A 144,179-nucleotide genomic window follows, 5' to 3' on the forward strand; every position below is an offset into this window, starting at 1 on the left:
CTTTAAGCTATACTACAAAGCTATAATAACCAAAACAGTATGGTACTGGCATAAAAACAGACACACTGACCAATGGAATAGAATAGAGAATCCAGAAATCAACCCACACACTTACTGCCATCTGATCTTTGACAAAGGCACCAAGCCTATTCACTGGGGAAGGGACTGCCTCTTCAGCGAGTGGTGCTGGGATAACTGGATATCCATATGCAGGAGAATGAAACTAGATCCATACCTCTCACCGTATACTAAAATCAACTCAAAATGGATTAAGGATTTAAATATACACCCTGAGACAATAAAACTTCTTAAAGAAAACATAGTAGAAACACTTCAGGAAATAGGACTGGGCACAGACTTCATGAATACGACCCCAAAAGCACGGGCAACCAAAGGAAAAATAAACAAATGGGATTATATGAAACTAAAAAGCTTCTGCACAGCAAAAGAAACAATTAAAAGAGTTAAAAGACAACCAACAGAGTGGGAGAAAATATTTGCAAAATATACATCTGACAAAGGATTAATATCCAGAATATATAAGGAACTCAAACAACTTTACAAGAAGAAAACAAGCAACCCAATTAAAAAATGGGCAAAAGAGCTAAGTAGGCATTTCTCTAAGGAAGATATCCAAATGGCCAACAGACATATGAAAAAATGCTCAACATCACTCAGCATCCGGGAAATGCAAATCAAAACCACATTGAGATACCATCTCACCCCAGTTAGGATGGCTAAAATCCAAAAGACTCTGAACGATAAATGCTGGCGAGGTTGTGTAGAAAAAGGAACTCTCATCCATTGCTGTTGGGACTGCAAAATGGTGCAGCCTGTCTGGAAAATGGTATGGAGTTTCCTCAAACAATTGCAGATAGATCTGCCATATGACCCAGCTATCCCACTGCTGGGAATATACCCAAAGGAATGGAAATCATCAAGTCGAAGGTATACCTGTTCCCCAATGTTCATCGCAGCACTCTTTACAATAGCCAAGAGTTGGAACCAGCCCAAATGCCCATCATCAGATGAGTGGATACGGAAAATGTGGTACATCTACACAATGGAATACTACTCAGCTATAAAAACGAATGAAATACTGCCATTTGCAACAACATGGATGGACCTTGAGAGAATTATATTAAGTGAAACAAGTCAGGCACAGAAAGAGAAATACCACATGTTCTCACTTATTGGAGGGAGCTAAAAATTAATATATAAATTCACACACACACACACACACACACAAACCGGGGAGGGGGAAGAAGCTATAACAACCACAATTATTTGAAGTTGATACGACAAGCAAACAGAAAGGACATTGTTGGGGGGGAGGGGGCGAGGGAGAAGGGAGGGAGGTTTTGGTGATGGGGAGTAATAATCAGCTACAATGTATATCGACATAATAAAATTAAAAAAAAAAAAAAAAGAAGAAAGAGTATCCTGCCTGCTCTGCAGAGAATTCATGACTGAGATGCGTCAATCCAGGACTGAGTGTCTGAAGTGTGGTAGTACCAGTGGTGACTTCAGTGAAGTAGAAGAATGTTCAGAAGGTTGCGGATGACTGGTTAGCTTCGTGTTGATAACACCAAGGTCAAGGGTTCTGTCCCTGTACTGGCCTCCGATTCCAGGCTCACCATATCGTATCATTTTTCAACTCAACTAACTTCCTTTACCATCCTCCTTAGACAACCCTTATCATCCTAACTCTTATGCCCATTACACCTTAAATAGGTTGCTAGTAGTACTAAGATATTTTGGTATTGCAGTTAAGGGCATGAACTTTATTTTTTTTATTTTTTATATTTTTTAAAAGATGACTGGTAAGGGGATCTTAATTCTTGACTTGATGTTGTCAGCACCATGCTCTCCCAAGTGAGCCATGGGCTGTATGAACTTTAGAATCAGAAGGACAGAGTTTGAATTCTGACTTGATCTTTTCTTTCCTATGTGGCTTTTGGTGAGTTAGTTAACATCTCGGAGCTTTAGTCTTCACTTTTGTAAAATATAGAATAATAATGTCCACTTCAAAGGGCTAATGAAAGGATTAAGTGAAGCAATATACATAAAGGTGCTGAGTACATAGTGGCATGTAATAAGTGCTCAATTTATTATTAAACTCTGGAAGTATATTATTGTTAGAATCAGTATTTTAAGTATAAGACTCATTTATGTGAAAGCTTTATGGGTACTCTGTGCTTTTTTTACCTGCCAGTTCTAATTCATTGTTGGATCATAAAACCAATTCAGTGGAATATTTTCAACATTTTAAGTAATCAAATATAATAGTAATGAATAGATCAGAATACTTTGAATGAACAAAGGTTTATTTAATGTCTGGCCTAAGTACGATTTGAAGACAGAGGTGGTTCTCTCCTTCTAAATAAAAGTGCAGTTATAGGAAGATTAAATATGACCTAAATAGTTGTATGTTTTCCAAAGTCTTTGCTACAATAATAAATTATTATATTCATAAAAGTCTAAGGTAAAGTCCGTGTTTGCAATAAGATAGCTCCTAGTTTTCAATGTTTTCAATACTGCCGAAGTCCAAGAAAGTACTTTTTGGATCCATGGCATTCTAGCTAATGTTGTATGCCTAAGAATAAAATTCTGGCTGGCCAGTTAGCTCAATTGTTTAGAGTATGGTGCTGATAACACCAAGGTATGGGGTTCGATCCCTGTACTGGCCAGCAGCCAAAAAAGAAAAGAATAAAATTCTAAAGTCTTTTAAAATGTCTTCTAAAAAGTCATACAAATGTCTGATAAAAATTTTATATTTTAAAAGAAACAGATATATACTCATCACATGGACTTTGGTTTCTAAATACAATTCCTCAATGAAAGGAACCAGGGTTCCTAGGAGAAATGGCTGTTTCCATGGCAGAGGAAGGAAAGTATAAAATGAATCTGGAACATCTTGTGTCAAAAAGTACACATTGCTCAATATTTAAGGACCATGTTAAAAGACCCCACAAGCCTGTTTGAAGAGGTTCCCACTGGCTAATATCTAAAGTTATTCTAGGGTTGGGGTAGGGAAAATATAAGATGATCCAGGAGGATTTATAGTAACAGAAAGCAAGGAAATAATAAATAAAAGAATGGGAGTATATCAAGGATACAGGAGCCAACTTGAAAGGGCTTGCGATGGCCAAAGGTGGAAGAATTTGAGCAAAAAAATAAAGTAGTAGCCAAAGTATAAATTAAATAACCACGAGTCCATACTGATATAAATAAATGGCTAAATAAATAAATAAATGTGAATTAAAGGACAAATTTTCCTTACCAAAAATTCCAAATAATATATGTAGATACTCTGCTCTCTGGGAGGTGGAACTTAAACACTTTTCACCCTCTCTACTCCTCCTCACTTTGAATGTGGATTGGACTTAGTGAGTTCCAAACAATACAGTATGGATTAGGAGTGGAGAAATCTGGAAAACACTACCTTAACGAAGTGATCAATGTTAGTATCACCAATAATAAGTCATATTGATGGCATTTACCTCTGTGATATGATTTGATGAGAAAGGCACTTCCCCTCTGTGGTATTCTTCCCCCAAATCCATAACTCTAGCCTAATCATGAGAAAACCATCAGACAAAACCAAACTTAGGGACATTCTTTTTAAAAAAAAAAAAAAAAAAAAAAAAAAAAGATGACCGGTAAGGGGATCTTAACCCTTGACTTGGTGTTGTCAGCACCATGCTCAGCCAGTGAGCTAACTGGCCATCCCTATATGGGATCCGAACCCGGGGCCTTGGTGTTACCAGCACCATACTCTCCCGAGTGAGCCACAGGCCGGCCCAAAACTGAGGGACATTCTACAAAATGCCAGACTTCACAAAACTGTCAAGGTGACGAAAAACAAGAAGAGACTGAAAAACTGTTACAGACCAGAAGAGACAACGGAGAAATAACTTATGTACAATTTGGCCTCTAGGACTGGATCCTGGGACAGTAAAGAAAAATATTAGTGGAAAAACGGGTGAAATTTTAGTAAAGTCTGGAATTTAGTTAAGAGCAATATACCAATGTAGGTTTCTTGCTTTTGCAAATATACCGTGGTAATATGAGATGTGAACATTAGGGAAAACAAGATGAAGGGTATAAGGGAATGCTCTGTATTACCCTTACAACTTTATTGCAAATTTAAAATGATTCCGAAATAAAAAGTTTATTTTAAGAAGAAGCGAACATTATTTAATAACAATGACAATAACAAAGAACTGAAAGCAAAGAACTCTAGAATAAATAGGCCCATAATTTTCCATACAAATTCTGGAAAATATTCAGAGCAATGTGGATGTAAACACGTTTTTAGAAGGCTGATCACAGTTCCTGGATTATAAAAATTTGAAATAATCTATTTTCAGTCCTTCATACCTAGAGAAGTTGAGAATTTTCCTAAAGTCACTTGCCCAGGCAGGTCAGGTGAACAGCTTTCATGTGATAGTCTTTGCTTAAGCATTTTGGATGAAACCATATGAACTTTTTGCATGAACTCTGGTCTTGTTAAGAGCCACAACTAGCTTTATTCTATATTTAATAAGTTCTCATTGTCCTTTGCATAAAATTTAAACCTTGCAGTTGTTTGCCTGGGATCTTTAGGCAAAGCTCATCTCTTGCTATATTTCCCCTATGTTCTATGCTCCAGATATTTTGATCCTTTGGGAGCCTTCACACAATCTTTATTCTCTGACTGGAATACTGTCTCCTTTACCACTGTCACCATTTATCCTGGTTAAATCTGAAATCATCTTTTTCAGTTTTCAGCATAATGGCACTTCCTCGGAGAGTTGAATTGACTAGCTTAAGGTAACCACAACAGACCAGGGCCTGCCATGGAGGGCACTTCTCTTTTCTGGTCAAATATGCTTTAACAGTTCTCTTTTTTATCAAATTACGAAATGAGTAGAATTCCAAATAAATGAAGAAAAAAGCAGCATTCCAATTACCCTAACAAATTAGACTATTTTCATTTAAGTGCTTATTTTTATCTATTTGCACATATAAATTTTACACAGTTATAATGCAGACTAACTTTTATATCCTGCTTTATTTTTTGCTCACATATTATTAAGCATTTTCCATGTTGTTACATTGATTAGATATTTATTTATTTTTATTATTCGTATCTCATGTTTTTACTCATAGTTATTTACAGCCTACAATGTGTTAAATACTAGACAAGATAATGTGCAGAAATAGAAATAAATCTTTTCTCTAGGGGAGTTTATATTTAGTCTACATTAGCCAGATACTTTACTTTTCATTTTTTATTAATATTTTTATTAAATACGATAGTCTATATTAATAAGATACTACTCACACATTCTCCTGTGCTCTGTAAATTATGCTATGTAACCTTTTTTCCCCAAATAGTTCCATCCATAAATTGCATTTACTGTTATTCTACTTTCTTGTCTGATAAACTTTGACTAGAAGATGTCATCTGCTTTCCTGATCTTAAATACGAAATATTCACCAGAGACTCTCAAAACTTAATTTCTACCCTAAATTTTTCTAAAATGTTCATTGAATGTTTTGGACACCCAAAACACAATATATCTCAAACAGAAGTTCTTATCTCCCTCCACAAATAAAGGCATCTTCCTCTGAGTTCTGTGTGAATTAACGGCATCATTACACATGCAATTGTTCAAGTGAAAACATGAATTTATCCTTGAATCTGTCCTCATTTCTTATGACATTTCTAGCTACCAGGCCTCATTGCTTCAACATTTTAAATATCTCAATTTCGGGCTAGCCCGTGGCTCACTTGGGAGAGTGCAGTGCTGATAACACCAAGGCCACAGGTTCAGATCCTATATAGGAATGGCTGGTTAGCTCACTTGGGAGAGCGTGGTGCTGATGTACGACTGGCCCGAAAGTGCAAATCTTACTTGATGGGAAGGCTCATCTCGCAAAGACCATGAGACAGAGATCGCTGCAAACAAGCAAGAGGTTTTTTTATTCCAACATGCTGGGGTCACTCCGTCTTCAGGACAGAAGCAGCCCCGAGCTCTTAACACGAGCACTTTTTATACAGTTTGGTAGGCAGACTTTGGCAACAGGATGAGTTGTATACAGCTTATTGGTCACCTGAAGTGACTTTTAAATTCATTGGTGGCTTTCAGTGGGGTGGTATACAGAAGAGGAACTGGGGAATTGCCCAACAGCCCACCCCTCGTGTGGTTAGGCCCTTCCCGGAACTGGGTGAACTTTGGGTGGTTTGGGAAGTCCTTTATCTGCCCTTACCAGAAATTCCCACCCACAGGGGCTTCTAAAACCTTGTGCAAGCTAATTACAGAAGCAGAAAAGCTAGTCAGTTAATATTTAAGGGTGGGGGAAGGGGTTCAGGTCCACATTCCCCCCTTTTTCTTGTGGGTATTTCAATCATGAAATACTGATTCCTGTTGGTTTAATTCCTGATAGTGTTGCCTTAACATCATAATTTGAACAGTACTAACACATTCTCTAACAAAAGCTAGCAAGCGATTTAAAATGCAGGGACCAAAGGTCAGAAGCAACACCAAAATGACTAGTGGTCCTAGTAGGGTAGACACGAGGGTTGTGAGCCACGGAGAGGAGTTGAACCATGACTCAAACCATCCCTGATTTTGTTCTCTTTCTTTTTTTTTTTTTGGCTAGGCCTTCCCTAATTTTGGCCATGGAGTCTTTAATTACCCCTGAGTGATCAATGTAAAAACAACATTCTTCTCTTAGTGCAGGGCAGAGTCCCCCCTGCTGAAGGAACAAGAGGTCTAGTCCCCTTCTATTTTGTAGGACCACCTCAGAAAGAGAGGTGAGGGACTCTTGTAATTTAGTAATTGAATTTTCTATTTCTTTAATAGCAGCTTCTATGGCTGTCTGTAAACTTTGGTAATTTTGATGTTGAATAGCCAGAGCTGAAGCTCCTGTAGCTGCCCCAGCTGTTCCCAATCCTAAGCCTAAAAGGATAGAAAGTGTGATACTTAGGGGCTCCCTTCTGGTTCGGTAGTTCCCGTTATTTTCATCCCAGTGTAATAATAGTTCTTCATAGGGATGGCAAACAAGCTGAGGCAACAACCGATCCAAGACACAGAAATCCTGGGTCTCGTCTAGGGCCTGTAAGCTAACACAGGGCGTGACCCCAGTAGCGCAGGCCCACCATCCTTCTAGAGGGGGCAACAGATATGTGTCACCAGACCACTCGGTCAAGTTAGGAGTCTGGTTGCACAGCTGGCTGTGTGAGGAGGGGATCTTTCCCACACATGTTCCTTGCCCAGCAACAGCTGACAGAGTGAGTTTGACCTGTCGTTGCTGCCAACGACAGTTGGAGACATCAGTTGTAATATTAATTTCATTTCTGAAGGCTATTCCTTCATAATATGGGGGAGCAACATTATAACAAAGCCAGCAGGAGTGGGTGGCATTGGCTTTGGTACTATTTAAGACCTTGAAGGCTTCAGAAATTAAGCGGAATAACCCAGGTTGTTTTTGAGGCCTAGGCTCAGGGGGCTGAGTTATTTTCTTTGGTGCTGTGGCCTCTGACCCTACAGTGGGGACTGAGGACTCTGGTTGGGTACCCAGGGGTGTTGGGGTACACTTTGGTTTGACCACTGGAGCTAGGTATTCATTTGGGCCTATGGTGGTATACTGGGTTTCTATTTTGAGCTTGATGGTGAACAACAGTCCATCATCATACCTCTCTTTATAGAACGTTAACCCCCACATAAATCCTTTTTCCCACCCAGTGGCCTTTTTTTTCCTGTATCCGTGAAGGATACTCAGAGGGGGTGGCACCATCCCGTGCAGGCAGGGCTATCATTCCACTTAGAGTGGCTGCTTCCCAATCGGCCTGCCCACCCTGAAGCAGGGGGAGAGAGGTGGGTATAATTAGCAGTTACCTTTATATAGTCCCAGGAGGACGAGGGATTCCAATATGTGTCTCCCGTGGTCTCACAGCCCCAGGCTTTACAGGAATAATCTGCTTTGCCTCCACTCTGATAATTTAGTGCTCTGTCACGGTGGAACCCAGGGCACACATAGAAGGTGAGGGCACTCAGCATACTTCTCCGATCTTTAGTAGAACAGCCCCCCCACGGTTCAAGCCCAAAGCACTCTGGTGGGGAGGGGGTAGAAGGGGGTTTGTGAACATCAAAGTATCCTTCTAAATCTCAGTTGGCTGGGGCTCCCATGGCTAATTTGCACATATTGGGAAAAAGGTCAGGCCACCATTTTCCCGGGGTGACCTTGGATAGGTTCCAGATTTCATCTCCCGCCCCATTTAGAACATACAAAGTTAACTTTTAGGGGATATGTGGGCTGGAAGCTCTCAGGCTCCCGGGAAAGACTGTCAGGTACAGAAGGGGAAAAATTAAAATTTTCAACTTACAATATTTAAGGTGTTTGAACCCCCAGTGCGAATGATTTTGAGCTTCAAGGGCTCTCTAGGCAGAACTTTGGGCTCTCTAGGCGGCGTCTTTTGATCCTTGGTCCTCTGGTGGTGCAGGCTTTATGTGCGAGGCGTGGATCCAGGCAGTGATCCCGTCTACTTTTACGGCCGTTGGTGTTGTCAGGAGCACCAGGTAAGGTCCCTTCCAGCTGGGTTCCAGAGTCTGGGAATGATGCCGTCTTATGTAGACTGTGTCCCCGACCTGGAACTGGTGATAAACTTCGGGGGTCCCATGTTCATAGACGGCCACTAGCTGCGTCCAGACTTCCTTCTGCACTGCTTGCAGTCCTTTTAACCTGGCACATAAGTCACTGTTACTGTGGAGAGTGGGCTCAAAGGCGTTCCCCAGTAAAGTCAAGGGGGCAGGGGTACCATAGAGAATTTCAAAGGGGGTCAGGTTGAACCAGGAGGGGGTGTTCCTAGCTCTAAACAGGGCCGAGGGAAGGAGCACCACCCAGTCCACGCCAGTCTCCATGGTTAATTTAGTCAGGGTCTCTTTTAGAGTTTTGTTCATTCTTTCTACCTGTCCTGAACTCTGGGTTCTGTAGATACAATGTAATTTCCAATTGACCCCTAGGTATCTGGCCACCCCCTGGCTTACCGTGGCAACGAAGGCGGGCCCATTGTCAGATCCAATTACCTTGGGTACCCCGAAGCGTGGGAAGATTTCTTCCAGGGTTTTCTTGACCACAACGGTGGCTGTTTCCTGCTTTGTTGGGAATGCTTCTACCTATCCAGAGAAGGTGTTTTTAGTGGTCGGTGAAGGGCATCTAGCAGGGCTACGATCTCTGCCTTGTTTTTGATTTCTTTTCCTCCAGAGGTTAGCAGACCCCGCTGTTGATAGATAGCACCGTGCACATGGGCAGTGGAAAAGGCATGCCTGCTATCTGTATAGATGTTGATTCTTTTGCCCTATCCTAGTTCAAGGGCTTTTGTGAGGGTGATGCATTCTGCCTTCTGGGCGGACGTTCCTGCAGGTAAAGTCTGTGCCTATATCAGGTTCTGGCCATCTACTACAGCGGCCCCTGCCTTCTGCACTCCTTCTTCGAGGAAACTGCTGCCGTCAGTTAACCAGGTGGCTTCGGCATTCGTCAGACGCTGCTCTGACAAGTCTTTCCGCCATCCATGTGCCTCAGCAAGCACTTGGTGGCAGTCATGGATAGGAGGGTCAAAGTCAGGGTCTGGAGTCAACGTGGCTGGATTTAAGCTCACCGGGGGAGCGAAAGTAACTCGGTCTGAGTTCAGTAACAGAGTCTGATAGTGAGTCATACGAGCATTTGTGAGCCAGCGGTCGGGGGGGCTGGCTGACAATACTCTCTAAGGCATGAGGTGCCGAAATTCCCAAACTCTGTCCCATAGTCAACTTGTCAACATCTTTTAGCAGAACTGCAACTGCCGCTATGATCCTTAGGCAAACTGGCCACCCCGAGGCTACAGGGTTTAATTTCTTAGACAGATATGCTACAGGCCTTTTCCAGGGCCCCAGTTTTTGAGTTAGGACCCCCTTTGCAACCCCCTTATTTTGTGCCACATGCAAGTGGAAGGGCTTGGTTACGTCAGGGAGCCCTAGGGCTGGAGCGGACATCAAGGCTGTCTTGATTTTGTCAAAAGCCTGTTGCTCCTATTTTCCCCACCTGAAGGGCTGACTGTTTTTAGTGAGGGGATATAACGGGGCTGCCATCTCAGCAAAACCAGGTATCCATAGGTGGCAGAACCCGGCAGTACCTAAAAATTCCCTGACTTGTCTTGGGTTAGCGGGTGGCGGGATGTGAAACTCTGTCTCTTTTCTGGCCTCAGACAACCATCTTTTCCCATCTTTAAGAAGGTACCCCAGGTAACTGACCTGTCACTTGCAGATCTGAGCCTTTTGGCAGAGGCTTGATAGCCCAGTTCACCCAACTCTGTGAGGAGACGCTTTGTTCCTTCCAGACACAGTTCTTCATCGGCTGCTGCCAAGAGGAGATCATCTACATACTGTAACAGAGTTACCTGGGGGTTAGAGGCCCAGAACATAGCTAAGGCATGGTGGAGGGCCTCGTCAAAGATGGTGGACGAGTTTTTGAATCCTTGAGGCAGGTGGGTCCACGTGAGCTGCCCTGCTAGGCCAGTCTCTGGGTCTTTCCACTCAAAAGCAAAGTACTCTTGACTTTTTACAGCCAGCGGTAGGCAGAAGAATGCGTCCTTGAGGTCCAGTACTGAGTACCAGGTCCTGTCTGCGGGTAGAGAGCTTAAAAGATTATAGGGGTTAGGAGCTGTGGATGGAGGTTGGCTACCCGCTAATTTAACTCACGGAGGTCCTGGACCGGTCGGTAATCATTAGTCCCAGGTTTTTGGACCGGCAGCAAGGGCGTTTTCCAGGCCGATTGGCACTTCTGTAGGATCCCCAGCTGGAGCAAATGGGCAATGTGGGGTCGGATGCCTTCGTGTGCCTCTCGGGACACTGGGTATTGTCAGAAAGCTATAGGACTGGCCTGAGCCTTCAGCTGTATGTGGACGGGGTCCGGTTTTTAGCCTTCCCTATCCCTGCAGTTTCTACACACTCCTGAGGGTAGTTTTCTAACCACCAGTCCATCTGTCCGGTCTCCCGCGCTTGTTTTTCAAACAATTGGTATTCATCTTCCAGCCTGAGAGTTAGTACCTGGAGAGGCTTTCCTTGTCAATTTAGCACCCGAGGTCCCTCGGGGTCAAAAGGAATTGGAGCACCCATTTTGGTGAGGGGATCTCTTCCCAATAGTGGGAAGGGGCACTCAGGAATGACAATGAATGAGTGGGATACCCGGCCCGTGCCTAGCTCCACCATGCTTCGGGTAGTCCATGAGTACTGTCTGTTCCCTGTAGCCCCTTGTACCCATGATTTCTTATTGAGAAGGGGTCCATCTGCCTGTTGTAACACTGAATGTTTGGCTCCAGTATCTACCATGAACTGAGTAGGCTTCCCCTCCACTGTTAGGGTTACCCTGGGTTTGGGGAGGGGGTCCAAACCCCGTCCCCTCTAATCACTGTTTCCCTGCAGGGCTAAGACCTGGGGGCCTGAGGCTTTTTCTTTTTCTTGGCGCATTATCAAGCCCAGTGTCCTTTTTCCTGGCAGTATGCACACTGATCCTTTGCTAGGGGTTCCTTTCTGTTGCCCGGTACGGTCTTACTAGGTTCCCTAGTTTCCCTGACTACAGTGGCCAGAATTTTGTGAAGATTTCTTTCTTGGCGCTTTTCTCTCTTTATTTCTTTAGCCTCCTGCTCTTTCTGCTTTTTCTCTTCCTTTTTCTTCCTCTGACTCTCTATTATGATAAACCTTTTCAGCCACCTGCACTAATTCCCTCAATGACTTGTCTTGTAACCCTTCAAGCTTCTGCAGTTTCTTCCTGATGTCTCTACTAGACTGGTCAATAAAAGCAACTGTCACTATAGCCTTGTGCTTCTCACTACTAGGATCATACAGGGTAAAGTGATGGAATGCCTCCACGAGTCTCTCCAGAAATGCTGACGGAGACTCATTGGGCCCCTGGATTACCTCTCTTACCTTAGTCAAATTGGTGGGGTGTTTTGCTGCCCCTCAGAGACCTGCCATTAGAGCCTGGTGATAGACCTTCAGGTGCTCCCTACCTTCTGCTGAGTTAAAATCCCAGTTAGGTCTGGTCAATGGGAATCCTGCATCTATGACATCAGGGAGGAGGGTAGGCCACACATCAGCTCCTGGAACGTTCTTTCAAACCTCCAGGAGGATCCATTGTTTCTCCTCGGTGGTGAACAAGACCTGGAGGAGCTGTTGGCAGTCATCCCAGGTGGGCTGATGAGTAAAGAGAAGAGATTCTACAAGGTTAGTGAGACCCTGGGGGTTTTCAGAGAAAGGGGGATTCTCAGATTTCCAATTGTAAAGATCGGAAGAGGAGAAAGGCCAGTACTGTAAGGGCTGGTTGCCCTCTTCATCAGGAGGGCCATAAGCCTGCAGGGGGAAGATAGGAATTGCCTCTGAAGAGGCCACTCGTTTACTGCGTGTCCCTTGAGCAGGCCCTCTCTCGGGTCCTTGTGGGTCCTCTGGCGGAGCTGATGGGCAGACTGCCTGTGGTCAGAGAGAAGGGGGATAGGGAGGGGGAGGGTCTAGAAGAAACAAGTCCGATTCGGTGGGAGGTAGGACCTCCGGTTTCTTTCCCATCTCTTTAAGAGCAAACACGGCCGATGGACCTGTTAGGGGAACAAAGTGACGGACCCACGGAAGAGGGTCCGTGACCAGATCTTCCCAGACAATGATATAAGGAACCTGGTCTGGGTGACTTTTAGAATTGAGACCAAAAATTTTTCTCTTTACTGCCGTGATTAGCGGTGGAGAGAAGGAGACTTCGGCGGGGCACCCGAGTTGGAAAGTCGGCCACTCTGAAGAACAAAGCATTGCCCACTTATCCTTTTTAACCTGTACAGACAGATTATGAGCCCTGGCCTTCATGTCAGTCCAGTATTTCAGAGTCAGATTTAAAGGGGTCGAGACAGTCTGCCCCATGTCGCCCCAGAAAGTCGTCAGTCCCAACACACATGCAACCAGACAAACAACAACCAAAACACTGACGCGCCCCTGCCACGGGCACCACAACCTGATTATCAGAGAACTCGGGAGGGGTCTCCTTCCTAGAGATCTCCCGTGGAGCCAAACCTGTTCATCTCCAACAGAGGAATCTGGAGCATCCTCCAGGATTCCTGTGGCCACGACCTGCCGGTACGTCTACCCGCTGCAATGACCACTACAGACCGGTGACTCTGTCTCTGAGCCTCCGAAAAAATGAAACCAGACTGATGACTCCATCCTGGAGCCACCGAAAAGCCGAAACCAGACCAATGACTCCATCCCGGAGCCACCGAAAAGCTGAAACCAGATTACAGTAGACAACAAAGACACAAAGACAGACACAGCAGACAGACAGACAACCGCGGTACCTGCTCAAGCGATCCTCCGTTCTCTAGTCTCTGGTCCCAGAGAGAGCCGCTTCCTGGCCAACGCACCAAAATGTAAGACTGGCCTGAAAGCGCGAATCTTACTTGTTGGGAAGGCTCTTCTCACAAAGACCATGAGACAGAGATCACTGCAAACAGGCAAGAGGTTTTTTTATTCCAGCATGCTAGGGTCACTCCATCTTCAGGACAGAGCAGCCCCGAGCTCTTAACACGAGCACTTTTTATACAGTTTGGTAGGCAGACTTTGGCAACAGGATGAGTTGTATACAGCTTATTAGTCACCTGAGGTGACTTTTAAATTCATTGGTGGCTTTCAGTGGGGTGGTATACAGAGGAGGAACTGGGGAATTGCCCAACAGCCCACCCCTCGTGTGGTTAGGCCCTTCCTGGAACTGGGTGAACTTTGGGTGGTTTGGGAAGTCCTTTGTCTGCCCTTACCAGAAATTCCCACCCACAGGGGCTTCTAAAACCTTGTGCAAGCTAATTACAGAAGCAGAAAAGCTAGTCAGTTAATATTTAAGGGTGGGGGAATGGGTTCAGTTCCACACTGACAACACCAAGGCAGGAGTTGAGATCCCCATACCGGTCATCTTTAAAAAAAAAAAAAAAAGTGATAAATATCTCAATTTCATTTCTTTATCTATTCTCATTGTTTTCTACAGTTTCTACTCATCCCTTCTCTATGCTTGCAATAAACTTTTAACTAGTTTCCGCCTTTTCTGTTGTGATTTTTTTCAATTTTTCTTTCTACTGGTAAGAATTCTCTTTTTAAACCCAGCCACAGTCAAGTGATCTTCCTAAACAAGTGATGTCTCATTCATGATTGACCTTGTCACCATCATCATAATCATCATCAGTATATTTAACATTTACTAAACACCTAAAATATACTAGACATTCTCCTAAGTACTTTATATGCATTATTTTATTTACTCCTTATATCATCTCTTTTGAAGTACTCACTATTTGCATCCCAATTTTACAAATGTGAAAATCAGGGTACTTGCTTCTAGCCAGTAGAATATGGCAAAGGTGAAGGGGTTTTGCAGATGTAATTAAGGTCCCTAATAAGGGATATTGCCACCTTCATTTTGTTTTTCCACATTGATTTTTGTTTTTTGCCACCTCAATCATTGAAAATCCATACTTGCAAGAAGATGAAATCATCGATTTCATAGAGCTTAATTTCTAGCTCCCTTCCCCCCAAGTACTTTCTGAAGGTCAGTGGACAGGGCTGAAATCTTCTAATCTTCTAGTCACACACTTGGTATTTCCAGTGACCAGCCCCATCCTGAGGCTATCTAGTGGCCCCACCCTAAGTGACATTATTAACATAAACTCAGGAGTGATCAAAGGAGTTCCTGATGAATAATGAAAAGACACTTCTATCATTCTGGAAATTCCAAAGGTTTCGGGAGCTCTGTGACAGAAACTCGGAACAAAGACCAAATGTATTGCAAATTATACCACACAGTCCTTTTTGCTTTAATTTCTTCTTCACAATGGTCAGGGCCTAGGGAGGAATGAAGCTCAGTTTCTCAGCTGCTAAAGAAAAACCAGTGTGGTTTCTTTCTTTTCTTTCTTTCTTCCTCCACCCTGGGTTGCCTATATAATAGGAAACAAATTGAGTGACTCTTTCCAGTGTCAAGACAATACTGCCTGAATTTAACTGAACTCAATAGTTGGATTTTATATACTTTAAAAAATATTAATTCTTATATTCAATGCCTGATGATATGCTACTATTAAAAAAAAAATCAAAGATACCTATACAACAAAAGTTGAAATATTTTAAAAATTTTGTCTCCCAGGTCAGTCACTAGCTATTTATAAAATTGGGCACAATTTGTTCTAGAAACTGTTGGTTGAAAATTAAAAGTTATTTTAATTTTAATTTTACTCCTAATTCTTCATTTCTTGAGAAAGGAAAACTATAGAAGCAATTTAGACAAGTTATTTTCAAGTGCACTACTTTGAGAGTATTTAAAATGAAAATAGCATGTTTCAATGACACTTCATTAAGACAACTTGAACTAAAAATAGTGTCAAAAAATTGATCACAATCTTAAGTTCTTTTGGCAGCTGACTGGTAAAGGGATCTGAACCCATGACCTTGGTGTTATCAGCACCCCACTCTGACAGAGTGAGAAGATTTTGTTTTTATTTTGTGTTTCAGTAGCTGTGTATACAAGGTTTCAAGGTTTCACTGTGTTTAATTTCATTTTTAAAGAATATTTTCCTATTTAATTTATAACTTTTTAAAATTAAAATTAGTATTACTTTCCAATAGCACAATGAAAAATAATCTTTCGTAATGCCACTGCCCTAAGAGAACACTGTGAACTTTTGGTAAAAGTCTTTATAATACACTTTCATAGAATATGTGTATATTTTTTCTGAACAAAATTGATTTCACATATAATTCTTTTTTTGTGGCTGACTTGCAAAGAGATATGAACCCTCGACCTTGGTGTTACCAGCACCACCCTCTAACCAAGTGAGCAAACTGGCCAGCCCCCACACATAGTATTTGACAGTCTGATTTTATAGTTACACTCTAGTCATTTTCTCATCTCAGTAAATGGTCTTTTATAACTTTATCTCTAATGGTTGTATGTAGAAAAAAATATAACTTTAACATGCTTAATTTGCTTCTGTATTTAATGCTTGCTAAATATGGGAAAACATAACTAACACCATTTCAAGTAAGGCAGGCCCAGACACATTAAATTCCAGGAAGGGAGTAAAACACCGCCTGGTTCCAGGAACTGACTGACCAGTTCCTTATCTAAAAGCCACCTGGAGGGCTGAGCCCGTGGCGCACTCGGTAGCGTGCTACGCTAGCCGCTAGCCGCGGGTTCGGATCCTATATAAGGATGACCGGTGCACTCCCTGGCTGAGCGCCGGTCACGGGGGGGAAAAAAAAAAAAAAAAAAAAAGAAGCATAAAAGCCACCTGGAAGATAAATGATTGGGAAGTGCACTGTTCCTTATCAGGGTACCAGCTCGCTAAAGCCCACCAATAAATCCAAAGGTCACCTCTGATAACCTGTAAACAGTAAACAACTTATCCTATTGTGAATGTCTGTCTAAAAAACTGTATAATAAGCTCTTGTGTTAAAGGCTCGGGGTCACTTCTGTCCAGGAGGCTAAGTGACCTCAGCATGCTGGAATAAAAAACCTCTTGCTTGATTGCATCGGTCTCTGTCTCATGGTCTTTGTGAGGTGAGCCATCCTGACGTGTGGGATTTGTGCATGGTGCACAGATCTTACAGTAGAATATTCCATGGTATAGTATTTTAAAAAGTAAAAACATAGGGCCAGCCTGTGGCTCATTTGGGAGAGCATGGTGCTAATAACACCAAGGCCACGGGTTCAGATCCCTATATAGGGATGGCCAGTTAGCTCACTTGGAGAGTGTGGTGCTGACAACACCAGGTTAAGGGTTAAGATCCCCTTCTGGTCATCTTTAAAAAAAAATAATAAAATAAATCTTTTTTTCTGATAGTCAAGTAGTATGTTCATTGCAAAATATTTAGACAGTGCCAAAAAATAGAAAAAAATATAAAATTTTGTCGTCCATAAGTCACCTTCTGGAAGTATCCACTATTAGTATTTGGGGGTATTAACTTCCAGACTTTTTCTTTTTTTAAAGGCTAGTCAAGTGAAGCAGTGGGATTGGAGCAGGAACCAAGAAATCTGTAACTGGTTGTGATGAAGATGAAAATCGATAAAATAAAATTTTAGTTGGTGTAATGTTCCATTATGAACACAACATGGGGGCTGTAAACAGTCATTAATGTGGGCATTGGTAATGGAAAGTGGAGGGCTTGAACACTAGTTTTGTCACTTAGGACTCGTCTGATCTTAGATGAGTTTACTGGTTGCTATAAAGCTCAGTTGTTTAATGGAAATCGTGAAGTCTATCTAGCAGGAATAGTAAAGTGCTGGCTGGCGGTCCAAACTGAAATGTTTTCAGCAATGCAAGTCCTGAAGAGGACCAACCCTTATTCTTTGGAGTTCAGATAATGCAGAATGCTTTGGCCTGTGTGGAAATGATACTTTTGCATTCCTACCCAAAATCACTCAAATTGAGAAACAAACATTACCATGAAGGCAAAAACAAGAAAGAAAGAAAGACACCCATAAAGCAAACTAAGACCCTCATGCACCTCCAGTGGGATGCAAATCATGCAACCACTCTGGAAAAGAGCATGGCAGGTCCTCCAAAGGATAAACATGGAGTTACTGTATGAATTAGTAATTCCTCTTCTAGGCATACACCCAAGAGAAATGAAAATATACATCTGTCCGTACAAAAACTTGTACAGGAATCTTCATAGCAGCATTATTCCTGATAGCTAAAGTGCAAACAACTCAAATGTCTATCAACTGATGAATGAATAAATAAAATGATGTGATCTGTATAAACAATGGTATATTTAATAAACAGAAAGTTGTGATACATGCTACAACATGGATGAACCTTGAAAACGTTACACTAAGTGAAAGAAGCCAGTCACAAAAAACCACAAATTGCATGATTCCATTTATATGAAATATCTAGACTAGGCAAATCTATACAGACAGAACATAGATTATTGGTTTCCTAGGGCCTGGAGAGTTTGGAGAAATGGGAAATGACTGCTAAGAGGTATGGGTTTCTTTCTGGAGTGAAGAAAATGTTCTAAAATAGATTGTGGTGATGGATGCCCAATTCTGTGAATATACTAAAAGCCATTAAATTGTACATTTTAAATGGGTAAATTCATCTAAAGAACACTCTTTCTATGGCAGCTGGCCACTACAGGGATCAAACCCTGAACCTTGGTGTTGTCAGCACCAAGCTCTAGTCAACTGAGCAAACCGGCCAGCCCAAGAAAACTGTTTTAGGGAAAGCAAACTGGAACATTTTAATTCTGAAGGATCAAGAGATGATACGTAAAGTGTGGCAGAAGAACCCCTTAATAAGCGGTGGCTATTACTGATCTATGGGTATTTAGTTTTTCTCACCACGGTCAACGTTTTTAAAAGAATGTCCTGGGCCGGCCCGCGGCTCACTGGGGAGAGTGCGGTGCTGATAACACCAAGGCCCCGGGTTCGGATCCCATATACGGATGGCCGGTTCGCTCACTGGCTGAGTGTGGTGCTGACAACACCAAGTCAAGGGTTAAGATCCCCTTACCGGTCATCTTTAAAAAAAAAAAAAAAAAAAAAAAAAAGAATGTCCTGTACATAACAATATTGAGCACTTTTGCAGCCCCCATTTCCTTTCCGAACCTTTGAAGATATAGAAGCGCTGATTAAAATTTATGTACATTTTTTTTTATGGTCCCAAAGGCTGGGTCAGTGGCATTTCAGTAGGAGCGCAGAGTGCCAGTAGAGTACCCTTTTAAAAGTTTTCATGTGAAAATGGCAATACAAGTATAACAATGCACACTGAAAGGAGCACTTCTATTACTATTTCCAAAGGCATCCCTTGGGGAAAAGTTTTAACTTGTTAAGATAAACTTTCAAAGTATCTCTGTCATAATGCCGACAGGTAGATTCTGGTAGAAGTCATATAAGACGGTTCCACTTTGACCCTATTTGTAGAACTTCGCACGCGTTGCAGGAGGGGAAAACGTGGTCTCCAGCTCTATTAAGTTTTCCTGACTACTTCCAATCATAGGAATTAACCTTAATTCTGCTCCTGGTGGTAAACTCAGCTAGGTTGCACTAAAAATACGGTTTGACTTTTAAGCAGCTGAAGTGGATGGGCCAGCCCGTGGCTCACTCGGGAGAGTGCGGTGCTGATAACACCAAGGCCACGGGTTCGGATCCTTTAAAAAAAAAAAAAAAAATGTGGTAACAGGTGGGGTGAGGGCTTGGCCAAACTGTGAGGGGTGTGGAATTGTGGAATCTGAGTCGAGAGAGGCCCGCTTTTAAAAAAAGAGCGGGACGAAATAATTTGGAACACAACAGTAAGTGTATTTTTTAGGTTCCCCTCTCCCCGCTGTGAAGAGTTGTGCCTGCAAGTAACTGGGGCCCCAAGAGTTGCACTTCCTCAGGTGAGGAATCCACTCCAGGGCTGCCAGCACTTTGAGAAGTTTAAGGGCAAGATGCCCGAGCGCAGAGGAATGCGGACGCGCGCAGCCAGCCGGCCATAGGCAGTTCATTCCGGGGCGGCTGGAGGAACCAACCCGGGAGCATTGCAAGCAGCGGGCACCGGGAGGGAGGGGGATCGGGGACGTAGGAGAAGGCGGGGACGTAGCGGCGGGTCAGCAAAGGTCTGCAATTGTGTCGGGAGGCGAGGCTGGCGTAGGCGGCAGCGGGCGGAGGCCATGAAGAGTGATGTAACGAGCTGAGGGATACCACTGGGAGAGTCGGGGAGGCACGTTGAGACCAGAAGGGTGCGGGGCGGGGGATTCCAATCCCCGCCGTTGTCCCCGCCCCTCCCCCGCCTCCTTTACGCCCCTCCCCCCTCCTCCCCTCTGGTTGGAAAGTTTCTAGAATCTCTTCCCAGCGGCCTTTGCGGTTCCAACATGGCGGAGCTGACGGTGGAGGTTCGCGGCTCCAACGGGGCTTTCTACAAGGTACTGAGCCTTTACCCGCTTTGTTGGGTCTTCTGGTGGCTGGAGCGCGTTTGGGGAAGGGTTGGTGGTTCCGGAGAGTGAGGTTTGGGATCGAAACGGGTGGCCAGGCCACAGCCCGAGGCCACAAGGTTCCTCGCTTCTCCCCCCTCCACCCGCGGTTTAACGGTCTCGGGGGCCTGGGCTCCGTTATGTTTTGAAACAACATGTTGGACACCTCTTTCTTTTTCCTACTTATGAACCCTCTGTTTGGATGCTAGCGCGGCCCTTGGCGGGCAGGGGAGGAGAAGCCGAGTGGCTGCTGGGCGGCCGGGAGCTCCCCGGGAGCAGGCCTTGAGCGCCAGGAGGTAGGGGAGCCGTGAAAGGAGATGGTGGGATTGTGCGGTCAAACCCGCTCCCCCGCCCCTCGGACTGGGCCGAGCGGGAGCCCCTCTGCCCGCTGCTCCGACCCCTCCCCAACCCCTTTGGGGGGTGCGTCGCGGAATCTTAGGAATTCACCTTTGTATTAGGATTTTGTGCCAGTAAGTCTTTAGTGTCTAATGGGGAAAGGGATATCAGATTGAGGGTTGGGGTCGAAGAGAGAAGAGTAGAAAACCTTGAATTGTGGCGGGATGAAGTATTTTTGCGGCCTGGGAAATTGGGCGGCGCCTTAGTCCTGTTACGGAAGAAAAGGCGAGAGTTTTAGGCTTTAAAGTAAGATTTAAAATGTGAAATAGGTCAGGGAGACTGGTAGGGTGATGACTATTTATATCAGTTACCACGTAATTTTGGAGGGAGGTGTGTTTTTGTTTTTTGCTTTTCACGCGGTGTTTTTGTTTCCTTTCGGAGGAAGGAGATGCATTACTGTGGGCTGGAAAACGGAAGAGAGATTGGAGAGTAGAGAAATTTGGTAGGGACTTCTAGTGCAAAGGGTCATATAACTGAAAATTGAAATCCTCACAGTTTTTTTTTGCCATCATAATGGTCCCTTCTTCCCTTTTCCCAAAGTATGCCAGGATGTTACAAGATCAATACAAAAATCTCTGCAGCTGTTGTCTGTCAGTCAGTCCCACTAAGCCAGCATCTCAAATGTTTGAGAGTCTTGGCTATTTTTATGAAGGACCTTCTAATACATGAGTATTGTGCGTACACAGAATAAATTCTCATAGGTTTTCATTTCAGTGTATCCCATGGGATTTTATTTTATTTGATGGTCACGATTTCCTGTTTTCAGCGTTTTGATACTTAGTTTAGTGATTAGCTCTGTGATTTGGTTTAACTGTCACGTGGTAATAGCATAGTGGGGAATTTACAAGTTTAAATCTCCTTAGGTGGTAAGCATAAGTTAGAAGCAGTGCTTATTGGAAAGAGATCTTTTGTATGACCTTAGTAATGCATGAGTGTTACATTGGTATTCTACATTCAAAACTTGGTGTCAAATGACCACAGTGAAATTTGAGTAGCTATTTCATTGATTTCTGTTCTTATTGAAACAGTGGCTGACTTCCCTGGAAGACTGCAGATGTGGTTAGCTGGGGCATAAGGCACAAAAAATGGATTTAACTATACTTTTCCCTTTCAAGGGTAGATAAGATTCATAATTTTGCATCAACACTCACCACCCTCCCCCCCCGGAAAAGTTTCACATTTTCACTGTTTGGCTATGTAGTTCTTGTGTTATAAGGGAAGTATGCATTTGTTCCTTGAGTATTGAAAAATAGAAAATGATTATTTTGCTTTAACAGAATTTTGTATCATGTAGATAGTAGAGAACACCATTTCTCTTAGCAGAGTGTATTTTATTTATGTCGATAGCCTGCTATACAAGCTATTTTTCATTTCTTTTATAAGATGAAGGTAGTTGACTGTTTTAGTAAAGATTGTTTACAATCCTACTTTGGTTTCATATGCTATTATTTTTTTTTTTTTCAATCAATTCACAATAAACCAAATGTCCCCATTTTGGAACTCTGAAGTATTTATTATTGATCCCAATCCACACTCTACAACTACTGCTTGATCCTACTTAGACTTTGACTCTATTACCCATTTTACTTCACATAGGTGCTTCTTTGGCAGAGGTTGGGAAGGACATTAGCTACATTTATGTGTACTAAATAATGTTTGTACTTGAGCGTTTGGAATTTTATATCCTGCCATAATCCACTTGTACATGCACTTTGTGTAAACTGTGGTCTTTCAGAACTCTGGAAGAATGAGAAAGGCGAAGCTGAAAGAGCCCTGGATTTGAAGTAAACAAATAGGAATTCTAGGTCTGTACTTCAACTTACCGTTATTTAGCAATGGACTCCTGAACAAATCTCTCTGGGTCTGTTTTCTTTTGTGTAGAACGAGGAATTTGAAATAGTTTGCTCACATATTTTTTTATCCCTTTAACTGCCCACTTGGAAAAAATTATTTTTAACCATTTGAATTTTTAAATGGGAGTTAATTTACATATAGTAAAATAGACCTTTTTTGGTGTGCAGTTTTTGATAACTGCTGATGGTTGTGTACCACAATGACATCGAAGATGAATAGAATAGTTAACACCATTCCCCCAATTTTTCTCATGCCTCTTTTTAGTCAGCATCCCCTCACGCCCCGGTTCCTAGGATGTTTTCTGTCCTCATAGTTTTCCCTTATCTGGAATGTCATGTATATATAGAATCATATAGTATACTGTAGTGTTTTGAGTCTGGTTTCTTCTATTTAGCATAGGAACAATTTAGTTTTAATCTTTAATCGTTTTTTTTTTTTTTTTTTTTTTTAAAACATGACCGGTAAGGAGATCTTAACTCTCTGCTTGGTGTTGTCAGCACCATGCTCAGCCAGTGAACCAACCGGCCATCCCCATATAGGATCCGAACCCGTGGCCTTGGTGTTATCAGCACCGCTCTCTCCCTAGTGAGCCATGGGCTGGCCCTTAATCGTTTTTTTTAATTTAGGAAATAATACATTGTCAATGAGGGAATTTTGGAAACTATCAGCAAAAACTAGAAGTTGCTTTGAGAAAGAGCTGTTAACTTTTTGGTGTATTTTTTCTTTTTAGTGGTGGTTTTCAATGTACAGGTGATTCTAAATTTACCTCCTACTCTTTTCCTCTCCCCTTCCCCTCCATGTACACAGAAATAAACTTGATTATGTGAATTGCCATTGAAGAGTTTCAAAGTCAGCTGTCATCCATCCTTGAGGCAGTGCTCTGTACACATTGATTCAAGTTTTTCTAGTGGAACTGACACTTGGTTTTGCAAATTAATTAGAACCAGTGAAGAGCTGAAGATTTGAAGATGTTACCTAAAATTAGGATATGCTTTCCCCCCCCCCAAAATGATACTGAACACAGTTTCTATACCTATTCAGTAACTATAATCCGCTGTTTGAGTGGATCTGTAGTTAAAGAGATAAAAACTTCATACATTCCTAATTGCAGCCCTATGAATCTGTAGGGATGGGAAAGAATGGGAAGGTGTTAGTAAGCACTTGATGGGCTGGGGGGGTGGTGTATAATTTTATGGAAATATTTCATACCTGGATCAGCATCATAAGGTTTGTACTAGACATTTAGGATGCCTTTTTAAAAACTTCATTGAGGTAGAATGTATATTCTATAAAATTCATCTGTTTTAAGTATTCAATTGAATGATTGTCAGTGTATTTACAGAGTGTATAACCACTGCCGCAATCTTCTGTTAGAATATTCCATTACCTGAAAAGAAATCTCTTGCCCATTTGCATCATTAAAGTGCCTTTAAACTGAAGTATATATTTAACTTAGTAATAGCATTGCAACTTGTATAGCGTTGGGCTGAATATAATTTTAAATAGAAGTTGAAAGTAAGTCACCCAGTCTCTGGATCATGTAGAGGAAAGTTTTCATAGTGTTCCAGCAGTCTCTAAGACAGCTGAGTGAAATTTCAGGCCTTTCCTATAGAAGATAGAATTAATTACTCTTAGAGCTCTGGGATGTCTGCTGTAACAATGGAATTGACAAACTACAAAACAAATCACCCAAGTACTATGATATTTCTATAATTAACTTATTTAGCTTAATTTAATGTTAAATGAAATTTGAGAGTAATTAAGGTACACAGTAGGTATATTATCACTAATGATGATGACCTGTGAAATTGTATAGTAAAGGAGTTGTGTTCTGACTTTTCAAAGTTAGTATAGATTGTTAGTTGATTGCTTTGTGGAAGTTAGTAATTGAGGAAATGATGGTACCCTATTATTAGGGCACTCAAATTAAAATTATATAGTTCCAGATATTTTAAAGATTTTTTACTTTTACGTCTTTAAAAATATGGTTTTCATAAAAATGTTAAGGAACTAAGATTTAACTAAGTGGAAATAAATGGTCACAACAATTTTTATTTTTGTTTATGGATAGCTGCCAAATGTTGCTCTGTGGGGAGAAGGAAGGCTGGGATTTTTCTACTCAACCATCTTGCTGATGTCAGTCACAATTAAAAAAAAATTAAATGGTGTATTTTCCTGTAAAGTTTTGTTTGGTTTTTGCATTACAAAGAGCCATACATAATTATGAAAATTCTGGAAACAAAAGCAAAAAAACCCCACAAACTTATCTATGTAGAAATATATTGTCAAGGCCGTGGCTTTATATACTTCCAGAAAACATGGTTTTTTTCTTTATGTATACTTTTATGCACCCTTTTCTGTGTCATCAGGTGTTTGTGTGCCTTCTGTAAGATAATAGTTAATATGAGAGCCTGTTATTTGGTAGATATTCTATTAAGCTTCTACATGTATTTCTTGATTTTTTTTCTCTCAAGGACTTCATGAGGTACGTTTTTATCCCACTTTATGTATTTGGAAACTGACAATGATTAAGAAACTTTTTCAGGATTACACTGTAGCTAAAATGGCATTTAATTCTAGGACTTCTCATTTCTAGTTACCTAGTTTATTAGCATTTTATTAGAGGTTCTTCGAAGGAAATTTTAGGGCAGTGAGCTTACATTTTAGTTAGGAAGGCAAGGCCAGGCCAAACGCCTGGATTATGACCCAATGAGTGAGTTCTCTATCACAATGTTGAGGTTGTAGCAAATGAGATTTTGTAGTGGGAAGAGCAATATGCGTTCCTGTATTGAGCCTTAATCCTTGTAATAACTAGTTATGAGACCTTGGTTTTTTCATTTGCAGATAAGGCAGTTGAATTTCTTTTAACAGACATTTATTAAGCTGTAGGACCTCTATTAGGTTCTGTTATTTGAGGAAGGGCTTGACTAGCTCGAACAACAATACAGCTGATATTTATTGAGCACCCAGATTACTTATCACATTGGTGCTTTACATGAATTTCTAATTTAATCCTCTCAACCACAGGGAAGCCAATTGTGTTAACACCATTTGTGGACACTGAGGCTAAGAGAATCCTGGTCCATAAAATTAATTAGAGGGGCTGGCCTGTGGCTCACTTGGGAGAGTGTGGTGCTGATAACACCAGGGCCACGGGTTTGGATCCCTATATAGGGGTGGCTGGTTAGCTCACTTGAGAGGAGAGCGTGGTGCTGACAACACCAAGTCAAGTCAAGGGTTAAGGTCCCCTTACCAGTCATCTTTAAAAAAAAAAAAAAAAATTAATTAGAGGCTGATTGAAGATTCAGATTCTGATCTTGAACTCCACAGAACCAGTCTCTTTTTTTTTTTTAAAAAAAAGATGACCGGTAAGGGGATCTCAACCCTTGGCTTGGTGTTGTCAGCACCACGCTCAGCCAGTGAGCAAACCGGCCATCCCTATATAGGATCCGAACCCCCCCCCCCCCCCCCCCCCCGTGGCCTTGGTGTTATCAGCACCGCACTCTCCCGAGTGAGCCACAGGCCGGCCTAGAACCAGTCTCTTCAACCATGATGGTGTGACAGTGGTGTTTTTTGTGTGTTTTTTTTGGACGCACAAATATATGATTTCCCAAATTATTGCTAATTAATACAATGGGAATGATGAGGGCTGAATTGGAAGGATTCGTGGAGAAGTGATTTAAGCTTGTGTCTTCACTTTACAAAAGTCTGCTCTTTCTAATATGGTAGCCACCAGTCACAGGGCTGAAATATGCCAATGTGAATTGAGATATGCTTTAAGTGTAAAACACAAACTGTGTTTCAAAAACTTAGTATGAAAAAAAAATGTAAAACATCTCAGTTTTTTTTTAATATTTATTACACGTTGAAATAATGTTTTGGCTATATTAAAATTTCACTTGTTTCTTTTTATTTTAATATGGCTGCAAGAACTTTGATTTATTGTTTCTTTTTACTTTGATATAGCTATGAGAATTTTTATTATTTACCTGTTCTTTGGCAGCTCGCTGGTACGGGGATCTAAATCCTTGACGTTGGTGTTATAATACCACACTGTAACCAACTGAGCTAAGTGGCCAGACCCATAGAATTTTTAAATTAGATATATGGCTCACTTATTTCTGTTGGATAGTGCTGATATATACTGTCCAAAATTGTTAGCTTTATCTTGTTGATTGTGTAAGATATTTTGGGAAATATTTGAAATGCATGTATGTATTTATATGCACTTAAATATGCATATATGTGAAACTGCTTATCCGAGTAATTTTTTTATAGTGGGGCATCTCTTAGTAATCTTACACATGATGTTTTCGAATATCAAAAGGCTTTAGAAGATTTCTTTTTTGGCAGATGTTTAGCTAATAAGTAAGAAGAAACTGCTGTTCTTTCTAGAATAGAGTGATAGCTTTTCTAGGACCAAAGTTTCAAAAGAATAGCTTGAGCAAAACAAGATTAAGCAATGTAAGGCATTGCTTAATTAACCTGAACATATATATTTACATGTGTAACAATCTTATCGTAATATATGTCTTTACATTAAAGAGGCTGAAAACTGGCAAAATCAAATATTCTCAAATTTACTTAATAGCAAGTTTCTGTCCCCATTGCTGCTTCTTTAAAAGAAGATAACTCATGATATCAGTTGTTTCAACTTGTCTCCCATCCTCTAGCCTCAGCATTTTTTACCATCTGTTTTGGGAGGATGAGTAGAGGTCTTCACCAGTACTAAATAGCTGATGAAGTTTATAGTTATTGTTAGCAAAGGAGTTTGTGTTCCTCTGTCGAGATTTCTTCAGGGTCAGGAGCCTCATCTCTCAAGGTCTTGTCCCCACCTTCCTTAATTTGGCTTATTAATCATAGATAACATTTTTAGATCTCTTTTCATAACTTTTTGTTTTTATAGTTTTTCAGTTTATTTTCAAGTCTTAAATTTTCTAGTGACTTGATATGTGTACTCAGTACACAGTAAGCCTTTAGTATATATTTGTTGAAATAAACAAATGAATCAGTCTTTAATTCACTGTGTAATCTTTGTAAGTAACTGCATATATACAAAAGTTAATTCCATCATTTTTGATTTTGGTTTAAACAGAATTAAAAATTTTTTTTTCAGGTTATGTATTAATCCTGGTTGAGTGCATATGGTGCCACAAAACTTAATGCATACATACGGGGAACTGTATAGAACTTCAGTTCTTTGCAACAGGAAAGTCAGTAGTTTTGGGTGGCCATTTGGAGACATTAAGTCATTCCACGTCAAGGAGAACTGTTGGGTGTTATAAACTTGTGAAATTAAGAAGCCAAGAATATTACTGGTATGCAGCAGTAGTAGATTTTTAAGCTTTACTGGCATGCAGCAGTGGTAGATATTTATGCATTCTTATGAAATCTCTGAATTTTTTGGATATCATCTTTATTCATAAGTTAAATACTCAATACCAATGAATGCTGAAGGCTTATCTTGAATATTTTTGTCCTGATCAGAACTTATTCCATAATGATGCAGTAATTTCTGTAATGTATAATGTAATTAGCAAAGTTGCAGACTTTGTAGAACATGTATTCATTGATATAAAATAATTTTCATTTTGTAGATTATCTTTAAAAAATTATATTGTTAGAAATTAAGAAATTTTTTATTGCAGTAGCAGTCTTGAGTGTTGGGTGCTGACTGGAATCAAATTGCAACTCAGATATTTTAGGTGTTGTGAACACCTAACAAGTTTATTACTTAGAACATAGATTTGAGATTTCTAGAGATGGAAAAATTACAGAGATATGGGGAGTGGTGATGTATGTATGTGCTGTATGGAAAAAGTGGGTTGACAGTGTTATTTAAGATCTATCCTAACTCTTTTTTTAAAAAAAATACTTGTATATTTACATACACGAGGGTACTTCAAAAAGTTCATTGGAAGAAAGATTGATGTGTTTTTTGTTTGTTTGTTTGTTTGTTTAATTGTGGCTGGCCAGTGTGGGAGTCTGAACTTTTGGCCTTGGTGTTAGAACACCATGCTCTAACCAGCTGAGCTAATAATGGGCCATCCCTATAAAATCTTTTAATTCTATTTTTCCATGCACTTTTTGAAGTGCCTTTGTAAATAGGTGTGATATGTAAAGTTGGTTTATTGCAGTTTTTCTTTTTTCTTTTCCTGGCTCACCTTTAACACTTGATAGCTCATCTGTCCTCCATTTCAGGTGACCCCTGTTTACAGCTGAGTATGCATGGTTCCAGGTTTTTCCCCATGTTCGTAAAATTGTTCATAGATAAACAGGTACAACTGCAGGGTTTTCAGTATTGCTCTATAAAAATAGGATCATGTACATCTGGACTATTTTTGTATAGAATGTAATTTATTTTTAGTGGTTGTGTAATATTTCATAAGAATGTGATCATCCCTTGGTATCTGCCAAGGATTGGTTTCAGGACTGGACCCTTGCGGTTACCAAAATCAGTGGATGCTCAAGTCTCATATATAAAATGGCATAGTATATTATTCATATATAACCACACATCCTCCACTGTGTACTTTATAACTTACTTATAATTTACTTATAATACGTAATACAATGTAATTGCTTTGTAAGTAGCTATTATACTGTATTTTTATTTTATTTTTTAAAGATGACCAGTAAGGGGATCTTAACCCTTGACTTGGTGTTGTCAGCGCCACTCTCCCACGTGAGCTAACTGACCATCCCTATATAGGGATCCGAATCCTTGGCCTTGGTGTTATCAGCGCCACTCTCTCCCTAGTGAACCACGGGCAGGCCCCTTTCTTGCATTTTTTACTGTTGTTATTTTTATTTATCTTTTAATATTTTCAATCTGTGGTTAGTTGAATCCGCTGATACAGAGGGCCAACTGTATATCAGATTCGGCCATTCCCCAGTTAATGGACACTTTGTTCTCAGTTTTTTGTTATTCCATATATCTGTGTTTCTGTTGGGTAGATTTCAAAGAATGGGATAGCTTGGAGAAGGCAGTGTTTTAAAAAAAATTCCAGTAAGTATTGAAAGATTACTTTCCAAAAAGGTTTAATGCTCCTATTTTCTCCTTCAATAAATGGCGACTTTTTTTCTTTATATCCCTGCCTGAAATGGATTTTATGATTTTTATTGCCAGTCTGTTGGATTAAGGATATCTTATTGGAACTTTGATTTGCAGATTCCAATTGTGAATTTTAATGTTTGTTTGCCACTTGCATTTGCTATTCCATAAATTACGTATCTTTTGCCCATTTTTCTACTTGGGTGTTCTTTATATGTCAGTTTTTGAGATCTCTTTGTATACTATGGATGTTAATGTAAGTGTGCCCTTCCCCCATCTTTTGACTTTGTTTCTGGTATCCTTGTCTCACGAGTTTTATTTTTTTTTACATAGTGAACTATTTTTTTCCCATTAAGCCTTCTTGGTTTCTAGTCCTGGTTAAAACAGCCTGTGCCCAGTTTATTTTATAGTGTTTTACTTATCTTTACACTTAAGTATTTACTGCATCAATAATTATTTTTGAATAATCATATGGTTCATCTCTGTGAGTTTTTTTGGTTTTGTTATTGCATGTGTGAGAATTAGGTACTTGTTCTTATTAGCCATATCTCCCTCACTTGTAGGATTGGGATAAGAGGATAATGTCCAGCATCCAGTGGGGCTGAGTCCTATTCTGGGTTGATAGACCCTCCTAAGAATTGCACCAAAAAGTCTCTGGGGTGCTCTGGGAAGAGTGTACCTTGTGATTTGCTTTCTGGCAAGTAAAGCTAGTTAGCAGTCTTATTTTCTTTACATTACTGCCTTGGGTCCTCTTGTTTAACTACTACATAGTAAGTGGTAGATCTGAGATTTAACAATGCAACCAGTATATTGTAGTGTCTTCATTCAGTAAGGTGGTTTTTCCCTTGTTCTGATAGTGAGTTTTTTGTATATCTGTTAACTATATAGATAATCAAGAAACATAAAATGTTTGTTTTTTTATGAATCTTTCACATTACTTGACATAAAACCTCCAGGAAGATTTCCTATGGTATTTTTGGGGAGAGGGGTAGCTTTAAGCACACCTCCTGGCACACCTTAGTATCTGGGAGTACCCCAGTTTAAGCAGTTTCAACCCCTTTAGTTTGCAAGTTGAGAAACACTTTTTTAAAATATAAAGTTACCTAGGTAATAATCACCCACATCTGAGAAACACTGAGTGAGCCTTTCTTAGCCTGAGTTTCTCATCTGAACTATAAAGCAGATAAACACTATCTTCTGTTTGCCTGGTGATGGCACATAGTACCGTTCTAGATGCATGACAGAGAAGTTAATTCATTATACACTGTCAATAACTTATGGCATTGGGCTACATCCTCTTCAGACCCTCATTAAGAAAGACAGTTTGCTATATTCAGTTGTCTTTTTTTTTAAATCCTGTAAGTGGATCATACATGTATAGGGTGCGAAGCAGGATAACAGATGAAATTCTGACTGGACATTGATTTGAGGTGTCAGTAAGCCATGGGTGGAGATATTTGTGATTTTTTTTTTTTTTTGGTAGCTGTTCCATATGGAGATCTTAACTCTTGACCTTGGTGTTATCAACACCAACTCTAACCAGCTGAGCTAACTGGCAGCCCTGAGATATTTAAATAATTGCAAGTTGGGTTTAGGTTCCAGGGAATAGATTATTTTTCCATATGTAGATTTGAGAGATTATTGGAAGATCCATGCAATTTCATTGTACTTAAAACAGCATCAGTTTATAAAAGACACTCTCCCACTAAAAGAGAAGAGAAGTCCCGATTAACCTGAGCAATTTACTCTGTCTTTTAGTATTCTCATGTACTTACTGCAAGATCTTTAAACACTCACATAAAGTGGGAAACATAAGCCAAGTAAGTTGGTTAAAACATCTTCACATTCAGATATTTGTGTTTTTTCTAACAATATCTTCCTTAGTGCTATGGAGAGCATTAATGTTGTAAGCGTACTTTAAAATAGCTCTCCTCTGTTACCTCCAGAATATTCTTCTAAGAATGTTCACACATACTGCAGGTTTTGATATTGGCGCTTTCTTGATTTTATCAGAAGATGTGAACAGAACAACTTCCTGGTAAGAAACCTCAAACTTTTCTAAAATGGTCCTTCGTTGGTTTGCTGACTGAAATGTCAAGGGCTTATTACATTCAAGTGCCACATAAAATCGCAAGCAAATCCACTTTGAGCATGCCTACACAGTGACACTTAGATCTTGACTGCCATGTGACATCAGCTGTTCTAAGATGCCATCAATCACAAGAAGCATCCTGATTTCAGAGATGTTAAATTGTTAGAATTGATGGGGTGGGAAGGTAGACTGGGACCAGAGAATAAATCAATAAATACACTGATAATTAATCAATGGTTAACTAATGGTAATCAAATCCATTGTGGCAGTTCTTTAAAACAAAACCTGAGGTGGCAAATTTTGCATAAACTATGCTAGTTAACTTTTTCCTTTCTTGTGGGTTAGTTTTTTGTAATTACATTTACTCACAGCAGTCTTTTTTTTCTTTTCTTTTTTTTTTTTAAGGATGATCAGTAAGGGGATCTTAACCCTTGACTTGGTGTTGTCAGCACCGTGCTCTCCCAAGTGAGCTAACTGGCCATCCCTATATAGGGATCCGAACCCGTGTCCTTGGTGTTATCAGCACCACACTCTCCCAAGTGAGCCGCAGGCCGCCCCATACAGCAGTAATCTTTAACTGAGATAGTTGGGGAAAATGGAGCGTTAATCTAGTCAGAGACCCTATGGCATCTAACAAACAACCCAGTTTCTTTAATAGAGAAGAATTTGTTTTAATCAGTTTATTTTTAGAAATACTGTACCACAAGTTTGTTTCAGGAATTAAGCCATAAACTGCAGTGTGTTTTAACACATTTGAGAAGGCATCAGAAATGTAAAGTTATTTCTCACTGTGCTAAATAAATCTAGAGAGAAACAAAAAATGTTTAAATTTTATTCCAGTGATACATGAGAAAAGATGTTAAAAAGTATGATAGAAATATTAAAGCTAGAGAGACTCAAACTAATTAGGAATACTTGATCAAGGTTGAAAGAAGCAGTAGTGTGAGTCTGATACTTCCTTTTGTCTTGCTTAAGAGAATAAGTGTGAATTAGAGGCTTGATCCCTACACGTTGCCTGGATTGACTTGAAAATTTTTAATAGTTTGGAATTATTAAAAGGTTCCTGATGTCCATTTAGGAAGATTGGCTGCGTTTTCTGGCTGTTCTTTTGCTGTCAGTAGAAAATCGAGATTTTGTTTTGTAATCAGTAAACTCTTAACAAGAATTTTTAAATTTTATTTATTTTTTATTTTTTTGTTTTTTTAATTTTAACTTCTCATTATACATTGTAGTTGATTTTTGTGTCCCTTTACCCATTCCTCTTTCCCCTCCTTCTCCCCCTCCCTCCCCACTACATCATATCCGTTCACTTGTCTTAACAAGTTCAAGGAATTGTTGTGATTGTTGTCTTCTTCCCCCCCCTCCCCCCCTTATTTGTTTGTGTATTTATTTGTTTATGTATAGCTCCCACAAATAAGAACATGTGGTATTTTTCTTTCTGCGCCTGCCTTGTTTCACTTAATATAATTTTCTCTAAGTCAATGTTGTTGTGAATGGTAGTATTTCATTCTTTTTTTTATAGCACAGTAGTATTCCATTGTGTAGATACCACAGTTTCCTTATCCACTCATCCGATGACGGATATTTGGGCTGGTTCCAGCTCTTGGCTATTGTAAATAGTGCTGCAGTAAACATGGGAGTACAGGTATCCCTTCGGCATGATGATTTCCATTCCTCCGGGTATATTCCCAGCAGTGGAATAGCTGGGTCATGTGGTAGATCTATCTGCAATTGTTTGAGCAACCTCCATACCATTTTCCATAAAGGCTGCACCATTTTGCAGTCCCATCAGCAGTGTATGAGAGTTCCTTTTTCTCCGCAACGTTTTCAGCATTTATTATTCTCAGTCTTTTGGATATTAGCCATCCTAACTGGAGTGAGATGGTATCTCAGAGTGGTTTTGATTTACATTCCCGGATGCTGAGTGAAGTTGAGCATTTTTTCATGTGTCTGTTGGCCATTCGTATACCTTCCTTTGAGAAATGCCTGTTCAGCTTCTTTGCCCCTTTTTTAATTGGGTTTTTTGGTTTTTTGCTGTAAAGTTGTTTGAATTCCTTGTATATTCTGGATATTAATTCTTTGTCAGATGTATGTTTTGTAGATATTTTCTACCACTCTCTGTAGGTTGTCTTTTCACTCTGATTGTGTGCTGAAGCTTTTTAGTCTGATACAATCCCATTCGTTTATTTTTCCTTTGGTTGCCTGTGCTTTTGGGGTACTATTCATGAAATTTGTACCCACTTCTACTTCCTGGAGTGTTTCCCCTATGTTTTCTTTAAGGAGTTTTACTGTTTCAGGATGTATATTTAATTCGTTAATCCATTTTGAGTTGAGTTTGGTATATGGTGAGAGGTATGGGTCTAGTTTCATTCTCCTGCATATGAATATCCAGTTTTCCCACCTCCATTTGCTGAAGAGGCAGTCTCTTCCTCAAGTGTGTAGACTTGGTGCCGTTGTCAAAGATCAGATGGCTGTTGGTGTATGGGTTGATTTCTGGGTTCTCTATTCCATTAATCCATGTTTTTGTTTTTATGCCAGTAAGGTGCTGTTTTGGTTATTATAGTTTTGTAGTATAATTTAAAGTCAGGTAGTGTTATGCCTCCAGCTTTATTATTATTATTTTTTTGTTGTTCAGAGTTTCTTTGGCTATGCATGGTCTTTTGTTATCCCATATAAATTTTGAAATTTAAGAGTTACAGCTTTAGTTAGGGTGTAAATGTTGAATTTTCGTTTCAGGGCTTCCATTCTAAACCCTACTTTGAAGATTCAAGCTATTCAGTTTATGATTACAGTTGATCGTAGTTTTCTGAGTATTAAGGTTTCTAAGTTTCTGCCTCTCCTTTTATAAGGAGTGTAAGTTTAATGTAATGAATTGAAGTAATAGGTTTTCTTAAAATCTGAAGTCATAGATGAACTTCAGATCATAATTACTTTCAGTCAAAGGAATTTTTTTAGACCTAGGATATTATGTTCTTAATGAGTTTAGTGGGAATGGTCTCAAGGGGATTCATGGATCTCTAGATTTCTAAACCACAGCTCAAGCACGGCCTGTGATATATTGATCAGTATTTTAAACATTAAAATTTTATTTGAACTCAAGTTGACGTTTTAGCAAAGATATTGCTTTTCCAGTTGTGAATTCGATTTTGATGTTTTGTATTGGACCCTTGCATTAAATACCTTTTTTTGAAAGTTGTCTAATTTTTTCTGATTATTGTTGCCATCAAACTTAATCTTTAGAGTTTAAAACTATATGAATTGGCAAAAGCATTTTGTCATCTGGGTCATAAGGATTTGATGAAAAGAGCTCCAGACAGAAGAGGCTTTAAATTAGTACTTATAATCTCCTAGGGAGTGAAACTTTGGAGCTATGTAAATGTGCATGATTCAGGTTTCCTTCTGGAGAATGAGAGGTCCAGGAGGTTTATAAATGAAATTTTGTTTGTTATCATAGAGTCATTAGGTGACTTTCCCACAGCCAGAGTCTGTAATTCTGGTTTTTGGCTAAATTTATATTATCAGTCTTTCAACTCCTGAAATGTATTTATACCATGTTTCTTTCTGCTGAAGAAACCTTATCAGGTTGAAAAATCTTCCCCCTCAGCTGTATTGTTCTGTAACTTCAAAAATGTATCCATAAGTTAGGAAGATATCCTGTGCACCTTGTTATTTCCATGAGCCATTAAAGATCCTACCTCGAAATGCCCACTTTATGAAAATGTTTAAAAAAAAAAAAAAAAAAAGTAGATGTTCACATTCTGATAAGGAATGATCTACAAGAAACAAAGGAGAAAAAGAATATGTGTAACATTTTTAGAGAAGATTTATATATTATTAAAATTATAACATTTTTCTGTGAATTACGTATTTGTATAGTCAATATTTGTTACCTTCTTTATTACCTGCTTATTTACTCATTTGTTAATGTTGTGAACTGAGAATGTAACTCTTTGTTGTATGTTGTTTCATACCCCCCTTATTTAAAACTTTGTGATATTTATCATATTTTAGCTTTTGAATAGTGTAAACTTATTAAACTTTGGCTTTTGTGTTTTATTTTTGGTTGGAAAGACTTTTCTTACTCCAAGGGTTACAAATAATTTACTCATACTTTCTCCTGGAATCTTTATTGACTTAAAAAAGTATGAATCTTTTTTTATCCGTTGGTTTTATTTTGGTGAAGATGTCCATTTTCATTTCCGCTATTAATTATCCAGATGACCCAGTACCACTTAAAAATACTCCATTTCTCCCCCTATTTGTAAATTCCTAAATGGCTCAGGCCTGGAATCTGTGTTCTGTTTCTTTAAAATGTTTTTTCTGTCTTGATTATTGTAATTTTAAAATAAGCTTTAATGTTTGGTAGGTATAGTGTGTTTTTATCATCTCCCTGCCCCCATTTTAAAAGTTTGCTTTCTGGGTGCTTTCTTTGTTTTTTAGATAGATTTTAGTATAATTTTATTGAGATTAACCTTTCTTTCCCCCAGTAGAACACATACACATACTCCCTCAGTATTTTATCAGAATCCCCTTGAAGTTTTAGGTTAATTTTAGGGGCATAGTGTGGTTTTTACAATATCAAGATCTCTCTAAGAACACGAAGGTGTTTTACATTCTCCTAAATTTTCTCTTTATGTTCATTAGAGTTTCAAAGATTTCTGCATGTAGTGAGGGACCTTGCACATTTTGTTGTTGTTGAGGGTGTTTGTAAGATTTATATTTTGGTTGCTATTGTAAGTAGAATTTTTTTGTCTTTCTCTACTTTAAAGCTACTTACTCTTTATATCTACAAAGCTAATTATTGGTTAGCTTGCAACCTTACCGAATCTTTGACTAAGCAGTTTTAAAAAATTTAAATAACAGTTTTTTATTTTAGGCTAGATTCTTATTTTTTTCCTTTTTAAAAAAATTTTTACATTACGCTAGATTCCTTTTGAAAATCAGTTCTTCAAATAGTGCTACCACTGCCCATGGATTCCTCTTACTTCATTTACGGTACTCCCCTCCATTTTACACTTAATTTATGGCATTCCTGTTTTTTTTTTTTTTTTTTTTTTTTTTACCATGTGATGCCCTATATATTATTTTGTCAGAGATGGGGGATAACATTTTAAGATTTTTTTGACATAATGCCTTGTTATTTATTGGTTATTTTAAGTTGAGTTTTAAATGCAAACATATATTGGACTGTATGAATGAACAAAATTAGTGACCATTTTATAATGATGCCTTGGAATCTTGTATGGTTGTTTGCATATGTATGGGAAGAAGAAAAAGAAAATGTCAAAGGTTTTCTGAGAAATACGGTTCCTGGGCCAGATGTGTGTGACTAGGAAGAGAAACAAAATTCCTAAAGGTTGGGGCTAACATGAGGATAGAACTTATGGATACTTACAGGAATAAAGTCCTCCTATGCCATGTCCAGACAAATGTGGCTCTTGTTGTTTCCTGACTCAAAGTTTTTTGTTTCCCTTTGGGTGGCTGGCTGGTTGGTATGGGGATCAAACTCTTGACCTTGATGTTGTAACAGTGCGCTCCAACCAGCTGAGCTAACTGACTGCCGAAGATTTTGGCAAAGAAACAACCCTGCCTTTTTGAATCTCTTGAACAGATAAGGACCTAGCATCATTCTGGTCTTTTGGAGAATACAAAAATACCTTTAAAAGTATTCACTGTGTCCTGCATCAAGTGGACTCTTTTATAGAGATGTGGTAATAGAAGTACTTTATTCTTAGAATTTAGGATTTGGGATTTGATTTTGTGGCTTAGGCATTGTTCATTGTAGTCCAAATATATTTTAAGGGCTAGGTATCAGAACTTTAAATCTAGTAAATCTTAATGGTGAAAGATAATAGCCATAAGAGATGTCCAGAGCTGTGTTTTCCCTTAAGGTTTGTGAAAAACGTGTACCCAAACAAAGTTGACTCTGATGTTTTTGGTGGAAGTGTTTGCGGAGGGAGGCATAAGCACTGATTTTTAGATAGGAAAAGAGTTTATTTTATAATGAAGAGTAGAGTTTTCTAGTGGTTTGGAGTTCTGATTTGAACTAATCCACTATATGAATTAAACAGAAGCTGTAGATTAATTTGTGAAATTTTCCGAACTCTGTGAAAGTTGTTCATCGAAGGACTAAAAAATGTTAGTGAAAGTTGAAAATATGATTAGATTTTGATGTCAAGAGATGCTTTTCACATATTCATGAACTTGGAAATTCTCAGTTTCTGGAATATTCAGTAAAAATTGGCAAGGGTATACTAGATTTGCTGGTAACGTATCTGTGAAAGTGCTGACAAATGATGGGTGAAAGTGAATGTGAACTACTAGAAATTGAGAAACTGGCCAGGAAGTCATTATTATAGCATGCTCAGATAATCAGAACCTATACTGGAGTGGCAGCTCTTAATTTTTAGATTTGGAAAGAGAAAGAGGGATAAAAAATACCTTCAGAATTGCAGTGCATGAGTGACTATAGCACTCTGGAAGAGGAAAGTATCCTGAGTTTTAAGCCCCACATAAGGGTAGTTGCATGGAAATGTCCAGTAGCATAGAAGTAAATGAGATAATAGATAGTGAGAACAAGGCTAAAATACAAAATAATGCAGCTGAGTAGCAGATATGGAGGGAGGGCACTGAGATACTTTAGGTTTATGAATTACCTACATTTTGCTTTGGTCATCCTACATTATTGAAGAACATAAAATGACAAATTTTGTTTTCAGTCCCATCTGTTACCCTCTCTTCTTAAAGACTTCCTTCAGTTCCAAATATTTTCTGGGGTGCTGATCTGCTTGCTTTTGGGTTTTCACACTGCCAGTTTGATTCATAGTCTACTTGGCTAATTTACTAAGAATAATATCTGACACATGGTGAGTATTTAAATATTAGTTGTTGCTTTGTTTTTTACTACTGTCAGTTCTCATTTGTTTTGTAAATTCCCCCCCAATTTTTTTTTTTTTTTTTTTCAATTCTGACTTTTCCCTTACTCTTTTAACTTGTGGGTTTATGCCTTAAAATCCGTTTAGTGTTACTTAGTGGACTGTTGGGAAGGAGTGAGGTAAACAGATGTATTCATTTCAATCATGTTTTGACCAGGTACTGCATGGATGTGTTTATACAACTAGTTTTTAGTGGAAGTTATAGAGTCTAGTGTGATACAGATGTTTCAGGAAAGTATTTACTAAGTACCACTTGTTCAAAATATACTAAATACCTAAATGGTTCAAAGTGTTAGTTTGTAAGCATTTGACTAAGGTTGAGGAGTTTGCAGTTCTGATTGACAGTGATATAAAGTGTCATTTAATGTTAATTGTAATTATACAAGTGCCAAGGACTGTTTGCCCAGGGTTACATAGTGGTGGAGTAAGGAATTGAACAAGTTATTCTACACCCAAACCCTTTCTTGAATATGTCAGGTCTTATGTTTTCTTTCAGTAGTATTAATCAAATAAAGTTAGAGTAAAAAGACTAATTTTAATACTAATTCTAAGGCTGGAAAATGACCACTGATTTTTATTGACAATCTATTTATATTCATTTAAAAATGGTTTTGAGGCAGTAGACTCAGCCCATTTTTTTTTTTTTAAGGGAACGGTGAGAAGCAGAAAAAAAGATTAATGGTAAAGGTAGTATTCAAAATGTAGTCATGCATTTTACTAAAGGTGTGCTGTAATTTAATATTTGCAACATTTACAATAAAGTAGAGTTGTTACTCTGTGTCAGGTACTGTGCTAATCGTTATTTCATTTAATTCTCATAATTTCATGAGGTATGAAACTTACTAACTCCGTTCTCTTAAAACTGTCTTCAAGAATATACAAGGGATGGAGCTGGGATGTGAATCCTGGCAGCCTCATTCCAGAGATTGAACTGTTAGTCACAGTTCTAAGTACTGAACTCTTAGTCACAATACTAAATATTGCCTCATTCAATTAATACCTGTGACGTTCCAGAAATGTACATTTATTTTTGCTAATTCCAAGGTAGGTGGTACTATGTGAAAAATGAGGTTTATGTAACTTAACATACATCTCACAAATGGTGTAGATGGAAAGCAAACCCATATCTGCCTAATTCCAAACTTTGTTCTTTCAACATTCCATATTGTTTTTGTATCTCGCATATAGCCTTTTAGAGTGCTATAACATATAAATTAATACTGATATGTTTTTAATGTTTTGTTTTTTGGCAGGGATTTATCAAAGACGTTCATGAAGACTCCCTCACAGTTGTTTTTGAAAATAAGTAAGTTATTTTTATTAATAGAGATCTTAATTTTAGAGATTGGTTGTGTCAAACTGTTTGTTTTTGGGTGTTTCTTCTACCAGTGGGAAAATGATTTTGCTTTGGGTACAGCTTTGGATGTGTGATCATCTTAAGAATTTAAATAAGTGTAGTTTTGACCTTTTACCTATTTTTCTGCCCATATTTTAACTCTCGGCCTTTTTTCATGACCACCTTCTTTGCCAAAATATGTATGGATGTGAATCAATAAGTAATTTGTGCAGAAATAATGATACAAATGAGATTATGTGTGCTTAATAGCCCAGAATGTTAAAATGATATTGTAGAGGGCCTTCCAAATGGCTACTGGTAGTTAGAATAAAGTATTAGGCTATCTTTAATTGCTCGGTATTAAAAAGTACTAACACAATTTTATAGATTTTGTAAGGGGTAGGTTAATCTAAAAATGGGAAAGACAGTATTTTGGGCTTGGTTTGGAAGGGTTATAAAAGAGCACCACTTAATTGAAGGTCAGAAAAGAACTGTTCAACTTCCAATTATAAGCTGCTTCTGGAACTGACTATAAAGATCTTTGCCCAACAGCTGCTTCATGTAGAAACAAGTGTTGAGATGATTTCTGTCTTTGAGCAGCTGCCACTTAGATAGTAATGGTGAAAAGAAAGCACCCAAAAACCTTCTACTTGTCAGCTGCTGCTTTGCCCAGTGTGTATACCTCCCGTATAAATGACATATGAGAACTTGGAATAGGGAAGAATTTTTAATTTTATATATTCAACTTATAAAATACAACACAAGGAAATGTCAGTTCAGAAACTGCTAAATTAATACTTTAATACATTCATATTTGTTATGAGGATTAAAAATATACTTTTTCTAGATTCTAATAATGTATGTGTTCACTGTAGAAGAGATAATTGAATGTAAGAAATGAAATCTTTTGTAATTCAGCTATTCAGAGTAATGGCTGATAAATTTTCTGTATTTCTGTGAACATGTATAGTAAGAATTGTGCGGTTTATATTGTTTTTTTAATCTGCTTTGAAATCGTGTTTCTTGTTTGACAGGTCATATAGTTGTAAAAGTGTTTGAAATAAATTGATTCCACTATTTATTTGGCAGCTGTGTAGATGTGACATTATTTCAAATATAAGTTAGTCATCACTGTGAACTTAGCCTATTTCATTTGCAGAATAATATATGTACTGTTAGGATGAGTAGTTTGGAAGGTAATATATACTTATCAATCATGTTAATTATTTATAAACTTCAACAGTCATGCAGAATCTGTTCTACTTAAATAACTAATTACTCGGGAAGTTATGTAGTATGAAGGTTGTTTTTCTTTAGGGAAAGCTAGATGGTTAACTTGAAAAATATACAGCACTAAGCAGAGACTATATAGTTTTCATATTAGGGGCTATTAGAATAATAATATATTTTAAAATTATTAATTCCTTTTCTAATAATCCTTCAGTTGGCAACCAGAACGCCAGGTTCCATTTAATGAAGTTAGATTACCACCACCTCCTGATATAAAAAAAGAAATTAGTGAAGGAGATGAAGTAGAGGTATGTATTTTTAAGTTTATTTTTTTGTGGTGCCTATTTTTTCATTTTTTTGAAATAAATATTCTTGTAGGAAAATCTGTTTGACTGATGGAAATAAATTCAATTCCTTTTCTTTGTTCTTTCTGTTGGTAATAGCTAAGTAATGTAGCAATTCTTGAGTTTTGGAGTCAACTGGATTCATGGGATTCATGTCTCAGCTCTACCATTTTTTAGCTTCGTGGACTTGATCAAATTTCTTTAACACTAAAATGAAAATAATTTGAAAGTTAAGGATTATAATGCATCCAAATTGATTTTAAAAGAATCTGGCACAGAACTGTACGTTGTTAGTCACTGTTTTTCTTCTTTTTGCCAACTACTCCAAAATTTCTTATGATTTTTGCTCCAGTGTCCTTGTAATATGTTGGTAGTTGTCATCCTTTACTATAGTAATCATTCGTATAGCTCATATGTAATGTGAAATATTGTAATTAGCATACTGCCTTGTAGAATATTCTTGAAATGTCTGGAAAATTTTAAAAAGTATAAAAGCAAAAAGAAAATTTAAACAATTTAAACCTCAAAATTATACACTAGTTGGAGATATCAGACTTACTACACAACATGTGTGTAATATGTGTGTTATTCATGTATTATTTTTATATTACTAGCTGAACAAGGCAGGTATCTATAATAAAAGACAAAACAGGTCAAATGTGAAATCACTGGGGGGTGTGGTGGGGTGGGGTGGATTTCTACTGCCCTGCCAATAGCCCAGAATGTTACACATCCAGCTTTAGAGAATCTAGAGAACTCTTCATTTTCCCATTACCTTCAACTTTACAAGCGGATCATATTTTCTTAGCAGTTTTTACTCAGCAAAAGCAAACGTTTAGCAAATACTTAAAAAACTGTAGTATTGCATTCAGTGTTGGAGATTTAAAAAGATAAAGCTACCACTTTTTAAAAAGTTAAATAAAAGGGCACTAAATAGGTTTGAAAATAAACATTTTCAGTTTAGGCCTTTTAAAAATCAACTTTTTACTATGAATCATATAGTGCCTTCTGGAGGCTGCCACTAGATCATAACACTCGTTTATGTGCTCTAAGTTCATTTAAGTCTCATAAGTCGACTGGAAAGTAGAACCTAGTGTTTAAGCAGACAGCATATTTTTAAAGAAATTAAATTTCTGGGTAAATCATATGAAATTAATAATCAACTGCCCCTGACGTACAAGAATGGAAATTTCATAAGGTTCAACTCTTTAAAAAAAATGCTTGAAGAGTTCAGTGGAAAGCTCTCTTTTGGATCATTTTTGTTCTAAATTTATTACTAATGGTCGTATGAAAGTCACCTTTCCCCTCTTTAAAGAGGAAGGATTCCTAGAGCTACAAAAGAATATGAGTTCTAAGTCTGGCCCCAAATTGATAAAACGCTGTGAATACAGAGTGATATATTAGAGAACATTGGAGAATAGCATTGAGAAGAACAAAACCCGAAACTGGTTATAAGCTTCCCAGCCTCCAAGGCTGTATAACCTTGGAAAAGTTAATAGAGTATTCACAGAATTTAGAAGAGAATAGAGGCTGTTGTGTTAAACTGAAATAATCTGTTTAAAAAGTGGAACTTCCAGGGGGCTGGCTGTTTAGTTCAGTTGGTTAAAGCATGGTGTTATAAACAGCAAGGTTAAGGGTTCGGATCCCAGCACTGCCCAGCTGCTAAAACAAAATACCAAAAAACCCCAGGAGAGTCTAGATTGGTGAGCACATTGATGTGCTGGGAGTGTGATGCACCCAGAAGAGGGCATGAAAGCTGTGCACTCTGGTCCCCATACCCCCACCACATTGCTTTATGCATCTCTTCCATTGGGCTGTTCCTAAGTTGTATCATTTATAATAAACCAGTAAAGGATCAAATGTTACTATTTAGAAGTATGTTTGAAGAATGTCAGCCTGCCTCTGCTATTTTGCACAATCCCAGAAGATTTTAAGATAAAAGGTGTTTACTAAGAATAAACTTTTTTTTTTTTTCTGGTGGCTGGCTGGTACAGGGATCTGAACCCTTGACCTTGCTGTTATCAGCACCATGTTCTAACCAAGTGAGCTAAGCAGTCAGCCACAAAAATAACATATCTGACTATATCAGGTATAAAGTTGTGTTATCTATGGGAGTGTTGTTTTTTTCATTTAGTGCTTTTGATGGGAACTGGATTGATGAGTGAAAGGGGAAAAGAAAGGCAAAAAGGTATGATAAAGAGAAGTAAAAATCCAGGAGTGTAAAAGAGACATAGCAAATCTAACTTTTTATTCCATGTTTTCCTGGTTTTGATGATACATATACCTAAAATGTGTACAGTTCTCTACATGTAACTAGCTGCTCATCAGCTGTCATGCATGGACCTAGAACATACTCATCTTAGAAATGTTGATATCAGATATAAAGTACATCTCTAATAGTTCTAGCTTATTACTTCTAGTTCATCTTACACTTGAATCATCAGAATGCAATACTCGAAGAATATTTTGGAACTTTTGGTGGCCTCTAATTTTATTGAAGAGGGGAGGGGATAGCCATCTTTGTGCTGTGGTTATCATATTTTATATTTAACCAATTGGATTGATTAATCCATTGAATTATTGGCATTTCTTCAGCGTCTCTTTTTAGTCACCTTTGTAAACACACCTGCTTTTTGGCATTTTTCCACTTAACAGGTAAATTTTGGTGCACAAACATCTTAAAAAATGAAAGCATACTATCATGTGTCCTTTTAGAAAAACAGGATGTTCTGGGTTCTTGTCAGAGGATTTTGCATGATGAAGTCTCAGTTAAGTGATTAACTGGATGAGAATACCATCTTTTCTTTTTCTCCTTAGTAATGTATTGTTTGAGAATGTTCATCTAGGGTGTTGACATCTGAAGACTTCATATTCATAGGCTAAGATTTTGGTTTATAAAATAACATTCATTAGTAGAATCTAGAGTGCTGCTATCTTTTTGCATGTACTTTTTTTTTTTGGTAGCTAACTGGTATGTCGCTCTGACCCTTGACCTTGGCATCTATTTTCTGATTTCTCTAATAGTCATGAAAGTTTTTTGTAAATTTTTTTCTCTTCACAGTTATGGGTGGAAAAATAAAATATTCTGAATTCTCAACTGTCAACAGTAGCCAAAAACAGATTACAAGGATGATCCTCAGTTTTTATTATACTTTCTTGAAAGAGTTGCAATACTTTGGTCTATGCAGTAAGGAAACTGTAGGGTGATATAATAGTAATGATTTATTTCACTGTTGTATCCTGTATAACATGATTCTAGCCATCATTCTCCTGTTTTCTTATTTTAGTCTTTTTTTAAACCATAGCTAAAAATAACTGGTGAATAATGATGATGAAATAGTAAAATGTTTCAAGATACAGGAAAATAAAATCACTAGAGTCTACCTTAGATTTATAAAAGGGTCCAGTGGATGAGTTTTATTCTATTATTAAAAAAAGTAAATTTTCTTGTTCTTTGGAAGATCTCTAAGAAAATAAAAGTTATGAAATATTGACCATTTTGAATAGTTTGGCGCATAAAAGTAACTCAAAAGCAAAAATTGAGTCCACCGGGACCCTGATCGGTATCTCAACTTCTTGCTTTTTCTCATGTTTTTCTAATTATGGTGTACAGTAAAGTTTATCATTAGGTTTTGGCTTATTCATTTACAGTTCCATATTCGCAACACTTCCAAAGACACTCTCACATTATCTTGATAAAAGTTGCACGCTTTTCAAAATAATTTGCCCATTTGTAGTTGTTTGCATTTTCCTCCCAGATGGCTATTAACATCCACTGGTAGATTTCCCTGGCCATCTCTGTAAGGGCAATCTTAGTTCCTATAATCAAGACTTCTGTGGGATGTTTCTTATTTCTTCCCAGCCCCCTCTCCCTTTACATGTATTGGAAATACATTAAACAAGCTACTCTTTTATAAGAAATAACTTTAATCCCCAGTGGAAACTTTTAACTTTATTATGTTAATGAAACTGATATTTACAGATATAAAAAACATAAAATTTAAATTTGTTGTGCATAGGGGTTTTTATAAGGTACTTACGTACTCTGGATGAACTAAATGTGTGTAATTTTTTGCTGTTCAGCTAAACAATTTAGGTACATTTGACTTAGGTTTGTTAGAAAGAGATCTGAATGTCATATCCTTCAAGGAATTTTAGAATTGAATTTATCACTTTCTGAAAATCTTAATTTTGATAAACAATGTTGACGGAAACGGAAAGACCTATGTTTTACATTATGAAAAACTGCCTTTGGAGAAGCATTTCTTTAAAGTAATATGGAATTGATTTCTAAAAAGCTAGGTAGCCCAAGAAGTGTTCAGGGTGGTTTTTTGGGGGGGGGGCAGCTGGTCAGTATAGTTTTATTTTTAAGTAATAAAATTTAAGCATACATATCACTTTCGTTAAAATGCATTTAGCACACAAGTTTCAATAAAATAACATTTTTGATTCTTGAGTTTAATGGGATTTAGCATTTATAACAGGTTATATTTACATTGTTGAAATCTTTTGGGATGAGTGGATAATGGCATTTTTCTCCCCCTTCACAGGTATATTCAAGAGCAAATGACCAAGAGCCATGTGGATGGTGGTTGGCTAAAGTTCGGATGATGAAAGGAGAAGTAAGTGATCTTGACACTTGTATTTTGACTAGTATCCAAGGAAATACCTCAACTCTTGGTTCTGGAAATATTCCAACTCTGTTTTGTTTCCAAAAGCCTGCTTCAGAAATAGTTGATTAAACAATTCAGAAATTCGTTAGACCACTAATTTCTGTTTGTTTTCTGTATTGACAAATACCAAAGCTGCTCTCCAGAGGTACACCTCAAGCATGTAGAGATGACCAAGGTTCATGCTTGTTAAGAACCTATAGTCTACTTTAGGTAAATCAGATTTATGTAATGAAGTTGTGCTTAGTATTAGTGATACAAGGGGAGGATCTACTGGTTAGACTGAGCGAGGTAATTAGAACTTCAATTAAAGTTCATTATTTTTGCTCAGATGGGATTTTTAAATTATTTTGATGTCTTTTAGTTTTATGTCATTGAGTATGCTGCTTGTGATGCTACTTACAACGAAATAGTCACATTTGAACGACTTCGGCCTGTCAATCAAAATAAAACTGTCAAAAAAAATACCTTCTTTAAATGCACAGTGGATGTTCCTGAAGATTTGAGAGAGGCGTGAGTAATTTTGTTTACTATTGAATAGGTTTGTGAATTAAGAGACTTTTTCAGTGCTACAAGGCAGTCTTTTTCCCCAAATACCCAATCAAAACCTTGAGATAGAAAATCTTTTTTAATAAAGATTTTAATGGGGGATGTCAAAATGAAATACTGAGTTTGGATTGTAACTCTCCTCTATATTTAATCTGTTATTGAGGTCTTACACATGAATTAATTTCTCTTTAGGTGTGCTAATGAAAATGCACATAAAGATTTTAAGAAAGCAGTAGGAGCATGCAGAATATTTTACCATCCAGAAACCACACAACTAATGATACTGGTAAGGTAACACCATATTTTAAGGTAGCTAATTAATGGGTAATTTTGCTGGCCCCTTGGGGATCAAATCCTGATTTTATTTATTTTTTGCTTTTAAGGTAAAGTTGGTGTCGAGTAAATTCGTTAATAGAGTATGGATAATTTTTTTTTTTTTTCAGTTACAGAATGTTAATTACTTTTTATCTCTTCTGGTATAAGGAGAAAAATAAAATTCTTTTTTTTTAAAGATGACCGGTAAGGGGATCTTAACCCTTGACTTGGTGTTGTCAGCGTCATGCTCACCCAGTGAGCTAACCGGCCATCCCTATATGGGATCTGAACCCATGGCCTTGGTGTTATCCACACCACACTCTCCCGAGTGAGCCACAGGCCAGCCCCAGAAAAATAAAATTCTTAATATGATATTTTTAACATAAATTTCTTAATGTGTGGGATGTTGAATTTTTCCCCCAACCAAAGGTATTCTGAATAGCAGATCTAAATGACACAGGAATTCAGAAAGGAAAGTAAGATTTTTCAGGGAGCATAAGTGTTAGGTGAAGGGAGCAGTATAGTAGATGAGAATTAAGAAGGCATTGTGTAAAAGATAGTGTTTTTGTTAGCTTGAAAAATGATTAAACTTTTAAGTGATTAACTTGTTTGTTTTTAGTCTGCCAGTGAAGCAACTGTGAAGAGAGTAAATATTTTAAGTGACATGCATTTGCGAAGTATTCGTACAAAGTTGATGCTTATGTCCAGAAATGAAGAGGCCACCAAGCATTTAGAAGTAAGTGTACCTATAAAAGGTCTGTTGTGTGTCCTATTTAGTTGTAAGTGTATTCTTTAGGTTCCCTGGCTCAAACTATTTGGTAGATAAGGCATCCTAGGACCTTTTGTAGCTAATATCTGAAGCCATCATGTCCTTTGAAGAATTGTTTTTCTGTTTGACTTTTATCAAACATAGCCTTTTGTTTGCTAAATGCCTGTTGACTTTTATGTAAGGACTTATGACAGGTGCAAAAGAGCCTAGAAACTTACTAGGGATACCCCATAAAATTGCTGGTATTTTACCCTGGATTTAACCTATTTTTTCTTTTTTAACTGCTCAGTCACCTGTCAGTCATGATGCTTCTACTAGTAACTAGTTCACTGTAACAACTCTTGTGCAAGAAGAGAGGAGGACTAGGATTGGGGCATCACAAAGCTTGTAGTTCCCAAATATTAAGCCTATCATTGCTTCTCTGTCCTGTTTTCTCCTGTTCTTCACTGTCGTGCTGTTAGGATACTTGTTTTTTCCCTCACGTGGCCCCCTCCCCCCAAACTGAGCACATGTGCATGCACACACTGTCTTTACTTACGGTAAACATACCTCATATTCTCTTAGGACAAATTTGCTGGTGTCCTTATTAATTTAAAAATTCCAAACAAGGGATGTATGAATGAATTTTGAAATAAGAATCATCTGAATTGGAGAATTGCCTGTATCTGTAATTCTGGAAAATTGTTTTATAATACTGTTTTCTGTGACCATGATTAAATAGACTGATAAAACTTTTTTTTTTCTTTTTCTTTCATGACATCGTATGAGTTTCCTTTATTTCTTGAAAGATTGACTTTTGGCCTTTTTTACTTACTTAATTTAGTTTTTTAAAAACTAATCTTTAAAAACTTTAGTTTTTTACTTAATTTACAGTTTTTTTTAAAAAATTGTAAAATACATACAAAATTTTCATCTTAACTATTTTTAAGTGTGCAGTTCTATAATGTCAGGTATATGAGGGTACTTCAAAAAGTTCATGGAAAGATTCACATTTTTTAATTCTGTTTTTCTGCTAGCTTCTTGAAGTGCCCTGGTATTTACACTGTCGATTAACCAGTCTCCAGAACTTTTCATCTTACAAAACTGAAACTCTGTACCCTTTTAAATACTACTATACATGTTTTCCTTCTCCCAGCCCGACAACCACCATTCTACCTTGTTTCTATAAATTTTATATGAGGCATCTATAAACTCTCGATGCCTCATATAAATGGAATCATACAGAATTAATCTTTTTTATGACTAGCTTATTTCAGTTAGCATAATAATGCTCTCAAGGTTTATCCTTGTGTTCCATTCTTTTTAAGAATTTCCAAATTTCCTTTCTTTTTAAGGCTGAATGATAATGCCTTGTATGTATATACCACATTTTGTTTATCCTTTCATCAGTCAGTGGTCATTTGACTTGCTTCTACCTCTTAAGGACTACTGTGAATAATGCTGCTGTGAACATGGATGTAGAAAAAACTTGTTTTTGATCTTTTATAATATCTCTCTTTTACTAGTGCACAAAACAACTTGCAGCAGCTTTTCATGAGGAGTTTATTGTGAGAGAAGATTTAATGGGCCTGGCAATAGGAACACATGGTAGTAACATACAGCAAGCTAGAAAGGTTCCTGGAGTTACTGCTATTGAGCTAGATGAAGATACTGGAACATTTAGAATCTATGGAGAGGTAAGCTGTTCTCTGTCTCTTGCCTTGGCTGACTTTACTATAACATATTAACCATCTATTGTTTGATCATATTTTATTTGGAATTTCAGTTTCCCAAGTGAAACATGTTTGAGGAGGAATTTATTCATTTAAAGTTAATCAGCCTAATAATCATTACTTGTGAAGGTGGATTGAAGTTGATTTTGTATTGCAGCAATGAAAAATTTTACTGAGTAAGATGTAGTATTTTCAGAAGTTACTTAACTACTTCTGAGCTTAATTTTATGCCCATTACAAGTAATTTATCCAAATATTTTTTGAGTGCGTAGTTTGTCAGGCAATGGCAGTAGTAAATAGCATGTAACAGGATAGCTTTTATAGAACTTGAATTTTGGTATTACTTTGTCACTGGTTAATTGTAACATTTGCGGGGATAGAAAGTTGGTAAGTTATTTTAAAAAATATATTATTTAGCCTTTTTATTGAGACCAAATTAGAATAGATATTTTTTGATTTATAATTCAGGTCTTGACTTTATTTTATATACAGCTCTTTTGAAAAGCTTGATTCATATAAGTCTGACTAGAGTCTTCATTTTTATTTCTGAAACCTTTAAAAGTAGAAGTATAATGAAGTAGGAGGTCAGGTTTTGGAGCCATATAATCTTGGTCATAATCCTGTCTCTACCACTTTGAGTGGACTTTTGGAGCAAGTTACTTATTTTCCCTGTGTGTCCTCATGTAAAATAATAATAGTGCTTACCTTATAGTTCATGAGAACTGACTGTGTTTTTTTGAAGTATTATATATGGTGTATTATATAGTGAGCACACAATAAATTTGAGCTATAAATTTGTTCTTATTAAAGAACATATGTTAAAAGTGAAAGATAACTGTTACTGAGAACTATAAAACCCCTTTAGAGACTCACCCCCCCTCACCTTCTAGTAATCGAAAATTGAACCCATTAGAAATTATGAATTTTAATGATTTTTATCAGTAGGTACTTTTTAAAAGTGCATCTCTGCAAAAACAGCTTTTTAAATCATTTCCAACATTAAGAATAAATAATAAATAGCAGACAGTTTAGACAGTTTGAATAATTTGTGTTTTTAACATTCACTTTGAGATATATAACATGGGAGTAGGGACCGGTATATTTAGGATTGTTTTAGAGTTTGTCTACTCAGTAGCTGTGTAACATAAGTAATTTAAACTCTGTTACTAATTTTCTCAATACTTTAAAATGGACCTTAGAGATGTCTAATAACATTTTTTGGTTTTAAAAGTACTGACAGTTTTTTTTGAGCCTTTTAGTGATTAATTTACTCATTATTTTGGTATTTTTTTTTAAGTACTTCATGACTGACTTCAACCTGAAATGTCTCTCCAGTGGGCTGAACAGAATCTTTTAGTAGAGCGTAATAATTCAGAATTTTCTCTTGTGTTTTTGTTTTGGATTGTGGATTGCTTTGGGATTGAAACAGTATTTCATGTCTCTTTACCCCCCTCCTCCCCCTTCAGAGCGCTGATGCTGTGAAAAAGGCTAGAGGTTTCTTGGAATTTGTGGAGGATTTTATTCAGGTTCCTAGGAATCTCGTTGGTAAGTACTTCTACTAAATGTTAATAAATTAAACGTTAGTTATGTATAGTGACTTAATTGATAAGTAGTCTTGTAGTCATAGTCTGATACCTTAGTCTACTTAGTTTTATGGCATATTTAGATAGTAATACTTTTACCTTTTTTTTTTTTTTTGGTGATAACATTGTATGTGACTTACACCTTGTTATTGTCTGTCATATATTAAAAAGTAAAGATTTTTCTTTCTTCTGTACAGGGTGATCCACTAATAAGACCCATGATTTTTATAAATTTGTCATTACAGTCTTTGTTAAGCCTTCTCATCCCTCCGGCTCTTTTCTATTATTCTCATTTCCTTAATGTCTTTTTACATTCATATATCCATCAAAATTGTGACATACTTTTTGAGAAGGTGTTTGTGATAATTTTTTTCTTTTGTTTAGTGCAGAAGAAAAAGTAACAGTGGACTAACAATAGGGTAATAAACTTCTACACAGTAGGCCCTGAATAAATAATAATTGGTTGTTGCAAAGGCATAGAATAAGGTAAGAAGTTGTGGGCAGTACAGAAGGATGGTGATGATGATATGAGGGGAGGAGGTTTCACTCTTAAGTGTTCAACACCATTAATAAAAACTGTTGCACCCATCTAATAAGTGACAAAAAATTTGAGTTTGAAATTATGGTTAAACCAACATTATAGCTTGGGGTTAGTTAATTTGTAGTTCTGTTACTAATACATCCCACTTCTGTGTTGTCTGTGTTTTTAAGTGCTATTTGAGGTGAATGGGAAAACTTTAGTTATGTGTTAAGTACTCAGTGACTATCATAAACATTTAGTATAAAAAGAAGCCTCAACATAATGTAGTCGAGTTTACTAGGAGGGGGTAAATTTTTTTCCCTATTGTGTCTCCTTAATTTTTTTGACCCTAAGGAAATAGTTTCAGCCCCTTGGGCTCCATTTTTAAAATAAGGCCTATTCTGCCTTTAGGAGATGATTTCTAAGCTATAGGTATTTCATTTATCAAATCCTATTTGATAAGGCCGGTACAGATATTGAGCCCCGGACCGTGGTGTGGTCAACACTGCACTCTGACCAACTGAGCTAAATGAGCTAACTGACCAGCCTTGAAAATTTAAAAACTCTGCCGTTCTAAAAAGATTTTTGTTTTGGCTGGTAATATATAGTGTACTCAGAAAAAGTTTACAACACAAGAATTTGTTTCTTGGAATTCACTATCAGTAGTTACATAAAAAGCTTTTAAATTCTGCCCAAACATTTGGGTATGTGTGACATAGTGCCAATTATGTAAGTTCAGCTTTATCAGTTCTTGGTATACTACTGTTCGTTGTAGACTAAGCTGCTGGAGAAATGAGTTGAGATGTTAAAATTAAATATAAGCTTGAAGAATTTTGTATAATTTTTAGAAACATTGTTAGGATACAGAAATGTTATCAAATGTTTATCATCAATGAAATCACCCTTGACAAGAAAGCTGATTTTGAAAATGATCACCTTTTTAGTTTATTTAAATCATACTCAGTTATTGATATCTGTCAGTAATAACATTGTGGTAGCTACTCTTACATAACATAATATAACTTTGCTAAGGTTTTCTCACTTGTAAAAATGATGTGGTGGTGAGTTTGTCAAAGGAAACCAAGTTTCTTTCCAACCTAACAATTTTATAGACGATAGCCTTGGTTTTACAGAATTGGTGGTAGTGTTAATTGTAAGTAAAAATTGCTGATATTTCAGAAAATAAGGAAATTGGATATATTTGTAGTTCTCTGATTTTTCCCTTTATTCATTTGTCAGTGCAATAATGTGAATACCCATTATGTCTCTTTTCCTCTGTTCTGACTTGTGGGATTTGGTGATGTGGGATGTCTGTGTGCTCTTAAGAAATATACATTAGCAGCAACTATTATACATTGGTGGAATACTCAAGAATAGTGTAAAAATTTTTCTTGGTTATCACGTATAATAATACTGTATTTCCCTCCAAAATGTTTTATGGGTGAAGCAGTCTTTTGAAAAGTAGTGCATTCTTAGTCCAAGTGAAAGAAAAAGAGGATTGAGGAGTAAAAGGGAAAGAGGATCACATGGTGGGTAAGTTCCAGAGAGGATTCCCTTACACATTCAGGTTCCACGAGTTCTAGAACTTGATTATTCCCACACTTCCCAAATCAAAGGAAAAAATATTAAGTGAACATTGATTTGAAAGTGGACGAAAACCTTTCAGCTTCTAAAAGGTTCCTTAATCACTTTTCTACTCTGTCTCTTCAACATTTATACTTAGTGCTCAATTTATACTACAGGTCTGCTTCAATTTGTCAATATGCCCTGCAATTTAAACTGTGGAAATGATCAATTAAATATTGATGGTCTCTGGTGGGACTAAATAAAACTTGCAGGTAGGTTCCTGCCAAGGACCCCAAGAGGGTGATTAATGTTCAGTCACCACTGGTAGTTCACAAGAAGGAGGTGGTAAAGATTTAGGGGGGAGGTATTTTGATATATCAACCTGGTTTTTGTTTTTGGAAAAGGCATTTGCTTATTTTTAATCAGGGTCAAGGATGGAGTTGCTGCCTGAGCTTCAGTGTGTTAGCAATGAAGGTTGCTTTTATGTGTTGTTGCTAGGGCTGCTCAGAGAAGACATACATCATGAGAATTCCCTGTCCTACTGTTTTTTTAAATTTTTAAATTTTTTATTTTTTCTTCCTTTTTTCCTTTTTACCTGTTCAATTGCTGCTCCTTTTATATTTAGGGTTATTAATGGGGAAGGAGGTTTGAGATTAGGAATACAAGAGTAAGAAAATCTCATTATAGTGCTTTTGCAGTATTGGACCAGGTTACTTTGCCATTATTCCCTTAATCATGCTTTAATGGAAACTTTTTCATGCATGCAATAGGAAAAACTTTTTAACCCCTTTCAACCAAAATTAATACAGGCTTTTGTGAAAATGATTTAGTAAGAAAATTAATTGGGGATATGGACTTGATAACAAATACAGTGTTGCTGTTCACTTTATAACTTTATACATCTGTTCTATATAGTGAAGGTTACCTGAGTATTTACTGCTGTTACTGGTTGACACTAACGAGTGTTGCTTTGTTGTTTTATTTGAGTGTCTGTTAATCTTTACAACTAAATAGTGTCTGGGGGAAGAGAGTTTTCATGTCTCCCTTTTAGTTTCTCCTTTGCTTACTGTATACTCAGTAAACTGCTGTTGGACAGACTTACAAGTTAGTTTGGAGAAGGTAAATAATTTAAATTTTATGTCATGTAGCACGACAATATTGTACACATGTTGTATGTACTTGTACATAGCTGCGAAGTACTTTAAAAACTTATTGGTGTAAAATGTAATACTTATTAAATATAAACATTTTACTGAAGAGAATATTTATTCTAACATTACCTTCAAGTCACAGATATCTTTTGGACAAACAAACTTGAAAATAAAAGCATGATTGAATTTGTTTGTGAATATCATGTGTAATATACACAAATTTATAGGATTCATGCCAAATTAAAATAGGCTTCTTTTTGTAAAGTTGGATATTTTAAAACTATGAAAATGATATGGGACATACTGAAAAATTTTTAAACTTTGAAAATTTCTTACATGTAAGCAGCATTGTCAATCTCAGTACCTTTAGGTATACTGAAGAGGAGTAAGTTTTATAGTAAGGATAAAATTCCTATGTAGTATTTAGGGTGAGTTAATTGAAAGTAAAAAGATGGAGCTTTGCTTGGTGGTTATAATTTGATAGCAAGTCATAAATTATTTGGCTGGTATTGAAAGGGTAGCCGAGTTGGTTTTTAACTTATCGTTATATTTGTTTTCTCTTACTAAAGGAAAAGTGATTGGAAAAAACGGCAAAGTTATTCAAGAGATAGTGGACAAATCTGGTGTGGTCCGGGTGAGAATTGAAGGAGACAATGAAAATAAATTACCTAGAGAAGATGTAAGTATTTAAAATGTCGTTTATTTGCCTTTTTTTTAAAAAAATTTTTTCTTGGCCAACAATATATTATTTTATATTTCATTTTGGAATCAGTTATATCTGTTGAGCTATTTAACACTCTAATATGGTGGGTTTTTCTTGTTTTTAGGAATACTTTTCCTTATAAAATTGGCTCACACATTTAGAAAACAAATTGTCTTTCATTTGTAAGCCTTGGGTTCTTAGTTTGTCCATCTTTCTGTAAAAAAGCTCTCTTTATATAAAGATTTTGATTTGTTAATATCAACAGTTCTTTTTTAAACTTAAAGTGTAAAGCTGTAGAATTTGATACTTTCAACAAAAGTCTGTTATAAAGGAATTCTTGCTCACATTCTCCTTGACCTTTCTGTAGACTCCGAAAGCATTGACCATTTCTTAATTGAGCTTTTATGTTGCTATTAATTCTGATCTCAACTTCCTGAAATTTCTTTTTCAATCTTTTTATTCTCTCATGTTGATATTTTGCTTTACAATTCTGTTCTTTACTTCTGGTACATTACTTTAAGGATCTCTGTCACATTTGTGGCTTCAGTGGTCATCTCTGTACAACTTAAGCTTTGTTAGCTGGATTATAAGGCAAAGGTTTTTCTCAGAATTATCTCCTAGAAAACAGTGCACTCACATTCTTGAGTTTTGCACACCAGAATACTATTTGGGTAGTTTAACCTATTGGGTAGAATCAGTCTTTTAAAAAAGAGAGAGAGAATGCTGTAGAAATTTAGCCCCGGTAAGTATCCTAACACCAAGTATTGGTGTAAAGGTGTAATTGGTGTAAAGATGCCCATTTAAAGATAACTGCTTCCTTTATTCCTTTTAAGTTAGAATGTAGAGGTGAATATGCACTTAAAAATGAATGAGGAAAAACAAATGTCCAAGTATTGTATAACTGATTACTACTTGTGGCTGGGAATGCTGTTTTCAGTGATTTCATCCTACACTGCTTTAAAAAGTTAAAAATTTCACATAACTTTTACTTATTCTTTATAAGCGCACCCTCCCTCCCACTTTGCATGATTTTAAGAGGCTTTCAGGGAAGGATTAAAATTGAAAGTGTCATACCATTATAATTGGCACATTTTCCTTTTATACTTCAGATGTAAAACAGTGGTGATCCATGTGGCATGGAACTATTGCTTAAAAATTGGTCTGAAGATCATGACGTTTACTGTCCAGGGACAGTAAATGATCCAACTATAAATTTTTAAGCTTGATTTAATATCTAGTCTTCACTTAGCTTGCTTAGCCCCAGTTGCTTTCCAGTATTTATCATTTTGTTGTAAGCTTATTCTTTTAGGTTATCCTTCATAAATAAGAGCTTATTGTATTTTCCTGTGTTTGTAGTTTTAGCCACTGTTACTGCTGTTTCTATGCCAGGCTTAAGAAATGAAAGAGCTTACAGAGGCCAAGTTGTTAATGTAAATTAATAAGCATGTTGAAATGTGTAAGATAGGAAGGGGGAGGGGAAAGTGTCCTTTTATAAGAGAAGCAGATGCTGCTCAGCTCTAGTATGATTGCCACATGGGAATGCATGCTTTATGTGTTGCTATAATTTCCAACATCTTTAAGAGGAGGAAACCTGTAACATAAAATTTTCTAGTTTTCAACTGTGCATGCCAGAACAAATCTGAGGGTTGGTGCTGGCTTATTTGGGGGGTCACCATTTCACAATTTTAGCTGTCTTAAACTGGAGACTCAGTTTATAATGTGCTTACTCTGAAGCCCTTGGTGACCCACCCCTAGCCTAAGATGACTTTTCCCACCTGATTACTATAGCAATTATTGTTTGTATAATTTGGTATTTGATTTTTTTTTTTCAATCTTATATTATGTTTTCTGGTTTATCTCCAAACCAGATTAGAAGTCAAATCTGAATTGTCATTCTTTATACTCCCCTAAGACTATGAACTGTAAAAAGTGGGTACTTGATAAGCATTTTAAATCAATTAATTGAGTGTATTTTTGTAAAAGAGTAGCAGAGAAAGATATATTGTTAAAAATAAATGTGTGTCTGTGTCTTGTTCATGTCTCTCCTTCCCACTCTGTCATGCCTAATAGATTTTATAGACTGTCAGGTTGTCTTTTTATGTCTTTGCTTTGCTGTTGAAAATAATGCTACAGTGACTATCCCTTGTGACTTTTTGCCAGGTATAACTGAAGAATAAATTCTTGGTGGAGGATTTTTTAGATCAAAGGGTATTTGGGCTTTAAAAGATGTTTTTAATTATTTTCTCACACATCTCTTTCACCAGTTTAGGAAATGTGTCTATTTTCCACATATTTGCCAATACTGAGCTTTATTAAACTTTAATTAGTGCTATTGCAGAAGGTGTATGTTATCTTTCCATAGGCTTAAAAGACATTTTTATTTTTCTGTGAACCACTGTTGTTCTTCACAGTATTTTTGTGTTTTTTATTAGTGGGTTATAAGAACATTTTGCATTTTAAGGAGCTAGTCCTTTGCCTTTTCATATATGTAGCAAATATTCTATGGCCTTTTTTCCCCCCGTTTTTTATGTTGTTGGAGTTTTAAGGACTTTTGCTTTGGGACTCTGGATTCTGTGCTGTCCTTGGTAAGATCATTCAGAAATCTTTGTTCTCCAGGTTTTTTTTTTTAAACGTGAATTTTTTTCTCCAGTTGGAATTTATTTGGTATAAGGTATCAGGAACAGGGATCCAATATTCCATAAAGTATGTGCTTCTAAGAATTCCTTTTACCTCTCCTTTTCTTTGGAAATAACTATTGATACCATCTCCCATTCAAGGTCAAGGCATTGCATTTCTCTTATTCCTTACAGATCATCTATTTGGAATGACTTTATCTTCATTTTCTACTTAGTAAAAATTCTATTTGTTTTTAACATCTGCTTTATTTTTATTTATTTATTTTTTTAACATCTGCTTTAAATAATAATATTCTTATTTATTCCCTAACTTTCCACTCCTGGAGTGACATAATTCACATTCTAATATTCTTATATTTTGGTCATATCACTAATGCTATGCAATGAGTTTATTACAGGAATGTTAAGTATTTTTTCCTGAAATTTTTATTGCTTCTAGACCAGGGACTTTTATTTATCCTTATACCTTAGCATAGATCCTGGCAGTTAACAAGTAGATGTTATTTGGAATTAGATAATTAGATATGAAATTGGTTGGCTCACTAGCCAATTTCTTGACTTTGGGCAAATTATTTATTTTGTTTTTTCAACTTTAAAACTGTTATAATATTTCTTATTTTTTAATGAACATAAAAATAAGATATAGAATGCATAATATAGTCCCAGAAACATGGTATATGCCTAACATTTTTAGATTCTTTCTTCCTGCTCTTCTCTTTGCTCACTTTGAATGCCTCTTATCTGCTTGTGAATTCCTGAGGATAGTGTCAAGACTTTTTCTCTCCCAAATTTTAAATTAGATTTCCTTGTTTCATACTTTCATAGTTGAAATTACTTCTTCACAGTCACCACAGCTCTTTGTAAGCTCCCTGATAGCTGTGTTCTGTGCTATATCCCTAGCACTTCCCTAGTCCTTTTCTACTTTTTAGTCAACCATATTTAAGTCACCAATTATAATTTTTTAAAAATGATTTGGAAATCAGCTATAGAGTGGATTCATATATAGAACCAAAAGTTCTTAAGCTACACTTAGTTCTAACTTTAGAACCAATTCTTAAGCCAATCTGTTTAAGTAACTGTTAGAAACTATTTTGTAAAATGAAGAAAATGAAGGGGAGACATTGAAACTAGGAGAGTTTATTTACGCTTTTCTCCGTTAGGAAGCTGGAAGTGTGTTTCTTTAACGAAGAAAAATCCTCTTTAAGCCATCTTAATTTCTCTTCCCTCCCACTTTTAAAAACCTTCCTGTTCTGAAATTCAACAAAGTAAACCAAGTCTGGGTTACTCCTTTGATTTACTTTAGTAAGTGTGACTAAGTATTTGCTCTTATCAATGATTCCTTTATTTTATGTTGTATAAATATTTATGCTCTGTAGATGATACTTCTCATAATGGTCAGGAAGTACCCACTGCAGTACACAGACACTCAAGATTTTGTTATCTGAACACATGTTATAGGAGAACATGGCTAATGTGCTTAACTTTGTTTTTAAAGGTGATAACGATTAGTCTAAACTCATGGCCAATCTGAAGGAAAAATTATTTTAATTTTAAAAGTTGTTTATATACTTGGAAAATTTGAGTTAGAAATCAGAAAACCTGATGTAAACTGATTTTTAAAAAATGACCTCAACTATTTACCACACTTAAACACTAATTTTAGTGCAAATATGAAATGTTACTGAAAATATAGGTATTTTAAATTATATTTATTTTAGCAGTTGTTTAAAATCTTGAAGTTTAGTAGATACACATTGCTATGTGTTTTAGAAAAGCTTTCCAAATTATATATTGGTATGCCAAATTCAGGCTAGGACTTTGTTAAAATACTAAATACTGAAGCCATTGTGTGTTTTTTTTTTTTTTTTACAGGGGATGGTTCCATTTGTGTTTGTTGGCACTAAAGAAAGCATTGGAAACGTGCAAGTTCTTCTGGAGTATCATATTGCTTATCTAAAGGTTCGTATACTGTTCATGTTAAATTTTCATGTCATTGCTGATACATTTACTTCATTAATGTACATTTGCTACAAACAAATACTAGGGTACTTCAAAAAGTTTTGGGAAAAATGGAATTAAAAGATAATATGAATCTTTCCATGAACTTTTTGAAGACCCCTATTATAAAATGTCTTACTCATTAAACATTTAATATTTCCAGTAGATTTCAAACTTTTAAGTATTTTTGTTTATTTAGCTTTAGATTTACCATTTTTCTGTAAGAAAATTTAAAAATAAAAAGTCATTTGCCATAATGAAATGATTGGTCATGGACATTGTTTCTCTTCTTACCCCTCTGAGTTTATGTTTATTTTCTTATGTTTAAGAAATGGTCACTCTTTTGTTCATTTGACTGTCACCACTTACGTATCTGCATGTTCTGTGGTAGAGCTATTTTGTTATCACTTTCTTACTTTATATACAAATAGGGTACAGGACCAAGAGTGATGTTGGGCTTCCTTGATAATTATGGTATTATCTGAATCAGTGGTACTACCCCCATAAACATCATTTGATAGTTCTTAACCATTGTTACCAAAATAGCATATTTGAGTTGATACATAAAGAGCAAGGGTTTTAGAAAAAGAAATGCCTCATAAATTATTAAACATTATCATTGTTATTTTCTGCTCTTTCCCATTTATTCCTGTTGTGTTTCTCTTGTTTAGAGTAATATCCTCAATTGCTCTCTTCCTCTAGTATGATTTTCTTCCAGTGTCTTGTATCATTGCTACTGTGTTAATATTTTGAAAATTCATCTTTATATAAGTCTCAATTCAGACTGGCATTTAAAGCTGACGCTTTATCTTCTGGTACTCTACTACCTTTTAGCCAAGAGCTTTCTGTACACACCTTATCTTCACGTCCTTAGTTTCTGAATCATGAAGTCTACCAGGCCATCTGGGTTACAACTCAGTTGTACTACTTGGATAGGAAAATAACTTGTTAATATAATAGTACCTTTCGTAGATGGTCCCTATACCTTATTTAGCAGAGTTTTAACTCCTTGAAGGCACAATCTGGTAAAATTGCTTAATTACTAGCTGTTTAATAAATAAGTTATTTTAAAGCTGTCTGTTAAACCTCCCCTTGAAGGAGGAAGAGACCATGTCTTCTTTTATATTGTATGCCTATAGCAGCATGATTGGTGCACACTAAAGCATTCAGTAAATATTTGTTGAACTGAATCAGTGAAAGACCTTGTAAATTGTGTTTACTAGGAACACAATACTGCTTTACCAAATAATTGGCCAAGGTCACAGCTTCGTTCATTGATAGGTAGTACAGCTCTAGCTCTGGGCTTTAAAAAGACAAATGTCATATATTCATATAAGATGACTTACCCTTTTTTGTTTTGATTGTAGGAAGTAGAACAGCTAAGAATGGAACGCCTACAGATTGATGAACAACTACGACAGATTGGTATGGGTTTCAGACCTTCTTCCATCAGAGGGCCTGAAAAAGAGAAAGGATATGCCACTGATGAAAGTACCGTCTCTTCTGTACAAGGTTCTAGGTCTTATAGTGGAAGAGGCAGAGGTCGTCGGGGCCCTAATTACACCTCCGGTTATGGTAAAAATTTTTTTTTTTTTAAATTGTGGTAGTGGTAGTTCTAGCTTAGGTGCTCCACAAATACAGTTTGCTTATAATTAGTTAGATCATCACTCTTATCTTTCTTTGAGGGTAGAAGGTAGTTCTGAGGTATATGTTTTAATAGTAGTGATGGCATACTTTATATTAATGACAGTAAAATGTATATGATTTCCCAAGCAGTTAAGTAATGAAATGGAGCATGTTTTGAGGTTGGTAGTTTATAATCATGTTTATTCTAAATATTTATAATGAATATATATGAAACTTGGTTTCCAAATATTTCCCTAGTACAATTTTATACATTTCCCAATAAAAGCCTATAATGATGGTGATACTGTCAGGAATCATCTTTTGTCTAACCTCTAAGAAAAGTAAAAATGAGGGGAACAAATTCCAGTCACTGTGCTAAGATTGCATGTAGCAAGTCTTTAGTAGCCTTTAAAACATACTTTATTTCCTCATTTGGCAGACTTGAATATATTAACATTTCACATCTGTAATTATTTTGTGTAATAACAGTGTTTCTGTTATTACACAAAACAAGGGCTTTAAAAGCCAGAACCTAATTAACATTTTATAAATGAACCTTTTTCTAAAATGTGTTTCACTGTGAGGATGGGCCTAACTCAGGTAGGAACGGGCCAGTGGAATGGTGGTAATCAACAGTTCTCTAATCCTAAATTCTTATTCTTCTTCAGCTTTGGAGTTGTTCCAATATCCTACATTTGGACTTGGATCTTGGCAGTGACCTGTTCCATCTCCCCACCCCCCTTATTATTTTTCTTTTCTTTCCTCTTTCCTTCTCTCTTTTCTACTCCCATGTGCTCATCCTGTTTTGGAAAAATAATTTATAAACTTTTTCCAAAATACAAGGCATTTAAGGGAAATAGAAATAAATGCAAGTCTCCAGTATGCAGATTCCAGATCCAAATTTTATGTTTGATCGAATAATTGTCTAATGATGACAAACTATTGTATTCCTGATAATATGTTTAATTTAATACAACAGACAACTGGTAATTAAATAGAAATTGAATTTATTCTGATTGATTTTTGAAGCATAAATTATTAGTGCAGGTAATCAGATTTGGCTTGTTGGCTGAAGAGAATGATGAATTTATTGAAGAATTAGCCTCTGTAGGAAGTCCACATCTTTCACAAAATGCTTTTGTCAAGAGTAGATAATAAATTTATGTGAGCGTGGTAGAGCAACATCATCTGGATTAAAGAAGGCTATGCAAATTGTTCAGTAGATGGCACTCTTACCTCTGAATCTTGGCAGAACTAGCAGTGTTCTTTTTCTTGAAATAGCTGTAAACTGGAGTGGTCTTGGGAGAGACATAAAAACCATCTAAATTTGGTTATAGATGTTCTTGTATACTATATATCAGAGGATTTTTAGGTGCTCAGTTCTATAAGAAACATTTCCCAATGTAACATCTCTGAAGTTGGTCTGTCAGTTATAGTGGATGACGTTTTACAACCTTAATTAGCAGCATTTTCTCTTTCTTAATGGCACACAGAATAATGTCTTACAATTGATGGCATCTTGGATTTGATGAAATGTATTTTTGGCACATGACCACTGAAAATTATGTGAACCATCTTCATGATAAAATGATTTTAGAAATTTTAGAGGGGAAAATCTGGTTTAAAATTAAGTTAAAGCAGTTGTCTTTGTTGGAGTCATTAAAAATTGGGTTTTATATAAAACTTTTTTGAATTATGAACTTAACATTTTATAAAATTGAGAGGTTGGAATGGTTGCAGTGGTTTCAACTGAGTATTATTTTTTATTGCTGCCATAATAAATTACTGCAGACTTAGAGGCTTGAACAGCACATTTCTTATCTTACAGTTCTGTAGGTGCGAAGTATGACTTACGTGTCACTGGGCTAAAAATCTTAGGGCCAGGTGGGCTGGATTCCTTTCTCTGGAGGCTCTAGGGAAGAATCTGTTCCCTTGACATTTCCAGCTTCAGTAGACCACTTTCATTTCTTGGCATATGGCTCCCTTTTCTGCATCCTAAAAAGCTAGCAACCGCAGAGTCAGTCCTTCTCATGCTGTCATACCTTTCTCTTCAGCTGAGAAATGTTCGCCACTTTTCAAGGCTGATGAGATTAGTTTGGGCTGACCTGCATAATCCAGGATAGTCTCCCCATCTCAAAGTCCTTTTTTTAAAAAAGATGACTGGTACGGGGATCTTAACCCTTGATTTGGTCTTGTCAGCACCATGCTCTCCCAAGTGAGCTACTCGGCCATCCCTATATAGGGATCCGAACTGGTGGCCTTGGTGTTATCAGCACCACATTCTCCCAAGTGAGCCACGGGCCAGCTCTCCATCTCGAGGTCCTTAATGTTAGTCACATTTGTAAGTCCTTTTAGCCATCCCCAAAACACTTAAAAGAGTTATTTACTGCGAATGAGAAACTGAGCTCTTGCCAGTTCCTCAGGTTTTTTTGTTTGCTTTTTTGGCCTCAATATCTATTTGATCTACTTAAATCTATGATTAGACACTTCCTTTAAGTATCTTGAATACTAGAGTTAGGTTAAATTTAAGAAAGGATTTCTTTACTTTGGACATGGGGATTAGAGAAGTACTACAATAGATTTCTAAGGAGGGTTCAATGGGAACTTTTGTGAAAGTTTTAAAAAATGAGACATTCTTCATTTACCTTCAAATTTTGGTAATGTTTTCAGCCAGGATGTAGGTTTGTAAATAAATTCAGAAGTTTGTACACATTCCAAAGATTTAACTATTTGTGAAATGGTAAATTGCTTTCATTTCAACAGTCCATAACATCCAGCTAATAAAGTACTCTTTGTCATTTGGAGAAGTAAATGTTAGGGGAGATTTTGCTCCCTTCCATGAGATTCATTCCCAGCAAAGACTTGAAAGTGAATAGAAACTTGGATGTATTCTTTTTTCCAATTACTTAATCCATTCTTCTGTAATTGACTAGTTACATCTATATTTAACAGCATGTGGAGGAAAAAGGGATGCATTGCAGAGTCATCTTTAAAGGAAAAAGGAAGTTGGTAGGCTCTTTCATTTGTTGAACTTTACATTTTATTCCCTACATGTTACTATTTATAACTTTGTATGCCTGAAGAGCTCTTGTGTTAACTTTTATCATCAACTGACTATGGAGTTTAAATATAGGAAACTTTTAGGTATTTCATGAAATCACTTCTTCTTTGGGAGTTTATCCCATGTACTCTAAAATCATGCAGCAAATTGTTACACACATTACTAGGCATTCAGGGACATTTAGAGATATAAGATGGAGTTCTATCCTTTAACACAGGCCAATTTTGAAGTAATTCCAAAGAGGGGAAAATAGAGAACAACACATGACACACTGTACTGTACATGCACAGTGCCTTTAAGGAAATGAGAGAGGTCTGTTTTCAGTTAAAATAGAACTAGGATCTGAAGGAGATACAAATTTGAATATATGATAAAATGAAAGGAGGGAAGTAGCATCCTAGAACTAACAAAGAATAGAAGTGGGAATGAGTATGATAGTTTTTGGGTCATATATATCTGATACTTTTAATTGCAATATAACAATGTAATGACATTGTAAAATTATTAAATCTTCAGTGTTTAAATTTTTGAAAGGTCTCCATTAAGTTAAGTTGTTTAAATGTTAGAAATGGTCTGTAAACTTTTAAAGGCACGTTGAATTTTTGTCTCACCGTTCATGCCTTCAGTTGTCAGGTTGGTTGTCAGATGAGAGATGTCTTCTCTAAGAGAAACCTTAATATTTGTTCAGTAATTTCAAATATTGTATTCTTCTAATTTGAGACACTATTGCTAGTAATACATGCTATTATTTTATGTACAACCACTGGAAAAAACACTCCCAATTGACAAGAAAGACACCATCAATTCTAAGAAATGTTCTGATCTCAGAGATGTTAAAATGTGAAAAAAATGTACACTCTAGAATCAGTGAAATAATGGTAGAATGCTCTATGCAATTAAACTGTTGATTTTTCTGAAGATGATTAAATATGCTTTTAAATAATGGATACAGTTATTTTTATTGTAATCCTAATTTATGGAATTGAGACCCACAAATAGCCAGAAACTGTTTTGAATATCTCTCCACATTAAGTTCATTTTAATATGGTACAGGTTGAGTGTTCCTTATCTGAAATGCTTGGGACCAGAAGTCTTGGATTTCAGGTTTTGGACTATTTGCATCCCTAATCTGAAAATCCAAAACCTGAAACGTTCCAGTGAGTGTTTCAGGTTAGGAATGCTCAACTTGTATATGTAATGTTTTGTATGTTTTCTGAAATTGTTCTATTGGCTATGTTTCTGCCCACCAAAACCAATTCATTTAATCTACCATGACTAGTAGATACTTCACTAGTAGTATAATAGCATACTTGAAAGAGTTTGTGGAAAAATGGAATTAAAAGATAATATGAATCTTTCCATGAACTTTTTGAAGTACCCTTGTATTAACATTTGATTATTGTTTAGTCAAATTTCAGATTTATTTAAATTTTTGTTTAGCTTTCTTTGATGTAACCAATCAGTATGTTCATTATACAATAATTTCAGGAAACAATTTTGAAAATTTTTAAGCCTCCCACCCACTTCTTTTTTTTTTTAAAGAAAAAAACAGGAATCTAATTTTTGTATGTTCTCTTTTTTCCCGAGGTACAAATTCTGAGCTGTCTAACCCCTCTGAAACAGAGTCTGAGCGTAAAGACGAGCTGAGTGATTGGTCATTGGCAGGAGAAGATGATCGAGAGAGCCGACATCAGCGTGACAGCAGGAGACGTCCAGGAGGAAGAGGCAGAAGTGTTTCAGGGGGTCGAGGTCGTGGTGGACCACGTGGTGGCAAATCCTCCATCAGTTCTGGTAGTCTTTTATATACTACGTCAGCATCCATTCTTTGTAAACAGTATAACTTAGAAAAGTTAATTCATCTCCCAGGGACCACTCATTCTTGGAAGTTTCTTTCTCCACTCACTGTATAGAAAATAGTGGGCAATGTAACAGCATAAGGAAGAGCTCTGTAGAGTGTTTCTCAGTGCGGATTTACTTAGAATATTCAGGTCAGAACTTTAGTTGGTTGATTCTCTTTGTCTTTCAAGAGTCAGATGTTTATCTCTTCAGTTTTGGGGGGATTTATGTAATTGGAATTCTTTTGTTTTCCCTAGAATTTTTGGGTTATCTATTTCTGTTTGATAGACAGACTCAGAATTCTAATGCACAGAGATCTAAATATTTTTGTATACTTATTGAAAAAATAACTGAAAAGCATTCTTTGCTAAACTATGTACTATTTTGGGTACAGGGAAAAGATTGTGGAATCAGCTTTTTAAGAAAATATTGTTTGAGGAATTGAGTTGTAAAGAAGAGTGTTTAGATGACTAAAGATTTGAGGTGTATATGCAATTTTTTACCTGTGTCTTTTGAAAATTTTTAGTGCTTTAAGTTATGTGGAATTTTTAGAGTAGCCAGAATATTCTTGCTTAGCATAATGGGCTGTGGGGGAGAATTGTTAGGATACATGGACTAGATTATATCAAGGATATAAATTTAACATATCGTTATTGTATACCACTTTAAGAAAACCACACTTTTCTTAATGTTATACCTGAAAGCTCATGTAATATTTTAAGTATTATAAAAGATATATGTATATATATTAAACACATGCCAAAATATGCTTATAAATAAAAACTGGAACAAATCAGGACAAAATTTAGGGACTTGTTTTAGGTTCTCTAGTTCCACAGTTAATATTCTTTGAACCCTAAGTTTATAAGCTTTCAGGGAAATAGTTTTTATATTTTAGTACGCTGTATGCTGTTACAAAGGTTTGTAAAATTATAGTATGCTGAATTGCAAAATGAATGTACTTTACCTAGCATTTATGATTAATGGATAAACTTAGTGTCTTTTGCAAAGATGCTAGCTTGCTAGCTGTTACCAAAGGAAACTTAGAAAGGAAAAATCGTGATTAGGTGAATTTCTGCTATAATTTGATTGTTGGAGGCAATAAATGCACATAGGTAAGATGGGTATTTTTCTTATGAATTATACCCTAAAACTTTTCCTTTATCACCTTCACCCCACCTTACCCCACCTTCATGCTTTGTTTCTAGAGATGGAGTACTAATCATCATTCGTTTCAACATTTTTCTTTTCATTACCAGATAGAATTTTAACCTTATTTAGTCTGCTTCTTTGTGTGGACTTGTTTTGATTGCTTCAGTTTGTAGTTACAGATTTCTGTTATGTCATGGAGTGTAAGTGTTGAGTATTTGGAAATAGTCCATTAACATCAGCACAAAGAGGCAGTAGTCACCTTGAACCCTATAAAGGGGACAAAAGCTCTTTCTCAGAATTAATTCATATTAGCTGAATATTGATTTCTCTTCACTTTTATTTCTCTACCCTGTCATCAGGATTACCTAGGAATGTGAATGTCAAAATTAGTATTTAATACAAATGTATATTTTCAAAACAAGTCAAAAGAAATGTTAGGAAGCTGAGACATCTGCTCATCTTCTGCTTTAATTTTTCATCACCATTTAAAGTTTTTTCATATTTAATCATCTTTGCTGTTTTCCAGGTATAATAGTACTGAAAACATTTTATTTGAAGATAATGTATTTTTTGGGGGGGGAATTGAAGTTTATTTACCATTAATTGATATAGTTCAATATAGATCAAAATACTCATAACTGCAGCCCTCTTAAACAAATATTTCTTGCCTCTGACATGAATATAGTGCTCAAAGATCCAGACAGCAATCCATACAGCTTACTTGATAATACAGAATCAGATCAGACTGCAGACACTGATGCCAGCGAATCTCATCACAGTACTAACCGTCGTAGGCGGTCTCGTAGACGAAGGACTGATGAAGATGCTGTTCTGATGGATGGAATGACTGAATCTGATACAGCTTCAGTTAATGAGAATGGGCTAGGTATGTAAGCACTAGGGAAAAGATATATATGTGTGTATATATATATATATAAAATTGTATAATATTGCTAATGTATGAAGCTTTTTTCAAAAAAGGGTATGCAGTTCACATTGACTTTTTCTTATTTACTTCAAACAAGGTCGATAGTTTTTTGTCTGCCTTAAATGTCTGGTTCTCAGATTTGTCGTCAAATTATTTGAAACTGGAGGTTTTATTAAAGTGCCCTTTGATGCCACTAAATCAATGCAGATATTTAAACTGTGAGGTACTTATTGATCTTATTGTCCCCAAACCAAAACTGGGCTTTCAGCTTGCCTCTTTAAAATAATTATAGATGACAGTAGTGAAGGTATGTATCAAGAGTAGGCATTATATTCCAAAGGGCTGAAATGTCATTAACTTTGGTTAAAAAAAAACTGTTGGAAAGGAAAAGTTTATCTCTGAATGCTGGTAATTTAAGTCTGAGAGTTTTTTTAAATATGAATTAAAGTCCTCTTTATTTCCAGATACAAATTGCATTTTAATCTATTTAGAATGCTTAAAGCTGTAACAGTATATTTTCTGTCAGTAACATATGTTGTTTTATCTTTGATGTTTAATTAAAAGTTTCTCTTTCCCCTTCCTTAAATCTTTGAAGGAAAGTAGTTTTTTGGTTTTGTTTTGTTTTTTTTTGTCAGAATAGTTCATGGTAAACTTTGCAATTACAGATGATAGTGAAAAAAAACCCCAGCGACGCAATCGTAGCCGCAGGCGTCGTTTCAGGGGTCAGGCAGAAGATAGACAGCCAGGTAACTTGAGTGGACCTGTTGACAACATCAGGTCACAAGCATGAAAAAAAATGTCATGTGTCTGCTTTCTAAATATTATACTTAACATGTCACGTGTGCATATACATTCAGAATTTGCATTGCATAAATTGTTTACTCAACTAATAAGACTACTACTCTTAAGAAAATGCATTCTTCCTTCATAATATAAATGTTTAGTAACCTGTCTAATTGAACTAATGTGTGTCAGTTTTTTACATGGAAATACTGTTGAGAAGACCATTATTTTGTTCACTTGGTATATTCTTCACACTTGAGATGGGGCCTGCCATCCAAGGGACTGTGTTATAGATTGTGATTTAAGGTTGATTGGCAAAACTGGACAGCTTTTGCATGGTGCCTGCTTACTATATCTGAATTCAGCACCTAATTTTTGTGGGAATTGTTACACCCACAGTAAAAAAAAAAAAAGTGTAAAGGAGAAATACTTGAAAGTGTCTTTTTTCTAATAAGAGGAATGCATGTTTTGTTTTTGTTTATTGTAGTGTGATGCCTTTTCCTTTACACCTACTAACTATTCAAATTAATGGTACTTAGTTTTAGAATGTTAATTTATTTTATGTAGTCATATTTTTTAGTAACCTCAAAGAAACTTGTTTGCTGTGTCTATATTAATTTGAACATAGTTCCATTTCTTGTGTACAGAGAATCACATGTATATTCACAGTGAAGAAATTGTGTGCACCAGAAATAAACCCCTTTCAAACTAATCAATTTTTGCATTCTTTCCAAAACAAATTTCTTTTATGTGTTTTTCCCAAGTAAAGAATGTAAATTTTAACATCTTTAGTATTTTGAGTGGTTGTAGAGACATTTGGGAAAACTGGTTAAGGGTATTAGTTCACACTCTTTTGAAAGTTCACGTTTTAAAGATAGTTGGAAATTTTAACAGGAATTAAATATTGTCAAAAAATAGAAAGTGTCCAGAAAGTGTTTATTGTTTTCCTTTCTCTTCTTTTTTCCCCTCTTTTAGTGTTAGAAATATATTTTAGATGGAGAGATCATACTTATTTCATTTTTTGAAAGTGGCACAGCAGTGAATACTTTTTCTGTCCCTACTTTATAAACAAGAAAATTAAGGCTAATAGTATGGACTTAATGTAGAGTAATTAACTAGATTAATGTTAGTTTATTACTAAGTCAGCAGACTTAAAAGGAATAACTTAGTGGGGTTTGTTGCAGAGGAGGCAGAGATTTCTGTATGGTTTTAATTGAAAACTGAGTAATTTGGAGTTGTCGATAATTTGACAATCGTTTGTGTTCCGTACTGCATCTATTCTTTTTTTACTCCATTCTTTGGGATTACTGCTTTTCCTCTTTTAAAACTCCTTGCATTCTCTAGCCTTCCCCCTCCCTTCTCAGAAAGATAGGAACATAGGGTGGGTGAAACAAGTACAAAATTGTTTCTCCTTGCTCCTGGCAGCAGTTGTAGGGAGGCAGCCTCCATCTAAAGTTAATATCAACATTGTCTTAAAAACACCATGTATGTTCTCATTTGCTCAAAATTTCTTCTTGTTCTTAGTGTAAATTAAGCAGTGAATATTCTTTACTACACTTAGAGTGTGACATTATACTGGTGTCCAGTTGATTAACTTGGACCCCTTAGAGAAAAGTCTATAGTCCAAATTATGTCATACAAATTGCCTGTATTTTTTCTAGATATTGTAAATATTTATTAATCTGTATTGAACTTTAAGGGGCTTGTATTATAAGGACTGATTATAAACAGATTTTTGTTTGAATTAACTGAGGTTTCTTTTGGTTCCATTTTATCTGGGGTGGGGGCACTCCAGCTAAGTGCCTCTTAATTTAATTGGTAACTGTATCAAAGTATATTCTTTCTATACATAGTGGACAAAGGGTTCTAGGAATTGTTTCTACATGTATTTAAATTTAGCAGTATGTGCAGCAAGGTTTCCAATTACATGAACTTTCCCAGGTGTCACTGAGAGACCTGAATTATGGAAACAATGCATTCATTATGCTGCTCCCCAAACTATGGCTAGAATCATTCTCACAATGGTTTTGCCACAGTGTATGTAGATATAATAATGAAGAGGATTATGATAAAATCCCCTCTCCCCAATATTGTAAACTGTCATTAAATGTACTTATAAATTCGTTAGCAGTAGATTTAAATGATAAATAATTTAAAAAGCTTCAAAATGAGCATACTGAGTTTTTTATAATTTGGAAAGAGGCACTTTTAAACTTAACATCTTTAGTAGTTTTCTAATGGTGTGTGTAAGTTCTTAAATAAGTTGTTTCCTTATTATTTTAAAAGATACATTTAAGTAATAGTTTCTAGATATTCCTCGGATCTTTTATAAAAGTGTTAGTATGTTAATTGATAATTGAAGAAAAATGAATTGTAAATACTATACAGCTTTTTATATCAGAACGATTTAGTTATTTTCATATAATTTGAATGTGATGGACCAATTCTCTCCATATCTCTAGTAACTTTAAATAAATAAATTTAAAATTTACTTGAGTTTTCATTCTTTACATAATTAAATTGCTTCCGTAATTTAAAATATACACTGTTTACATATCAGGGATTTTAACTAGTTTGTTATAAAAATTAATTATTTGAAATAAATGTTAGTTATTTTGATATTTCTTCAAATCAGTGAGTTCTAAGTTTCAAGTCCTTGAAAAAATTTAGGTATAAAGTGAGGCCAGTCCATAATAACTGCAGAACAAAGGTCATTTGTTGCACTTGTGTTGGCATTAGAGCGTTAGGTTGAGTTAGCCTTTTTTCTAATCCACTACTGCCACTTCTTTGCAAACACATACACATTTCATTCAGTCCCTAACAAGATTGGCAAAATGGGGAGGGGCTGGTCACTGAATTCAGTCTAGTCCTTCTCCCGCCCTGATGAATGTCCACATTTTTAGGCTGGTGGTCTGTCATCTTTAGTTTGCTTGTAGTTTCTTATTTTAAATCACTCAGAATGGTTTCAACTGGTGTGAAGTGTAAAAAGAAACCAAGAAATACTACACTTAGATACCTTTTTTAAAAATTTTTTTAAAGCAAAAGTGACATCTGAGTAAACCTTTTATATCTTCTATGCGATTTTCAAATTTAAGTACATCACATTCTTATTTACACCAAATTTGCCCCATTTCCCCCCACTGATATGAAAACACTGTCTGGGCTTAGAATCATGCATCTGTGTTTCCTGTTCTCGGTTGTGGGTTTCTACATGAATTTGTCCCACAACTTTAGATTTTTAACCAGAAGCAAAATAGCTGGATTCTTGGGAAGGAGAACTTTAATCTAGACTTCTTCAGTCTCCAGCTTGAAAATTTCATATTGTCAGCACTAAAATCACAGGCAAATTTTTTAAGTTTGGTTTTTAGTTGGAGGTGGTACCCAGCTTAAGAAAATTTTGAAATTGGGTGAGCCACCATTACTTTATTTTAATAGTGAAATTACTCTTTATCCATAAATAAACTTTAGAAATACTTTTTCAACACCTGTAATTTTTTTCTCATCTTTAACAGTCACAGTTGCAGATTATATTTCTAGAGCTGAGTCTCAGAGCAGACAAAGAAACCTCCCAAGGGAAACTTTGGCTAAAAACAAGAAAGAAATGGTAAGGAGAATTTAACCTGTAGGTCTCTCTCTCTCTCTCTCTCTCTTTTGGTATGGTTTAGCTTTATTTTTTACTTTTTAGCTTACTGTATAATCTCTTGATACCCCAAATAGACAAACATTTTAGTTTAAGAAGGTTATTTTGTTCTTGGCCCTAGGTAACTGGAGGTATGCATGCTTGAGCCTGAAATACTTTTCATTTAGACTTCTGTCTGCCTTAAGATACTGGGTTTAGAGACTTGCTTGATTTGGGAAGCGGTAGGCCGTATACCCCTTCTCAGTGATGGATATAGACCTTTTAAGTTTCAATTCTTTTAAATGCTTTAAAGGATTTGATATGTCAATGTGAGTTGAAAAAAAAAAGTGAGAAAAGCAGGCGATTATTTATTTTACTTAGGGTATTACCTATGTCATTTACCTGGTTTGCTTTCCAGTGGTTTAAAATAAAATTAGTTACAAGTTTCATTAAACAGTACAGATGCTTTCTGTGGTTTGGGCACTGCTAGGTACTATAGATAAAGAGTTTGAAAGACACAGAGAGTGGAGTAAATTAGTATTTGTTTTGACATTTAAGAATGTTTTAATTCTTTGATCCATTGTGGCATATGAAACACATTTTTTATTAGCTAATTAATGTTTATGTAGCCGTTTTCCTCCCCAGCTATAGATTTTATTTACAAAGAAGTTGAAAAAGTTGTCTCCCTTTGGCAGGCAAAAGATGTGATTGAAGAACATGGTCCTTCAGAAAAGGCAATAAATGGCCCAACTAGTGCTTCTGGCGATGAAATTTCTAAACTACAGCGTACTCCAGGAGAAGAAAAGATTAATACCTTAAAAGAAGAAAACACTCAAGAAGCAGCAGTCCTGAATGGTGTTTCATAAACTTGAAGAAGTTCCTAGTTTACAGTTCTTTTACATTACATTTACAATAGTGCTTGTACAAGCTTGCCAAAGATAGAATATGGATCGCCAGTCTTTACATCGCACTTTCAGTTCCTCCATTTGGAATTCAGAAAGGGGAGGGATCCTGAAGAAATCATATGTTAAACATACTTTGACACCTACTGTGTTATAAAATATATCATCAGATGTGCCTTGAGAATAGTATATGTAACATTAAAAAAAGTTGCTGGCTATAGGAAATGTTATTTTGTTTTCAAAATGTGGCAGAGTTGGGGGAGGTGGGTGGGGTGGGATCCCTAACGTAATATTCTTTATGAAAGCATTAGCTGCTTTTGTTACATTTTTAATAATATGCAACCACTTCACCAGAGGAAAACTAGAATGAAATGCAGTCTAAAATATTTTGCACTGAATTGTAATTTCTTCATTAGTTTGGTCTGGAAACTGGTCTGTTTTACTGTGTTTTTAAAATGCTGTATGTAGAGGAAAATCTGCAGACCACTGGAATACATTTAACTCTCATCTGCAGGGACACTGGGTGATATTGGCAGTGACTGTTCTACATTGAGGCTTTGTTTGGTTTATTTATTAAAGTGTACAGTATTTAAAGAAATCAAACATAGCTTTAGTTAAAACACTAAACTGAATTAGTCATGTTCATTCAGACATAACCTGAACTACTGAAAAGATCAATTTCCAGAGGTTTGTTCTGTATAAAACTACATGTTAGTCTTCAGTAGAGTATCTTTTTTCTTTTTCTTTTCTTTTCTTTTTTTTTTTTTTGATTTTGGTTGTTTGATGTGCAATATGTTTTTGTATGCAGGTAGTAAATAAACTTTGATCTTCCATTTGCTGATTTTTAACTTTCTACTTTTTATACCAATTGTTGCAAAATAATAGGAGCTACTTATAGGCCTAGAGTAGTATACTTTGATTGCTTTTTAAAAGCATCTATACTTGCTCATAAATAGTATTAAAATGCCAGTTGGCCACTTAATTATTTTGTAACGAATCCTCTGAAATCTTAACACTTAAACTTTACGCTGTTAGATGGCTTAGGGAATTGATAATGCATTTGCTATTAGGAAGAAAAATCTTTGTAACATAAAATTCTAATCAAAGGCAACTTTTGGGAGATAATGGGGGTTAGAAGCCAGAATTTTACTTTTGCCCTTCATTATTTTTAAAAAAGTATGATGAGTAACTTTTAAAATGAGGAATACGCTAATTGCCTTTTGATTCTCAAGGAAATAATTTTTAAAGGTTTTCATATCTGTGAGTGAAAAGCCATAAGTAAACTTTTTTCCTGTAAATATTTCTGACAGATGACTTAATTTTATGAAGACACATTTACACGAAATTTGTCTTAGAGTAACAATGATACAGTAATTTATACAACTAATTGTGAGGTCAAATAATTGTGGACTTAGGGGAGGGTTTTACCCCAGGATACTATAGACCTTTGAGCAAGAATGACAGCCCTTTGTCATTTGGCATCTGAAAAGTTTTTATGTGCATAATTTGTGTTAATTTGTTATGTACATAAAAATCTTATGTGAAATTTATATGAACTGGAGGATAATTGAAGATATAGTTAAATATGTAAAAATTGCCATTGCGGTATATATATAAACCCTAGCCCTCAAATTTATTTTAATTGGGTTTAAAATGTGCCGTTATTAAACGATTTTTCCTGCAACCTCTTTAATGTCCCTGATAACTGAGAATTCTTAAAGTGTGAGTAATGCAGTTCCTGAACTTTGTATAAAGATACATGAAGTAATTTCAAATCCTTAATTTAAAAAATTTACCTGCAAATGTCCTGTTTTTTATTCCATCAAAGCTAGAAGCAAGTTAAACTGTTGGCCTTTTTATTCTTAGTTCTCTTGCATAATTGGGTTACAAATTAACTGTAAGGTATCAGAAGTTTAATTAATCCCCAAATTGGCAAATGTGGTATAAAGAAAAAATGATTTTTCATTTTCTTCCATGTAGAATAGTCAGATTTACCACAATCCTTTTTCCCTAAAGATTGTTTCAATGGGAAAGGATGAAACAGAAGCGTCTTAAAAAGTGGTTATAGCTGAAGCAGTTCGGTAGACTAGCAGTAACCAGTAAACATACTCTAAGAAATAGCTATTATGCTTTTATTACATTACAAGTGACTACACCTAGTGTCCTGTCCTTTTTAAAAGATACATGTTCTCTGAAGCAGGTTAGATTTTTTAAAAAAAAGTACTACAGCATTGGGATAAATCAGGCCTTTGTTTTTTTTACACAGTATATACCTAAAATTCAGAGGTATAAGTGAAATTTTGCCCACTTCCCAGAGGTAACCATTGTTGATTCAGGTAACCTTCCAAGCTTTTCTTTTCTTGGTGTCTGGTTGGTATGGGGATCCGAACCCTTGACCTTGGTGTTCTCAGCACCATGCTTTCCCAAGTGAGCCAACCAGCCAGCCCACGGGGTCCATCTTTTTGGCTGCTAATCCAGTTAGCTGAGATGTTGCTATGGTAGAACTTGCCCCAGTATACACAAAACAAAGATACTCAAGCAAAAAATGTATTCTGAAAGATCTTCTGTAACTCAAATACTGTTTTAGCATATATATATATATATATATGTGTGTGTGTGTGTGTATATATGTATGAAATCATATATGGAACCTGAACTGAATCATGAAGTGGAGGAGCTGAGACTATGTGGGGGGCAAAAAATGATTTTTCCTGAATCCTTGGAAGGCCCAGCATTCTTGTTAGGTATCACCTTTTTAAGGCCTTTAAAAAGAGTAAAGCTTTTGCAAATGTTTCTGGTAACAGGTCAGACATCATTGGTAAAAGTATAGTAGGGATATACAGAAATCTTCATTTTAAATATTTTAAATGTGGAATTGAGAGGCAGCACATCAAACCATTGCTTAAGACAAGGCTGAGGGGGTTTGCTTAAATTAAGGGTTTTTTTTTGTTTTGGGTCTGTTTTTTAAAAGTAAGCACAGGTGTGATAGGTAGGCAAAAGAAGTGAAGAATAGGGGAACATAGCTGTGATAAGTAGCTGGTGTTTTAACTCTTATGTTCTGGGTGTCCATGTGGGCCATTCTTTTATGGCTGGGTTCCATCACCTTTGTGCTAAGTCACTGTTATTTTTGTAGCTACTGTTTGCTGTAAGTCTAGTGTTTTATAACCTGAGGAGGGTCTCTGTAGAGTTGGTATGTAAACTAAATGTTGTACTTGGACTGGGAAATAGTACCATTTGTGTCTTCTGCAAGCATGTTTACACTTTTTTGAGATTCAAACCATCTAGTTAGTATTCTCATGGGCTGTGCCTACAATTATATTAAGGGCAGATAGATGGGAAACTGTGGCTATTTATAATGCCTAAGTCCTTTGTCAGTCAGATGATTGGTGGTTACTGGGATTACTTTAACCCCTGGATTCTCTAGAAGGCTTCAAGGAACTTGGATTTGAGAGAAAAAGGATGTTAATTATAAAGTCTCACTTAATCTTCCCATCTTATTAAAGGAAAATTACTTTCACCCCTGGATTTTCTAGAAGGCTTCAAGGAACTTGGATTAGAACTGGATCTTCAGATTTGGCGACAATCCAAAAGAGAGAAAGGATGTTAGTTATAAAGTCTCACTTAATCTTCCTATCTTTCCTTTTATAGTTTGGATCCCTTATACCTTTTTATAAGGATATCTGGTATAGTGAGTATACTGATCCCTATTTAAAAATTTTAGTCCTTTATTAGTGTGTGCACTTGAATATTTTAGATTATAGCTGCTCATAGTCTGTGATAGCATTTGCGTTTTATTTCAGGAACTGTTGAAATAAAGCAATAATTGCAGTCTTCTATAGTCAAACTTTTGGTAAGTGGTGTTAACTTGAAGCCATACTCTACTAATTGTTGAAATAAGTGTTAAGTTGAACAACTGGGAATTGCTACTTTTGTGGGTCAAAAAATGGTCAACTACTGGTAATTCCCTGTGGTTCAAACTAATTATACATTTTTAAGTATAATTATTTAGAAAGTCAGGAAAAATTCCAAACATATAGAAAACCTCTAATTAGTGGGTGATGGAGGCATGTATAATCTGTAAGAAAATATATTAATTTTGTTTTTTAAAAGGGTTTATCAGATACATTAGATTCAGGTTCATTTGTATCTTCCATACTACGATTTCAAGTACTGAAGTGAGGTACATAAAAATTCCCTGGGAAAACTATAATTGTAGCTGTAAAAGATGATTTCCCACAGTCATTTGTTTATTTCTTCCTTTGATAATTTGAAAAGATGATGTAGGTAAAAGTACAGAATGGACAGCAACTGTTTTAGTTCTGTTTTTTCTTTATGGTTTCAGTTTTATACAACCAGAGGAGTCTGGACTAGTTGACCTCTGGAGGGCCTTTGCAGTACTAGTATAACGAGTCTAGTCATGTGTCAGATCCTGCATAACACTTAACCTCATGCCAAGTATTCTCATATGGATCATGCTGAATTAAAATGGTGTTTGTTTTATATACATACCCATCCTGGCCATTTCCAGCCAGACTTAATGCAATCTAAAGATATCCAAAGCGGACAAAATACAGCCCCACTATTAAGTGTACCACTTAATAGCTTCTTGAATTTCTTTGTATTTCAGTGATTGGTATTTTCTTTTTTCAGGTGAAATATTTTCTGGCTGTTTGTACCGTTTTTACTTAATGGTTTAATTGTAAAATTTCCCTACTAATTTTCTAGTTTAGGGGCAATTTTCATCAAAATGTTTTCCTATTAGTTTTTCTGTTAACACGTTCCAGACTATACTGTAACACTGGACTGTTACTCTATCATTGGGTCAATAGGTAACACAGGATAGAAACTCGTTTATGTCCTGTTGCTAAGGCAACAGTTGGCTCTAAGCAGATACACAACACTGCACAACAATGCAACAACAAAAAGCAGAGCATAGGTCATTCAATCTTCCTGGTATTCAAGGTGACTCGCAGTCTAGGATTTCTTACATAGCCAAAAATCCAGGGCATTCTAAATAGTGTTTTTTACTTTAACTTAAATTTAGTTTCCTATCATTCTTTGAAGTTTTTGAGCCAAGTTCTAAATTTTCATCAGAATTAACATGTTTTGGGGATGATTTATACTTCAATGTGACCCTACTACAGGCTTCTGAAATGTAAAACATCCTTTATAGGTTGTTATCAACAGAAAGATGCTTTAAAAATTCTCATAATGGAAATAGAACTCAGCATTGTGGCCTAAAATCCTATTATTCCTATAAATTGAGCATTCAGCTTGAGTGGATTTTATTATAAGTATTTCTGACAAGAGTGTCTTTAATTAGGGCATACATTTTCAGTAAACTTAATACAATATAGCTTTTCAGTGTGGCATGGTTAACTTGTTCAGAGTTTTGCCATGTGTTAAGAAGCTGGTTACCTAATTTTTCCCAATTCTCAATGGTTTTGCTTCTAGCTGTTGCCTTTTATCCTCCTTGCTTCTGTTTGTAATTTAGAGCAAATTATGAATGGCAGAACCACATGATGAAACTTCAAGAATCAGCAGGATATATAGGGGCCACCTGTTTTCACACAAGGGGTCCCAAATATGTTTTGAATGGTTTGGGTCTTCTGGAATAGAGATCTGCGTGACTGGACAGACTATTTTCTTCATTTAAATGCTATAGTAAGTACTCCCATCATTTGGAAAATACTTGAAGGCAAGAGAATTTGCTTAAAACTAAAGGTGGGAAAAGACAGTTAACTTTTAGGACCACTCATAGCCCACTTTCATTACCAACATAGCAAAGTTTTTATACAGCGTAAAACTCATCTAATAATGTCAACCCAGATGCCCAGTAAAGGCAAAAGGGTAGGGGCTGAGGCACACAAAATCCTTGGGTATGCCAGATAAATAATAAGGCTATGGATAGGAATTTCCTCCAAACATCTACTGAGGACTAATATAGAGAACCAAATTACAAATGAACATAGTGCATTGGAGAAGACACCCTGTGCTAATTGAATTTCACTAGGCTATGTAACCTTGGAAACCCACTTGTTTCTCTAGTCATAAAATGGAGGAATCCTTGCAGTTTTGAGTTGGCCATTTATTTGCTTTTACGGAGGAAGCACGAGCCTTAAGAGAAATGACTTGCTCAAAGTTACTTGGCTATTGCATAAGTTTGACTTGAAACCCGCACCTCTTATCCCTAACTGTGTTTAATCAGACTTTCCTCTCCTTTTTAGAAAAGTCTATTGGTAAGCACCAACTGGTGAAGAAAAAGGCCCAAGCAAGATGCACAGTGACAAGTACCAGACTCTCGTCTCTGTACCACCAAGGGAAACATGCTTAGAATCAGGAAAGGTGCCATGGTACAGAGGTTAAGAGCATAGAACTCTTATCTCAGAAGGATCAGTCTTTCTCACTCAGCATGTCACCTTTTGCAAGTTACTATTAAACTTCAGTTACCTCATGTGTAAATGTACATAGTAACAAGTCTACTAAGATACAGGGAGAAAGCTTAGCACAATGCTAGCATGTTGTTAAGTACTCAAAAAATGTTCATGTTACAGATCAAGTATTTTGTAAGAAAATGCCACTAAAAGATAAAGCTGCTTTTATAGGTCCACTATGATCTAGATTCCTCACATAGATGACATTTAAATGTTCAGTTTGCCTAATAGCCTTCAATGAAATAGGGATTCTACTTGAAAAAGGTAAGCTGACAAAATAAAACTGATTACTTTGAAAGAATGTGCTGTACTTCTCAGTATTTTAAAGTAGTTTCCATCTTGTTAACATCTATCTTAAAACTATGCTATTTGCATTAAACACTCAGAAGTATTTATACCTTTTAACTTTTCCTTTTTAGAGTGAATGCTCTGTTGCTAGTGGCCTATTATCACACTACTTGTCTTTGAAAAATATGCTTTAAGTTTTAACTGATTCTCTCTTCCTTAATTAAAATTCTTGTTCATAGACACATCTTTTGATTAGCTGAAAGGACTGAAATAAAAGGTTCAGTCAAAATACAGCTGATTCTTATTAGTGGATTCATTATTTGTGAGTTCATCTACTCACTAAAATTTACCACCTCAAAAACTGATGCTTGACGTACTTTTCTAGGGTCACTTGTAAACATTTGCAGAGTGGCAAAAAATTTGAATCACCCCATGTGCACAAACAAGGCAGTGCTCTACCTTCTTGTTTCAGCTCTCATAAACAAGTATCCTTTTTTCACGTTCTAAGTGCCAAGTTTCATATTTGTGCTTTTTGTTGGTGATTTCACTGTTGAAGATGGTTCCCAAGAATAGTGGTGAAGTGCTGCCTAGTGTTCCTAAAAGGAAAAAAATGCTGTGATGTGCCAAGCACTATGAGTCATAGTGCTATTGGCTGTGAGTTTAATGTTAATGAAGCAACAGTATATATTAATAAGCAAGCTGTCTTTAAACAGAAACACACATAAAACATGGTTTTATATTGATTGGAAGACAAAAGTGACCAGAGACTCACAGGAACCTGCATTTTCCCTAGGAACAGTGGGTTCAGTATTTGCTAATTCAGTGCTGACAGTGACTTATAGAACATAACTACTGCAAATAACAAGAACCAACGTACTGTACCTTCATGCCCCCTTATCCCTGGAAACAGGCTAAAAAAATGTACCGTTACACAAAAGCTTTAGAAACTAGTGCTGCTTCATACTCTAAATCACAACATGTAGACTTCATCAGATTTTAACCATGGGTATAGGATAGAAAATAAAGGAGCAGATACATCCTTTAAAATGCAAACACTAAATATGATTACCTCCACTAGTTTTTACCTCGAGTCCTTGTGTTCTCCATTAATAATTAAGAACTTTACAGTGATTTAGATGGTAGATAGTCTAATTTATCATCTCAGAACTAGATATAATACTCCTGTTGGAGATCACAAACTAGTTTACATCAGATGTTTTATATAGGTCCTCTGGTTAAGATCCTTATATATTTGTTAAACCAACAGTCACTTGCCTTCGAATGTTATTTAAATTTATTAGTATATAAATTCTTACTAGTCCAAGCTACATAACATTTTAATATTCGGAGAATTTTGGTTTTCAGTTTTGCCAACTGTTTGGATGTGGTTATTACAACTGCAGAACTTAAGATTATGTCAAAAAATAACCAATTAAAGGAATTTGTAAATGGTCAGTATCTTTAAGGGGCTAGCTGAATACAATATAAATACCTTCTTGATTAAAAGCAGGACCTGTACTCAAATATTTACTAGACTGTTACAGTATAATACTGTAAACAATTCTGTTAGTGATATTATATATACATATCTAAGTCAATTTCTTAGGTCAAAGTTGTGGCTAAACTCACTTTTAAATACAAGGTCCCAAAATAAATCAGGTCATTCAATCAATAAATACAAGGTTCCAAGTAGCTGGGCCAGTTGTCTGTACCTTGAACAGCTTGAACATTAGTAAGAATCCCTACTTCAGCAACTTGGGCTAATTCCATCATATCGTATTTTAATTGCCAGTTTACCAGTCTCCCATTAGACTGGGGGCTCCTTGAGAGCAAGGACTGTCATTTTCACTTCTTGAAGAGTATATAGATACCAAATTATTTGCTAAATGAGTAATGAACAGTATTTCTATTAATATGGTATGAATTTGCCCATAATTATTGAGTACTAATCTTCAAGTATCCTAAACTATAATCTGACTTAAAACCTTCAAACTTAAACAAGAAATTTAAACAAGAAAATCATACAAAGGCTTTGATTTAGCTTGTGCTAAATCATTTTTAAACATTGTGGCTCTGAGGTATTTTATTAAAAAAGTTGGTACTCATATGCATTAACTATTATGAATTTAAAATTCATCATACATTTACTTCATTTTTTAGCTTGACCTTCCAGTAAATCTTTAGCTTCATTGATTTTGGCTGCTATATAAGGAGATCCTCCTACAAGAGAAAAGAAAAAAGGAGTAGTTATATGGATTCTCAATTCCTGTTTGGTAAAAGGCTACTCTCCTTTCAAGGATCCCAATCCTTATCCAATAGAGTTAGCAGAAATGGTGTTTTTTACTTACTTAAAATAACTAAGACATTGCAACTGGATCACCAAGTTGACCAGTGGGAAATGCGGTAATTTGCATGAGGGAGATTTCCACAAAAATGACAACTTTTTAGAAAGCTTAAACTGATAGAAATAGGACTTTAAAAAGCCGATTTATATGTGCCTATTCATGATTACAAGTCATGAACAGATATCAATTTATTTTACCGTGTTATTTTAAAACCATGATATACATTCTCAGAGGCTTCTGAGCTCTTTGGTTTGGAAAGACCCAAGTTTGCTTTAGATCCTTTTACTGTCCTTCAGTTTTTTACTTTTCCTATTATCAGCTGTTCCTTTACAATGTCATCTCTACAGCTGCTTTTCTACTAATTTGCTGGAGCAGGGATTCTCAAAATGTGGTCCTAAGACCACATCAACAAGAAATTTGGCAGAAAAATCAGTCCTCCAGAAAGGACAAGCTAAATTTAATAAAATATGCTGTGAGGTCAAATACCAAATAACTATGTTCCTGTTTAAACTGTCAAAACCCTCTTAATGAAAGGCCTCTCCTATGTAAGCAAAAGGATTTGAGCACTGGAATATAGATTTTGTGGTATATGTTCTGGCATTCAAAGGAGTTGCTTTCTTTCAGCACAGCCAAGGCTACTTAGAAATGTAACAGAAACAGATACATCCCATAGGTTTCCAACTTGGTAATCCCCAATTCAAAGTATCTAAGATGGATTGGGAAAAGTTACATTTTAATTTCATTAACTGGAATTTAACATTTCTTTTAATTATGAATGTAGACCAAAAAAAAAAAAAACCCAAACAAAACATAGTGTTAGTATTTATGACTGTAACCACTAGAAGTCACATTCTATCACAACTGTAGATCTCAAGACATTGTTAATGCTTATCACTACTTCCAAATTTTAGTAATCCTTAGATCTGCTCATTCTGTAAATAAATTTTTCACTCAGAATTTATTCTTTTATGACATCAAAAGCACACAGAGACAGTGCTCACACAAATATTTAGACATTTCCCTTATAAAATCCAAGAAGTAGACGTAAAATTATTACATTAATAACAGTCACCCCAGCATGTGCGAGGATACTTCAAAAAGTTTGTGAAAAATGTAATTAAAAGATAATATGAATGCTTCTGTGAACTTTTTGAAGCACCCTCATATAACTACTTACCTTTGTCTGGGTGATTTAAGAGCATAATTCGTCGATGAGCATCTCTTATTTTTCCTTTATTGGCAGTAGGGCTAATTAAAAAGGAAAAGGTATTATTTATTTCAGTCTTCTGGATCACATCAAAAACTTGAATATAAAAGCCAATTAAAGATATTGTACAACTACAGTACATCAAAACAACAGTATCAAAAGCTGCTTAGTAACCTCTTAATACAGAAAGAAAGTGCATATTCTGAATGAACTAAACTGCTCCTTAGAAAAGTAAGGCATTCTCAAAAATGTAATTGAACTTGATAATATTCATTACAGCAGTCCTTCTATTGGAATGAAAGCATGTTTAAGTATTTGGAAACGAAGGCAGAATTTCACCACAGAAAATGTGTTAATCAGTTATAGAAGACTGAGCACTGTGATCTGTTGAAAAGTCTATCTTTCAATGAATGAAAAAGTGCTTACATGCCAGTGTGCCTTCTTATTTGACTTTTGTATGAGTGTTTAGACCTTAATGTACGTGGAAGGAGCAGTAAGGCTCCATTGACTAGAATTGATATTATAAATCTTCCTGGCACAGAATCCCTCAATAAAGGAGAGGTCTTTTTTACATTTCCTGTTAGCTCTAGATTTGTAGAAAAATATTTTAAAATATTAGAAATTATTTTACCTTACACCTAGTATTAGTGCTGCTTCCCGTTTTGTCATTTTGGGTTCAAACCCACCTCTGTAATAGCCACCACTGAAGGCCTGAAAGAGGAAATGCATTAATAAGATAATAGAATAAACTGAAAGTTGCTAAAAAAAAAAAGTTTGTAAATGTTCATAGAACCAGTAGAAAAACTAAGACATTTCAGAGAACTTTAAGTGCAATTCCCATGACGTTTAACTTTATAAGTAGCAGCAAACAGTATTTTAATGATCATTAAACACATCAATTTTTTCCGAACAATATAAATTGTCTTGGGAATATAAGACAAAAAACCAGTGTCTCAATGCCAGTTCTTCCAAGAAAGAAGGGGGATGAAGATCATCCCAAGCTAGCCATATTCTAGGTAAAAATTTTATCTCATAATATGACAATATGGCTTAGAACTAGAACTGCTTCAAGAGGAGGATTTGGAGGTGTTTTGAGATGGCTTTAAGTGTATTTGGAGGTTCAAGGCAACCACTAAAACAAGGGTAAAATTTGAGAAAATCAGGCTATCAGTTCAGAAATCACACTGGTACAGCTTGCCATCACTCTCTTCTGTCACGTTTAATCACAACATGAAAACAAATGTTCAATAGGTTGTCACAGCCAAATTCATTTTTAACTGTGACCACAAAAGGTACGATTATCACATCTACTCATACCCTATACCCTAATTAACTGCAGCGCTAGCTAAATATCATGTTAGGGAGTGCCAGGGCCATACAGAAGAATGGATCCCCTTAGATCCCTAGATCCCTCTGTGCTTGTGATGCAGAGCAGATGAGAGAAGGCAAGAATATGGGCAGATGATGCTGAAGTTAACTGTGGATGAACAATAAAGCTTTATTTTCACAATACTAGAATTAACACTGCACAACTAATTCTGTCACATATAACATTTGATTTTCTAGGGATCATCATTACAAAGTTCAAAACTTCTACACCCTCCTTGTGGGGAAGCAAGAGAAGGGGCCCAAAGCAATCACTTAGAACTCTGTGAATGTTTGGAAATACCCTTCCTCAATTGTAGCTCTAGGCTTCTAACACAGGCAGCAAAGAATTAGCAAAAATGTTTAGTACATCTTACAGATTTTGGCAGACTTTGAAAAACTTGTTTTACTTGAGGTTCCATATGCTTCATGGCTTGCAGAACATAACGGCCTAAAACCAAGAGCAATAGAATAGGTAAATAAATCCCCAATCTCCCCTACTTCACTTCCACTCCCAAACCGTAAACCTACCTGCAAATCCTGCAGCGGCAATGGTCAGTCCAACTGCTACCACTGTACTGGCCTGGTAAAGGGAAAAAGTAAATATTTACTTTCCCTAATTCCCACCATTCCTCTTCATGCCCACTTTCCCATCCCAACGCATTACGTTTCATTTCCACGGGAGGAACAACTTTTAAGGAAAAAACATTCTGCCCAATGATCATTTAAAACCACTGCTAACTTTTATACTCAATGCATTGTAAAGGTACGAGATTTTCACTATGGAAGAAGAGGGTAAGTCGACTTGCTTATTTACCTCTGCAATAATGAAAAGGACGATTCCCTCCATTGTAAACTTTTTTCACCCCAGGGCAAGGAAATCACATTAAAGTTCAGTCTAAAGCAATGGAAATAATGTTTCTGCTAAGGAAGAAAGAACTGTTTATAGACGGCGCCTGTAAAATTTTGATACGGCATTTTCAACGATAAAAGTGGGTGTAACGAGGAAACTAGCTTTTCAGAGCCCCTTCGGCACAGTCCCGCCTCACCGTCTTGTCCTAACAGAAGACGGGCCCAAATATGTCCAGGAAACGGTAAGAGATCTATGTCAGCAAGAGCCAAAGGGGAAGGATACAATAAAGAGGAGCAAGTACTGTGAGGATGTGTTAAGGGAGGAGCAGATATAACCAAAAGCGGTTCGACTAATCTCCGGGTCCATGACTGGCTCTGACCTTACAGGCGTTCAAGGGGAGCAAAGCCTTCGCGCCCAGAGTCCGGGGACGGGGGACCAGGGGCTGGAACCCCCTGCAGAAAGACGCTGTAAGAACACAAAGACCCAGGAGGGTGAGCCAAGAGCTTTGTGTCCTGGAGAGAATGACGCGCCGCAACGTAAACCTCCCGCCGGAGTCGCACTGGGGAGCACAAACTCAGCTCCATTCCTCTGAGGTCAGAGGCTGAGGCTGAGGCCTGGGGGGGGAGGTCGCCCAGGAGACCGGAAGGCCGCACTCACCATGGCTCTGGCTTGGCTCCCGTGCCTCCACCAGGAGCGCGATTCATCCCAGCCTAGGGGCCGCGGCCACCAACTTTACCAGAAAGCGACGAGGAAACCACCACCAGGAACAAACCGCCTAAGCACAGGCGCCCTACGAATACGGCAGTAGCGGCCGCAAGTTCGGTCGGAAAACTGTCGTAAAAGGGGGCCGCGGAGTCGGGGGAAGGTCGTTCATGCGATGGGTAAACTGAGAACGCGACTTCGGGTTGGATGAAGGGTGGGCGGGTTGCCGCCTCATTGTGTGGGCCGGCTGTGTGTGTTCTGCCCTTTGCTCCTGGCCTTTGGGTATTTGGAAGTTCTTGCGAGGTAGGACATGGGTGAGGAAGGGCATAGCACATTCTCTACAGTCTTACTCAGAACGGTTTTCCTTTCCTACCTCTTAGCACCTCTTTTCCTTCCTTTCCTTTCCTCGCTTTACTATTCTGTTTGTTTGTTTATTATTGTGAGGGGTAGTGAGTATACCTAAATATGCTGTGACAGATTTCCACTGTGAAGCCAAACAAATATGTAGGAACTCAGTGTAGCAAACAAACCAAACGAACAAACCACGCTGTGTTTCGGGGGTTGCTCAGTAGCATTCTTTTATTTAAAAAAACTTTATTTAGGGGTGCTGATAACACCAAGGTCCAGGATTCGAGCCCCGTACCAACCAGCCAGCCCATCAATCAATCAATCCAATAAAAAAACAGAACCCAATTTTATTTAAAGATGTGACTTGACAGGACTTTCTGTGAATGTTTTGAGTTTTCACTTTGTAGAATGGGATTACCACTTCAAAGATTTGATATTCTGATCACGGGATCTCAAAATCCTGCAACTGAAAAGTGCTATTTAAAATTTTTCCCTTTCTCCCCAAATAAAATGTAGGGCTTGATTTTGCCCTTATGAAGCTGAGCAGGCCCCTCAAAAGTTAGGTGGAAAGTTCCATAGTTCCTGAGTCCCTGGCCTTCAGGTAATATGTAATATACTAGCTAGTGATTGTAGTTAAAAGACAAAGATAGGAAAGTTTCACCAGGTATAAGGTAACAATACCTATAGATCTGAATCAGAGTTATAAGACTTTGCATTACCCTTTCGGGGGATATAGATAACATCACTGAGGCATGTCCCTGAGTTGTTTTCCAGAAAACCAAGACCTCCCCCAAAGGAGCACATGACTACCAGTTGACGCTGGAAGTAGCCCCAAGACTGAATGGAAGATTCCGAGAATAACTTGTTGATTGCACAACTGGCACCCAATCAACACTGTCTGTGAGCTGACTGATCATTCATCAAGACCCTTACTCATGATTTTACCCTATATAAACCTTTGCCACCAACCAGTCAGGGAGCTTGAGTTTTTAGTGTGAACTACCTGTCCTCCTTGCTTGGCGCTTTGCAATAATAAAACGCCTCTGTTTCCATCACTGCAATCCCGGTGTCAACATATTGGCTTTGCTGCAAGCTATTTCGGTTTGGTAACACAGGGCATCAGTTTCATATATCTTTATGTAAATGCTTGAGAAGAGAAAAATAAAAGGAAGTTTTACAATGTGATGTTTGGATGATCAAAGGAAGTTTGGAGTTACTTCCCACTTAGAACTTACAGAATATTAAAACTCTGTTTACATGGCAGTGCAATTCTTTGATTAGTTTGTTGGTTACTAGACAGATATGCAAATTTCTTGCTTTGTTTTCCTTATCTATAAAAAAGTTTTAATTTGGATCTAGGGCTAGAAGAGCTCTTTTTTAAAAAGATTTTTGTGATGTGATTTATTGTCATAACATGATTTAAGGTGACATCCAGCACTGAGACACTAGTTTTAAGTGTATATCTTCCTCTTTTGCTTCCCTTTTATTTAGTTTTCATCCAACAATTACAAAAGAAATAATCAAATGAAACTTAAGGCCTTGGGACCAAATTGGCAGAAACAAGCTAGAATACCACCTGGAAAAATTTATTATGCATATTTTTGGTATGTACAAACTATGGCATGCAGTTTCCTTGAGGAACAGAAGCCCAGCCTCAGGAAACTAAGGGCAGGCAACACAGCAAGACACTTTGTTAAGGTGGAGACAGCTCTGTATTTGGAGGCAGATCATACTAGAGGTACATCCTGGCTCCGTCACTAGTTTTGTGACTTGGACAAGTTATTTCTGACTTGAATTTCCTCATTTTAAAACAAGGATAATAATGACTACCTTACCAAATTTTTGTGAATGTAGAGATTATATACATCCTGTGCTGTGCACATAGTCAAAACACATTGTGGGGCTATTATTATTATGAGAGAAGCCAGAGTGCAAATTGCTGTGCAGAGGCCTTCCTGATTCTCATGATGCCTCACTCACAGATTTAAGTCTGATAATCTCTTCCCCTACCTGCTGAGATCCTGGAAAGAGCTTTTAAACGTAATTTTTTAAAATGTCCACCAACTGATAAATGGATAAATAAATAATCATTCTTTGTTTCTTTTAGCTTCTAGTGACTGTCAGCATTCCTTGACTTATGACTGAATCACTGCAGCCTTGTAGGCCAGCATCTTGAAATCTTACTCTACTCTGTCTTCACATCACTCTTCTCTTCTGAATGTAAATTTCTTTCTGCTTCCTCTTAAAGGATACATGTAATTGCATTTAGGACCTTCTCCCAATCTCTGCCCTCCCATAATCAGGATAATCTTCCCATGTCAAGGCCCTTAACTTAATCATTGCTGCAAAGACTCTTCTATGTAAGGTAATATTTGCAGGTTTCAGGAATTAGAATTGATATCTTTGGGGGCCATTATTTAGTTTACTACAGTGAATTAGAGAAGACAAAGGAGAGGACTAGCAGAGACAAGAGAATAAGAAAGGATTCAAGCAAATCTCAGTTTCTCCTCCTTCGAAATTTGTTAATTAGGTAAGTCACTTCTTCTTGGGTAGGAATAAGTAAGAGGTGAAAAGGAGTACCTGAGTGTTCTTCTTGCATTGTGGCTTTCAAACATATTTTGACCATGACCCTTAATAAGAAATACATTTTACATTGTGACCCAAGGAACAAATACATACTTACACACACACACACACACGCACACGCACACACACACACACACACACACACACACACACACACACACACAAATATACATAATTGAAATTTATGTTTTATGAGACAATACTTATGAGATAAATGCTGGTCTTTTCTATTTCTTAAAAAAAAGTTCTGGGAAACCTATTAAGTTCACAACTCACTAATTGGTCATTATCTGAAGTTTGGAAAGCATCACTCTACAAAAATCCACTCTTGGAAATATGATGCCAGGCAATAAGGGTTTACCCTGCCCGTCTAAAAACTATATGCCAGACATTGTGCTAAATGCTTTATATAGATTATTTCATTTCACCCCATGGTAACAACATTTATTTCTGATTTGCAGATGAGGATATTTGCTGGATACATTTTGTTCTCTCCTCCGATCACCTCTCTACATTTTCCCACCCTGCTCTTTGCCCTAGAGGAACACACGAGGTTAGGAGGCTGCCCTTAATAAGTTCTCTTGTCTTCTTGCTTGGGGTGCAGTTGGGTTTGTGATCAGGAGATCAGAAGACAGGGGAGAGTGAGTTCATGGTCTTCTTTTCTCCATCTCCCTTCCTGGTGGTTGCCTTATTCTGACTAAATTGGTCCACTAAGAATACAGGTTGTGTTGTATGTGTGTATGTGTTCTGGTAATTACTTCCACATCTTGTTCCTTCAAGTCTAAGGGTAGGAATAACTTCACTGGTCCCCACTGCCTGCTAGACACAGGACACTTTACCATTGTTTGCTAATTTCCTGTAATGTCCATGCCTTGATACTAGACTTGTATGTCCAGCTGCCTCCTTGACAACACTACTTGGTTATCTATTTGGCATTTCAAACTTAACATGACAAAAGCTCCCACTCCAGCTTGCTCTTCCTGAAGTCTTTCAGGTCCCATTAAGTGGCAACTCTATTCTTCAACTTCTCAAGCCTACCGCTTTGAAGTCAGTCTTCACTCCTTTCTTTCTCTCAATGCTATATTTCATTCATCAGAAAATTCAATCAGCTGTATCTTCAAAATATAAGCAGGAGGCCAGCCACTTCACTCCATTTCCACTGCTACCAGTATCTCCCACTTGAATTATTGCTGTAGCCACTTATTACAGTCACCATCCATGCTGGAAACAGACGGTGCACTGTCTTAGTCTGTTTGGGCTGCTGTAACAAAATACCATAGACTAGGTGACTTATAAACAACAGAAACTTACTTCTCACATTTATAGAAACTGGTAAGTTCAAGATCAAGGTGCTGGCAGATTTGATGTCTGGTGAAGGCCTGTTTCCTCATAATAGCCGTCTTCTCAATCTAAGTCCAAGATCAGTCCAGAAAGGCTTTAAGAAGAACAAGCTGAGGGTGGGAGCTTTGGTCATGTTAACTTTGAAATGCCAACTGGATATCCAGGTAGTGTAGTCAAGGAGGCAGTTGGACATACAAGTCTGGTATCAAGAGAGAGGTCTGGGAGTCATCAGCCCATAGATGGTTTTTAAAGCCATGGAATATATGAAGTAATTCCTTGCATTAGTAAAGAGGGAAAGAAGAGGAATAAGAACTGTGTTTTATTGGACTACTTCCATGTTTAGGATTTGGGGACATGAGAAAAAACCAGAAAATTAGGCTGAAAAGAGGTGGGCAGAAACCAGGTGAGTGTGGTGTCCTGGAAGCCAAGTGAAGAAACTATTCAGTGGAGGAGGGAGTGATTAACTGTGTAAAATGCTGCTAATATTAAATTAAAGGACTGAGAATTGATTACTGTTGATCAGTGGTGATATTTATGAGAAGAATTTCTTTGGCATGATGGAGACAAAAGTTTGGAGTGGGTTCGATAGAATATGGGAGGAGAGAGAGTGGAGATACGGTTTATAAGACATCTTTTTCAAGGAATTTTTCTGAAAAAATTAGAAAAATGGGCAGTATGCAGAAAAGGAAGCAGTATGAGGAGTTTTTTGTTTTTGCTGCTTTCAGATGAAAGAAGTAACAGCATGTTTATTTGGTATAGGAATGATCTTATAGAAAATGTGACAAAATTCATTGAATTATGTTACTTAAGCATGAAAAGAAAGTATAGAGACCATTTTTTCCCCCAAGAGCTTTATTTTATAAATGAGGAAACTGGGCCTCAGGGTAGCTGACTGACTTTTCTAAAGCTCTGACAGAGTCTAGTAATCACTTTGCCCTTCTTGTTCATTTTACAGATATGTATAATTTTAAGGTCATAAAATGAGAAGGTCCTGTAATTGCCTTTACCTGTATTTTCTTACCACTCTTTAGAGATTATCTCAGGTCTGGATTAATGGCATCTAAATTCCTGACCAGCAGCCATTTAGCCTAGGGAATCTTTTGTAGGCAGCTGCACACGTAATGCTATGTGTAAAAGCCCTTTGCCTAAGACTAAATGGCACTCAGTAAATATTCCCTTCCCTTTCCTCCTCCTTCATTCCACCCCTTTTTGTCTTTTCTTCCCCTCCTTTCCTCCAGTGAGCCTGCCATTTCCTGACAATCTACAGTGAACTGGGAATTCATCTTATTGTCTCCTTTTTGAATGTGAATATTCTTGGTAAATGATTATACTGAGCATGATCAACAGACTCCTCTATGAAGTGTTAAGACATCCTTTTGGTGTTATAACCAGTAAAAGGAAGAATGTAATTGTGGAGCAAAAAAGAAGGAAGAAAGGAGAAGAGATTTAGAGCAAGAGGGGTTGAGGATAGGCCCAGGTAGGAATCATATAAGGACCTTGGGCCCTGTGGAAGAGGAGGGGATGCTGGGAAGCCAGAAGGGAAGTCCCAGTGTCTAACCGTTCTTTTCTCCAGTTGGCCCCATCTGCATCCAAGTCTGGTGACCCCACCCTCCCATGTGGCTATTACAAAGTAGTAATTTATAACTATTTCTCCTATGGCTTTCTCTCCCTTCTCCTCAATTGTTTCATTTTTTTTTTTCTCATTGTACCTGTTTTTGTTTGACTTTCTAGTTTTCTTTCTAATTACAAGAACTGTTGTCCTTGCTTAGTCCAGAACATGTGGGTGATGGGGCAATCATAGAATTGCAGTGTGTTTGGTCAGAGTGACAGCATCCAGGGAGACAGGTATTTCTGGGTAAAGCCTCTGCTATCTTCTTGGGCTGCAAGAAAAGAAAATTGAGACACTCAGGATTTTGGGGAAAACTTCAAAATTGGGGTAGCTTAAGTGCCTTTTCCCAAATGGAATTTCCCGACTGACCCTCTATTTCATCCTGTCTTAGCGTGTCTTTGCCCACTGCCTTCCTCAGTCCTTTTTTGCCCTTCCCTAGCTAAGGTTCCAGTTGTATGCAGCAGCTTTATGCATTGAATAAATCAAGCCCTCCCTGCTGAGCTGTCAGCAAATGGAACTGACCAACAGAACTATCTGCGTAAGTGCATCTTGTGCCTGGGCTAGACAGACAAGTGCAATTATTTGATTGCTGGAGATTGCCACTAAGTGAGGGTGAAATAGTGAGTCTGAGACTTGGTGAATATTATTGATAATATAGTGTCATGAATTAATGACACAGTGTCATGTGAAACAAAGCTACAGTGGAGGGTCTGTCTGAAGTCTCATTTAAAATTTTCAGGGAGCTGGATGGTTGAGTGGATGAACAATAATAAAGCAAGTTGTCTTTAAGAACCAGTTTAGGAGTTTGTTTGATTTAGGCTGAAGAGAATATACATTGCTGTTATAAATTGTTTGGTAGACAGAATGAAGTGTGGGATTCATCCCTGGCTTATTATCATAAAAATTATGTTACTATTGTGCTCTACTGTGAAAATCATCTTCCCTTTCATCATTAGAGTCCTTGAAGAGAGGACACTGCACAAACACCATGAAATTCTTCATGGCAACTATGATGTCCTCAGTTACTGAATAGTAACTTCTTTAGTCCAGCACCACAGACAACCCTTCCAACTTCCCTTCTACTTTCTGTCCTTTACAAACCTCATAGTCCTGTCAAATGGGATTTGTGACCACTATTCTCCAAGTATGCTCTGAAGTTCACTGTCCCCTGGGCTTTTAGCTGAGTCATTCCCTCTTTTCCAAGTGTTCTTCCCCATCCCATCTCTGTCCCTCAGTTAGATGTCCAGATTAAATGTGCCTTTTGTGAAGACTTTTTTGTTCATTAAAGTCTGCAATAGGTGTCCACAAACTTTTTGTGTAAAAAAATAAATAGTAAATATTTTAGGCATTGCGGGTCACATAAAATGTCTGTATTTTTTGTTTTTATCAAAAGGTAAAAACTATCCTTAACTCATGGACCATTCAGAAGCAGACCATGGGATACATTTGGCTCATGGGCCGTAGTTTGCCAACAAATGGTCTAGAGTAATCTGTCCTTTCTCTAAATTCCTGTACAATTTTCTTTGTGTTACACTGCCAACTTCTATATAATGTTTAGAAATTATTGATATATGAGTATTTTCTCTATTAGATTGAAGATACTTGAGAGAAAAATTCATTTTTCACCTACTTCTTTTTACTCTCTATTTTTTCTTTTTACTCTCTAACATCTATTATAGTGTCTAGACATAGAAAGTACTCAAAGGATATTTGTAAAATGAATAAATTACTTATATAGTCTTCCAGCAAGAATATAATTTATTCCCAACTGTTCCAAGCCCTTACTTTTATGAGGTAGATCTTCCACCTTTACCCTGACCATGGACTTTGGTAAGGCCATGTGCACCATAAACACAACTGATAATTAGAGAGAGAATATTGCTTTCATTTATTAAATATCGCATTTATTGAGCACGTATTATGTGCAAGGCAGCACTCTGGGCTCTCAGAAAACATCAGTGGACAAGACAGACAAAAACATCAACCCCTTTGGTACTTTGCAGTGTAGGCTGGGCAGCATGATCTTAATATGAGCTCTCCTCCTGATATGTTTCAACTTCACTTTCCTATTTTTCAGGTCATTAGCTTAATAATAGTACAGTCATGCACTGCATAACAATGCTTCAGTCAAAGATGGACAGCATATATGATAGTGGTCCCAGAAGATTATAAAGGAGCTGAAAAATTCCTATTGCCTAGTGACGTTGTAGCTGTCGTAATGTCACAGCGCAATGCAGTACTCACACAGGAGCAATTGCTGTACCACATAGCCTATGGGTGTAGTAGGCCATATCATCTAGGTTTGTGTAAGTTTACTCATGATGTTCACACAACGCCGAAACTGCCTAACGATGCATTTCTCAGAACGTATCCCTCTCATTAAACAATGCATGACGATAGTTGCCACTTGGTTTGCCAGGTACCAGAAATAATAAAAATTGTAAGAATAGAAACTGACATTGTACACCTAAGGCAGTTATGGATATTATATTTTTTAACATGTACAATGACATAAGGAATTTATGAAGCAGTTAACTGCATTTAGTTATTTTGTTGTCAATCTGGGTAAACTGGTGATCATAGCTGTTACTTAACCAGATTATAGGAGAAAAACCAGTTTAATAGAGGCAATATCTTGATCACAAGCTAAATTAAGCAGCATATTTAGAATAGGCACATAGAGTTTAATAATTGGTGGTGGTGGTTTAAAAAAATAGCTAAAAAAAGAGTAAAGATTTAACTTAAGGTCTGTTTGAATATAAAGGCTATGATCTTTCCAATATAATCAAAATAATGTTGGGTTATGTTGAGTTTTATTATGAGAACAGATTTGCATTGAAATTAACAACAGTGAAGCAAAACAAACAAACAGAGAAAGAAACAATACATACAATTAGTTGAAAGAATTAAGATATTTTATGGTAGTTTCTAAAGGAAATATCAAGAGGGGGTAATTTCTTAATAGTCCCAGAATTTCCTTATGGTTCTTTTTCCTTATTGCATGGTTCTTCATTAGTGCCTCACGTAAAATCCATTGCCAGACAAAAAATTTTGATTTGTACCTCATACAAATTCCATTGCCAGACAAAACTCCTAAACTCTCCCAGTGCTGTTTGCTCAGCAATTTTCCTCTTGCCATCAGTCCTCAAGCTATTTCATTCCCTTCTTCCAGTCGCTGTCTACCCATTGAAGGGTTCTCCTATGCCTTTATTTTCTCTTCCTCCCTCCCTGCAATACAGATTGTTCTAGACCAAATTCTAAGATGGCCCCCAAGATTCTTAACTACTGGTTTACATTGTGTGATTCTATATCCCTGAATGTGGGCTAAAACTGTGAAGATGATGGGATAGTCACCCTTTTGATTAGATTATATATATAGTGGAGATGATGAGATATTCACTCCTGTGGTCACACTACTTTACTTACATAAACGCCATCATAACAGACTGGAGTAAGATTTTTCTTCTTGCTTTGGAGAAGTAAGCTGTCATGTTGTGAGAGTGCCATGTGACTAGGACCTGAGGATGGCCGCTAGGAGCTCACAGCCAGTAACAAAATGGGGACTTCGGTTCTACAGCTGCAAGGAACTGAATTTTGCCAACTTGAATGGACTTGGAAAGGGTTCCAAGCCTCAGATAAGATCGCAGCCTTGGCTGACACCTTGATTTCAACCTTATGAGATCCTGAGCAGAGAATTCAGCTATACCATTCTCAGACTTCTAACTTATAGAAACTGTGAGATAATAAATGTTGTGTTAAAACTTCAGGAAATAGGACTGGACACAGACTTCATGAATACGACCCCAAAAGCACATGCAACCAAAGGAAAAGTAAACAAATGGGATTATATCAAACTAAAGAGCTTCTGCACAGCAAAAGAAACAAATAACAGAGTTAAAAGACAACCAACAGAGTGGGAGAAAATATTTGCAAAATATACATCTGACAAAGGATTCATATCCAGAATATACAAGGAACTCAAACAACTTTACAACAAAAAAACAAGCAACCCAATTAAAAAATGGGCAAAAGAGCTAAGTAGGCCTTTCTCTAAGGAAGATATACAAATGGCCAACAGACATATGAAAAAATGCTCAACATCACTCAGCATCCGGGAAATGCAAATCAAAACTACCCTGAGATACCATCTCACCCCAGTTAGGATGGCTAAAATCCAAAAGACTCTGAACGATAAACGCTGGCGAGGTTGTGGAGAAAAAGGAACTCTCATCCATTGTTGGTGGGACTGCAAAATGGTGCAGCCTCTATGGAAAATGGTATGGAGGTTCCTCAAACAATTGCAGATAGATCTACTATACGACCCAGCTATCCCACTGCTGGGAATATACCTGGAGGAATGGAAATCATCAAGTCGAAGTTATACCTGTTCCCCAATGTTCATCGCAGCACTCTTTACAATAGCCAAGAGTTGGAACCAGCCCAAATGTCCATCATCGGATGAGTGGATATGGAAAATGTGATACATCTACACGATGGAATACTACTCAGCTATAAAAACGAATGAAATACTGCCATTTGCAACAACATGGATGGACCTTGAGAGAATTATATTAAGTGAAACAAGTCAGGCACAGAAAGAGAAATACCACATGTTCTCACTTATTGGTGGGAGCTAAAAATAAATAAATAAATTCACACACACACACACACACACACACACACACACACACACACACACAAAACGGGGGGAAGAAGACATAACAACTACAATTCCTTGAAGTTGATATGACAAGCAAACAGAAAGGACATTGTTGGGTGGGAGGGGGGAGAGGAAGGAGGGAGGGAGTTTTCGGTAATGGGCCACAATAATCAACCACATTGTATATCGACAAAATAAAATCAATCAATCAATCAATCCACTCTGAAAAAAAAATGTTGTGTTAAGCCATTTGAGGTAATTTATTACACAGCAATAGAAAATTAATACATGCACATTAACTTGGTTTGTGTAATAAGGTCCAGAAGCATCTGTGGAAAGAGTGGTTCTGATTTTTTCCACCCACTGCCATACACAAATAATACATCTGAGGAACATGACATCCTTCTGTCACAATAGTGGCTCTCTATACCTATGACTCTCCAAGGGTGGGGCAAAAGCTGTGTAGTTTGTCAAAGCTCCCAGGTGGCTGGGATATGGTTTGGGTTGAGAACTACTGCACTATATATAATATTTTAGGGACTGTTAAAACTGAATCTACCACCCATCTCTGGACTAGATAATGTATTGAGTTTATTTTATTTCAATGAGCTGGAAAGTTTAAGTCACCAAGGTCAGAGACCAGTGAGAAAGTTTTCATATGGCCCTTCTTCCTGATGAAGTTCAATGCCAGACAATACCTAGATGTAACCTTCCCTGCTCCTGCCTCCTAACAAAAGATGGAATTCTTCAATCATCAAATCAGTTCTGGGCTCCAAGAAAAGTTGTCATGGACCTCTTGGAAATTGTAGGTGGTTGGTAGAAAGGATACCTCCAAGAATCACAGAGCTAACAATCTGCTATTCAAGGGAGTGTCTGGAGGAAGTGGTGAGGACATTATGGCTCCTTTCATTAAATTTTTTCAAGGAAAAAAACTGTAGGATAAGGTAACATCTAAACAACCTCTTATTGGAGACATGAAGGGCAACTTGAGTGTAATATATTTATATTCTTTTTAGTTATTGCTGGATTTGGTTTGCTAATATTTTATTTAGGGTTTGTACTTATGTTAATGTGTGACACTGATCTGTAATTTGCCTTTGTCATAATGTCATTTTCAAAGATAAGCTGGCCTCATAAAATGAGTTGGAGACTGATGTAGGCTAGAAAAATGCCCCCCTTCCCCTCAGTGATATTCATGCCCTAATCCCTGGAACCTGTGAATGTTACCGTATTTGGAAAAAGGGTCTTTGCAGATTGTGATTAAGAATCTTGTGAGGAGATTATCCAGTTAGGCCCTAAATGCCATCCCAAGAGTTTTTTTAAGAGAATGGCAAAGGGAGATTTTCCAGAGGAGGAGAGGCAATATAAAAATGAAGGCAGAGATTTGAGTGATGTGGCCAAAAGTAAAAGAATGTTGGGGGCCGGCCCCATGGCTCACTTGGGAGAGTGCGGCGCTAGTAGCGCCAAGGCCGCGGGTTCGGACCCTATATGGGGATGGCTGGTGAGCTCACTGGCTGAGCGTGGTGCAGACAACACCGTGCGGAGCTTTGCGATCCCCTTACCAGTCAAAAAAAAAAAAAAAAAGAACTTAAAATAAAATAAAAGAATGTTGGCAGCCAGCAGACTCTGGAAGAAGCAAGAGACAGATTCTCCCTTAGAGCCTCCAAAGGTTGTGTGGTCTTGCCAATGCCTTGATTTTGACCTGTGAAACTTCTGGCCTCCAGAACCGTGGAAGAATAAATTTCTGTTGCCATAGGAAACTAATACATGTGGTGTTCACCCACCTGCCTTTCTTTTTTTAATTCTCTGGAAGAATTTGTGAAAAATTGTGGTTATTTCTTCCTGAAGTGTTTGGTAGAATTTACCAGTGAAGACCTCTGAACCTGGGTTTTCTTTTGGGGAAACTTTTTAATTACAGATTTAATTTCTGTAATAGCTATAGGAGTGTTGATATTTTCTGTTTCTCCTTGGTAAGTTGTAGTATATGTTTTTTAGGAATTTTTTTCCCTTCAACTTAAATTTTCAAATTTAATAGCATGAAGTTATGTAAAATATCCTTTTAATATCTTTGTAATGACAGCATTATCTATAATGATGTCATCTTCTTCATTCCTGACTTGAGATAGCTATGCCTTCTTTCTTATTTCTTGATCAGTCTTAGAGATTTATCAATTTAAATTGTTTTGTAGAAGACCACAAATTGACTTTATCTTCAGTATTATATGTTTGCTTTTGATTTTATTAATTGCTGTTCATATTCTTACTGTTTCCTTCCTTCTATTTTGTGATTATTTTGCTCTTCATATTCTAACTTCTGGAGATGTTTGCTTAACTGATTAATTTTCATCCTTTTCTTTTTTCTAATATATGCATTTAAGACTATAAATGCCCCTCTTAGCACTGCTTTACATATATTCCACAATTTTGGTATGTAGTATTTTTAATATTCAATTCCAAATATTTCCTGGTTTCCATTGAGATTTCTTTTTCTTTGTTCCATTGGTTGTATGACATAAATATATTCCAAACTCATGGGACTTTAAGTTACCTTTTTTTTTTCCTGGTAATTGACTTCTAGCTTAATTGCAATGTGGTCAAAAAGCCTATTCTGTATTATCTGATTTTTTGAAATTTCTTGAGATCTGCTTTATGGCTCAGTATATGGACACTTTTTTTTTTTTTTAAATGCAAAAAAAGTTATTCTTCTCCTTTGGATACAATAGAGAAACTCAAAGGAAAGAAGAAAATGAGAAGCATATGTTAAAACAAGTCCTGTTGAGAGCACCAGGTAAACACTCTGCATTCATTGCTTCAATAATAAAATAGACTTTTGAATCCTTGGCCTGAGCTGTCCTTACTGGGCAGTGGGCCTAGATCAGAGAAGGCATCAGAAACTCTTAAAAAGAAATCTTACAAATAGTACAGGCTCCCTTTCCCCCACAAAACTCACATTTCTATGAAGGGAGGAAATACTAAATCATATTTGAAAATGTGAATAAGATTGAAAACTGATGTTAAACAGCTACTGAACTTAAGGGCATGACACAAAAGGACCCATCTCTCTGGCCCAAGTTGGCAAAATGTTTTAGGTGTGAGGTAAAAAGATCAGTGGGCAAGAGTAGCAGTGCTGAGTGGGGTGAAATGTTAAACAGGGTACAGGTCCAGTATGTGACTGAGACCATAGGGTGAGGGGTCAAGCACTCATACCTCACAAAGGCCTCTGGACCAATCAGCCAGGGCAGGACCTGCTGCATCTTTTCTGTGCAAAGAGTGGTGCCAAATCTGGGTGGGATGGCGTCTAACCCTGGGTGGGATGGCGTCCACCTCTGCTTTCCTCAGTGAGTGGGCAGACAGGGCAGCCAGCTCAAGCCCTCAATCCTCATGCAGGTAGCCCTCCTGCTGTGGCTCAGCGCTCTTGTCCCTTTCTTCCTGTGTTTTCTGACATAGCTCTTCTGTCTTTGCTTCTGTCAACTGGGTTTCTTTCTGGGCGAGCTGGTGCAACTCCCGCACCTGCAGTTTCACCAACTGAATGTGATTCCTGGTGGTTATGGAAGCCTGATCTGCTCCAGTTTTATATGCAGCCTCTGCTGCCATCTCTGAAAGACCAGCTGCAGTCATCCAAGTGGTTTCCAGCTTCAAGTATTCTTGTTTTTAAGTTATCTCAGCTCTGGCTCCTATAATCACCTGCCACACTTCATCTTTCTCCTGATAATTCATTTTCCGAAGTAAACTGGTATATTGTCAGTACAGAGAGATTAAGGCATAAACAATCTTAGAATATGCAGTGATTGTTTCAACCAGTGCATATGTGGTCTGAGAGAGAAAGGTAGAGGTGCTGTTACCAAGGACACTGCCCTCAGCATTAATGCATCATTACTGACAGAATGAGGGTTCAATTTCTGTGAGATAGGAACTGTACACAAGGTTAGATCAAATCCAGTCACCACAGTTTTGTGCCATGGTCTTATCAGTTCTGAGAAACAGCGCTTTTTTAGTTAGCCATGACAGGAACACATTGTCTGTACCTGAAGAGGGAGGATATGTCTGCGACAGCTAACTCGTCAGAGCCGCTGTCCTGTGGAGCTAGTCACTTTTAATGAACATTTCATGTGTATTTGAAAAGGATATCTATTCTGCCATTGTTAGATATATATCATTAGGTTGTTTGCTAATAATGTTCAAATCGTCTATATCTTACTAATTATCCGTCTATTCGTTTTATCAGATTCTGAGAGAGGTATGTTAAAATATATAATCACTATAATTGTGGATTTTTCTATTTCAGCTTGTAGTTCTTTTGATTTTTGCTTTCTGTGTTTTGAAGCTATGTTAGCATACGTAGAAATTCAGATTATTATATCTTCTTGTTGGAATGATCTTTTATCCTTATAAAATATTTCATTTTACCTCTACTAATAGTTCTTGACTTAAAGTTTTCTTTCCTGACGATAATATGTTTATACCAGTTTTCTTTGGTAAGGCTTTGTATGCTGTGCCTTTTCACATCATTTCACTTTCAACCCTATTTCTTTATATGTAATGTACTCTTTTGAAGCAGCATACTTGAAGCTTAAAAAAATCCATATTTTTTAATTGGGTTACTTGTTTTTTTCTTGTAAAGTTGTTTCACTTCATGTATATTCTGGATATTAATCCTTTGTCATATGTATATTTTGGAAATATTTTCTCACACTCTGTTGGTGGTCTTTTAACTCTGTTAATTGTTTCTTTTACTGTGCAGAAGCTTTTTTTTTTTTTTAAGCTGAATTTTTATTTTATTTTTTTTATTTTTCGTTTTTTTTTTTTTAATTTTATTTTGTGGATATACAATGTGGTTGATTATTGTGGCCCATTACCAAAAACTCTCTCCCTCCTTCCTCTCCCCCCTCCTACCCAACAATGTCCTTTCTGTTTGCTTGTCGTATCAACTTCAAGGAATTGTAGTTGTTATGTCTTCTTCCCCCCCACCCCCGACTTTTTGTGTGTGTGTGTGAATTTATTTATTTATTTTTAGCTCCCACCAATAAGTGAGAACATGTGGTATTTCTCTTTCTGTGCCTGACTTGTTTCACTTAATATAATTCTCTCAAGATCCATCCATGTTGTTGCAAATGGCAGTATTTCATTCGTTTTTATAGCTGAGTAGTATTCCATCGTGTAGATGTATCACATTTTCCATATCCACTCATCCGATGATGGACATTTGGGCTGGTTCCAACTCTTGGCTATTGTAAAGAGTGCTGCGATGAACATTGGGGAACAGGTATAACTTCGACTTGATGATTTCCATTCCTCCAGGTATATTCCCAGCAGAGGGATAGCTGGGTCATATGGCAGATCTATCTGCAATTATTTGAGGAACCTCCATACCATTTTCCATAGAGGCTGCACCATTTTGCAGTCCCACCAACAATGAATGAGAGTTCCTTTTTCTCCACAACCTCACCAGCGTTTATCGTTCAGAGTCTTTTGGATTTTAGCCATCCTAACTGGGGTGAGATGGTATCTCAGGGTAGTTTTGATTTGCATTTCCCGGATGCTGAGTGATGTTGAGCATTTTTTCATATGTCTGTTGGCCATTTGTATATCTTCCTTAGAGAAAGGCCTACTTAGCTCTTTTGCCCATTTTTTAATTGGGTTGCTTGTTTTTTTGTTGTAAAGTTGTTTGAGTTCCTTGTATATTCTGGATATGAATCCTTTGTCAGATGTATATTTTGCAAATATTTTCTCCCACTCTGTTGGTTGTCTTTTAACTCTGTTATTTGTTTCTTTTGCTGTGCAGAAGCTCTTTAGTTTGATATAACCCCATTTGTTTACTTTTCCTTTGGTTGCATGTGCTTTTGGGGTCGTATTCAAGAAGTTTGTGTCCAGTCCTATTTCCTGAAGTGTCTCTCCTATGTTTTCTTTAAGAAGTTTTATTGTTTCAGGGTGTATGTTTAATTCTTTAATCCATTTTGAGTTGATTTTAGTATATGATGAGAGGTATGGGTCTAGTTTCATTCTCCTGCATATGGATATCCAGTTATCCCAGCACAATTTGCTGAAGAGGCAGTCTCTTCCCCAGTGTATAGGCTTGGTGCTTTTGTCAAAGATCAGATGCCTGTAGGTGTGTGGGTTGATTTCTGGATTCTCTATTCTATTCCATTGATCAGTGTGTCTGTTTTTATGCCACTACCATGCTGTTTTAGTTATTATAGCTTTGTAGTATAGTTTAAAGTCAGGTAGTGTTATGCCTCCAGCTTTATTTTTTTTGCTCAGCATTGCTTTGGCTATGCATGGTCTTTTGTTATTCCATGTAAATGTCTGGATAATTTTTTCCATTTCTGAGAAAAATGTCATTGGAATTTTGATGCGGATTGCATTGAATTTGTATATCACTTTTGGGTAGTATGGACATTTTCACGATGTTGATTCTTCCAATCCAAGACCATGCGATATCTTTCCATCTTCTTGTATCCTCTCTAATTTCTCTCAGCAGTGGTTTGGTAGTTCTCATTATAGAGATTTTTCACATCCTTGGTTAACTCAATTCCTAAGTATTTTATTTTTTTGGTGGCTATTGTAAATGGGAAAGCTTTCTTGATTTCTCTTTCTGCATGTTCATTATTGGAGAATAGAAATGCTACTGATTTTGTGTGTTGATTCTTTATCCCTCTACTTTGCTGAAATCATTTATCAACTCCAAGAGTTTTTTTGGAGAGACTTTAGGCTGCTCGATATATAGGATCATGTTATCTGCAAACAAGGACAGTTTGACTTCACCTTTTCCAGTCTGGATGCTCTTTATTTCCTTCTCTTCTCCGATTGCTCTGGCTAGTACTTCCAACACTATGTTGAATAGGAGTGGTGAGTGTAGACATCCTTGTCTAGTTCCTGTTCCTGTTCCCCATTCAGGATTATATTGGCAGTGGGTTTATCATATATGGCTTTAATTATGTTGAGATACTTTCCATCTATACCTAACTTATAGAGGGTTTTGTCATGAATGAATGTTGAATTTTATCAAATACTTTTTCAGTATCTATAGAGATGATCATATGGTCCTTGTGTTTGATTTTATTGATATGGTGTATCACATTTATTGATTTGTGTATGTTGAACCAACCTTGTATCCCTGGGGTGAATCCCACTTGATTGTGGTGTATAATTTTACGTATGTGCTGCTGTATTCTGTTAACTAGTATTTTATTGAGGATTTTTGCATCTAGGTTCATCAAGGATATTGGCCTATAGTTTTCTTTTTTAGTTGTATCTTTACCTACTTTTGGTATCAGGGTGATCTTTGCTTCATAGAATGAGATTGCGAGAATTGCCTCTGTTTCAGTCTTTTGGAATAGTCTGTGAAGAATTGGTGTCAGTTCCTCTTTGAATGTTTGGTAAAAATCTGCTGTGAATCCATCTGGTCCTGGGTTTTTCTTTGTTGGGAGCCTTCTGATAACAGCTTCAATCTCCTTTATTGTTATTGGTCTGTTCAGATTTTCAACATCTTCTTGGCTCAGTTTTGGAAGCTTGTGTGTGTCCAGAAATTTATCTATTTCCTCCAGATTTTCAAATTTGTTGGCATATAGTTGTTTATAATAGTCTCGAATGATTCCTCGTATTTCAGATGTATCAGTTGTAATATCACCGTTTTCATTTCTAATTTTTGTTATTTGGATCTTCTATCTTCTTTTTTTACTTAGCCATGCTAATGGTCTGTCAATTTTATTTATCTTTTAAAAAACCAACTTTTTGATTCATTGATCTTTTGTATTGTTTCTTGGGTTTCGATTTCATTAAGTTCTGGTCTGATCTTAATGATTTCTTTCCGTCTGCTAACTTTAGGTTTGGATTGTTCTTGTTTTTCTAGTTCTTTAAGGGAAAGTTTTAGGTTGTTCACTTGCCATCTTTCCATTCTTCTGAAGTAAGCATTTAATGCGATAAATTTCCCCCTTAGTACTGCTTTTGCAGTATCTCACAGGTTTTGGTATGATGTATCATTATTTTCATTAGTTTCAATAAATTTTTTGATTTCCTGCTTGATTTCTTCTTGGACCCATATGTCATTAAGTAGAATGCTGTTTAATTTCCATGTGTTTGTATAGTTTCCAGAGTTTCGTTTGTTATTGATTTCTAATTTTAATCCATTGTGGTCTGATAAAATACATGGGGTAATTCCAATTTGTTTGAATTTGTTGAGACTTGATTTGTGACCTAACATGTGCTCTATCCTGGAGAATGATCCATGTGCTGATGAGAAGAATGAGTATTCTAAGGTTGTTGGATGGAATGTTCTGTAGATATCTGCCAAGTCCAATTGGTCTAGAATGCTGTTTAGATCTTGTGTTTCTCTGCTGATTCTTTGCCTAGATGATCTGTCCAATATTGACAGTGGGGTGTTCAGGATCCCCTGCTATTATGGTATTAGTGTCTATTTCCTTCTTTAGGTCTAATAGAGTTTGCTTTATAAATCTGGCTGCTCTGATGTTGGGTGCGTATATATTTATGATTGTTATGTCTTCTTGATGGATCAATCCTTTTATCATTATGTAGTTGCCTTCATTATCTTTTTTTATGTTTTTAGTTTAAAGTCTATTTTGTCAGATATAAGAATAGCTACTCCAGCTTGTTTTTCATTTCTGTTTGCATGGTAAATCTTTTTCTATCCTTTCACTCTTAGTCTATGTGAGTCTTTATCGGTGAGGTGGGTCTCTTGATGGTGGCATATAGTTGGGTCCTCCTTTTTAATCCAGTCAGCCAGTCTGTGTCTTTTGATTGGGGAATTTAAACCTTTTACATTAAGAGTTGTTACTGAAAAGTGTTGATTTAATCCTAGCATTTTATTGATTTTTGTTTGGATGTCTTTTCTTCCTTTCTTTCTGATTTACTGTGTGTTTTCTGTATTTGTTGGTTCCTTAGGTTGTAGATAGGCTTTATTTGTTTGTTTTCATAGATGCCATTTTTATTATACTAGTGGATTTTGATTTTTCTTGGGTTTTTATGGCAGTGGTAGTTGTTTTTCAGGTACCAAACCCAGTACTCCCTGAGAATTTCTTGTAAGGGTGGTTGTGTGGTAGTGAACTCCTGCCGTTTTTGTTTGTCTGGGAAATATACTATTTGCCCTGTATTTCAGAAGGATAGCCTTGTGGGGTAGAGTATTCTTGGCTGGCAATCTCTGTCTTTTAGTATTTTGAATATATCATCCCATTCCTTTCTGGCTTTTAGGGTTTGTGATGAAAAGTCTGATGTTAGTCTGATTGGGGCTCCCTTATAGGTGATTTGATGCTTCTCTCTTGCAGCTTTTAAGATTCTCTCTTTGTCTTTGAGTTTTGCCAATTTGACTGTAACATGTCTTGGAGAACACCTTTCTGGGTTGAATAGGTTTGGGGATCTTTGCGCTTCCTGAATGTGAAGATCTGTGCGTTTTCCAATACCTGGGAAGTTTTCACCACTATTTTGTTGAATATATTTTCAATGCAATCTCCTATTTCCTCCCCCTCTGGAATACCCATGACTCGGATATTTGAGTACATAAGGTTTTCTGATATCTCTCTTAGATTTTCTTCAATGCTTTGAATTCTTTTTCCTTTTTTTTGTCTGCCTGTATTATTTCAAACAGCCCATCTTCAAGGTCAGAAGTTCTCTCTTCTGCTTCTGCGAGCCTGCTGGTTAAACTCTCTGTTGTGTTTTTTATTTCATTGAATGAATTCTTCAGCTCAGCGAGCTCTGCTACATTCTTTTTCAGGGCATTGGTTTCCTTGTACATTTCTTCTTTCAGGTCCTTTATACTTTTCCTCATTTCATCATGTTGTCTAGCTGAGTTTTCTTGTATCTCATTTAGTTTCCTTAGAATTTTCATTCAAAATTTCTTGTCAGACATTTCAAGGGCTTCTTGTTCTATAGGATCTAGAGCTTGAGAGTTATTACCGTTTGGTGGTGTACTTTCTTGATTTTTCATATTTCTGGTATCTTTCCTTTGATGTTTAGTCATTGTGGAAGGGGATTTCACAGTCCACTGGTTTGACACTATTGTCCCTCTAGGATGCTGCTGGGGCTGCCAATTTGGTATGGCTGCCTCAGTGTCTTCTCGGTTGGCCACTAGTGTCTTGGGTGTGTGGTCGCCTCAGATCTTGGGCCTCTCCAGGAGGCACCTCTCTGTTCAGCATGCACTCAGCTGGGCTGGGGATGGAGTTGGCTGCAGCAGCAAGGCCTACCTGCTGGGTCATGAGCCAGCAGTGTAGGGCGTGTGGTCTCTGCGGATCTTCCACTTCTCTGGCTGAACGTCTCCCTGCTCTGCGTGCACTCGGCCAGGCTGGGGATGGAGTTGGGTGGCGGCGGTGAGGCCTACCTGCTGGTTCGCGTGCCGGGGCGCTGCAGGGCATGTGATCTCTGCGGAGCTTCTGCCTCCCCTGCTTTCTTTGGATGCTTTTAAGTTTTCCCATTTGTCTTTGTTTTTTAGCAGTGTTAGTATAATATAGTTCAGATGGATATTAAAACCTTGCGCTTCTTGGGGGTAATTTTTCTTCAAAATCTATTGATTTTTTTCATTTTAAAAAATTTAGTCATATTTCTTGAAGTATTGCTTTTACCCTGTTTTCTCTCTTCTCTCTTTCCAAAATTAGATTTATGCAAAAATTTCCTACATCAAGGGGATGTGCTCACTTAGAGATCTTAGCCCCTTTCTAGACCATACACTGGGAACCCTCAAGCTGATTCCTTTCACTTAGTGGAAAAAAGGGCAATGAATGGTGGGAAGAGAAGGTGGGGCAGTGGATGCACAAGCTAGGAACCTCCATTTGTACCTTTGCCCAGGCAGGGCCCAACAAAAGTTACTGTTTGCCCTATACTTGTTCCAGCCCATTTTCTTTACCTTCTTCATTTCTTAACTCCTGTCTTAGATCTAGGCTCCATCGGTCAGGCTGTGTTCTGTTTTAACTCTAGACCAAGATTCTTAATCAGGAATTCCCAACATGCAAAAAGTTTGTGAAATTTAATGGAAAAACATTATATTTTTTATTTTCATGAACTTCTAAGTTTATCGTTTCCTTCAATTATGAATGTAGGCATCAAAACACAATAACATTAGGAATACCTGTAATTTTGTCACCAAAAGAAGTTTCAGATATTTTTATAATATATTAAAATTATTATAAATCTTAAAATGTCATTTATACTTACCACTACTTCAAACTACAGTATTCTGAAACAATTCTTATTTAATGTGTTAATAAAGAAGCATACTTATTGCTATGTAACTAAAAAAAATTCAGTAGTTTTATTTCAACATAATCTGTTTCTCTTTGTGATAGTATGCATTTTATTTGACATATTTAAAAACTTTATTCTGAGAAGCGGTCCATAGGCTTCAAACAGACAGGCCTGGGGTACAAACAGGGTTAAGAACCCTTGAGATACTGAGGTTGAGATCTTATCTCTCTTTTCTCCTACCATCCTCACTTATTTCAGGTAGGAACACCTCCCACTAGCCACAGTCCCATGGAATGTAAATTTTCCCTGGTTCTTGCCCAGAGTTTGGCAAGAACATCTCTGTTGGGTTTCTGACCTCCTTGCTAAGTTCTGTGATGCTCCAATGTGTAGCCTTGGACATTGTTTCATGTAGCCCTTGCTTTGAATTGGGTTCATTTCCCTCATATATATAACTTAGATAACTTAGACACATATCTGTTGCTGGAAGACACTGTTTCTTAGGAGCCACTAAATTCTGCAGTCCACAACCTGGTTTATTTAGGTTAATTGTCTTCTTTTCTAAGAGCTTTTACTATATAGCCCTACCAGAAGGACATATCTATGACTAAGTGATTCAGTGAGAATTGTGCTCCCTCATATCTTCCTACCATGGCTCATTTGAACATATGGTACTTTTACTTCATCCCTATTTTGACTTTATGGCTAAAATCTCTTACTACCCAAACTCTCTGATATAAACACTCTCAGTTATGCCCAGTTTCTGGCCTGCTCTTTTTTATTATCTTTTTTTCTCAGTTCCCATATCTAATTGGTTACCACCTTTTGCTAATTACAGCTTTGAATTCTCTTCTCTTCATCCTTGCTGCTACTGTCTTAGTTTAGACCCTTATCATATTTTGATTGGATTATTAGCTAAAAATGTAAGTGAATTATGGAAATGGTATAGTGGAGTAAGGTGGGATTTTCCTTAAGGACATAGGCTTTACCTATTTGAACTGAGAAGAGAGAATTTTCTCTTTTTTCTAGGACCAAATGGGTATTGGACATGAAATCAGAGGCATGGTCTTACCTGGAAATTCCAGTGGTGTGCTTCATAGAGCCCTGTCAAGAGCCAGGCATGGATTCAAGGTCAGATTTTGCCCTGTGATCTCTAAGAGCTTTTCTAGTGTAAGCTACATTCCATGTTGGATTTCCTTATCCTCAGGTTTTCCATAAAAATTTTAAAAAGTGTTATTCTGTTGTGGAATTGAGGGAAAACATTTTCTCTTCAAAGCCAGGATAAGGACATCAGCAGAATCTCCAGTGGAATTATCTTTGGCTGAACAGCTGTCTCCAAAGGAGCATTCCTGAAGAGGCAGTAGTACCACAGTGATGAGATGAAAGGACAGAGCAGAAGATATGGAGGCAATTATTCTGGAGCATGCCTGTGGCAACTTACTAGGAAACTCCCAGAACTTGTGCTGCAATGGCAAGAGCGTGAGACACACTTTCAATTTCCAGCTAGTAGGCCATGTCGTAATACCTTGGGTAAGAGTAATCTCTAACAATATGCACAGGTTAGTCAGGCTGGTGACATGTGAGTTATCTTTAGTGTATAATTTTGAATTACTTTAAATCTCTTACAAAATGGATATAAATTCATTTGACTCATAATCAGAGAAGAATTTATTTACAAATAATCCATCTCTTGCTAACTGGTACCTTAGTAAGGAAAAACATAGTCAATTCAAATCCTCTACTCTTCACCTTTTTGGAAAATGTGGAAGAATAAAAAACTAAATTATAACAAGTTATGAAGCACATCTATTTAAAAATGAGCTACACAGATGTTAGATTTGAACAATTTATCATTTTCTTTATGCCAGGAATTTTACTGAATCAATGGGACTACAGGCTTTCTTTTACAAACTCATTAAAAGAGCATCATCATTTTCTTAAAGTCATTTCTTATGTTATTGTAAATTATATTTTTTTAAACTTTTAAAATTGAGATAGAATTCACATACCATAAAATCCACCATTTAAAAATGTAATTCAGTGGTTTTAGTATATTCACAAAGTTACGCAGACATTACTACTGATTCCAGGACACATTTATCACCCCCAAAAGAAACCCAGTACTCATTAGCAGTCACTTCCTATTATCTCCTCCCCCAATCCCCTGGCAAGCACTAATCTACTTTCTTTTTCTATGGATTTGCCTATTCTGTACATTTCATGTAAATGAAATCATACAACACATGACCTTTTGCATCTGGCTTTTTTTCCACTAAGGGTAATATTTTCTGTTTTCATTCATATTGTAGTATATATAAGTTCTTCATTCTTTTTCATGTCTGAATAAAATTTTATTTTATGGCTGTACCACATTTTGTTTATCTATTCATTAGATGGTGGGATTTGAGTTTCCGCTTTTTGGCTATTATGAATAGCGCTGCTGTGAACAATTCTGTACAATTTTTGTATTAATGTATTTTTTTCAATTCTCTTGGATATATACTTAGGAGAGGAATTGCTGGATCATATGCTAACTCTATATCTAACTTTTTGAGGGACTGTCCAACTGTTTTCCACAGTGACTGCACCATTTTACGTTTTCACCAGCAATGTATGAAGGTTCTAATTTCTCTGCATCCTTACTAACACTTGTTATTTTCCATTTTTTTCTTTCAATCACCTGCAGGGTGTGAAGTGGTATCCCACTGTGGTTTTGATTTGCATTTCCTTAATGACTAAAAATGCTGAGCATTTTTTCATGTGCTTAATTGGTCATTTGTATTTTATTTTTGTAGAAATATCTGTTCACATCCTTTGCTTATGATGGAATTTGAATGTGTTGTCCCCTCCAAAACTCATGTGGAAATTTGATCTCCAATGTGGCAGTGTTGGAAACTGATTGAGTCATGGGGGTGGATCCCTCATGAATGGATTAATGCTCTCCCTGGGGCAGGGGGGATTAATGAGTGAGTTCTCACTCTATTAGTTCCCGCGAGAGCTTGTTGTTTAAAAAGACCCTGGCACCTTCTCTCTCTCTTGCTTCCTCTTGCCATGTGATCTGCTTGTACCCGCCAGCTGCCTGCCACTTTCCGCCATGAGCAGAAACAGTCTGAGGCCCATGCCAGATGCAGCTATCCCAAATCGTAAGCCAAATAAACCTCTTTTCCTTATAAATTACCCAGTCTCAGGTATTTCTGTTATAGCAACACAAAATGGACTAAAACAGCTTATAAGAAATTGGGTTTTCTTTTTTATTGTTGAGCTGTAAGAGTTCTTTTTTATTCTGATTACTACACCCTTATCAGATATATGATTTGCAAATATTTTCTCCCATTCAGTGGTTATCTTTTCACTTTGTTGATGGTATCTTTTGAAGCACAAATTCTTTAAATTTTGAGGAAGTCCAACTTTTTATTTTTTTCCTTTGGTTGCTTGTGCTTTTGGTGTCATATTTAAGAAATCAAGGTCATGAAGATTTACACCTGTGTTTGCTTTGGTAAACATACTCTTACTTCTTATGTTTAGGTCTTTGATCCATACTGATTCCAAGCAACATTTGTTGAAAAGACTGTTTTTTCCCCCCGTAAGATTGTCTTGACATTCTTGTAGAAATCAATTGACCATAAATGTATGAATTTATATCTGGGCTATCAATTCTATTCCATTGATCTATATGTCTCTTTTTATGCCAGTATCACATTATCTTGACTACTGTAACTGTAATAGATTTTGAAATTGGGAAGTGTGGGTCTTACAACTTTTGGTTTTCATTATCTTGACTACTGTAACTGTAATAGATTTTGAAATTGGGAAGTGTGGGTCTTACAACTTTTTGTTTTATCTCAAGTATGGGGGGGCAGGGGCAGTGCTATTCAGGGCCTCTTGCAATTTCCTTGAATTTTAGAATCAGTTTGTCCATTTATGTTAAAAAGTTATTTGGAATTTTGATAGGGATTGTAGAATCTATAGATAAATGAGGAGTATTGACATCTCAACAATATTACATCATCGAATCCGTGAACATGGAATGTCTTTCCATTTATTTAGGTCTTTTTAAATTTCTCTCAACAATGTTTTGTAGTTTTCAGTGTAAATGTCTTGCTTCTCTTTGGTTAAATTAATTCCTAAGTATTTTATTCTTTTTGATGTTGTAAATGGAATTGCTTTCTTAAATTAATTTTTGTATTGTTCATTGCTGGTATATAGAAATATAAATGATTTTTTGTATATTGATCTTGAATCCTGCAAACTTGCTGAACTTATTCATAATCTTTAATAGTTTTTTAGTGTGTGCATGTTCCTTAGAATTTTCTGTATATAATATTGTGTCATCTGTGAATAGACATAGCTTTACTTCTTCCTTTCTAATATGGATGCCTTTTATTTGTTTTTCTTGACTGCCATGCAAGAACCTCCAGTCCAATGTTGACAAAAGTGGTAAAAGTGGACTTCATTGTCTTATTCCTGATCTTAATACTCATTAAGTATGAGGTAGCTGTGGGTTTTTTGTAGTGCGGTTTATCAGGTTGAGGAAATTCCTTTCTTTTTCTAGTTTGTTGAGTGTTTTTATCATGAAAGAGTATTAGATTTTGTCAAATGCATTTTCTGTATACATTGAGATGATCATGTATATTTTCCCTTTTATTCTATTAATATCATATATTATATTAATTAATTTTCGTATGTTTAAACAACCTTTCATTCCTGGGATAAATGCTGGCCTTATAGAACAAATTGGGGTAGTGTTTCTTTCTGTTGTTTTTTTGGGCAGACTTTATGAAAGCCTGGTGTTCATTCTTCTTAAAATATTTAATTGGATTCACCAATGAAGCCATTTGGTTCTGGGCTTTTCTTTATGGGAAGATTTAAAAATTTCAAACTCAATCTCTTTTGCTCTTACAGGTCCATTCATATTTTCTGTTTCTTCTGAGTCAGTCTTGGCAGTTTGTTTCTTTCTACAAATTTTCCCATCTCGTCTCGGTTATCTAAATTTCTCATATACAGTTGTTCATAGTATTACCTTATAATCCTTTTTATTTCTGTTATGTTAGTAGTAATTGTCCTTCTTTTATGCTTGCTTTTAATAATTTGAGCATTCTGTCTCTTTTTTCTTGGCCAGTCTAGCTAAACATTTGTCAATTTTGTTGATATTTTTAAGGAAGCAACTTTCGGCTTCATTGACTTTTCCTATTGTTTTTCTATTCTCTATTTTATTTATCTCAACTTCCGTCTTTATTATTTTCTTCCTCTGCTTTCTTTGGGTTGAGTTTGCTCCTCTGTTTCTAGTTTCTGAAGGTGAAAAGTTAGGTTATTGATTTGGAACTTTCTTTTTTTAATATAGGCATTTACAGCTACAAGTTTACCTAAGTCCTGCTTTGCTGAATTCCACAAGTTTTGATATATTGTGTTTTTATTTTCAGTAATTTCAAAGTATATTATAATTTCCTTTTTGATTTTTCTTTTGACCCATTGGTTATTTTGGACTGTGCTTGACATATGTTCTACATATTTGTGATCCCCAATTTCCTTCTGTTATTGATTTCTAGTTTCATTCCATTGTCATCAAATAACATATTTTCTGTTGCTTTTCCTCACACGGATTTGTCACCTTTCTTCCCCTGGGTGATGGAGATGCAAAAAGGATTACTCAAAGCCCATTTCTTCTGAGCAGTGAGACACCCCAAAGGGGTTAACTTCCTGAAACCCTCAAGAGAGAGGCATTCCTCCTTTGGGAAATTAACCATGAACTGGGGTTCTCTCCCCCTATTTATTCTCCAGAACAGGAAGTTATAGAAAAGGAACATAAGTGGAGTTATGGCTAAGTATAGTTTCACAATAGAGGCTGGTAACATCAGCGATATAACAAAGTGACATTCCATAATGCAATTTGCAAAAGGTTAAGTCGATCCACCAAGAAAAGCTTGTTCTTAGCAAATACTGTGTTTTCCTACAGCAGTTTCCTCAGTATTTTTACATAACAATAAAGCAACCTTTTAAAAAGATATTCATCAGTAGGTTAACCTGCTCTCAAGGACGTCTGTCTTGAACTATTGTTAACATCTTAATTTGTAACACTTTAATTTTGATTAATACCAACTTAATTTTAATAGTATATAAAACCCTTGCTCCTATTTAGGTCCACTCCCCACCTCCGATACTATTATTGTCACAAATTACATATTCATACATCGTGTACTCACCAAGTTAGAGTTATAATTATTGCATTATGCAGTTGTCATTTAAATTAGATAGAAAAAAACAGAGTCACAAACACAAAATACATTTATACTGCCTTTGATATTTACCTATGTAGTTACCTTTATTGGTGCTTTTTATTTTGTGTTACTATTTAGTGTTCTTTAATTTCAGCCTGAAAGACTCCCTTTAGTATTTCTTGTGGGGCAGATCTTTTAGAGAAGAACTATCTTAGGTTTTTACTATCTGGGAATGTCTTAATTTCTCTTTCATTTTCGAAGGGTGGTTTTGCTGGCTATAGAATTCTTGATTGACAGTTTTGGTTTTCTTTTTTTTTTCACCTTTATTGAGGTATAATTAACAAATGAAAATTGTATATATTCAAAGTACACAATGTGATATTTAACATATGCATACATTGTGAAATGGTTACTACACTTGAGGTAATTAATGTATCTGTCACCTCAGATAGATATCTTTTTAAAAAACTTTCTTTTCCAGAACTTGCCTTCTGGCCTCCATACTTTCTGAAAAGAAATTAGCTATTAATCTTACTGAAGATTCCTTGTATGTGATGAGTAGCTTCTCTCTTGCTTGTTGATAAAGACAAGCCTTTCAAATAGGACTTCTAGGAAACAATGAGACAGATCAAATAAAGACTTCTCTTAGGGAATAAGACTTTGAAAGAGCTCCAGGTCTGTTCTGCTCCCTTTGGTAAGGGGAATGTGAACTGTTGTTTTTTTATAGCTTCTGAAAAGCTGGGGAGTGGGAAATGGGACTGGCATAAATTAGAAGCTCACCGTTGTTACCAAGATCTGGAAGTTTTTCTTGACTAAATGTTCCCTAGGTTGCTGCAAGCCCTTGGTTAATTTTGAGAGTTCTAAAAAAGTTGATTCTGAGATTTTTGCCAGTTTTTGCATTGTTTTTATGGAGAAATAAATTTTCAGAGGTCCTTACTCTACCATTTTTGCCGACATGATAGCCTTTTAAAAAATTTAGTTTTTCAATTGTTTGTTTCTAGTATATAGAAAAAATAAATAAAAGAACCTTAGAGATAAATTTACCAAAATGGGTGCAAAACCTGAGATTAAAAACTGTCAAGAGAGATTAAAGAAGTTCTAAAAATAAATGGAGATATATACTCTCCTTTCAGAATGTCTCTTCTCCTACTCCAAACACATTTTTCCATGGGAAGATACCATCCTCTTTCTGACCACAGGGCTATACCATCTATAATAAATTTGCTAATATATTTTAGAGAATTTTTATGTCAGTATTCATGAGGGATTTTTATTCTTTATTTGCAATTTATTTAATTTTTAATTTTTTTTATTGATTATACATATTCATGGGGAAAGAGCTGACTGTTAGCAACTGTGCCCAAATTATGGTGAGCAAAGCAATGCTATCAGCATGCCCACCACCTCAAATTGCAAATATTCCCCATGTCTCCCACCCAACCTCTCCCCATTGTCCCTCTCCCACTCACCCCTAACCCCTATTCTGGCAGCCCTAGGTCTGTTTTCTCCCTCTGCAAGTTCGACACATCACTGTGGTCTTTCTTTCCTTTCTTCTTTCTCTCTTAACTCCCACATATGAATGAGGACATGTGGTATTTTTCCCTCTGTTCCAGGCTGATTTTACTAACATAATTTTCTCCAAGCTCATCCATGTTCCTGCAAATGGCAAAATTTCATTCTTTTTTTATGGCTGAGTAGTATTCCATTGTGTACATATACCACATTTTCCTTATCTAGTCATCCGTTGATGGACATTTAGGTTGGTTCCATATCTTGGCTATTGTAAATAGAGTTATTTGCAATATTTCTGTCTGCTTTTGGTATCATGTAATGCTCACCTGCTAAAAACAGTTGAGTTTTTTTTCCTGCTTTCTGAAATATTTATGTAAGAATGGTATTGTTTCTTTCAAAATATTTGACAGAATTCACCAGTAAAGCCATCTGGGCTTGAAGTTTTCTGTGAGGGAATATGTTTTTGATGACAAATTTAATTTATTGAATTTATTTAAAAAGTAAATTTATATTTTCTGTGAGCTATTTAAATTTTCTGTGTTATTATGTGTTGATTTTGATAATATGTGTTTTTCAAAGAACTTGTCCATTTATCTCTGTTTTCACATTTTTTGGCCTCTATTTATAATTTTTTATTCTTTTATTATTATGAGGTAACTCTTTGGATCACTACTCTTTCATTCCTGATATTGTTAATTTTTATCCTCTCTCTTTTTAATCAATTTCATATTTCTTTTCAAAGAACCAGCTTTATTTTCATTGACTTTTCATTACTGCTTGTACATTTTGTGTTTTTTGATTTCTGCTTTTATGTATAGTACTTATTTTTTAAATTTTTTATTTTTTAGTTGACATGTAATTGTACATATTTATGGGGAACAGAGTAATATTTCAATGCATGTATGCACTGTGTGATGATCAAGTCAGGCTAATTAGCATCTTCATCATGGCAAACATTTATCATTTCTTTGTGATGAGAACATTTGAACTCCTCTCTTCTAGCCATTTGAAAATTATACGATAAATTATTGTTAATTATAGACACCTTGCACTGCTATCAAATACTAGAACTTATTCTTTCTTGCTTGCTATAACTCTGTATCCATTAACCAATCTCTCCCTATTCCACTTCCCCCTTCCCTTTCCCACTCTCTAGTAACCACAGTTCTACTCTCTACTTCTATGAGCTCACTTTTTTTAGCTACTACATATTAGTGAGGACATGCAACATTTATTTCTGTGCCTGACTTATTTCACTTAACATAATGTCTTCCAGGCTCGTCCATGTTGCTGTGAATGACAGGATCTCATTCTTCCTTTATGGCTGAGTAGTATTTCATTGTGTATACATACCACATTTTCCTTATCCATTCATCTGTCGATAAACACTTAGGATTGATTTCATATTTTGGCTATTGTAAATAGAGCTGCAATAAACATGGGGGTGCAGGTATCTCTTTGACATACTTATTTCCTTTGGACAAATACCTAGCAGTGGAATTGCTGGATAGATGCTAGTTATATTTTTAGTTTTTTGAGGAACCTCCATACTGTTTTCTGTATGGCTGTACTAATTTGCATTCCAACAAACAATGTATGTGAGTTCCTTTTTCTCTGCATCCTCCCTAGCATTTTCTGTTATTTTTTTTTTTTTTTAACAATAGCCGTTCTAACTGGAGTTAGAGTTGTGGTTTTGATTAGTGATGTTAAGCATTTTTTTCTTTTTCATATACCCGTTGGCCATTTGTATATCTTTTTTTGAGAAATGTTTATTCAGGTCATTTGCCTGTTTGTTAATCAAATTATTTGTTTTTTGCTACTGGGTTGTTTGAAATTATAGTTTCATTCTTCTGTGTATATGGATAACCAGTTTTCACAGCACCATGTATTGAAGAGGCTGTCTTTTCCACAATGTATGTTCTTAGTGTCTTTGTTAAATATCAGTAAGCTGTAGATATATGGCTTTATTTCTGGGTTCTTTATTCTGTTCCATTGGTCCATGCATCTGTTTTTAATGTCATACCATGCTGTTTTGATTCCTATAGCTTTTTAGTATATTTTGAAGTCAGGTAGCCTGATGCTTCTAGCTTTGTTCTTTTTGCTTGGGATTACCCTTGGCTATTTTGAGTCTTTTGTGGTTCCATATTAATGTTAGGGTTGTTTTTTCTATTTCTGTGAAGAATCTTAGTGGTATTTTGATAGGGATTGCATTGAATCTGCAGATTGCTGTGGGCAGTATTGTCATTTTGACAATATAAATTTTTCCAATCCATGAATATGGGATATCTTTCTATGTTTTGTGTCCTCTTTAATTTCTTTCATTGGTGTTTTGTAGTTTTTATTGCAGAGATCTTTCACCTCCTTGGCTAAATTTATTTCTAGATATTTTATTCTTTTGTAGCCATTGGAAATGGGCTTGATTTCTTGAGTTCTTTTTCAGCTGGTTTATTTTTGGTGTGTAGAAGTGCTGTTGATTTTTCTATGTTGATTTTCTATCCTGAAACTTTATTGAATTTGTTTATCAGTTCAAAGAGTTTTTTTGGAGTCCTTAGAATTTTCTGTGTATAAGGTCATGTCATCTGCAAACAGGGACAATTTGACTTCCTCTTTTCCAGTTTGGATGCCCTTTATTTCTTTCTATTGCCTAATTGCTCTGTCTAGGACTTCTAGTACTATGTTGAATAACAGTAATGAAAGTGGGCATCCTTGTCTTGTTCCTGTTTTTACAGGAAAAGCTTTGAACTTTTTCCTGTTCAGTATGGTGTTTGCTGTGAATCTGTTATATATGGCCTTTACTGTGTTGAGATACATTCCTTCTGTACCTAATTTGTTGAGAGTTTTTTATCATGAAGGAATGTTGAGTTTTATCAAATGCTTTTTCTGTGTCTATTGATGTGATTATGTGGTTTTTGTTCTTCATTATGTTGGTGTGATATATCACATTTATTGATTTGTGTATGTTGAACCATTTTTGCATTCCCAAAATAAATTTCACTTGATGATGGTGTCTAATCGTTATAGTATTTCTTTTCTTCTACTTCTTTGTGTTTCCTTTGCTCTTCTTTTTATAACTTCTTAGGTGTAAAATAGTTAATTTTAGACTTTTTTTCTATTATCTAATGTTATATATTTTTCTCTAAGCCTGTTTTATAATTTTTTATATATTCTGTATTTATTATAATTTGGCATATAATAATAATAATTTAAAAAATCTTATTTCTCTTTTAATTTCTTTATTGACCCATGGGCTATTTAGAAATGTGTTGTTTAATTTTCAAATATTTAATGATTTTTCATATATCTTTTTATTATTCATTTCTAATTTAATTCTCTACACACAGTGAACATGCTCATCTGATGTCAATTTTAAAGGTATATTGGAACTTATTTTATGTCCCACAATATGGTCTATCTTGATGAATATTCCATGTGCAGTTTGCAACAATATTTATTCTACATTTTCTAGTGCAGTGTTTTGTAGATGTCATTTAGGTCAAGTTGGTGAATCGTGTTTTTCAAGTCTTTTATATACTTACTGATTTTTCTGGGTACTGGTTTTTATCAATTATGGAAAAAGTGTTATATCTACAACTATTATATTTTTCTATTTCTTTTTTCAGTTTAATCAGATTTTACTTCATGTATTTTGAAGCTCTGCTATTAATTTACACATTTAAAATCACGTTTCATGATGAATTGCCACACTTAGGAAGTACTTCCCTCTATCTCTGATAATATTTATTTTTCTAAAGTCTACTTTGTCTGGCATTCATGTAGCTGCTTCTGCTTTTTTATGATTAGGGTTTGTATGGTTTTCAAATTTCTTCAAATGCTTTTTATGCCTGTTTTCTTTATCTCTTCTAATCTGGCAATCTAGAGAATTATAAAAATAGTGGTCCTAATTTTGAATCATCCCTGTGTTCTTTGGTTTATGTCTAATTAATTATGAAATATTATTCCTCTAATAAACTTTTGTATTCAAATGTGCTAATATATTGTTTTGGATTAGAAAGTTTTCTATATTTTTAAAATAACATAGGAATTATCTCTTACTTGAAGATTTTGTAAAATTAACAAGTAAAGCTCTCTGGGCCTGTTTTTTTTTTTGTTTGTTTTTTTTCTTTTTAAAAAATTTTATTTTTCGGTTGGGGAAAACTGGGAATGTAGATGTTTGAATATCACTTTAATTTATTCTATTAGTTTATTTGCTTCTTCCCAAGTCACTTTTAGTAATTTTCCTTATACAACAAATTCAGCCATTTCATCTAGATTTTTTTAATATCTTACATTAGTGTTGAATATCACAGCAGTTTTTAGACTACGCAAACCCTTGCAGATATATGACAAGTTTCCTAAGAGTCCATAGGCCCTAACTGTTGTATAAAATTAGCATTGCTTTTATCCTCTCAGAATCTTGTTATGGTATATTGTTCTAAAGTGTCAAAATCCCAATGTATCAAACAGAAGAAAAATATGAATATTGGGCTCAGCAAATTCTCCTTTAATCAGAACATATTTTTAAAATTGTTTTCTTTGGTTCTCTGAATACTCTCTCTTTCCTCCAGGGACAATTTCTTCCTGTGCTTCTTGTGATTTTTCTCGTTTATGCTGCAGGTTTTTCCTCAAATACTGTTAGTTTTTTCCTGCCCACTCATGCTTGAGAACAAAGGAAAATGAAGGCTGACTAGGAACTTTGTGCAAAGGGACCAGCGGCTGTGCTGAAAGACCCCAAATGAAAGGATTAAGGAAGCATCACTATTGAGTACCATCACCCACACTAAATGCCCTGGCTTTCCCTCATAGGTTGTTAAATTTTTTTAGAAGATTTTGGCGAAGAAATAGTGGCACTGTTTGTGGCATATAGGCATTTAATGAATCTCATGACTGTCCCTGAATTGAGTCCCATTCTCATTTCTACTTTACAATATCTGCTGCTTCCAAATCCTAAGCCTCTCCACAATTCTGTTTGTTTTGCAGTAGTTTTTTTTTTTTTTTTTTTTTTTTGTAATTTTGGTAGCCAAAGTTCTCCCACTTATTCTTAATTTATACATAATTGTAACAGTTTCATTTATCTCATAAATTCATAGAATATAAGAGCCATTATTTAGAAATGAGGAGAGATACTACTGCAGGCAACATATTGACAAGAATGATGAGTGTCAACTAATAAACTGGTGTCCAAAAAGTAAAACAAAAATACCTATTGAATTTAGGCACAAGAACTCAAAACACAGCTGTTGAAGGCTAACATGTAGAAAAAATACAGTTCTAGATTGTTCCGAAGGCTCTGAGAGCTTCACCATTGCACGCCATTGCATTTCCGATAACATGCTGATCATTAGCATGACCTGGAAAGAAAATTCTGCAATTCCTGAGTCCCATACCATACCCTCCCCAAAGGCTGTTCTGGGGGTGAGATACAAAAATCTGTGCTTTGAAAAAAGTTCTTCAGGAGATTCTGAAGATCAGCTAGATTGGGAACCACTGTCATAATTGATATTAGTAATAAAACATCAAGAAAAGGTTAATTATTTTCTGCTTAAGAAGGCAAAGAAGCATAGAATACATCAGGGTAAAGTTTTTCTTTATTTACTATTTTAAATGTTTTAATAACCTAAAATAGTTAATTCATAATTTAAAATCTTGTTACTTAGGAGAGAAACTTTTAACTATCTGGAAAACATTGATTTTGAGTAAATGATTTTCCTAAAGGTTTCAGAAAGCTGAGATTTTACCACTTTCAGTCTAGTCCTGGAACCTCAGCAGATATTAATCAGATAAGCTTCCTTGATTATGCATAGTTCTCACTTTTTTGAACTTCTTCCACTGGGTTCAGGCCTGGACGACAATATTGAATAGTCCTGTCAGTTGGTGATCATTATTGATGAAAATCAAATGACTGTATGTGTGTTTGTCTATTTCTGTGCTCTATTCATTGATGGATATATACTCCTTATAAAAACACAGCACTGTCTTGGTTACTGTAGCTTTATAAAAAACATTAAAGTCAGGTGGTGTGAGTTCTCCAATTTTGTTGTCCTTTTTTGAAATTTCTTTGGATATTCTTAATCATTTGCAGTTTTAGAATCAACTTATAAATTTCAAAAAAATTCTGGTGGGATTATGATTATGGTTGCAGTGACTTTATAGTACAATCTGAAAACCATTGATATTTGACAATGTGGAGTCTTCCAGTTAATTTAAGTCATCTTAAATTTCAGCACTTTTTGTAGTTTACAGTGTAGAGGAATTGAATGTTTCTGTTAAAATCATTCTAATGTATTATATGTTTTTTAAAAAACCATGTTATAAATGCATCAACAAATATGCTCTTAGTATATAGAAATATGGTTGTTTTGTATATTGATCTTATATCTTGTAACCTTACTAAATTTACTTATTAGTTTTAGGAGTTGTTTGGCAAATTCCTTATGATTTTCTATATAAACAACTATGTCATCTGTAAATAGAGACTGTTTAAATTCTTCCTTTCAGATCTCTATGTCTTTTATTTCTTTGCCTTACTGAACTGATTAGGAGGACCTCTAGTACAATATATAATATAGATGATGAGAGTGAGCACCTTCCTATGTTCCCAATTGTAATATAAAGTTGTTTTCCATTAAGTATGATGTTAACTTTAGTTTTGGGTAGATATCTTTTATGAGATTGAGGATGTTCCTTTTTATTCTTAACCTGGAGAGTTTTAAAAAATTATTATTATAAATAAGTATTGAATTTTGATGAATGCTTTTTCCACATCTATTGGGATGAGTGTATAGTTTTATCCTTTATTTTCTTGCTATGATGAATTACATTAATATATATATATTTAATGTTAAACCAACCTTGCATTCCTGGGAAAAATCCTTCTTGGTCATAACATACTGTCTTTGTCAGGATTATTAGCTATTTCTGAATTAAACTTGTTCATATTTTGTTAAAGATTTTTTGGATTTATGATTATGAGAGGTTTTAATTTGTAGTTTTTTTTTTTTTTTCATGTTATGTTTTTTTTTTTTTCCTCCTAAAAGCACTGTTTTTATTTATACAGAGTCCTAACTACTTTGGCAAGCAGTAGAAGGAGTGGGAGAGATTCCTTTTTCGGTCCAGGGGCCTCTGTCATGTTGTTTTGTTGTTACTAAACACACACACAAGTGGCATCATGGGTTTGGTAAACTAATGACAATGTTTGTCTTCCTCTGTTAGAGCAACAAGGTGAGCACCAATCTCTGCTTCTGTAAGAATCCCGAATTTGGAATTTTTAACTATAACTACTCCAACTTCTATTTCTGAAGGTTTGAAATCTATTGATAGAAGAGTAGACAGGCAAGTAATTGTAGTTTCCACTGTCCAAATGTCCAATCAAATTTCTTCTTCACTTTTTTCTCAAGGAAGCTGGTTGATTCAGATTTAAACAAACAGATTTAAATAAATTGAGTAACCTGCAGGATCACACTTGTACACCTGAGGGCTGTGTTCTTCATCTGTACCAATTAAAATCATACAACAACCAAGAAGCCTCATTTCAGCATTCTCTGTGTTGACCTGAGAGATATCAGCAAATCTTTTAAACAGCATTTCCACAAAAATCTCATAGCCATACTTGTTTTTCCAATTAGCTGCGTCATAGCATGCCCTCTGAACCTGGGATCTGCTGTCAGCTTTCATTCCTGTCATCACACAGCTAGTGTTTTCAGTTATCTTGAATAAGTGCGTCACTGTGCTGGAATCCAATAATTTGTCAGGTACTTTCTTCTGTGTGACCATTACTTCACAGTCTTTCCCTCTGACAGCTACTGATGTACGGCTACCCTGGTTAATGGCCTTAAAAGCATATTCTACTTGGTAGAGCCAGCCCTTGGGTAAAAAATTGGTGATGTGGCAGTCAAAACCAGCACTCGAACCACGGGACATGTTAGCTTTTACTACTTCAAGCACAGTCTCTCCATGTTATGTCTTTATTGGATTTTAGTATTGAGAGCTGTATTGCCCTCAAAAAATTAATTGGGATGGATCCCTCCTCCTGTTTTCAGAAAGATTATGGGGAATACTCGTATTGTTTTTTCCTTAAATGTTTAGTAGAATTCACCAGGAATGCCATCCATGCCTGGAGGTTCTTTATGGGAAGGTTTTTTAATAACAAATTAAATTTCTTTAGTAGATAGAATACTATACAGTTATTTGGATTCACCCAGAATCAGTTTTGGTAAGTTGTGTTTTTCAAATAACTTTTTTATTTATATAAGTTGTCAAATTTGTTGGTCTAACATTTTTTAGAATATTTACTTATTATCATTTTAATAGCTATAAGATCTGTAGTAACATACACTCTTATTCTTATATTGGCAATTTGTATTCTCTTTTCCCATGATCAATTTATCTATGTGTTCTAAAAATGTTTTGTTGGTCATTTCCAAGAAGCAACTTTTAGCTAGCTTAATTTTCCCTATTGAGTGTCTATTTTCTTTGATTGATTTATTTCTGTTTTTATCTTTTTGTTTCCTTTTACTTTGGGTTCACTTTGCTTTCATTTTTCTAGATTCTTAAAAAGAAACATTAAATTATTGATTTTATACCCTTCTTTTCTAATACAAGTCCGTGTTTAGATTTATTAATCAACCTCTAAGTCCTGCTTTATATTATATACACCCCCTCAAAATATTGATACATGTTTTTCATTATCACTCAGTTCAAAATATTTTATAATTTTCTTTGTGATTACTTCTTTGATATATTAACTATTTATAAGAATGCTGTTTAATTTATAAATATTTGGTGGATTTTTTAGATGTATTATTGATTTCAATTTAATTTTGTTCTAATCAGAGAATATACTCTATGTAATTTCAATCCTTTTAAATTTATTGAGACATTTTTATGGCTCATTCTGTAATCTGTATTGGTGAACTATCATGCAAACCTGAAAAGAGTATATGTTCTGTAGTTGTTTAGTTCTACAAATATATCAATATAAAATGTTAATTGATATCAATATTTTACATCAAGATGGTAATAGTATTGTTCAGATATTTTAGTCTTTACAGATTTCGTTCTAGTTGTTCTAGAAAAAAATGGCTGAGAGAAAGTTGTTAAAATTTCCAACTATGATTGTGATATTACCTAGTTTTTCTTTTAATTTTGTCATTTTTTGCTCTCTATATTTGGGAGCTCTGTTATTAGGATCATACACATTTATGATGTTAAATCTTCCTGATGGATTGACTTTTAATATTGTGAAATATCTCTTTTTATCTCTGATAACATTCTTTCTATTGAAGTATAATATATTTGACATAAATATAGCCACTGCAACTTAATTTTGATTAATGTTTGTATGCTGTATCATTTTTATTTGTTTACTTTCAACCTGTGTGTTTAAAAACATCTTTTTTTTTTTAAAGATGGTTGGTAAGGGGATCTTAACCCTTGACTTGGTGTTGTCAGCACCACACTCTTCCAAATGAGCCACGGGCTGACCCTAAGAGCATCTTTTGGAGTCAGCATAAAGTTGCATTTTATTGTTTTACTAATTCTGATACTCTTTGTCCTTGAATTGGAATATTTTTCTTTAACATCCAGTGTAATTATTTATATGGCTTGATTTATATTTTTCTTTTTACAGTTTGTTTTCTGTTGTGTCTTTCTGTTTTTTCCCATTTCTCTTTTCCTGCTTAGTTTTGGATTAATTGAATATTCTATGTATAATTCCATTTTAATTTATCTATTGGCTTTTATTTTTATTTTTTATTTATTTATATATATTTTTTTTATCTATCTATTGGCTTTTAAACTATACCTCTATATTAGTCCATTTCTGTTGCTTATAACAATATACACAGAACTGGGTGATTTATAAAGAAAATGAAATTTGTTGCTTACAGTTTCTGAGACTGGGAAGTCCAGAGTCCATCTGGTGGTGGCAACCATGACCCAGGGGTCTCACATTGCAAGATGGTGAAAGCAGAGAGAGCAGAGAGAGAGAGAGCAGAGACAGACTCTCCTCTCTCTTTTGAAGTCCTCAGAACCATGCCCCTGACCACCATTTTTAATCCATTTATTATGGCATGATCTTACAATCTAATCACCTCTTCAAGGCTCCACCTTTCAATTACCATAATAGGATTTCCCACCCTTTTAACAGTCACAGTGGGGACCAAGTTTCTAATACATAAACTTGGGGGACACAATTCAAGCTTCAGTGAGTTTTGGGGGAACATAATTAAATCCACTACAACCTCTGCATTATTTTTCTAATGTTTGTTCGGGGAATGTACATTTTTAATTTTTCAGGTCTACCTAGAGTCAATGTACCACATCATAAAAAATGTAAGAACCTTGCAACTTATTGTACTCCTATGTTGGTAACAGCATTATTCATGTTAACCAAAAAAATGGAAACAACCCAAATGTTCATTGATGGATAAATGGAGATGAACAACATATGGTACACATGCACACACATGCACACATAATAAATTATTCATCCTTAAAAAGGAAGGAGATTTTGATGCATGCTGCAACATAGATGAACCTTGAAGACATGCTAAGTGAAATAAGCCAGGCACAAAAGGACAAATATTGGTGATGTCATCAATGTGGTGGAATACACAGTCTCCAGTGTCACTGTCTCCTACAACTGATCAATTTAAAACTATTAAAAATCAAAGTCTGCCATCCTGAGATCACTGGAGTTCAGGAAAAGAGGAGAGACCTGCAGCGTTCCTGAAGATGAGAGAAGCTGTGGTGAGAGAAAGAAGGGTCCACTCTGGCCATTTCAAGCCCCAGCTGCTTCAGGGTGAGCCCTGGTGAGGAGTGGGAAGAGGCTGTAGCACATTGAGCAGGAGCCAACAAAAGCCACAGCTGTGCCTTTTGTTGAAGTTGGTTGGAATCTGCAGGGGAGAAAAGGGCCTTGGAGAGCACCATACCAGCCCCCAGGCCAGCTAGACCACTGACAGGGTTCCTGTGGACTCACTTAGGAGTGAGGGGCTGCAGCCAACCAAAGAAAATAGCCACTCAGAAGTTGGTGAGTCATTACAAGGGAACCACACTGAGCCTGCCTCATAGGAAGCATTTGGATTGTGGGGTAGGGGGAGGCTGGCCTGTTGGGGAACATTGGGGTGCAGTGTGGGCAATTGATCTGCCTTCCAATTCAGTCTCAGTGGAAACTAGTCAGGGAGGTAGAACTGCAGGAGGCACAATTTGCTGGAAAAAACTCAGTCCTGGACCAAAATTCACACAACCCAGGTTTAGCTGACCTCATAAGACCCAGAAGTGATAAAAGGCCAACAATTAAAATCTGATCCACACAAAAAGCCTTCCCCAGAGAAGCAGCAGCAAAGCAGCAATTTAGCTCAATTGCAGTGTTCAAGTGCTGGTCCCCACAGGAAGTTCCCCCAATTTTGGAATTAACCAAAGGACACCAACTTAGTTCCAGTGCAGAGTTTAGGTGGTAGCTGATAATATAACATGGAACTGATAAATAAACCACACAGACAAAACTCTGATATTAACCAATAAAGGTCTAACACCAATAAAAAACACCTATAAATCCTAGAAGATGCAGCAGTCTGCTCATGCCCAGGTATCAATATAAAGACACAAAGATTGAGAAAATACAGAGAAATATACCACCAAGGGAAACAAACCAAGCACCAGCAGTGGACCCAGAGCAACAGTGGATTTATGAAATCTCTGACAGAGAATTCAGAATAATCCTGTAAAGGATGTTCAGGGAATCACAAGGAAATATAGATAGAAAATTAAATGATATCTGTAAAATAATCAGGAGTAGAATGAGAACTTGACATAGGAATCGAATCAATTTAAAAAAAGAAGAAATTCTAGAAATAAAGAATGTATTATCTTATATTAGTTATCTTACATAATTCCAGAAATCAAGAATACATTATCTGGGCTGAGCTGAAAAACTCAATAGCAGACTTAATCAAACTGAAGAAAGAATCAGTGAGCTCAGAGATAGAACTTATGAAATTTTCTAATCAGAGGAGAAAAAAAGGAAAGGAAAGAAAAGAACAAGAAAAAATGAAACAGAATTGCAGCAATTATAGGACTCCCTCAAGCAAAATAACCTCTGAATAATTGGCATACCTAAAGGAGAAGAAAAACAAAGAGTTGTAGAAAGCAAATTCAAGGAAATAATGGCTGAAAATTTACCAAGTATTGAGACAAAATCCAAGTACAGGAAGCTCAGATGTCACCAATCAAAATCAATCCAAGGAGTAACACACCAAGGCACATCATAATAAAATTATCAAAAACCAAAGACAAAGAAAGAATAATGAAAGCAACAAGAGAAAAGAAGCACATAACATTCAATGGAGCCCCAATACATCTCTCAGCAGATTTCTTGGTAGAAACCCTTCAGGCCAGAAGAGAATGATATATTCCGAGTGCTGAAGGAAAAAGATGGTCAGCCAAGAATTCTGTATCTATCAAAACTAACCTTCAAATATGAAGGAGAAATAAGGTCTTTCCCAGACAAACAAAAGCTAAGGGAATTCATCAACACTAGGCCTGCCTTATAAGAAATGCTAAAGGGAGTTCTATATGAAAGACAAGGACACTAAGGAGAGCAAGAAAACATTTGAAGGTACATAACTCATCAGTAAATTAAGTTCACAGACAACCTCAGAATACTCCAATATCATAAGGGTGGTGAATAAGTCACTTACATCCTTAGTGTGAAGACTAAAGGACAAACCATACCTGACAACAACAAATACTATAGCCATATAAGAGATAGGCATTATTAAAATATGTAACTTCAAAATACATGTCATATAGTGAGAGGGGAGGACATCAAAGCATAGAATTGGCTTTGGTTCTTTCTTTTTTCTTAGGTAACAAAGTTAAGTTGTTGTTAGTCTAAAATAATCTGTTATTACTATAACATGTTTTTTGTAAGCCTCATGGTAACCATAACACAAAACTTATAAAAGATGTGCTAAATATGAATAGTGAGAAATCAAAATATACTGTTAAACAAAATTATTCAATCACAATGGAAGACAGTAAGACTAGAAAAAAAAAGTAGCAAAATGGCAGTAACAAGTCCCTATATATCAGTGATAACTCTAAACATAAATGAATTAAATGTCCCAATTAAAAGTCACAGAGGACTCAATGGATTATAAAACAAAAACCAACAATATGCTGCCTACAAGAAACTCACTTCATCTATAAAAACACACATTTACTGAAAGAAGGGATGGTAAAAGATATTTCACACAAATGGAAACCAAAAAAGAGCAGAGGTAGTTATATCACCCCAGTTAGACTGGCTGTTATCAAAACGACAGATAATAACAGATGCTGGTGAGAATGCAGAGAAAGGGAAACCCTCCTATTTTGTTAGTGGAACTGTAAATTACTTCAGACACTATGGAAAACAGTATGAAGGTCTCTTAGACAACTACAGATAGAACTGCCATCAGATCCAGCAATCCCACATACCCAAAGAAATGGAAACCGTCATGCCAAAGGTATTCCTGCACTCCCATGTTTTTTTGCAGCTCTTTTTACAATAGCCAAGAGTTGGAAGCAACCTAAATTTCCATCAATGGATGATTGGATAAGGAAAATGTGGTGTGTGTGTATATATATATATATATATATACACACACATATATACATATATATATATACGTATATATATATGTGTGTGTGTATATATATATATATACACACACAATAGAATATTATTTTGCCATAAAAAGAAATGAAGTAATGCCATTTTCAGCAACATGGATGAACTTAGAGAAAATTATGATGAGTGAAATAAGCCCAGCATAGAAAGAGAAATACTGCATGTCCTCACTCATAAGTGGTAGCTAAACAAACAAACAAAAAGATACAACAATCATATTAATATATTGAACTTTGAAAAGGAGAGAACAGAACTGAGGCCACCTGAGATGGGAAAGGGGGAAGCAGAAGAGAGTTTAGTCAGAAATTAGTAAAGGGCCACAAGAAAATGATTACATTGTGTTATGTTGAATATACTAATTATCCTGATTTGAGCATTACATACTGCACACAGGTATTGATATTCGACTCTGTACCCCACAGATATGTACAATCAATTATGTTTCAATTTTTAAAAAAAGGCATAAGGAAGTACTATGAACAAATAAATGCTAATAAACTGGAAAGCCTAGAAGAAATGGATAAATTCTTAGACACATACAACTTACCAAGGTTGAATCATGAAGAACTAGAAAACCTAAATAGACCAGTAACGAGTAATGAAATTGAAGCAGTGATAAAAAATCTCCCAAGAAAGAAAACCCTAGGACCAGATGGCTTTACTACTGAATTTTACCAAACATTTAAAGAAGAATTAATACCAATTCTTCTCAAACTTTTCCAGAATATTGAAGAGGAGGAAATACGTCCAAACTCATTCTATGAGGCCAACATTAACCTTATACCAAAACTGGAAAAAGATACAACAAAAAAAGAAAACTATTGACCAATATCCCTAATGAACATAAATACTAAGATCCTCAACAAACTACTAGCAAACAGAATCCAACAACACATTAAAACAATCATTCACCATAATCAAGTGGGATTCATCCCAGTGTTGCAAGGATTTCAACATATGCAAATCAGTAAATGTGATACATAATATCAACAGAATGAAGGGAAAAAAACATAAATATTTCAATAGATGCAGAAAAAGCATTTGATAAGATACAGCACACCTTCATGATAAAAACACTCAGCCAACTAGATATGGAAGGAATGTACCTCAGCACAATGAAGGCCATATACAGCAAACCCACAGCTAATATACTGAATGGACGAAAATTGGAGGCTTTTCCTCTAAGGTCTGGAACAAGACAAGGATGTCCCACTCTTACTCAACATAGTACTGGAAGTTCTAGCCAGTGCAAGAAAGCAAGAGAAAGCAATAAAGGACATCCAAATTGGAAAGGAGGAAGTCAAACTATCCCTATTTGCAGATGACATAATCATATTCATAGAAAACCCTAGTGATACCACCAAAAAATTACTAGAACTAATAAATTAATTCAGTATAATGGCAGGATACAAAGTCAACACACAAAAATCAGTAGCCTTCCTATACACTGATAACAAAATAGCTGAAGAAGAAATCAAGAGTAATCCCATTCACAGTAGCTACCAAAAAATGAAATACCTAAGGGTAAATTTAACCAAGGAGGTGAAAGACCTCTACAATAAAGGCTATAAAACCTCAGTGAAAAAATTGAAGAGGACACAAATATATGGAAAGATATCCCTTGTCATTTGGTTGGAAGAATTAATATCACCCAAATGTCCACATTACCCAGAGTAATCTACACATTCAACACAATACCTATCAAAATACCAATGACATTTTCTACAGAAATAGAAAAAGTGATCTTAAAATTTCATATGGAGGGCCGACCGCATGGTGCACTCAGGAGAGTATGGCGCTGGGAGCGCAGTGGCGCTCCCGCATGCAGGTTCGGATCCTACATAGGGATGGCCGGTGCGCTCACTGGCTAAGTGCAGTGTGGGCGACACCACGCCAAGGGTTGCGATCCCCTTACCGGTCACAAAAAAAATGGACAAAAAAAAAAAAAATTTCATATGGAACCACAAAAGACTCTGCATAGGTAAAGCAATCTTGAACAATAAGAACAAAGTGGGGGACATCACAATTCCTGAGTTCAAAATATACTATAAAGCTATAGTAACCAGCATGGTAGTGGCATAAAACTAGACAAATAGACCAATGGAACAGAACAGAGAGCCCAGAAACAAAACCCACACACTTACAGCCAACTGATTTTTGACAAAGGTGCCAAAGGTGAAAGGATAGCCTCTTCAATAAATGGTGCTGCGAAGACTGGATATCCACATGGCAGAAGATTGAAACTAGACCCCATACACATAACAACTCACCTTACACATAAACAACTCAAAGTGGATTAAAGACCTAAATTTAATTCCTGAAACAATGAAACTACGAGAAGAAAACAGGAGAAATGCTACACAAAATGGGAATGGGAAGCACTTTTTTGAGTGAGCCCACAAAGGCAGAGGCAACTAAAGAAAAACTGCACAAATGGGACTACATCACACTAAAAAGCACAGAAAGAGACACCATCAACAAAGTGAAGAGACAACCTATAGAATGGGAGAAAGTGTTTACATATTACACATTACACAAGGAGCTCATATCCGGAATGTATATTTTGGATACAAGTCCTATATTAAATATGGATTCTGCAAGTATTTTCTCCCAGTCCATGGCATGTCTTTTCATTCTCTTACCAGTGTTTTTCACAGAGCGGAGGTTTTTAATTTTAATGAAATCCAGTTTATCAAGTTTTTCTTTCATGGCTTGTACTTTTGTTTTTATATCTAAAAACTCACAGGCAAATCAAGACCACCTATATTTTCTCCTATATGATACTCTAGAAATTTTATACTTTTGTGTTTTACATTTAGTTCTGTGATCCATTTTGAGTTAATTATTGTGAAAGGACTAAGATCTTTTTTTTTTTTTGCGTATGGATGCATAATTATTCCAATACCATTTGTTGAAAAGGCTATGCTTTCTCTGTTGAATTGCCTTTGCTCTTTTGTTAAAGATCAGATGGGTTTATTTATGGGCTATTTAATCTGTTTCATTGATCTACTTGTCTTTTTCTTTGACTATGCTGTCTTGATTGCTGTAACTTTATAGTCTTAAAGTTGGGCAGTGTCAGTCCTCTGACTTTGCTTTTGTTACTTTAGCATTATGTAGGCTATTTGCTGTCTTTTGCATTTTCATATGAACTTTAGAACCAGTTCACCAATATTCACAAAATAATTTGCTGGTATTTTGATTGGGATTGCACTGAATCTATAGATCAAATTTAGAAGAATTCACAGCTTAGCAATATTGAGTCTTCATATTCATAAACATTAAATATATCCTTAGATATTGTATTTTTCATCTCAATTGTTGTTTGTTTCTTTTGTGTAGGTTTTATTTCTTTACTTAGATTTTTTGTGTTTTTATTTGTTACAAACATATTTTCCTTTACATCCTTAAACATAACTTTTTAATTACTTTAAAACCATTGTCTACTAATTCCACCATCTGGGTCACACTTCATTTACTGCCTCTTTTTCTTGAATATAAGTTGTGGGGTTTTTTGTGTTTCTTCATATGTTAAATAATCTTAGATTGTATCCTGAACATTGTAAAAAATATATTGTTGAGACCCTGGATTCTGCTATTCTTTTAAAAATTATAAAATTTAGAAAATATGGAATTCACCATCTTAACATTTAAAAATACAGTTTATTGGCATTTAGTACATTAACAATGTTATGTAACCATCACTATCTGGTTCCAGAACATTTTCATCACTTCAAAAGTAAACCTGTATTAGTTTATCACTCACTTCCCATTTCCTCCTACCCCCATCCCCTGGCAACCACTAACCTGCATTCTTTCTCCATATACTTGCCTAATCTGGAATTCATATAACCAGAATAATAAAATATATGACCTTTTGTGTCTAGATTCTCTCATTTAGCATGATGCTTTCAAGGTTTATGCATGTTGCAGCATGTAAAAATATTTTATTCCTTTTTATGGTTGAAGAATATTCCATTGTATGGATACCATATTTTGGTATCCATTCATCAGTTGATAGAAATTTGGGTTGTTTTCACCTTTTGGCTATTGTGAATAATGCTGCTAGAAGCATTCATGTACAAGTTTTTGTTTGAACACCTATTTTAAAAAAAAAATTTTTTTTTTTTTTTTTTGGCAGCTAGCTGGTTTGGGGATCCAAACCCGTGACGTTGGTGTTATAAAGCTGTGCTTTAAACAACTGAGCTAACTGGCTAACCGGCCAGCCCTAAAAATTTTTTTGATATATATTTAGGAGTGAAATTTCTGAGTCACGTGGTAAATCTATGTTTAACTTTCTGAGGAACGGCCAAATTGTTTTCCTAAGCAGCTGTGCAATTTTCTATTCCCACACAGTTTCCGAGAAAGCTCCAGAGCATGAGCGAAAAAAAGAAAAAAGTGAAAAGAAAAAAAAAAACGACAAGCCCCTGAGTGGATCTCTCAAGGAGCTACCAGGCAGGTCAAAACACAAACCACAATTTTTTGAGAATGAGGTTCATATTGCTCTCTTCGGCACAAGCATGCTGCTCCAGAAATATGAACCACCATTTTTTGTTTTTTTTTTTTGATATAATTTAAGGTTCTTATTTATTTTTATTTTTATTTTTATTTTATTTATTTTATTTTTTATTTATTTATTTTTTTAAATTTTATTTTGTCGATATACATTGTAGCTGATTAATGCTCCCCATCACCAAAACCTCCCTCCCTTCTCCCTCCCCCCCTCCCCCCCAACAATGTCCTTTCTGTTTGCTTGTTGTATCAACTTCAAATAATTGTGGTTGTTATATCTTCTCCCCCCCCCCCCCCGGTTTGTGTGTGTATGTGTGTATGTGTGTGTGTGAATTTATATATTAATTTTTAGCTCCCACCAATAAGTGAGAACATGTGGTATTTCTCTTTCTGTGCCTGGCTTGTTTCACTTAATATAATTCTCTCGAGGTCCATCCATGTTGTTGCAAATGGCAGTATTTCATTCGTTTTTATAGCTGAGTAGTATTCCATTGTGTAGATGTACCACATTTTCCGTATCCACTCATCTGATGATGGGCATTTGGGCTGGTTCCAACTCTTGGCTATTGTAAAGAGTGCTGCGATGAACATTGGGGAACAGGTATACCTTCGACTTGATGATTTCCATTCCTCTGGGTATATTCCCAACAGTGGGATGGCTGGGTCGTATGGTAGATCTATTTGCAATTGTTTAAGGAACCTCCATACCATTTTCCATAGAGGCTGCACCATTTTGCAGTCCCACCAACAATGTATGAGAGTTCCTTTTTCTCCGCAGCCTCGCCAGCATTTATCGTTCATAGTCTTTTGGATTTTAGCCATCCTAACTGGGGTTAGATGGTATCTCAATGTGGTTTTGATTTGCATTTCCCGGATGCTGAGTGATGTTGAGCATTTTTTCATATGTCTGTTGGCCATTTGGATATCTTCCTTAGAGAAATGCCTACTTAGCTCTTTTGCCCATTTTTTAATTGGGTTGCTAGTTTTCTTCTTGTAAAGTTGTTTGAGTTCCTTATATATTCTGGATATTAATCCTTTGTCAGATGTATATTTTGCAAATATTTTCTCCCACTCTGTTGGTTGTCTTTTAACTCTTTTAATTGTTTCTTTTGCTGTGCAGAAGCTTTTTAGTTTGATATAATCCCATTTGTTTATTTTTCCTTTGGTTGCCCGTGCTTTTGGGGTCGTATTCATGAAGTCTGTGCCCAGTCCTATTTCCTGAAGTGTTTCCCCTATGTTTTCTTTAAGAAGTTTTATTGTCTCTGGGTGTATATTTAAATCCTTAATCCATTTTGAGTTGATTTTAGTATACGGTGAGAGGTATGGATCTAGTTTCATTCTCCTGCATATCGATATCCAGTTATCCCAGCACCACTTGCTGAAGAGGCAGTCCCTTCCCCAGTGAATAGGCTTGGTGCCTTTGTCAAAGATCAGATGGCAGTAAGTGTGAGGGTTGATTTCTGGATTCTCTATTCTATTCCATTGGTCAGTGTGTCTGTTTTTATGCCAGTACCATACTGTTTTGGTTATTATAGCTTTGTAGTATAGCTTAAAGTCAGGTAGTGTTATGCCTCCAGCTTTATTTTTTTTGCTGAGCATTGCTTTGGCTATTCGTGGTCTTTTATTGTTCCATATAAATGTCTGAATAGTTTTTTCCATTTCTGAGAAAAATGTCTTTGGAATTTTGATGGGGATTGCATTGAATTTGTATATCACTTTGGGTAGTATGGACATTTTCACTATGTTGATTCTTCCAATCCAAGAGCATGGAATATCTTTCCATCTTCTTGTATCCTCTCTAATTTCTCTCAGCAGTGGTTTGTAGTTCTCATTATAGAGATTTTTCACATCCTTGGTTAACTCAATTCCTAAGTATTTTATTTTTTTGGTGGCTATTGTAAATGGGCAGGCTTTCTTGATTTCTCCTTCTGCATGTTCACTATTGGAGAAAAGAAATGCTACTGATTTTTGTGTGTTGATTTTGTATCCTGCTACTGTGCTGAAATCATTTATCAATTCCAACAGTTTTTTTGTAGAGGTTTTAGGCTGTCCGATATATAGGATCATGTCATCTGCAAACAGGGACAGTTTGACTTCATCTTTTCCAATCTGGATGCCCTTTATTTCCTTCTCTTCTCTGATTGCTCTGGCTAGTACTTCCAACACTATGTTGAATAGAAGTGGTGAGAGTGGGCATCCTTGTCTAGTGCCTGTTCTTAAAGGAAAAGCTTTCAGCTTTTCCCCATTCAGGATGATATTGGCAGTGGGTTTGTCATATATGGCTTTAATTATGTTGAGATACTTTCCCTCTATACCTAACTTATAGAGGGTCTTTGTCATGAATGAGTGCTGAACTTTATCAAATGCTTTTTCAGCATCTATAGAGATGATCATATGGTCCTTGTGTTTGAGTTTATTAATATGGTGTATCACATTTATTGATTTGCGTATGTTGAACCAACCTTGCATCCCTGGGATGAATCCCACTTGATCGTGATGAATAATTTTTCGTATGTGTTGCTGTATTCTGTTTGCTAGTATTTTAGTGAGGATTTTTGCATCTATATTCATCAAGGATATCGGCCTGTAGTTTTCTTTTTTGGTTATATCTTTACCTGGTTTTGGTATCAGGATGATGTTTGCTTCATAGAATGAGTTTGGGAGATTTGCGTCCGTTTCAATCTTTTGGAATAGTTTGTAAAGAATCGGTGTCAATTCCTCTTTGAATGTTTGGTAAAATTCTGCTGTGAATCCATCTGGTCCTGGGCTTTTCTTTGTTGGGAGCCTTCTGATAACAGCTTCAATCTCCTTTATTGTTATTGGTCTGTTCAAATTTTCTACGTCTTCACGGTTCAGTTTTGGGAGCTTGTGTGTGTCCAGAAATTTATCCATTTCCTCCAGATTTTCAAATTTGTTGGCGTATAGTTGTTTATAGTAGTCTCGAATGATTCCTTGTATTTCAGATGAATCAGTTGTAATATCGCCTTTTTCATTTCTAATTTTTGTTATTTGAGTCTTCTCTCTTCTTTTTTTTGTTAGCCATGCTAATGGTTTGTCAATTTTATTTATCTTTTCAAAAAACCAACTTTTTGATTCGTTGATCTTTTGAATTGTTTTTTGGTTTTCAATTTCATTCAGTTCTGCTCTGATCTTAATGATTTCTTTCCGTCTGCTAACTTTAGGATTGGATTGTTCTTGTTTTTCTAGTTCTTTAAGGTGAAGTGTTAGGTTGTTCACTTGCCATCTTTCCATTCTTCTGAAGTGAGCATTTAATGCAATAAATTTTCCCCTCAATACTGCTTTTGCAGTATCCCACAGGTTTTGGTATGATGTATCATTGTTTTCATTAGTTTCAATAAACTTTTTGATTTCCTGCTTGATTTCTTCTTGGACCCATATGTCATTAAGTAGAATGCTGTTTAATTTCCATGTGTTTGTATAGTTTCCAGAGTTTTGTTTGTTATTAATTTCTAGTTTTAATCCATTGTGGTCTGAGAAGATACATGGGATAATTCCAATTTTTTTGAATTTATTGAGACTTGATTTGTGACCTAATATGTGATCTATCTTGGAGAATGATCCATGTGCTGATGAGAAGAATGAATATTCTGAGGTTGTTGGGTGGAATGTTCTGTAGATATCTGCCAATTCCAATTCGTCTAGAGTCTTGTTTAGATCTTGTGTTTCTCTACTGATTCGTTGCCTAGATGATCTGTCTAATATTGACAGTGGAGTGTTCAGGTCCCCTGCTATTATGGTATTAGTGTCTATTTCCTTCTTTAGGTCTAATAGAGTTTGTTTTATAAATCTGGCTGCTCCAACATTGGGTGCGTACATATTTATGATTGTTATGTCTTCTTGATGGATCAGTCCTTTTATCATTAAGTAGTGTCCCTCATTGTCTCTTTTTATGGTTTTTAGTTTAAAGTCTATTTTGTCAGATATAAGAATAGCCACTCCAGCTCGTTTTTCTTTTCTGTTTGCATGGTAAATCTTTTTCCATCCTTTCACTCTTAGTCTGTGTGAATCTTTATGGGTGAGGTGGGTCTCTTGTAGGCAGCATATAGTTGGGTCCTGCTTTTTGATCCAGTCAGCCAGTCTGTGTCTTTTAATTGGGGAATTTAAGCCTTTAACATTAAGAGTTGTTATTGAAAGGTGTTGATTTATTCTTAGCATTTTATTGGTTGTTTGGTTGTCTTAGGTGTCTTTTGTTCCTTGCTTTCTGATTTACTGTTTGGTTTCTTTGTTTGTTGGTTCCTTAGGTTGTAGATAGTGTTTTTGTTAGCTTGTTTTCTCTTCATGAATGCCATTTTTATTGTACTAGCGGGTTTAGATTTTTCTTAGGTTTTTATGGCAGTGGTAGTTATTTTTCAGGAACCAAACCCAGTACTCCCTTGAGGATTTCTTGTAAGGGTGGTCTTGTGGTAGTGAACTCCCGCAGTTTTTGTTTGTCTGAGAAATATACTATTTGCCCCTCATTTCGGAAGGATAGCCTTGCAGGGTAGAGTATTCTTGGCTGGCAATCTTTGTCTTTTAGTATTTTGAAAATATCATCCCATTCCTTTCTAGCTTTTAGGGTTTGTGATGAAAAGTCTGATGTTAACCTGATTGGGGCTCCCTTATAGGTGATTTGACGCTTCTCTCTTGCAGCTTTTAAGATTCTCTCTTTGTCTCTGAGTTTTGCCAATTTGACTATGACATGTCTTGGAGAAGGCCTTTTTGGGTTGAATACGTTTGGAGATCGTTGAGCTTCCTGGATCTGAAGATCTGTGATTTTTCCTATACCTGGGAAGTTTTCTGCCACTATTTTGTTGAATATGTTTTCAATGGAATCTCCATTTTCCTCCCCTTCTGGAATACCCATGACTCGGATATTTGAGCGCTTGAGGTTGTCTGATATCTCTCTCAGATTTTCTTCCATGTCCTTGATTCTTTTTTCTTTCTTTTTGTCTGCTTGTGTTATTTCAAACAGCCCATCTTCAAGTTCAGAGGTTCTCTCTTCAACTTCGACAAGCCTGCTGGTTAAACTCTCCGTTGTGTTTTTTATTTCGCTGAATAACTTCTTCAGTTCAGCAAGTTCTGCTACATTTTTTTTCAGGACATTGATTTCCTTGTATATTTCCTCTTTCAGATCCTGTATACTTTTCCTCATTTCTTCATGATGTCTAGCTGCGTTTTCTTGTATCTCATTCAGTTTCCTTAGAATTATCACTCGAAATTCCTTGTCAGTTATTTCAAGGGCTTCTTGTTCTATAGGATCTAGAGAATGAGATTTATTAACTTTTGGTGGTGTACTTTCTTGATTTTTTGTATTTCTGGTGTCTTTTTTTTGGTGTTTATTCATTGTGGCAGGGGGTTTCACAGTCCACCGGTTTAAGACTAATGACTAACTAGGATGTTGCTGTTGTTGCCAATTTGGTATGGCTCCTGCCGTGACTGCTCAGTTGGCCTCTAGTGTCTTGTGTGTGTGGTTGCCTCGGGTCTTGGGCTTCTCCGGGGATCCACCTTTCTGGTCAGCTTGTACTCTGCTGGGCTGGTGGATCACGGACCACAGGGTGTGTGATCTCTGTTGAGCTTTCACTTTCTGTACAGGACTTCTCCCCGTTCCGTGTGCTCTGTCTGGCCCAGGCTGTTAGATCGTGCAGTGGCGACCCCACCGGGTGTATGGTTTCTGTCGAGTCTCCGCCTCCCTGGCCGCACGTCTCCCCCCTCTGTGCACCCTGTGCTGGGTTGGGGCGTGTCTTCTGCACCCCTCGTCTATCAGCTGGGCCTTCAAGACCCTGCTCAGCACCGCCTCGCCCAGGAAGTCTACCAGGTTTCTGCTAGGCACAGACGACCGGTCTCTCTGGGTGCCTTTGTAGCACTGTGTAGATCTTTCTCGGGTCTTGTTCACCTTTGTATCCCCCCAGTATAAACCGAGTCTAGTGCCCGCCTGCAGCCTGCTCTCTGGCAGGTTCAAGCGGACCTGGGAACTCTCCTACCACACTATTCCCAACCAGAAATTCGTTAGGCTTTTTTCCAAACTGGTGGTCGCAGAAATGGTATCTGCCTCCCAGTAACAGGAAGTTTACCGGGGCGGAGTCCAGGGTGTGGTGGAGTGACAGTCCGCCTGCCCGTACTTCCTAGCCCTCCCAAAACTGGTCGGGACGCCCCACACCCCCAGCCCTGCCAGAGAACCGTGGAGGGAGTGGGAGAGGAGGTCGGCCCGCAGGGTCCGGAAAGCCCCGCGCCAGGCCAAGCAAATGGGCTCAGTGATGGCCGAGCAGGGCGGAGCTGCCCGCACCTGGGAAAATGGAGGCAGCACCGGGGCAGTGAGTGGCCTGGTGGTGTAGGCGGGGAGCCGCGTGGGCATCCACCCCCCGAACAGAGCTGTGCCAGTGATCACTCACAGTGCTGTGCCAGGTCGGGCGCTCGCTCTGTCTCTGGTTTGTTGCCTTCCGTGTTCTCGGCGCTGCCGCCTGGGGCTGTTCAGTCGCGGCGCCGCTCGGGCGCTCCCAGGAGTCTTCTTTAATGCCGGCTTGAAACCTCAAATCCTGGATAGGGCAGCTGGCCGCCTTCAGTGCGGCCCCAGCCTCCGGGATCCTGGCTGCATCCACAGCAGCCCTGGCGCCGTGTTCCCTGTTTCAAGACTCACTTTTGCAGCTAAGAATCAGTTCTTTTCCTGCTCCACACTTCAAAGCTGTTGCCTGTAAATGAGGCAGCCTCTTCTGCCAGGGGCAAAATGGCGTTGAGCCCCCACGACCGGCCAGCAGCAGCAGTCCTCCCTTAAGAGATGGCCAGAGGAAGGTCCACAAGTTTCCCGGCTGCCTGAGGCCCAGTGGCCACCTTTTCCACCTCAGCTACTCCGCGCCAGCCGCCGCAGCTGCCGCCATCTTGAAACTCCATGAACCACCATTTTTACAGTCACTGCCTGACCTGGGCAGTAGGAGGCGATAGATAGGTTAAAATGTCACAATACTCTCATCACAGTTTAGCAGCTTCTTTAAGTGTTCCCTTGGTTGTTAGTTTCTAATTTGATTCCAGAGTTCTGAAAAAGTTGATTGTGACATTTTTTTTGTCAGCTTAACTGTTGCTTTAATGGAGGGACAGAGTTTTAGAGTTCCCTACTCTGCTGTTTTTGATGATGTCAGTCCTGTTATTTATTTGTTTGTTTATTTATTTATTTATTTATTTATTTTGAAGATATTGATTTCTTTTGTTTTATCAAGCAGTTAACTTGGCTCATCTCAAACTGACAATTTGTTCTTCCCTGCGGAGAGCAATAGCTTTATTTTCCAGTCAGTTCTTTCAGCCTTATCTGGGCTGATTGGAGTTGGCTCTGTGCAAACATGGTTCAAAAGTCAGCCAGAGATTTGGCATGGTTTGTAAACAGACCATGGGAAACTGGGAAACTGCTCTCTGGCTTTCTTTTTTCTGGAATGTTCTCCTCTCTTTCCAAATGTTGTGGTTACCTTGATGTAGAGTGAGCAAGTCCCTGAAGAAAGCTACTGGTTTTAACACTTCAAGCCAGTAAGACTGTATGTTTCTATCTAGTTTTTAGTTTCCCAAATGTTATGGACTCAGGCCTAAGTTCTTTGTCTTTTAATAAAATTTTGTAATTTTTTATATTGTGGCAAAATTCACGTAAAATTTTCCATGCACAAAAAAGTCCTTGTGAAAACAGTAAGAAGATGGCCATCTACCCATTAATTCTCTTTCCAAGAAACTGGCTTCCAAATAACACTAACTAGGAACTTCTCCTTAATGCCAAATTCTAGGCCTGCTTTAAAAATTTGTGAGTCCACTAAGGTGGCCTTGTTGGTTCACTTTTGTGCCAATTCATAGAGATTATATTTCTCTAGCCAAAATATTAGGACTCATCGTCCTGATAGTGGCATAGAAATATTAAGTTTGAGAGCATTTTAGCAGACCTAGGATATATGATGTGGTATATGGTAGTTATGAGGACAAGCCTAAAATGCCCAGCAAAGAAAGCAAGGGTATAAAGTATTCTCTGTTTGCCTAAATTGTTCCTGGAGAATAATGCCTATGATTCTGGATATTCTGTAAGTCTCTGTGTCAACTTTAGAAAGAAATTAGAGGATTCTGGTTCATTTAGAACCTTGATGAATTAATTCAAATATCCATGAAAAGTTCACAGCTTTAAGTGCACTTTTTGAAACCCATGACCAGTATGAACTTTATTTTTTTATGTTGTTTTCTAAAATTTTTTAGCAAACTGAATAAATCTTTCTTTTGATTGTGTTTCTAACTGAATAACCATCTGCCATTTGAAAATCATAATTAGTTTTGAAATTTACATTTAAATATAAATTGCATACTACCACACTGATCTGAGTCTGAGTCTAGGATAAGAAGAGAATTATTCTTAGTTTGGTCTTATTATTCACTTCTTTGCCTCATCTACATGGAATTCCAAATGTATCTTTAAAACTCTGATTGGTGTGCAGCAGCTTCAACTGCTTGTTATTCTTTCCTCAGCTGCAGCACCTCTCATTCATTTAGGACACAGTTTTAATTTTCATGGACACTGTGGCTTTTCTGTGCTCTCTTAAAGGAAAACTGCCAAGTTTGGTAGGTTCAAATTTGACTTTACTTCTAAGTGCATTTAGGCATTGCCAGGATCTTCCTGCTTACTTACATGCTTTTGATTTTAATGGTTGATGTGCTGCCAGTTGACTCAAGGACCAAGAAATTACAATAATGCCAGTCCTCAGATCTGATTGTATAAATCCAAAATAGTGTGCTGTTTTTCTTTGTACTTAAGGAATATAACAAGAACAGTGCCCAGGAATCAATTTAAGAATAACAGGCTGTTGAGTTAAAGCATCACCATCATTAAGAGGTATTTTCACAATGCTTGGTATTTTTCAGTGAATGAAATGATTAGATCTCAGTTTTCAGCCCACTCCTTCCATGACTTACTGAGGAACTTTGGATAATTAACCCTAATGCCTCTGAGCCTTCTCATTTATAAAATGAGAGGTTAGACTGGATGTTTCTCCAGGGTTTTTAGATTTCTTAATTTTCTGATTAATAAAATTATTCTGGAGAACATTTTTTCCAGTTAATCCCACTATGACAAATGAAAATAAAGCCACAGTGGTATTAAAACTCAGTTAGGAGTAATGTCAGCAAGGTGGCAGAATGGGAGTTTTCAGTCCTCATTCCTCCACAGAAACAACAATTTTGACAACCACTCAGACAACAGTACCTTTGTGAGAAACCAGGTGTCCAGCAAAGAGGTCCTAACACTCCACTGGACCAAAGAAATCTGAGAATAGGTGCATTGGAGAGGATAACAGGAACAGTTTCACTTTACCCACATCACCCCTCTCCCAAGGCAGCACAGGTCAGTGCCAGGAGAGACCAGTGCCAGGAGAGACACCCTTGGCCCATGATTTCTCCCATGGGGGAAGGTGAGAGTGTAATGAGTGCTTGGCTTCCATAACCATATGGAATACTTCACAAGAGGCCCACTTATTTCTCACCTCACCCAGAACTGAGGGGTCAGGCTTGACTGAATAGTCTGTAGGCATCTAGGATCAGGCAAAAGGGGTGAGGGCTCATAGCAACTGGGGCAGGGAACTCAATAAAGCACTGCAGTTTCTACTAACCACTTTATGGACTCCATCAAGAGGCCTATCCATGAATCTTATAGAACACATAACTCCCCAACCCCTCAGCTAGCCACTACATACTCCCAATGCTCCATGTGTCCCTCTCTTGTTCTCCAGTTGGCACCCCATGTACACTTCCATGATGGCAACCATGAGCCTCTACAGATTATGCATGATCTCACTCAAACAGTTGGCTCTCCTCTGCTGGATTGGGAGAAGGTACTTAACCTTGAAAACTTTGGGGCACTTCCCTAGGAAAAATTAATGGGAGTTTTTTAGCACCCAGTCTGGCTTTGTAGGATTGAGAGAAGTCTTGCAATTCCAAGACTTCTCCCAAAAAAGTAATAAGAAAAGTGGAGTAGATACATCTACAGCAAAGGTCTGAGAGACCCCTGAATCTCTAGCCAGGCTG

General features: G+C 36.5%; 2 protein-coding genes and 2 pseudogenes across 5 annotated transcripts; 1 reads left to right on the plus strand and 3 right to left on the minus strand.

Annotated features, from left to right (window-relative positions):
* The first annotated feature begins 19,726 nt into the window (after nucleotides 1–19,726).
* On the plus strand, nucleotides 19,727–74,161 carry FXR1 (FMR1 autosomal homolog 1). Of its 4 annotated transcripts, XM_063113312.1 has the most exons (18): nucleotides 19,733–19,952; nucleotides 39,585–39,637; nucleotides 41,112–41,205; nucleotides 45,792–45,863; nucleotides 46,276–46,424; nucleotides 46,653–46,746; nucleotides 47,395–47,511; nucleotides 49,050–49,220; nucleotides 50,723–50,801; nucleotides 54,646–54,755; nucleotides 59,288–59,374; nucleotides 60,781–60,838; nucleotides 60,926–60,988; nucleotides 65,688–65,891; nucleotides 67,774–67,974; nucleotides 68,682–68,762; nucleotides 72,312–72,403; nucleotides 73,114–74,161. In XM_063113312.1, exons 1-18 carry the CDS (start codon nucleotides 19,902–19,904, stop codon nucleotides 73,282–73,284), a joined length of 1,947 nt encoding a protein of 648 aa, XP_062969382.1. In that variant the 5' UTR covers nucleotides 19,733–19,901; the 3' UTR covers nucleotides 73,285–74,161. The 4 variants fall into 4 exon arrangements, with proteins under 4 accessions (XP_062969384.1, XP_062969383.1, XP_062969381.1 ...); XM_063113311.1 differs by having other exon boundaries at nucleotides 19,731–19,952; nucleotides 60,781–60,988; XM_063113313.1 differs by lacking the exon at nucleotides 72,312–72,403 and having other exon boundaries at nucleotides 19,728–19,952; nucleotides 60,781–60,988; nucleotides 73,114–73,226.
* A 7,936-nt stretch (nucleotides 74,162–82,097) lies between these two features.
* On the minus strand, nucleotides 82,098–86,617 carry DNAJC19 (DnaJ heat shock protein family (Hsp40) member C19). The gene is made up of 6 exons (XM_063113315.1): nucleotides 86,470–86,617; nucleotides 85,491–85,542; nucleotides 85,337–85,410; nucleotides 84,226–84,305; nucleotides 83,565–83,635; nucleotides 82,098–82,262 (listed from the first exon to the last, which is right to left on the minus strand). Exons 1-6 carry the CDS (start codon nucleotides 86,470–86,472, stop codon nucleotides 82,192–82,194), a joined length of 351 nt encoding a protein of 116 aa, XP_062969385.1. The 5' UTR covers nucleotides 86,473–86,617; the 3' UTR covers nucleotides 82,098–82,191.
* A 13,813-nt stretch (nucleotides 86,618–100,430) lies between these two features.
* LOC134383770 (diablo IAP-binding mitochondrial protein-like) lies at nucleotides 100,431–121,287 on the minus strand (annotated as a pseudogene).
* A 1,861-nt stretch (nucleotides 121,288–123,148) lies between these two features.
* LOC134383832 (proteasome subunit alpha type-6-like) lies at nucleotides 123,149–123,886 on the minus strand (annotated as a pseudogene).
* Nucleotides 123,887–144,179: the final 20,293 nt, after the last annotated feature.

This window comes from Cynocephalus volans, chromosome 1 (genome assembly GCF_027409185.1).
Source record: "Cynocephalus volans isolate mCynVol1 chromosome 1, mCynVol1.pri, whole genome shotgun sequence".
Lineage (NCBI taxonomy): Eukaryota > Metazoa > Chordata > Mammalia > Dermoptera > Cynocephalidae > Cynocephalus > Cynocephalus volans.

Bases quoted from the DNA above. Each gene is read 5' to 3' on its own strand.
- DNAJC19 (XM_063113315.1), bottom strand. The intron at 83,636-84,225 runs GTAAAATAATTT...CTTTTTAATTAG, and splicing joins GCACTAATACTAGGTGTAAG to CCCTACTGCCAATAAAGGAA. The intron at 82,263-83,564 runs GTAAGTAGTTAT...TTTCTCTTGTAG, and splicing joins CTTAAATCACCCAGACAAAG to GAGGATCTCCTTATATAGCA.
- FXR1 (XM_063113311.1), top strand. From the start codon at position 19,902: ATGGCGGAGCTGACGGTGGAGGTTCGCGGCTCCAACGGGGCTTTCTAC. The intron at 50,802-54,645 runs GTAAGTACTTCT...CTCTTACTAAAG, and splicing joins GGTTCCTAGGAATCTCGTTG to GAAAAGTGATTGGAAAAAAC. The intron at 59,375-60,780 runs GTTCGTATACTG...TTTTGATTGTAG, and splicing joins ATCATATTGCTTATCTAAAG to GAAGTAGAACAGCTAAGAAT.